Genomic DNA, 144,179 nt, shown 5'->3' on the forward strand with positions numbered 1-144,179 from the left:
ACTGACCATGTCTCCAACCTATTACTGAACTGAGCACACAGATTAAACTGATGTTGACCTTCTGGTCTAATTCCTGGTGAACAAGGAAAACAAACACGGTGCTGTCAGACTTTTTTAAAGAAGAGTAATGTTACCGATATGAGTGAGCGCTGTTTATGGTTTCATCACATGGGTCCTTCCACAGATGTCTTAAAATTCATTTCTTTTTCTAACATTTGAACTTTGGTCACACTACTACAGCTTAAAAGAATTTCTTTTAAATGTTTTTTTGTGCATTTAATTAAAGACCACATGTGCCGTCTCTTTGTGGCAGATATTATCGTACTCCTTTGGTACTTTGATGAAATATTATTTCTCTGTCTCTTCAGCACACGTTGTCAGAATCACAGAAGAATAATGATATTTATTTTAACAGGTTTGTTGGAAGTGTGATTGCATGATTTGTTCATTTGCACAGCCATGTAGTTTCTATAATAACACTGTTTCAAAAGTAGTTGTAAATAAGTAATCATGCAGTAGCTTCCATGATAAATCCCACTCATTCCAGTTTGTTTCTATGCTAAATTTAGTGTGAAGTATGAGAGCTTATTTCTGCTGGACACTGCAAACATCCTCTAACTAGGGGACTATTCATACTATTCATATTCTTTTAATACTGCAAATATTCACATTTTACTTTACTGTTTAATTGAACTGCAGGTCAACCCAGCTTTGTTGGTATGGATCTTAACAGAGTTTTAAACACAGGATTGCCACAAGATTGTGTTTTATCACCAGTATATCTTTTTATATTTATATAAATAGCAGTACTTCCCGTACTGCAACAATGACTCTTTTAAAATGTGCAGATGATATGGCCCTGGCTTTAAAACACCTTAAAGCTTATTATAGGCAAGACAGAGGAGCACTGTTGTAGGGGCAAATTGCGACATGCATAACCCCAAGGACAGCTGGTAGAGCAGGTGAGTCTTTCAAATATCTGGGAACAGAGGTAGGTACCTCTCTCTCTCTCTTCTTGTATATTCTGACTCAATATACAAGATAACTCAACAGCCACGATTCAAACTCTGCCGAGGAAGGTCAGAAGTCTTAATATCAGTAAAGAAGTTTCAAGCCTGGTTTACGAGTCACTCACTGAATCTGTCTGGACCTTCAGCATTTAATCCTGGCATAATAGCCTCACTGTTATACACAAGACAAAACAGATACAGTTTAAGCACCACTGTCTGACTCTGCTGGTCATACAGCTCTCACACCCTCCATCAGTCCTTTCAGCTGTTACCATCATGGCCAGCAAGTTTACTTGGCTATGAAAAGGCAGACAAAACCTCCTTTATTCCCATACATGTGAAACTTTATATAAGATGTTATGACATAACCTATTTTAATTTTGAAGACTTTTTGGATGTCCTTGTATTATTGACTGTGATTTTTGAGTCTGATGCCTGATACTGCCTGTTCCCAATAATTGTTCATCTTTAGAGCTAAAGATGTTGAAGTGTCTGAAAGATGAGTTTCTGCTGCTTTATTCTAATGTAGCAACATTCAGTGGATGTAAAACTATTATCATGCCAAACGAAACACATTTTATTTGATGTGACGGAAACAAAGCCACACACGGTAGCATACGTAAGACCAAAGATCCTTACTCTCCATCTTACTGACTGATCATCATCATAAGGAAGCAGTGACTGAAAAAGAGGCTTCCTATGAAATTATGAAATAAAAGAGAAAATAATTGTGATAAATTGCCTGAGACATTGTGCTGACTGTGAATAATTCTTAATAGATCTTCAGGAAATTGGCTAAAGGAAGGTTTTCTTACACAGTAGCACCAGTGACACCAGTGCAATGTTGTGTTTCTTTCACGTGTCACATTCAACATACATCGCCTCACCAACATTTGTATGTGTGACAGAATTTTGCCCTAAACATACAGCCCTTGCTCTGCTATACCCACTGTGGGTATAAACACTCCTGTGGTGCTTAGAATTCTATTTCGTTGATTTAAAAAAAACAAATATTGTGAAATTGATAGCTCCAGAAGCTGTCACTGCTTAAATAGCATTTTGTTTTATTTTATCATACCAATAAATTGTATTCAAGTCTAATTTTTCTCTAAAGATTAGGCTCTGTTTCCATAGAATGACTGAAAAATAATTGAATCTTCTGTAACTTGCCATACCGTAATCATGCTTACTTTTATAAGATATGTCGTTGATGTTTTACCAGCTTTAATAGATGAATCCCCATATTAAGTTGGCCTTCTGATCAACTGGAAAAAAGTAATTCATGCCGCATTTTCAATGAGATAACAGCTATTATTATTTTAGAAGAATATGTCAGATTTTCAAACATCTGCAATTACCCGTGTGGCTTCTCGTCATCCCATTTGACGATTGTGATTGTTAAAGATTAAATTCCTGTTTCGTCTACAGAAAGTTTAACCTTGGATCAGGCAATAAAGTCACTCAGTTATTTTGTGACTCCATAACAGGAATCTGCCTGATGATCTGTTTTATAGAAACCATTAATAAATAAAACTTTAAAGCTTTGAAAAACAAGTCTTTATCTAAATGGGTGTTTCTGTCATGTGATTCATCCCTTCATGTTGATGGTTTTATGTTCTTTTAGTACAGCCCGGTTTCTAATATAGCACTGAGAATTTGATTACTTACCAAACACTGTGCAAACTTCCACTTAACTGTAAGAAAAAAGATCTGGGGATGTTGGATAATTACGATTTATGGACTTTATGGACTTCTTCCTGGACTCTAACAAAGCAAAGAATTTCCAGTGTAGCAGACATGGAGCAATGGGAATATTTACTGGGAACATTTTTGGTTTCCATTTTCAGTTACTGTTATTGATGTATTAACAGTAAAAGGAAGTTCAGGGTCTCCTAAAACATTTTTATATCTCATTTAACAACACTTACTGGAGTTGTGGAGGTATTCTAAGGATCCTAAAAGAGTCTGATAACCATGTGAAAGAAAATGTTCTTTAATCATAGATGCAGCAACCATGCAGGAATATTATTTGGTTTTGTTTAATGATTTATAATAATGGTGATCATTATTATTAACAGAGGCCAACGTGGAGTTGCAGTGGTTGGCACTGTCACCTAAGAGTGAGAAGGTGTTGGGTTCAAATCCACCTACAAGCTGAGGTCTGTTTATGTTCATCTGTGGATGCATGGATGGGCAATTATTATAATGCTCTTTGATTCAGTTGATAGAGTGTGTAGAAGAGTATGGGTAGAGGGAATGGGATGATTGAGGTAAAGGTAAAGACCCTACAGTGTTAGAGAGAAAACCGTATGACCAAACGCTAGGAGAGGGTGGAAAGGAAAAATGCTCTTTTAACAGGAAGAAACATCCAGCAGAATCAGGGTGTCTGGTTGGGGGCGAAGGAAAAGGGGGGGGAAAGGAAAGAAAGAGGGGGAAAAGGGATGAAGGAGAGTAAGGAGGTGATAATAGAGGAGATAGAGAGAGGGTGAAAGAGGGAAAGGGTGTGGAAGACTGATTAAGATAATGAACGGACATGAAAAGGTGATAATTAAGCTAGAGAGAATGGGAGTGGAGGGGATATAAAGAGGTAAGGTAAAGGAGGAGGAAGAGGAAGTTGAGCTGGACCAGAAGCACCTCCAGATGCCACTCCAGTTCTTCTCCTTCTCATCCTGCTCTTTCAGTTTCTTTGCCTCTTTTTCTTTTTTCAGATGTTTCTTTGCTTCTTTCATTCTCAGCAGTTTCGTCTCTATTTCTTCTTTCTTTTTCAGTAGTATCATTACTTTTTCTTTTTTTTTTTACCAATATTTTTTCCAGTTCTGACTGTTGAATCCTAATTTTGTCTCTTTCAGTTTCTTTTTTGTTTTTCCTATTTCTGTTTTCGTCTGTTCTAATGCTTTTTTCTCACTCCTGTGTCTTTCTGTGCAGCTTCAGTTGCTTTATTTGCCTCTTCTATTCACTTTTTCTCTTCTTCCAGTGCTTTTTGCACTTCTCTTTGCTCGACTTTCTTTATCTTTGCATTTATCCTTGACTCCTTATGCTCTCCATACAGATCTTTCTTTCCTACTTTCAGCAGTTTTTTCGTTTCTTCCCTCGGCTACTTTGGTGTCTTCCTTGACTTCCAGGAGCTGTTGAGTTGTTTTCTTCCTCCAAAACTCTCTTGTCTTGCTCCACCTTCTCTCTCCTAGTTCCTTAAGGTGTCCTCCAGAGAGCTGCATGTGTTTGTGAAGGCCTCATCTTTCTGACCGTTTTCAGTGAGCTTGACAGAGAGACTCTCCTTCTCCTGTTTCATGTTCAGGATTTTTTTTTGTCCCTCTGTGGGAGCTGTTCTTTAGGCTGCTTATTTCCTTTATAATTTTGAGTCTATGCCACAAAGAATGAAGGCAGTTCTCCAGACAAAAGCAGGTCCAACCTAGTACTTGCAAAGTGTACCTAACAAAGTGGCCAGCGAGTTTATAATTGTACACAAACATTTTCATTGTTACCTGTGGGGACCAGAAAGAAAAAAGAAAAAGGGAGACGCAGAAGATGCTCTCTGCTTGGGGTCTCGCTGACAGAGAGCACAAAGCGAGCAAGAGCCCAAACAGATGAAATCTGTTTGCAAAGGAGATGAAAACACCGAGATAGTGGGAGCAGAGTGTGCAGAGCGCAGCTGGCTGCAAACAACCATCTGAAACCACTGATGTCTCAAACACAGCGCATGAAAACTTAAATAGCAAAGGCAGACATGGTGAGATTAGCAAAGCAGCACTGATGAGAAGGCACTGTATTTCCTCGGCTTGGTGCAGTCTCTCCCTCAAAGCAGAATGAACACGCACAAACACACAGCAAATCCTGTTCATGTAATGAAATCTCCTCTGTTGGCCGAGGAATTTCTCCAAGGGTCCAAGGTCTACCTGTGTGTGTGAAGCTTTATCAAATATTTGGAAAGACAACAGACAGACATTCTTTGATTCTTTTTGAAGTGGATGGAGACCTAAAAGGAAGAAGAAAAAAAAAAACCTTGACCAGTCATGATCACTAATGCACCGTAGAACCTTCAGCACTTGTTGTGATAAGCGTTTGTATATATTTGAGCCTGTATGTGTATTTTCAATCCTTTGTGGATTAGAGAAAAACGTAAATGTCATTAAAGAGTCCAACCTGGAAGAAGATCAGTACTTCTACATTCCTGGATAAGTCGGATTACTGAAGACATAACTAATAAAAAAGCCTGCTAATCAAAACAAGTTGACTAGGTCCCACCAAGCATTTGTGCCCAAGGTCTGTGTGTAGCATGTGTGTAGTAGAGGTGAGCAGATTGATCCAAATATCGATAGCATTGATACCTATGTTGGTATTGGTATCCGATCGATAGTAGTGTGATGGGATCGATACTTTGTTTCGATCGTCCAAGTCAATATCAGTGTCAGCAATACCGGCCCCATATTTACTTTGTATCGGATACCATACTAGTGTATAGACAGATGGAGCTTTGGGTTAAAATATGCACACAACAAAGAAAAGCAGACACGCAGTCCTTTCGATTTCAGTTTCCACCTCTACTAGCCTCTCATGCACAAACATAACACCCCGGGGACTGGGATGCTCAGTAGAGGGTTTTATAGCAGCAGACAAAAAAGCCACACAAACACATGCAGTTTTTCTTTAGCTTCACAGTCACAAAAACACAAAGACGTGCACTGATTTTTTCATCGGAACTGAAACACGCTTTCTGTGATGTGTGTCTGTCACAAGCAAAGGTAAGTTCAGTAAAGATAAGGACAAGCTACACAACAAAATATTGATTTTTTTTGACGTGTCTATGTACTAGTTTAAAGAGATGCCAAAATATGCTGTTTCTTTTCTGAAGCTAAATATTTCTCTCTGTTCCAGATGCTGTGACACAGTGAAACTTTGTTTACTCTTCGCATGTTAGCATACCAAGAAGCTGAGTGTGTGTGTTGAGTATATTTGAATAACTCAGTATTCTGAGTCAGAACTCATTAAAACTCATTTTTTCAGCCACAACTCAAACACTTTAGTGTAAGCGTTCTCCCTTTGTACAATAAATAAAAACATGGAAAATCAAAACTACACACAGTTTCATTTGAAGCTGTTTGTTTGCTAAATCTCGCCTAATGCTTTGGGAGTGTATTTTTATAAATGACAATTATCTCCTTAACTTAGATCTGAGTCAAAGCTGGCATATGCAGAAATGAAACCAACATGGATATCAGAGAAGGGCACACATTTCTACTGTTGCCTAGCAACTGCATGCCTCAAAGTCTGTGGAATTAAACAGTGGAAGAGATCCAGTTTTTCCTGGGGACTGATTTAAACGTTGCGCCTGTCTTGGAGGTACCCTGGGCGCAAGAGTGGAAGCCTGCCCGCTCGGTGATAGTTGCAGATGATGAGTGAGCCCATGTGACGGAGAGGAAAGAAAGGCCCTGACATGTGAAGAGGAGGCCAAGTGCAGGGAGAACATTGCAGTGCTCAACATGGTCATATTTTATACATGACTGAGCCGGTGTTCCCACTCAGTACCCAGACATGCAACTGTTTGGATCTTTATTTGTTGGGTAGGAATTTTTGGACACAGCCTCCGGCAGAACCAGGCTCAGGAAAGGGTGGCCATCCGCTGTGACCAGGTGGAGGTGAGGGGAATGAGACAGAACAAAAGACATACTGTGGGAGAAAGTTCCAGAGTTTAATAATTACTAATGGTTAAATGCAGTAGTGGTGTATAAACACATAGAAAGTGAAAATGGCTGATGCTCAGTGCATCATGGGAAACTCTCCAGCAGCCTAAGGCTATTTAAGCACAACTAAGAGAGGGCTCAGGGTCACCTGTTCTCACACTAACTATAAGCTTCATCAACAAGGAAAGATCATATATACATAAATGTGGAAATGCATGTCAACACAGGTTGAGTGCTTCACATCCCACTCACCCACAGCAGTGATCATCACCTCATTATCGCTATATTTAGTATGACTTTTCCTATAACTGGTGGTCATCGGTGCTGCCTAAAAGCAAGGAGACACTGGGTTCCAAGTGAAGGGATGGAAAATTAAGCCAACTGCACCTCCCCTAGGTGCCGCTTCACGTTGGACCCAAAAGCGGGTCAGACCCCTTAACTATATTAAAATATTAAAATGGCCAACTTTACAGCATATTTACACCCTGGTTCAAAAACACTTTAAGCTTCTATGGCTATTACCCCCTCTCATTGCAGCTGTGAGTGTGGTGATTTCTTTTTTCTTTAAAAAAAATAAAATAAAAATCATCCACTTGGATAATTGAGTTAGGGGTGTGGCCACTTTCACTGACATGTTTTCCAATCAGAGTCTGTTTCCAGCCGTTATCTGGATTATATGGCTAATATCATGACTTGCTATGTGGTAGAGACTATTCAAGAAGTCTGTGCTTCAGCTTTGGTGAGTGAAGTTCTAGTAATTTATTAGCTTGCTAATTAGCCAATATGTGCCTGTGAGTTTTGCAAACCACGCTAGCTAGTTCTATGTCATAAGGTTACTTCCGGTGCCAAAAAAAACCCCCAATATGGCATCAACCAAAACACTATTTTTGAAGCTTACCTCCATCTTTTAAACTGTCTGTTACTTGGATATTTTTATATTATTTATTATTTTAGATTTGTTTGAATGATTTAAAAAGAATCTCAAGTGCTGCTAAGAGCAAGCCAAAGCAACAGATGGTGATAACTTCCTATATGTGCATATATACCTGCATGTACTTTCATTCCTCCTTAATATGTGGGCTAATCGCATTATCACATATAGGCATATAGTTATTAATATCTCTATGTATTAAAAATATTTATTATAATTCCCCCCCTTAATATATTAATTCATTTCATTATCTCATTGTGAATGCAAAATTTCACCAAAATTTTGTTCAACTCTGGAAAATCTAAATGAAGACTCTTTTTTTCTTCTTTTTTTTAGTGACCCAAAAGGCCGTTTACGTTTGTACGACAGGCCATATTGCATAGAAAGCTGTTTCCCAAAAAACGCTGTGTAAGTCTAAGCTAAAGTGCAGAGAAGAAAATGACACATGAAGGTGGAACTCACAGGAAGCCATGTATCAGGTAAAAAACAAAACTAAGTTATTCCTAAATGCAGCAGAAATCTGGAGAGGCATTATCTTTTTAGCTGTGCATGTTTTTTCTTTTCCAACTACAGCTTCATTGTATGCCAGTGACATGCAACAGTTTCCATCCACATGAAAAGCTTTTCAAGCAAAGAAATTCCTCTAGAAAAAAAATCATACTAAGATACCTCTCTCAGATCGTGTGCTTTTCAGCTTTTAATCTTCAGTTAAATAAAACAGTTAATGAGAAGTATGTATTTATTTACAAGGATGCGTTTGACATTATCAGATATCCCTATTTAATGTCTTGCATAGAGCTAAGAGAGGAGATTTTCTGTATTTCTATTTTGAAGCTACAACAAGCAGACGTCCAAGGGTGTGTGTGTGTGTATGTGTGTGTGTGCAGTGCTTAGGTTTGGTTTCCTTCTTAACATAAAACCAAAAACACTGCATTGTGGAATCTGCGGGCCACAGAAAGGTGCAGCTTTGCATTGTGCAGAGTGGAGCGTGCTGTGCAGAGTGTGCTGTGGGATTTCCTTCCACTGTAGCGAGTGCTAGCAGGATCAGGAAATCCCATGTTCATAGAGCACTGCTGACTCCTGATCACTTCCCTGCGAGAAATGCTTCCTGATTTTGAAACTCTGAGTGAGGATTCAGTCTGCAGAATAAAAAAACAAACAAACAAAAACAACCAAGAGAAGTCATCAAAACTCTCATGACAATCTTCTTCAGCACTTTAGTCGAGGCTTCGTTACAGTTCTTCCTCTGTCAGGATTTTGGAGTCTTTTGGAGTTGCAGAAGATCCAGATCTGGATCCAGGAATATACAAAAGGATTGTTTATAGTTGTGAAATGGAGCACATTTCACACACATTTTGTACATTTTATATATATATATTTTCCCTCTGTTAATACTGTCCATATGTATGTATATAGTGCTGCAGAACTGTGCCCCCCCCCAGCATGTTTGCACTGAGTAGGAGATGCTCTGTATCTCATTGTACAACCGTATAGTGATAATAAAGGCATTCTATTCTATTCTGTTCTATTCTATCTGGATACTGTCTATTATGACGGACTCACATTTACTACAAACCTTAAAGCTCTTACTCATTGTACATTGATCGCTTGGGTCAGATTGTCTGTTTTTTTTGGTCATATTGGAGACTCAGTCACTGGTACAGTTATATTTGCAAGGCAAGAATACCCTTATAAAGTGTAGGAAATAATTTTCTCTGGTCCCACGACTCGTTCCTTCTGTCTGCCCCGAAGGTTTGCACTAAATTTGGCAAAAGAGCATTCAAATTTGCAGCTCCTGGAATCAGCTGCAAAATCAACTGAAAGTTAAGAAGCTGGTTTGGGTGAATAAATTTAAGGTGATTTATAAATGACCTGGAGGCAGTTTCTTCAGGCTGCACATGTTTTGCCTATCACTGCCCCTATTTTTTTTAATATTTTACCCAAACAAATTTTACTGATGTTTTAGGTTTTATTAGTGCATAAATTCAGAGATTTTGGTTGTTTTTGTATTTTGCGCTTTATTAATTGTGCATTTTTGCTGTGTGTGTGTCTCTGTCTGTGTTACTGGCTTATGCAGCTACAGTTTAATGCACTTCTACTTGCACTGTTATTGTTGAGGTAATTGCTTGTAAATGGTTTACTCATATTTTAATTGAACTGTCTTAATTAATTGTATAATTTCATTGTATAAGTTTGCCTGTTCAGGCACAGTGACAGCTGTGTGTTAGTGGCTGCTGCTCCCAGCGAATGATAACAATGAAAAATAACCTTATGGTTAGTGATTATTCATGTTTCATTTGAGTCAAAAATGATGGACGGTGACAAAGTGTAACATGAACTCTGCCTCTTTGTCTCTAAAGTCCTTTTCGGTGACATGCGCCAGCAGAGCAGCCTTTGTAGCGGATTCATGTGAAGAGTGGTGATTCAGTGTCCTCCCAGCTGAGCCACATACAAACCCCCAGACCATTTACTGTGGCATGCTGAACTCTTACTGAACCAGCATGCTGTTAGTGGAGCTGAAAAGCACATCCAGTTCACAGCATTGATTTCACTCACCCAGTCAATTATCCGGCCATCCAGCCATCCAGGCGGCCGGTCAGCCTTTTTTTCTTTTTCTTTTTTGGGAACATTTCAGATGGGTGTTTGGGTGTGAGTGAGCATTAGGCATGCGATTTGAAGAAGATTACCAAGGTCCAGAAAGCTGCCTGGAGGCTTCATGTGCTTTTCAACAGAACTGCCACTTTCCAGACTGCATTAGGCTATGAAATATCTGGTGTGTCACTCTCTCTCTGCCCTTTCTCTCTCTGTGTCTGTCTCTCATTCGCTAAGTGGTTCAGACATTGGAAAAACATGGCTGCAGGGCCTGGCGGCGATATCTAGGCCTTCTCTTACCTGCTCTTCACTCCCTTGCTCTTCAATGATACGAACTATTCCTGGTTTGTGTCACCATGACGTCATCACCTCTCTAGTTCTGCAGACTGTCCTGTGCCTCTTTTACAATGACCTCCTATCTACTTGTGTTAAATTGTGAAAAGAGAGTAGCTGGGTGTTGCTGGCCTAATTATTCATGCTGCTGATACTTTCATCTTGCCAGTATGTTGTTTTCAGCAGTTCAAAGGCCTAGGTTTCCCTGATTAGCTATGTTGTGGTACAGGTTAATAAAGGTGTGGTATTACAAAGCATAAAGCATGTCACTAGTAGTGCTTTTGCTGCGATTAAAGGTTTAACTTTAAGGGTGTGTCATCCTTTATCGAAAACAGAGCAGCTCTCTGGGCTTTTGTCTTTTTTGGGCGTTGAGATTAATTTACTCCTTCGCTGTTTCTGTTTGTGGATGTTGTGAGTTCAACACACCTTAATAGATGACAGTAACTGTTGATTTCATGCCTAACAAGGAGACGTGGTGGCAAAACGTCTTGTCGTATGTGGGGTATGATTGGGAAATCACAGATGCATGTGTTAAGATTCCAGAAAGCATTTAGACATACTTATTTGATAAGGAGCGTACCACTACACTGCCAAGTCGGGCTCAGATGGTTCCATGATTTAGTTAATTTAATAAAATCAGCATAATAAACAAATAAGTAGGCTCCACTTTACAACAGTACAGTTGGTTCTTAAATGAGATCGCAGATTCTAACATGAGCAAACTCATAGACAGCGTTTCTGTCAGTGCATAAGCATTGAAGTAGTTCATATTTTAATTGATTACATTTGTTCTTGGAGATTTAAAAAAAATAAAAATAAAAATATGAAGTGAACTATTTGACTAGCTAATGTGTTGTATTGCCTTAGAAAAACAAATTTAATGGAACAATTAGACTGAATTTTTTAACATTTAGCGACTGACCGCAAGTAATTTTAGCGATCGGTTTCAATCACAAGGCGATTGCACAACTCGCCAATTCTGGTACTTTCTGGTAAATGTCAGTGTGGCTCCACAGTGCCGGGCAGTGAGCACAAGGCACAGTGAAGGATGTCAGGCCCTCAGGCCACCCTTATGAAGTCTGTGTCTCATCGTGTGGTCAGAGACATTCACACCAGTGGCTTGCTGGAGGTCATTTTGTAGCTCGAGCAGTGCTTATCCTGTTCCTTCTTGCACAAAAGAACAAATACCTGTCCTGCTGATGAGTTAAGGACCTTGCACCGCCCCATCGAGCTCTCCTACAGTAACAGCCTGTCTCCTGGAATCTGCTCCATGCTCTTAAGACTGCGCTGGGATGGACAGCAATCCTGGCAATAGCATGTATTGGTGTGCCGTCTTGCAGGAGTTGGACTACCTGTGCAACCTCTGTGTCCTAGTGCTGGGCGATATGACGATATATATCGTGTGGACGATAGAAAAGTGTCTATCGTGCCATTTGTCTTCTATCGTTTCTATCGTTTCTAACACAAATTTTATAAATTATTACATAAAATATATCATTAACCCTTTACAACCAGTCGGAGCAGGCACACTCCGTTTTCCCTAACTATTTTTAAATCCCTGTAGAACTGTAACCACGTAAGATAGCGCAATAATTTTTTGGTTTTTTTTGCACATGAAACCGGAGGAGTTGTACTTACATCTTATTCCATTAGCTTGCCCTAGGTCACGGTTTTCTTCCACATATAGCTTTGCAAAAATTGCATAAAAAGCACTTCCAGCAACAAAAACATAATATTCCAGACTTGCAGGAACAAAAACATAATATTCCAGAAACACGCTTTGCCGATCCGATCAGCTGTTCATAACACTTCCTATGTTGGAATATAAGTCAGCGCGAACTATCGCATGTCCGCCATTACCTGTCCGAAACCGGAAGTGACGTCATTTTCGCGGAAAATGTAGTTTTTTAGCTTCAAAGCCTACGTTGGTGTTTTTAAAAGTCATGTTTGACTTTATGCTCTTCTGTATCGTTTCTGGGATGCTTAAGTCAAATTACACTGTTGGAAATAGTTTATTTTGATGCACATGCTATGTTTTTGCAAATTTGCATTTATTCATTTTCATTTTTCCTGTAGTATATAAAAATTTGTGTATCTCAAAAATACAACTATCAAGACACTCAAAATAAATTTCTCGTGGTTGGAAACTATTTTGTGCAACTTTCTTGTATTTACAGTTTTGAGGGATACACCTCTTAAATTTCTCTAACTAGAAATATATGTAAAAAAAATAATTTTCAATTTTTTTGTAGTTTATTGCACTTTTTTGCAATTTATGTAGTTACTATGGACTTAATGCATACATATTATTAAAATTTGGGCTATAATGGTTGTATTGAGCCCAAAATTATTCATACCCTATGCAAAAATTGCTAATTCCATATTTTTGTCTATGAAAAGAAGGACTGAGAAAACTTTGGTTTCAATCCATTTTAGTTATGGCAGATTACAAACCAATACACCAAATCTGGTTTCTTTGCTGTTGACTTAAAGGTTACATAATCAACATTTTAGGTTTTTATGCATGTCCATAATTATTCATACCCCATGATTAATAGTCAATTGCATAGCCTTTGTTTGCAATGACAGCTTGCAAACGCTTTCGGTAGTTGCTGATCAGGTTTCTGCAGACTTCAGCAGGGATTTTTGCCCATTCCGCTTTTGCGAAGGTCTCCAAGTCATTGAGGTTAGAAGGTCTTCTTGCTGAAACTCGTGTCTTAAGCTCCCTCCACAGATTTTCGATCGGGTTCAGGTCTGGGCTCTGGCTTGGCCACTCCAAAACAGTCACATTGTTGTCCTTTAACCATTTCTTGACTACTTTCGCTGTGTGCTTAGGATCATTGTCCTGCTGGAAGATCCACTGCTGCCCCAGATCAAGTTTTTCTGCTGACTGCTTGATGTTTTCCTCCAATATCTCCATGTACTGTTCCTTTTTCATGATGCCATTCACTTTGATTAGATTGCCAGGCCCACTGGCAGAGAAACATCCCCAAAGCATAATGCTTCCACCACCATGCTTGACTGTCGGGACTGTGTTCTTCGGTTGGAACGCTTCACCTTTCCTTCTCCAAACGCAGGCCACATCCCTGTGGCCAAAAAGCTCCATTTTTGTCTCATCAGACCACAGCATCGACAACCAAAAGCTTGCATCCTTGTCGATATGTGCTTTTGCAAAGGCTAGTCTGGCTTTTACATGCCTAGGCTGGAGGAGTGGAGTCTTCCTTGGCCGGCATCCACGGAGGCCCTCATTGTGCAATGTGTGCTGGAGTGTCTGCCTTGATATGGTGGTTCCAGAGTCACTTAAGTTTTTCAGGATAGCTTTGGTGGTGATCCGAGGATTATTGCTGACCTGTCTCACAACTTTTCTTGACAATCTTGATGTCATCTTTGGTTTCCGGCCACGCCCCTTGAGATTCTCTACAGTGTGGAACTTCTTGAACTTGGTGATAATGCTCTGTACCGTAGCCACTGGCACTTGAAATTGCTTTCCTATAGCCTTTATAGCCTTTACCATCCTTGTGTGCATTCACAATGCGCGACCGAAGGTCTTCACTCAGTTCCTTCTTCTTCGCCATGTCAATGGTTTGACTGTTGACCATGAAGTGAGAATGAATGCACACAGTCACTGAATTTATTTCAGTTTATGACATAACAGGGTGCAAAAGGGATTGCATAAGGGTAGTGGGTTATAGGTTTGGCATTAATAATGATGACCCCTACTTTTGACACCCAACAATAGCTTAAACTCCATGATCATTCTATGATCATACAGGGGTATGAATAATTATGGACATGCATAAAAACCTAAAATGTTGATTATGTAACCTTTAAGTCAACAGCAAAGAAACCAGATTTGATGTATTGGTTTGTAATCTGCCATAACTAAAATGGATTGAAACCAAAGTTGTCTCAGTCCATCTTTTCATAGACAAAAATATGGAATTAGCAATTTTTGCATAGGGTATGAATAATTTTGGGCTTAACTGTATATCAACTTGAAACGCTCCCACAAATGGCACTATAGCATGTAAAATGTAAAGATAAGCTCTGGCGGACTTGGTTCTATGGTAGGTCTTAAAGGGTTAAATAGCCTGTGGCAAATATATTAGTGTTGTCTTCTCACTATACATACTCTTAACTTTATGCAAGAGAAAATAAAGTATAAAAAAATTATATTTTTCGCAAAGAAACTTCATCTTGTGGTTTTGCGACATGGTGCTGCTTTACGTGCACCCGGATTTGCGACATGCTTTACGGTAACTCAAAACAAAGACTGCACCCTCTCCACTCGCTGTTTACAGACTGCATACTTTCCAGATGACCACAGGTCAGGTGGTATATCGTGATATATATCGTTATCGTGATATAAAATAATTCATATCGTGATAAATATTTTTTCCATATCGCCCAGCACTACTGTGTCCAGGTATCGCCTCACGCTACCAGTATTGATACTGACCCTAGCCAAATGCAAAGCTAGTGAAAAAACTGACAGAAAAGATGAGGATGGTGAAACTGTCAGTTTCCTCCACGTTGCCTCTCTAGTGCACCGGTTAATTTCATGAACACTAAATCAGCTGAAATTGGTTAACAACCTCCTCTGCTGCTTAACCGAACTCATCAGTGTCCTGGAAGTTTACCTGACTCGATGCTATACTCTGATTAAAGTGGGCCTTTTTTTGAGCAGTGTACATAAAAGACTTTTGAAATAGTGTTTTCATTATTCCCCTAATTTAAACATTTTCTGTCATTTAGGTTTTATACATCACTCTCTAAGACTTAAGACTTAAGTGACTCTTACTATGAATAACTCATAAATGTGGCTCCACCATTTCCCAATGGCATTTTTCCTCTCACAACATGTTTGCTTGAGTCATACTAACAATCTCTGATAATTATGATGTTTAAGGAAGAAAACAGGCCACCTCATGATTAAATCATAGTATGACACATACGTAGCATGCATTACAAAAACACTAAGTGTAATATTATAGGAAGATTGGAGTGGATCAAATAAGTTCACTGTTTTAAAAAAACAAAACATATTTAACATCAGTCCAAGTGTCATAAATGCAATATCATTCTAATTGTGAAGGTTAAAATATTTCTGCTTCAATGAAAAACTTCTGGATCTTGGAATAAACTGGTCTTTATCCTTCAAGCTTGGGTCCTTCACCAGAGGCCTGTGCAGTATCTTCGCTGTTCCTAGGATGGGGCTCTTCTGGACAGAGATCTTGGATGTTGATGCTGGAGCCACTCGCCTAGCTTGGCCGTCTTCCTCTACTTGGCTACCACTACTATATCTGGTTGGTTAGCTATCACCAGTTTGTCTGTCTGTATATGGAAGTCCCACAGGATTTTAGCTCAGTCATTCTCAACTAATGCACAGGAAGAAACGTGAGTGAAATCAAGGGTTAGCGTAACGTGATTCCAGCTATCAGTCGTAGTCCTCATTGGCTGTCAGGGACGAACATTTGTAGTTTTTTCAACACGCATGTATTTACACAAAGAATGTGCGAATGCACCAGCTTCAGTCTTCCATGTCCTCTAATTTTTGAGTCTGCTGATTGTTGTTTGTCCTGAAACCAGCAGGTGCACTACCCCCAGTGGCTGGACTAGTGTGCTGCCATAAACCATGGTAAATTGTAGGATACAGCTGTGAATATCTTATTAGGATGAGTGTTGGCTGAGTGCACTGCATGGGATGCGTTTTTTCTATCTGGCTATGCAACATTGTGCTCAAGTGCTGTAGATTGCAAGTGCACGTACTGGGACGAAACCAACCGTATCTGGCATCCACGTGAACACTTTGTCCTCGGACACCCTTTACAACTTATTAAACACGATTTGCCTTGTGAAATCCACAGAGTCAGTTTAGTGTAGAGAGAAACAAAGTGAAGTGTGGTTCAGTCAACAAGGCACCCACACAGGAAGTGGTGTTTATAAACCGGGTTGCTCTTTGAGAATGCGCAGCACTTCCCTCAGATTAACAGTTGCCACTGCAGTGCACTTTACCTGCCCTGCTGCCTTCAGATAAGATGACTGCTGGGATTTAATCACTGGAAGTGATAGTTCTCACACAGCATCCAAGCGGCTGTGGATGCCAGATACCACTGTATCGGTCTGGCCTTGTTGCCATTAGGGACTTAATCACTTAAAGTATGTGGAAGCTTCTTTGCAAACTAAAGACTGTATGTCTGTGTGCTGATACTGGGTTGGAACAGTGAGAGGAGTAAAGGTGGTATTCATGCCAAAATGACTCTAATTGGTACCTTCAGTCCTCTCGAATGTCCTCTGTGCTCATATTTGCCAGTAGAGATGTCACGAAATTAACAAAAAGGCAGAAATTGGGTGCTATTACCGCCTCACTGGCAGAAAGTCTTCATCATTTTGTGTTTGGGAAGAGCTGGGAATTAATGCAGATTTATTTGCACATAATGTATGTTGATAATGTTTTTTACATGATGCAAAACCCTAAAGAAATGATGAAGACAAAAGTGGATGTAAGTTGGATATTCGCCATGAAATTCAATGAGCAGGGCCAGTGGCAGATAACCCACAACTGAACCTTGTGTGTAACAGAGAGTGCGAGAGACAGAAAGGAGCGAAGAAGAGGAGGTGGTCGTGTGGGATAACAGCAAAAGAGTGGTGAGAAATGAATAGTGTGTGTGTGTGTGTGTGTGTGTGTGTGTGTGTGTGTGTGTGTGTGTGTGTGTGTGTGTGTGTGTGTGTGTGTGTGTGTTCGCTTGTCCATGTCACCTCCTCTCTCTGCACCAAAACTTGTGAGGGTGACAGCCTGTGAGAGGAACAGGAAGCAAAAGAGACTGTGGAGGTGTGAGTCTGTGTATGTGTTGGTGTGTGTGTGGGCAGTCTAGCAGCTTGTTGAGCCGGCTAACACTTGATCTATTATTAGGATCGATATTTTGTCACCTTTTTGAAACAATAAAAAAAGGTGTGAAAAATGCATTTGGGGAACAACAACTATGTTGTCAAAGTATCTAAAAGTGTGATTTAAAAATTTTTTTAAAAAATCACAACGTTTTTAATCTCCCCCCTTTTTCTGTGCGTGTATCCTCCAAACTGCAGCTTGGCTGATGTGCACAGTCAGATTGTTGCCTTGACAGGTACATGCTGCACTTCAAAATCCAATATTAATTTCCTGAAGCACCTGGTTGCTCTTCCCTGTGGGACCAAAAAGCGTGTCTTTTGGAGGAAGAAAGCCACTGATCAATTATTGCATTTCACACTATTGTTTCTGCTAATTAAAAAAACGGTTCTTCTTCCAAGTCCTGGAGGTAATGATTAATTGAATTCTCCTCCTCAAAGGAGCACTAACAATACTTTTATGTTAAAGTGCTAAGAGAGTAACCATATAAAACTTGAATTCAAGAGGCATGCTTCATCAAAAAGAAATCTTCATCAAAAGGAACCTTAAATATTTCATTACCATTTATTTATTTATGTATTTTACCTATGGCTTCCACCTGCTGAGCATAACATGTATAAACATGCATGAACCATCACAGGTTCAAGGAAATGACCTTTTATGTTCATTTATTTATACATACATAAATACTAAGGTGACACGATGGCAGCATTTGATGCAGGCACATCATCTGAAGCTGCAGGTCATATACAGTGCTTAATAAATGTATTAGTCCACAACATATTTTAGAAATCCATCAAAACCTTGTTTAAAACTAAAAGTAGTATTTATTGGGCGAACGATAACTTGAATTAATGTTTTTATGCCCAAATTTGAGGTGACACAACACCACAGAAATTAATCAAGCATAACATTTAACCACTAAAATTAATTTTTCTGCTCAGCAATACAAATAAATAACTGTAATTTTGCATCTTAATCAAAAACAATAATAACACATTTTATTATTTTCTCCTTTTTTGTAAAACAGTCAGTATGAAAATCAGTGGAGCTTAAACCTTAAACATAAAGCTTATATTGGATGGTGGTATAAATAAATTTGTTAAGCATTACAAGTGGAGTTAGCCTAAGCAGCCTGATCCTTGTCTAACAATGATGAACAGCAAGTATCACGGCTGATCAAAGAGAACACGCAAGAAATACGTTTTTCTTCGTGATTTAAATTCACTCCATATTCATTCGACATTTAGTGAACATTTTCAAGTCTTTTTTTAAGTTTAATGATTATTCAAACATTGGAAATATGGAAAGGTTATTTCAACAAATGGACGAGGGAACTGAGGCTGGTGTCAGTGCACCAACCATGCTCAGACATGTTCAGGAAAGAAGCTACAACTGTAGCGTTACTAATATCGAGTCAGTCATAAGAACAGAGATCTTGCATGGGCTAAGAAGAAACAGCTGGATTGTTGCTCTTTTCTGATGAAAGTCATTTTTTTGTGGATTTCATTTGGAAATCAAGGTCCCAGAGATTAGGGATATATTTTTGCAGCTTAAGTGTTTCCACCTGCTCACAGCGAACTTGCTTAATCTGAACCCCACAAGCAATCTGTGACGTATTATCAATAGAATAATGAGAAAAACTCAACCCCAAAATACAGATGAGCTGATCCTCAGCAGAACCACCAGCTGATCACCTCCGTTCCTTGTCACACTGATGTAGTAATTCATGCTAATACGAGTTGCAACCAAGTTCTGAATTCAGAAGTTGGACATTTCTGTATTGTTCTGGAGCTGGTGGCTGTAGCTCACGAGGTAGAGTAGGTCATCTACTGACTACAAAGGTTGGTGGTTCGATCCCTGACTGCATGCCAAATATCCCCAGGTTGCTCTCAGATGCACCTGCTAGAGCAGGGGTGGGCAATCTCAGTCCACGAGGGCCGGTGTCCCTGCAGGTTTTAGATCTCACCTTGGGTCAACACACCTGAATCACATGATTAGTTCGTTACCAGGCCTCTGGAGAACTTCAGGACATGTTGAGGAGCTAATTTAGCCATTTAAATCAGCTGTGTTGGTTCGAGGACACATCTAAAACCTGCAGGGACACCGGCCCTCGTGGACTGAGATTGCCCACCCCTGCGCTAGAGTATGAATGTCTGTCAGCATTGGACAGAAAGCACTTGAGTACAGAAAGAAAGTGCTCATATGAATGGGTGAATGAGGCATTTTGCATAAAGTGCTTTGGTAGTAGAAAAGCGCTGTATAACCAGTCCATTTACAGGTCATAGGAAATATTCTAATAATTTGATATACTAGATGTCTCACCTTTCATGAGCTAAAAGCCAACAAAAAAAGAAATAAAAATGGCTTAAAATGTTTCATTTGCCATGTAATAAGTCTAGAAAATAAAAAATTATCTTTTTGAATTCAATTACGAGATGATCTACATTTTTGAGATGCACTAGTGTAACATAAACACACAATCTTAACATCAAGTTGTTTTTTAATTCTTTTTTTACAGTTTAATACCTGTGCCACCGTTACACTGTTCAAACTGTCCAAACATGATGGAAAACCAGAACTATTATAAGGCATAAGATATTGTTTTGTCCTCAGTAATTCATAGCGATGTCGTTACATGTCACTAGAAAAGCAACGTAGAAAGTATAGATGTAGATAAGTTGTATGTATTTTAAAGGCTTTCTTAGCGTGGCCATTTATAATTGTGTGGTGTCAGTGGATCCTTTACACTTATCCCAATTGATAAGCAAATATTAAAATAAATATTTAAACCTGGTAAAAACAAAACAAAAAAATATATATGATCACTTCTTTTTAAATTAATTTAATTTAAAAATCAACATCACCATCTACTTTAAAAAAAACTTTTACTGCTTACTTCATTAGTGACAGTACAGACATATTTTTCTGACATTAAAAAACTAATATAAAACTTTGTGTGTCTCTACTGTATTTTTCAGAAGGTGTACTTCAATAGAGTTTTAGGTAGCAGGCGGAGACCTACAGGTAAAAAAAAAACAAAACCCACCATAAAACAGCGTGTGGTGCATGCAGAGCTGTGATTGTGTATTCATGTCTTGTCCCCAACCAGCAGACAGGATAGTGAGCGCAGCTGGCAGCCAAGTGTTGATGTTGGAGTGTGTGTGTGTGTGTCTGTGTCTGTGTGTGTGGGTGCGCACATGGTGACTGCATCTAAAGTAGCCCCTGTTGTACACTCATGGCACCATGATTCAATTATATAGAGCCGCTGCTTTGCCTGAATATTAATCTGGAGGCCCAAACTTAATTTGTCTGGCGATGGGGGACACAAGCCCATCTGGCTGTATGGTAAGTGTGACTCAGTGTGTGCGTACGAGGGGGTTGTCTTTCCATTGTGAGACACAGAGGGACCTGTCACCCTGCTCTGAGGAAGACAGATCAGTTTGGAGGAGGCAATCACTGGACACCCATGCGCACACATGCGCACAACTGGTGAAAAGTGAGGCATATAGAAAGTAAGAATAATCCAAATGAGTTATGACCAGCTGCTTTATAATATGAAGATATAGCGAGCACATTTATTCTATGTGGGTGAGGAACGTGTGCTAACGTTTTTACCAGTGAAAACTCCTCCTAATGTGAATCTAAGCCTTTATTCAAACCAAAGCCCATTCATTTTTTATTCTTGGTATCTGAATGATCTTCTAGATGTTAGACCCGTATATTCAGCACAGTGACTGCATACAGCTGTATATGTGTGCAGATGAACATGCACAACACCCCCTAAGGTCAAGTGGGAGCCCCTCCCGCCTCATCCTTGTCACATTGCCCACAGTCCTCTGGGACATAGGCAGCGCCCCAGGGCTTGAATTCAACCTCACCGTGACCCTCCCCCTGTGTGCAAGTGACCTTTCTCTGACGTGTAAGGTTAGCTTTTATACTGGAGCGAGGTCAAAGGCAGTGACTGAGAGGAAAGAGGTTGAATAGAGAGAGGCAGCGAGGGAGGAGGAGGCGGAGGAGAGGGCTGGAAAAGAAAAAAGATAGGAGAGGGAGAGCTGGAACAAAGGGTGAGTGAATGTGTGTGTGTGTGTGTAAGGGAAAGATGAATGGGGGTGGGTTGAAGAAGTTAACAGTTTGTCTACTGTGTCTCTCACTTTGTGCATCACATTTGGGTTTTTTTGCTCTTCTTGCTTTGCTTGTCAACAGGAAACAGGAGAGGGGTGATAATGCAAGGAGACTTTAAAGTTGTTGACTGTAGACTGGTGTGGTCCATCGTCCATTATGTCTGTCTCTGCCATTAAAGGGACAAATGTTTTCTCATCCAAATATCATGATGCACAAATTCAGTCAACCTGCGAAAACCTGAATCCCTAATTTTCTAGAAGCAGCATCTCTTGTTTCTGAAAGTGGAGAAGGGCTACACTGTTCCGCATTTCCAGGTCTCTTTTCTCATATTCCAAGGACACACATGGTAACCTTTCCAAATCCTAAAGGGTGGATTTGTATTTCCAAGCAATGGAGCTTGATTAAAATATAAACCAGTGCGAGAGTGCAAATCAAATTTAAAGGAGATGCTTATGAAAATAGCTTCATAGTTAACATTTTGAATAAAAACACAAAAGTATGGCGCCATTCACACAAAAATAAAAAACGCCGCCACTTTATTTACATTTATTTTTCAGCGGTTTTCATTTGAAGTCAGAAATGTTGTTATATGTGTACTTTAAAAGGTTCGTGAATGCACACTCAAATAGACCTTGGCCTGTGCCGGTTAGTTTGCAGTGTACGAGCCTGTGTGTTAACACGGGTGGATCAGCCAAGGCTGTGGACCTAATAAAAAGGGCCAAAAGCTTTTTACACCTGTATGTTAATTTTGACACTCTAGTGTTTCCCTTGGCTTTGACGTGAGTGTTAAGACAAACTAGAGCTTAATTGCTCGCCAAGCAGTCACTCCCCACATAAGTTACACTGTGCTGTAAAAACACAAAGTGAGAGCGCATTAAACTGCCACGAGGACGGCTTTTGACTCACCGAAGCTCATGAAGATCACGACTGAGGTTATTTATTAATCAGACCTGCCTGTGTCGTGTTTTCTGTGCTTTGTTTTCCATTTAACTCTTCATTCCCCGTGTTTCTGCCTACTTTTACTTGCCTCAGCTCACAATCTCGCCTTTTGCTTAGACCTTTACTTTCACATGTACACGTGCAAGAGGTACACTCAATGTATAATTTAGGGCCTTTGTAAGACTAGAAAACACATGCCGGAGGACATGCTAAACATAATGGTCATGTTTTGTAGTGAAGAGTCAGTCTTAATCTGTCTGTGGAGAAGCATGCTGATGTCACAATGATGTACAATAATTATGTCCTATGGTGTCTGACCATTACAAACTCACGATGACTAGAAAAAATGCACACACACAGTGTCATATGGAGGTCATTGCCATGAAAATCAGTGCTTCCTGTGACCAGTTTTTGTAAGAGGAACAAACTTGATGGCTGCAGCATTTTTCAGAATGTTTAAACTCATCAATGTAAACGGCTACTGCTCCTGAGAAACCAGCATCCCAAATCCTGACCTTACTTTGTTCCTGAGAGTTCGAATCGCACGCGCAACTGATTCACAAACATACCCCAAATGCTTCGTTTACGTGTGTGTGTGTGTGTGTGTGTGTGTGTGTGTGTTTGGGATTCAGAGCTTGGAGCCTTGAATCATTCTTCCAAGAAGTGTGTGTAGCTGTTCTGACACCACATAATGTTGCTATTGTGTCGCCCAGTGGCACGAATCTCAGTGTCAGCCCCAGTGTCTCCAAGTAGGGCCCTCGCAATCGCCCAAATGGGACGATGAATGGTCCTTTGTTTGTGGGCCTCGTGTCTGAAGTGCAGACACACACAAAGGCACACACAGTGTTGTTACATCCATCTACAGGGTTTAGCGTAGGGTAGAGGCTAGACAGACAGACAGACAGACAGACAGACAGACAGACAGACACACACACACACACACACACACACACACACACACACACACACAGACAGCTGCTCAGATATGAAACAGAGTGATAATGAATGACTTTAAATAGGTAAGAGCTGCTGCAACCCACACATTGTAATTATCATATATATTGTATTGGCATATCGCTCGTGGCTCAGTGTCAAAAAATGTGCACATTTAATGAAAGTGTGACTGCTGGATAAAGAGTACTGGGTCATATAGACTCGGCATCATATCTCATCTCATTAAGCGTGCCTGTTATTGTCATAAAGAAGCAATAATATACATTCTTACCTCTGGGAGTCATAAAGTCGCTGTAAAGGAAATTCATTTTCACGTCGCTACAAATTTCATTTTAACGCTGCTTTAGAGTAAAACCGTTTGCCAGGTTAACAATCCGAAAAGGTTATTTCGTTTGCTCTCAGTTCCTTTTCTTGGGTAATGAAAATGCAATTATGTTTTGGGGAGGAAAAAAAAAGAAGTATTTCTTCACTGCCAAGTGACCCTGTGCTGAAAACAACATGAATAAAAGTCAGGCTGAATTACACCAAACTGTCTGCTCTGCCTTAGTGCAGGAGGAAAGGGAAAAAGAGAAACCATTTTATTCATCTTTGTCAAACTGATCAGATCAGACTGAAATGGAAGATCAACATTCCTACTGTGACCCTCCTGGACTGAAAGTGGTGTGGGAAACACATGACTAGGACCACTTTCTGGACCTGCGTCTGCAGGGAATATATGGCAGGTTCATCAGACAGTGTTTAGGTTGCGATATCGTTATTATTTTTAATGTTTTGTTTTGTCAGACAACTGGATGAGTGCAAAATATATGAGGAAAAATCACAATCACAAGCCTTTATGAGTTAAGCTACATGGAAATGCAACATAAGCTTTAAAACACAGGAGGGTGACAGATCAAACATGTACTCAGTTTCCCAGACATGGATTAAGTCTTGTTCTAGACCATAACCTTTATTCAATGGAGTTCTGTATTGAATTTTTTCTTTTAGTCTGGGACTAGGCTTAGCCATGTCTGGAAAACTGTCCAAGTTTCTGAGAGCCCAGTCATCCCGCAGACCCTCTAATAGACTCAGAGGTCCCGTATAGCTGATTTTTACCTGTGTGGCATAAGCTTCTATTAGCTCATAGTACCATATCGCCCCAATAGCACTTTGCACTTGTATTGCAGGCTTAGTCGGGGTTCCCAGGGTATTTAAAAGTAGAATGGGAGGCAGAGCCTTCAGCTTTCAGGCCACACTTCTGTGGAAGCAGCTCCCAGTTTGGATTCAGGAGACAGACACCCTCTCTACTTTTAAGATCAGGCTTAAAACTTTCCTTTGTGATAAAGCATATACTTAAGGCTGGATCAGGTGACCCTTAGTTACGCTGCAATAGGCCTAGGCTGCTGGGGGCTTCCCACGATGCACTGAGTGTTTCTTCTTCACTCTGTGTGCAGTTAATCATTAGTTATTATTAACCTCTGGCTCTCTTCCACAGTGTCTCTTTTGTCCTGACGGACCTTGTTGGTGGTTAATAGTGATTATTTTGTTAACGTACAACAAACTACAGCTCCACTTGCACTTCTACCGAATGGCTGCGTCTATACTTTCCTCATTGCCAGCTGATTTGTGGCATGAGATCAACAGAAACTTCTTTTCTGTTCAGCATTCTCATTTAACAATGTTTACACCTTTCAAGGGAAATTCCAGTGTATTTGAACTTGACGCATTTCCCACTGGGACAAGGCAACTTTGCACTCATCACCTCAGTCAAAGAGACTTTGGGAGATGATGAGTTGCACAGAAGCACAGTTTATTGGCTTAGCTGCTTTTGAGCATTCTGTTATGACGACTTTTCTTCTATTTGTCATTACGTATGCATGTCAGTCGTGCTTGTTAAAAGTTTTTATAACCTTTATAACCATGTGGGCCATTTTATAATTTATGTGTAAATCATGTTATTGCTGTGTAACACAACAAAAACCACAAAGATACAAAGAGAGGGGATGAGGACTAAAAAGAGGGGGTAAGGAAAAAGAAAACATCTTTTAGTGTTGCGTCTCCAGTAAGATGAAAGACTTCAGAGCCATTAACCTGCTGGAATGGAAACAGACAAAAGAAGAAATGAATAATTCACCCACTGGCCAATTGTCTTGTGTTTATTAATTCACTTTTAACTGTTTGTTTTGCATACTTCAAAGGGAAACTAGGACAAGTAAAGTAAAAATGCTGTGATGTGCTGATACGTTTGCAGCAGTGCTGTTAATTAGATGAATTAGCTGAGCTCTGTGATCGTGATCCCCGTTCTCCTTCTGCTGGCCCTCAGCCACAGCTCAGCTCGCTGCGTTGTTGGAAATTACTGTCATGTTTTGCACAGTCTCAGTTTGACGGTATGAATCTGTCAAATTTTAGAAGGAGAAACCGGCTGGGTAACTGACAGTACAATGCTAACATGTTACAGTGCCCACAGTGTAATAATCGTATCTCAACTCTGTGATTAATTAAAGAGAATACAAAAATCTGCATAAAGCACAAATTATTTTTTTATTCGCTCCATTTTGGTGTCAGTGTGTTCGCACGTTGTTATTATTACTCATTTAAAAATGTGTCAATTAAAAGAATTAGCTTTGTAATTAGCTCCCTCTCCACACTGTCTGCAATGTTCCCCTCGAGAGTTTGTTCTCTCATTCGATTTTTACCATGTAGTGCTGGCTTTGCTGTGTCAGTCTGCGGGAGAATATATTCAGAGTGCTGAGTTTGATGAAACGTATTTCTGACCAGTTTGATCAGACTGGCTTATCAGTAGTCTGTCCCACCCCTACTGTGGAACGGTCAGGCAGCTCTGAGTGCGAACCTTGGAGGCGTCTCTCACTTTCTGACAGTTTGGTCAGAAACATGCACGATGAGCAGCCACCGGAGGTCATTTTTTAGGGCTCTGACAGTGCTCCTCGGTTTCCTCTTTGCACAAAAGAGCAGATACTGGTCGTGTCGCTGGGTTGATGCCCGTCTACAGCCCTGTCCAGGTGTCCTTGTGTAACAGCCCATTTCTGATACACTCTTGAGATTGCGCTGGGAGACACAGAAAACCTTCTTGTGACTGCATGTATGGATGTGGCATCGTAAAGGAGTCAGACTAGCTGTGCAACCTTAGTGGGCTGCAGGTCCATCCATCAATTTTTTGCCAGATATCTCGATATGAGGCAGTAATCTAAGCGGGTTCGTTCTCAGCTCTCTCTTCATTACATTTGTCAGTCTCCTGCTTCACGCTCCCCTCACTCATGACAAGTTCCTAAACCCCAGAGATATTTCAACTCCTCTGCTTGGGGCATCAACTCATCTGGAGTTTGCATTTCAGCCGTTTTCAGCCTCAGACATTAGCAAAAAGTAAATGTAGAGAAAAATCAGTAAGAGGAAGGGTTGTCTTTGATATCCCTGAAGTTTAACTGATTTTGTGTTACACTGTGATTAAGTGTTCCCTTATTTTTTTTGACCGGTGCAGTTAAAGGACTAAAACAAGAAAAATATTACATCTTCCTATTTGAAAGCAAGCATCCTAGCTATTCCTCCTTCTTTTGTTTTTCTTAGATCTGATCAAATTAATTGAGGCTGACTATGAAAACCAAAATCCAGTTCCACTGAACACGCAGAACTAATTTGTTATTTTTGTTGCTGTTTTTTGTGCTGGACACATTGCAAAGACTCACTCTGGTATCTCAGGGGGCATAGCGTGTCTTCCTAGATATGTAGGCTGTGTGTGGGTTGTACTGTACTGCGTGTGCTCAACAAAATCAAGACATAACGGTTAACAGAGAAAGGGGATGTGGTTAAACGAGTACTGTTGAGATACTGTGATTCAACTTTCACTAAATTGATCACTCATCCAAAAAAAGACAGAGGAAAAAAAAACCTGTGTAACACCCTGAAACGCAGCATCATTTAGAAACAGAGTCTACAGCGACTGCCGGATCTCGTGGGTGTACGACACTCAGCAGCCGAATTCACTCTGACTCACGCATCACAAATATTCACACACCGCCAATACTAAAGGAGTTTGGATGCTAACAGTTATATTTAGGGGGGGGGGGGGGGGGGGGGTAGCATTGCCAATGCATAACCCTGTGAATCATCTTTGCCCATTATTGGGCACGTCAGGTTTTCTGACTTGTTTAGCTCCTGACATGTTAGTGACTATCCTCACAGTTACCGTTTTTGTATAGCTAGAGAGAGACAACAGGAAAGCTGGGAGAAAGATATCCAATAAATGGCCTTGGAGCAAATTTGAACCCAAGCTTCAGCATTAGATTGACAGCCTACAGGTTGTCTGAGCTGAGCTGGTGTGCAAACCAGAGCATGCCTGAATATGCACCCAACTGTAGTTGAAAACCAAGCTAACCTGTTGGCAGTAGTTGTTGTCTTTGTGATGACAGCAATGGGAGTGGTAGAAAGAGAAACGAACATAAATGAAAGACATCTGCAGATGTGAAACTCATTGATGTGGACGTGCTGTGGAAAACAACTTCTGAGTGTACTTGAGATTCTGAAGTTCCATTTGGCAACTTGGCAAAAGAACTCAATTTTCTTTTCAATTCAGTTTTATTTATACAGTGCCTATTCACAGCACCAGAAATCTCAAGGCGCTATGTTGCCAGGTAAAAACCCTACAGTATTAGGCAGAACCCCAGTGGTCAGACCTTTCTTTATGAACAGCACTTAGCACTTGGCAATAGCAGGAAAGGATAGTTCCCTTTTAACAGGAAGAGACCGGAGGTCTGCCGGAGGGAAAAGGAGATAAAGGCGGTTATTTTTAGTAACGTTTTATGAACAGTTTGCAGGGGTCTGTGAGTTCATTGGAGTGGGCTTTGTGACATACCTGGCTCACAGAGGGGGACTGACTAACAATCTCAATTAGGCAATAGTAGCTCAACCTTTTTTTTCTGTATTTGAAAAGGGCTTTTACACTTGGCCAAACCCTAATAAACCCTCACAGTCTCATGCAGTTGAGATCATGTCATCTATGTGAATAACTATGAAAGATTCTGACTTTGAATATTAAAATTTTGTGTCTTAATATATGTAAATGTTACACGTTGACCAGTTAGAACCCCCCAAAATATATATTTTTTATTTTTTTTATTAAACTAAATTATTGTTTACCTCCCCTAGCCCCCCAGCTGGTCACAGCAGATGCCTGCCCCTCCCTGAGCCTGGTTCTGCTGGAGGTTTCTTCCTGTTAAAAGGGAGTTTTTCCTTCCCACTTTTGCCAAGTGCTTGCTTATAGGGGTTTGTTTGAGTTTTCTGTGTATTATTGTCGAGGTTTACCTTTCAGTATAAAGCACCTCGAGGCAACTATTTGATTTGGCAGTATTTAACTATTAAACTATCACTGGCAGATGATGTAATTATTAGACTACTAATGGACAAGCCAACAGAAAATTATTCAAGGACTACAATAATAGAACAATCACATTCTCAGATAATCTCTGAAAATTTAATATAAGTCAGTAAGTCTTACCACTCAGTCACTGAGTTTCCCAGTGATTGCACTGAATCCTTTTAAAGTTGGTGACCAATTGCAAGTAGTTGCAGCAACCAACTTTACCTGTTGTTTCGATTGCAAGATGACTGCACAGTTCAGAGGTAACCAAACAATCGTGGTCTGACTAGGACCGACTGCAGTCACACTGAGAAAGATTGGTGAGGGGTTTGTACATAATTACATCTATTTCTAAACAGAGAGATTGTCAGTCAGTCTGCACTGATGAGTGCAACCTGTCAGCTATGCATCTCTTCTCAAAAGAGGACTCAACACCGCTGGTTGCCAGGCTAAGCTGCAACTGATATAAAACAGATGGGAACATTTGCGATTATCGCCATTTTATCACATTGTATTGTTGTAGTCTCACAAAGAGATTGAATCAATATAGAAGAAAAGCAACTGACTATTTTTCCCATGTGTGTTTGTATAATAAATGAGTGAATTCATGCACAAGATCTGCGGGCATGCATTTGCCATGCAGAAACTCAAAATGCTGCCAGTACTGTGGGATATTATTGTGTTATAGAGGATGAAATCTGCACTTTCTTCAAAGCAAACATGTAGGGTTGTGCATTGGGGCATTTGTGTGGAAGAGGTATACTCGGGCTATGTTTGTTTTTTAGGAATATGTTAGTAGTTAGTTCATTTTTTCATGTTAATGGGTTTCTGGTGGGGAGTTTTTCCTTATATCATTCACGGGTCTAACAACAGTGGGTGTTACATGTATTGTGCAGTCTCTAAAGGCAAACTTGTGAGTTGTGAAATTGTGTTATATCAATAAAACGCACTTGGCTTGACTTGAAATGTGTGGGAGTGTGTATGTGTGTGTTGGGGGTGGGGGGGTGCCAGAGCAGGCTAAGGTAGAGTCTGCATGTCCATGGACAGAGCAGTACCTTGTACAAGAGTTCATGTGATCCCCTGGCTGTGCGCAGAGCTCTTTTATGTGTGTGTTTACACACACAGTATACTAGGAACACGCCTCGCCCTGCATGCCACCTCACAAATCAAAGGACTGCTGGCACGCAGGGGAGCAGGTCTGTAAAAAGTAGGAAAAGGCAGACAGCTGCACTGGTTTTCTTGAAGACACACTCAAGTTGAAACTTCTTGCTGTTGTGCTTCAGTGCCTTCTTTGATAAGCTGTCCACAGACCTTTTTAAAAAAATTCATTTTTATGCTTTTCATGGAGGTCTGAATCCAACACCGCTTTTTCTTTTTTCCCCCCGTATCGTTCAGTTTTGCTCTTGCCGTACGACTTTGCCACTATCTGTCGCAGAAGTTCGGGTTGCCTAGCAACAGGGTCGTGCTTGTCGCAGTAGGTTCCCACATTGACAGTCGCTAGGCGGGAGCCTGGCAACAAAGACATCAGGTGTTACTTCCCACTGCTTGTCTGTGGACACTTCCATCGACGTCCAATGGCTTTAGTGTGTGTTTGTGTGTGTGTGCGTGTGTGCACAAGGTTTGTGTGTTCACTTCTGCTCTGGTGAGCAGGAGAGGTTCTGCAGACGCTATCCGTGTCCCTTCACCATCTCTAATTATAGTGTGCACGTGTGTGTGTGTGTGTTTGTGTTGATTTCTGCTCGAGTGGTCGGTCACTGAGTGCAGCTCACAGCGGAAGCTTTGCTCACGCCGGCTTGTGACACTTCTGGGTGGCTGGTCTGGTCAGGTTAGGAAATGTCACACATGGACATGCGAACACACACGCACACACTCGTGTGCACACACATGCCACTTCTTATAAATTGAAGCTGAGATGACCATTGTAAGTGAGAAAAAGAGAGAGAAGGATAGAATGATCTGATCATTCCCCACCATTTATTTTCTCTGCTCTGCTGCGAATCTTTATCTAGTCTGTGAGTTTATTCCATAAAATAAATAAATAAAAAATCCGCTCTACCTCGTGTTTCTTCACCACTCCTCTCCCAGTATGAAAGTCCATCTGTTGACACCGGTCGCCTCAGCTCTCTCTGGCAGCAAGTGAGAGAAGCCTGCTGCAGCGCCGTTTTCAGCCAGGCCACTGTGAGGGCACAGATGCTCCTGAACAACAAAGACGTCACACTTCCCCTAAAAGCAAGCTGCTCTAAGCTTGTGTGAATGAAATGCTTTACAGCGTGCGATTCACATGTCTGCAACAAAAACAGTGTTAATCTGTGTACATTGTTATGCTTTTCACTGAGCTCAAATAGCCATACCACACTTACTCAGGCTGCTGATGTGTGTTCATCGTATTGCAGAACACAACCTTAAAATTGCTAAGTCCCTCTTTGTGTTTTTTTTATTTTTCATACTTTCTGTAGAATGATTGTGATGGTGGGTTTTCCATGATGCAGAGTCTTGTGTTTATTAGTCGTTTTGCGGTCTGGCTGTAGGGACGTAAGCCTGTTGGGTGTGTGGTTAACCACTCTGGTCCGATCTGTGATAGCTCAACAATTACTGGACGGACTGCGATGACTTGTTTGCTACTAATGGAAATTCCTGATCCTGACGGGGTGAATTGTAACTATCTTGGTTATTCCCTGACTTTTCCTCCACCAAGAGGTTGTCGAATCTGTTGGAGGCACTGCCAGGAAATTAGTTTTAGGATGAATTGTAATAACAGCGCCAGTCTATCACAATCCCAGTTGCTCCCACACTTTAAGTGACAGTTAATCGCATCCTCAAATGCATGCCGATGGGGAAATTTTAGCCTGATAGTCCAACATGAAAAAGACATGTTGGATGGAAAAAAGAAAAAAAATGAAGGCATTCTGGTAATGGCAAAAACTACAGTTCATTTAAACTGCCCAACATCACAGTGTTAAAACATATTTACTGCCTGGCCTCCCGCTTTATGACAGCTCCGGGGAGTGTGATTTTATTTATTTATTTATTTGTGTTTAAATGAGTCATTCACTTGTACTGTAGTTTTGTTGATTGAAATCATATATTTTATTAGTCCGTTACTTAATTAGCTAATATTCGTTGTACATGTGCAGTTTATGGATGCAGCGTGCCAACTTCTGACTCTAGCTCCCTGTAGGAAGTGGGTAGAAGAGAGTCTGGAGAGGTGGAGGTATGCACTGGGGGGTGATTTGTGACAGAATGACAGCAGCAAGAGTGAAAGGGAAGGTTTACAAGATGGTAGTGAGACCTGCTTTGATGCATGGTCTGGAGATGGTTTGGAGATGTTCAGAGGAAGGATAGTGGGTGTTCATGATGGAGCTGTGAGGAGCCCGAAAGATTATCCTTTTTGTGCCAATGATACACGAACATCTCAATTACTTGGAATAAAAACAATTTCAACTCTTCTTCACGCTGTCTTTAAACGTGGCTCAAGAGTTGGCAGTTCGTCTTGTAATCGGAAGGTTGCCGGTTCGAGCCCCGGCTCGGACAGTCTCGGCCGTTGTGTCCTTGGGCAAGACACTTCACCCATTGCCTACTGGTGGTGGTCAGAGGGCCCGGTGGCGCCAGTGTCTGGCAGCCTCGCCTCTGTCAGTGCGCCCCAGGGTAGCTGTGGCTACAATGTAGCTTGCCATCACCAGTGTGTGAATATGTGTGTGAATGGGTGGATGACTGAATGTAGTGTAAAGCGCTTTGGTCCTTAGGGACTAAGTAAAGCGCTATACAAATACAGGCCATTTACCATTTAGTTGATGTGACAAAATGGATAAATATCAGTCACTGCCAGTGATAAATGCTGTGTTTGCCAAAAAAAAAAGTAAATATGAAGGCAGTCAGGAAGGTCAGTGCTGGCTGGCTGATATATTATTAGTGTTGTAAGCATGTTGGCATGAGGATTTTAGTGTTTAGCTCAAAGCAGCTTTGTGGATTTGAGCAGACTTCCAGTTCTTTTCTCAGAACAGATCCAATATCTTAGCCTGGCGCAAATGAGTCAGTGAGTTGTGGATGTACTTCATTTAGAGCCAAAGAAACCTATATTTTGTTTATTTTGCTGAGTCGGCAGGTTCTTCACTAGAAGAGCCACTGAAAGAGTTCATTCAGGAAGTGAGCAGGTCATGACATCATTTCCTCCACAGCCTGTACAGGAAACAGTATTATGGCTTTTCAGTTTCCGCTCTGCCTGAGATCACCTTTTACTTTTTCTCAAAAAACACCATTTTACTATTAAACGTGTGTGTGTGTGTGTGTGTGTGTGGCACACACATGGCAGCTTCTTATTGCATTTAGGCCTGTAGGCATAGTAAAGATGACCTGCTGAAGTTCAAACTGAGCCTCAGAATGAGAAAGAAAGATTGAAGTGGCATGGTTGATGGTGCAGGACAGGCTGGTCTGACTGGTATTTTCCCACACAACGATCTCTAGCATTTACAGAGAATGGTGTGAAAAAGACATCAGAGAAGAATGGCCAGAGTGTTTTGACCTGATAGGAAGGCAACAGTAACTCCAATAACCACTCATTGCAATTAATGTGTGCAGAAGAGCATCTGAATGCACAGTGTGGAACCTGGAAGCAGATGGGCTACAGTAGCAGAACGCCACAGCGTGCGCTACTGCTGTCAGCTAACAACAGGAAACTGAGGCTAACATTCCTGTGGACTGTTACTGGACAACAGAAGATTGGCAAAAGGTTGCCTGGTCTGATGAATCGTGATTTCTGTTGCAACATTCAGATGGTGGGATCAGAATTTAACATAAACAACATGAAAGCATGGATCCATACTGCCTCAGTAGGCCAGGCTGCTGGTGATCAGTACTTTCTTGAGCATCAACTTAAGACCACAACCAGTCTCCAGCGTCCAAATGCAGTGAGTCCATTTGAGTCTGCTGTACTCAAATGGACACCACAGTCACCAGATCTCAGTGTAACAGAGAGAATTTTGTTTCAGATTGTGGTGAAACAGACAGTTCGCATCATGGAGGTGTAGCTGACAAATTTGTAGCAACTGTTGTGATGCTTTCAAATCAATATGGACCAAAATCTCTGAAGAATGTTTCCAGCACCTTGTTGAATTTATGCCAAGAAGAATTAAAGCAGATCTGAAGGTAAAAGGGGTACTAGAAAGTACTAGAAAGGTGTAGCTAATGAAGTGGCTGGTGAGTGTATAGTGAAGGACGAGTAGTATTTTTACAGAGCACACAGCAGAGATTTGTAGGTGGATGTGACTGTAGGATTTAATTTGGCAGCAGCCACAAAGTGATGATATGATTAATCATTAAACGTCTCGGTATCTACTTTAGCTCCAGAATATGTTGACACAGTTAAAAATGTCTGAATCCAATTATAGTTGAGATGGAGTCAGTTTTTTTTGGGAGAGTGGAATAAACTGCTGCGCAGTAGCTGCTGCTGAGTTGGAAAAGGTCAAGAGAGCGAGCTAAAACCACTTGGTAGCCCACAGTTATTGATTTCTCCCACAGCAAAGCATACAGTAGAGGAAAAAAAAAACATCTGGGGATGCTTCTGCGCGTTTCAAATCTACTTTGTTTTACACAATGTTTGGCCTCTGCAGCCCTCGGACTACACAGAAAACAATCTGGAGTGCTCTCCTCCGGCTTTGCCTGTGTGCCGATCAAACACAAAAACGCGCATGCTATGCAGACGGGAGGGCACGCACACACAAAAAAGCCCACCAAGGGTCTAAAAAAATACAGTGTGTGAGCCATCAGACAACTTAAAAAAATAAATAAAAATACAAGACGCATCCACAAAGAGCTATGCTGGCACTTGTGTGTTGAAGTTTGTGGGAGTGCGTCTGCGCTCGTAAACCGTCATCTTAAAGCGAGTGTCCTCCCTCCTCGGCTTTGGTTCGTCATCGAGGCCAGCAGAGATGCAGCCAGCTTTTTGTCTGGCTCACACAATGGACGATGCTGGTGTGAGTCACCCTGCGCACACACACGCACACGGATCCATTCATTCTTCAGTGCCAGCACAAAGTCGGCAAAGCTCGAGTCATCATACGGTGCCCCGAGGCTTGATTATATTTATTCCTGTGCTCTATTTATGGGCTTTAACTAATGGTTGTTTAGACACTAAAAGGACCTGCCAATGATTTTCTCAAACAAGGTGATTAATGGTTCAGTTTGATCCAAAACGTATGATCGGTTGTTAACCAGTTTGATTTTGACGACCAAAAATACATCGGAATGAGACAATGGAAAACAGAAAAGTGAATAACAAAAGCAGAATTATGTTAATTATATGCACATTTTTAGAAGTAGAAAAGTGTGGGTGTTTTTTTGTTTTTTTTTTGCTCTATACAGCTTATCTAGCATCTAGGATGGTGTGGTGATTAGCACCGTCACCGCACAGGAAGGTCTTGGGTTTGACTCCAGCCTGGGGCCTTTCTGAGTGGGTCCTATCCAGGTAATATGGCTTCCTCCCACAGATATGCATGTGGTTAGGCTAATTGGTGAAACTAAACTGACTCTAGGTGTGGATGTGGGTGTCAGCTGTGTGTGTCTGTGTTAGCTCTGTGATAGACTGGCAACCTGTCAAGGGTGTACCCCGCCTCTCACCGTATGACAGCTGGGATAGGCTTCAGCCCCCAAAAAACAGTAAGCATTTTGTCCCCAATTATGTTGTTTTAATCTTTGCAAACCAAAATTGTAATTACCCAGCCTTATTCCCACCTCCAGTCCAGAGTTAATAGTTCTGGAATAGTTATGGAGCAATAGGAAATTGGGCAGATGTCATCTCGAATTCTGGATTACAGACCTTTCTTTCACTCATCAGTCAGTGTTGGGCCCAGTGACAGACAAAGGAAGAGACACAATCTTCATTCTTTAAAGTTACAGTGTTTCTGCCTGTTCTTACTGTACCAAGCTGAATTAAGTGTGACCGGTGCTGGCCATCAGTGTCAGTTATTCATTAATCATCCCCTGTATGATATGAGCATTCACTCATTTTAGTATTTATCAGTTTCCTCATTTCTATCCCCTCTTGCATCTGCTGTTGGCATGTCTTCGCTTCCCTGTTTGCCAGATTAGCACATCTATAACTTCCTTACTGGCCCTGTTTGTGTTGTGATTCTGCGTGAAATAAAACAGAGAAATCTAACGTTTCAGCCTGTCACATGTGTTTAAGTGTTCAGAATAATCACGTGGGATTATGTTGATCGCTGTGGATAAGGGCTGGAGGACATTCAATAGGTTTGAGGGACGGGGCCATCAGCGGGGAGGTAACCCCTGCATTAAGAGCGCCCATCGGGACGCCAAAGTCGTGGAGCCCCCAGGCATATGTTGGGGGGCTCAGCAAAGGCGAGTCACTGATGAAGGTCGCTGCGTGGCAGTCGTGCACACCAACACAGACGGCGCTGTTAATTTCTAAAGTGTGTTCGGCTTAATGTGTGACGATGTAAATGAGCTGCAGCGTGCACACGTATGAATTGTTAGTAAAATGACCCACTGCGGCGCCACGATTAGTTACGCAGTCTGTCTGCTGACGGCGGAGCCAACCACGTGTGTGCCATTGTTTCTTTTGTCGTGTCTGAATGACTTTTCTTTTTTTTTTTGTCTAGTGATACCACGCCAGCTTCCATGTGACTGCACTGAGAAATTGACGAGACAGAAAAGAAGGAAATAAAAAAACCCCAACACACACCAGAGTTTGTTCCAGCACATCTTTTCTTTCCTGTTAGTTTATTTTTTCAGCTGCTTAGAAAAACAAAAACAAAAGCTCATCACAGATGACCCACCGTCGTCAATCCCAAAAGCTCGTCCGCGCGTCGGCCGGGCTGCTCGTTTTGTCAACATTCACGAGAAAATCCAAATGAGGGTCAATCTCATTCAGTCGTCGAGTGAGTCACGTGACCCGAGCGCAGGGGTCTAAGGGCACAAGGGGATGGAGGTGGGGGGAGGGGGTGCCACAGATGATGGGGGCAATCCCCACCTGCCCCAATCTGCTGAGAGAGGGAACCGCTCTTTGCATAATGGATACTGACTGATGGCCTTCTTTCTTTTTTCACAAAGGAAACCCCAGAAATACCAAACTTACACACTTGCCAGCAAGCTAGGTATCACTGCTTCAGATGTGTTAAAAACCCACCAGAAGAAAAAAAATGTTTCTTTTTAATATATATATATAAATGAGCTAAATATAATTTAAATACAAACCTAAAAACAAAATAAGACGACAACAAAAGACAAAACAATAAAACAGATCACTTCTTAAGCAGACACACACACGTACAGATGATTGGGATGCGTCTTCAAAAAACATCTGAGCTTAAAAAAGAAAAAAAAATTGTCACCCATCTCATCTAACTAATCTTCTGGGGTGTGTTTCTACCACACAGGATCTTAATTCTTGATGCAAGACACAAAAAATAATAATAATATAAAAACAGCCCACAGAGAATCAGCGGGAACTAAGCATATATGTGTGTGATTACTCCCAAACAGCTACTTCCTGATGAAAAAGCATGAGCTAACTTGTAGCCACACAACCACAGTCTTCCTATGTGTAACATCACTGCTGCATTATTCCCCAAATTTAAGTGTTTTTTTGTCCTCCCATGTTCTTTTTTAAAAATACTTGTAATTATATTGTATGCAGATTATATATAGAGAGCCCATTTAAAAAAACAACAACAGAAAAACCCAAACAAACGTGATTGGCTTGGTATGACTATTGCAGTACACACGTTAGCTGGAATAAGGGTCACACATGACTAGCTAATATGAGGTCAAACAGTTAAGATTTTTCTTGTCGTCATTGTCATTTTCAAATACACAGGTTAATAGTTGTCATTTCTCTCCAAAAGGAAAAAAAAATCAAGACCAAACTACAGTCGATATTAAACACTTGCAAAAACATCCACTGCAAAGAATGGCTTGCGTAGGAGGAAATTGTAAAGAAGCATTGTACTTCTGCTTCATTGTGTGCCATGCTTATTTTTTTTCTTTTAATTGTCACATCACTTTTTCAGTTGTTTTATATTTATATATACTTCCTTCAACAACACAACGATGCGATAAAGTCCTCAGCACGCTCGCTGCTGTGCCCTAAACAAGGGAGAGAAAAAAAAGGGCAATTGACAAGGCCACTAGTCCATTAAAACATCCTCAAATCCCTCACTATGCTCAACTCAGATCTCTCTCTACTTGAATTCACCGTTACTCTGCAAGCGCTGATTCCAATTCAAACTTCCTACTTCTGTTTTTTTCTGAGTTTTTAAAGCAAATCGCCTCAAAACAGTGCAAAACAAATCGATCCTGTGCAATAAGGCCTACGACTATAATATCTCATACATATTACCATTAAAACAGCACTTCAAAATGAAACATTGATAACCAAAAACAATAAATGATAAAAAAAAAAATATAATGATGATGATGATGTGGTTAACAAAGCATAGACGTGCACGGCTTAACAGGAGAAGAGACATTCCGTAGCAAGACAAAAACAAAGGAATTATCAGACAGCAGTGTCTGATTTAATTTCCTAATGCTGCTCCCCCCTCACCCCACCCTCTGCAATATTTCTACTGCTTCTATTGGCTGTGTGGGCCTGAGCTTGGGGAACAGGGAGTTGGGGTGCCAGTGGGGTGTGCTCGGAGTGTGTCGTCTCACAGGGGCTCAAGCAGCCATCTGTCACCCTACTCTAGCCAGCCTGATCTTTATCCCCAACCCAGCCTGGCCCAGCAGGCCCGCTGTCTCATCCCCTCAAAAGGGCTTCCTGCTGGGGGGGGGTCGGGGAGACAAAGGCAGGGAGGAGCTGTGGGGGGGCTCCACAGCGAGGCCCTTTGACCTGGTCCCTGGCCTGGCAGGGCAGACAGCCCAGACAGACAGCACTGTGTCTGCTCCCTGCCTCCTCCCCTCTTTTATAAGCCACACAGACCCTGGGGGCTAATGGAGAGACAGAAGAGGGAAGGGGAGGAGGGGAGGTGTGGCAAACGAACACAATGAAGAGACTGACACAGACCACCCGGCCCCCACCCGCCCCTTCGCTCTCCGTTCTCTATTCATCTCTGGGCATAGATCTCTCTATTCCCCACGGACAGACCGCTGCCCTCTCCTCCTCTCTGCTACGTGACCCCTCTCTTGTCTCTTCCCTCCTTTATCCAGCAGCCAGCCAAGCTCTCAGGCTCCATGTGGCCGAACACACCCACACTGACTACCTATCAGTTACCATCTTCTCAAATGTGTGCCAAATGCGGCACATGTAGTGTTGGCTTTTTGGGTTACCTGTTAGGAGGCTCTTACATGATTTGTCTGTGGTAGTGGTCACCTTTTCTTATCCGTTTTGTTTTTTAATAATGGAATTTACAGTTAAGCTCAATAGCGACATTTACTTCTTTAGGCAACAGAGATTATTACAATGCATAACCAGAAAACATCTGTTGTGTTGGGGTGAGGAGGACACATCTCCTCTTCTCCTGTGGGAGCTGGCACCTAGGCAGTGGTGGTGAGCTTTTGGATGGTACGGTTGTAGTACTGGGTAGTGAGAGCCTCCAGGGGGCTCCAACGGTGCGCATGCAGTTCGATGACCTCCATGAGCAGAGAGCGAGTCAGCGGAGATTCGGCGGGACAAAGCATCTTGTCTCTGACAGCTGCTAAGAGCTCTGTCATCATCTCGGGGAGCTGCTCTTCCAGCAGTCGGCCTGTGCTCTGCAGCTGGTGGAGAGACAAGGGAGGGAGGGTGGGGGAGTAAAGAGGTAGGAGGTCAGTGTGTGCGTCCTTAACTGAGAACAAGACACAATGTCTGGCACCTTGTTATTGTGGATACAGTCAGACAAGCGGAGGTTCACACACCCTCTGGCCATGGAGATGTGTGCATGCTGAGGCTGCCAGTATGTAATCAAGACTGCAAACATTGTGTTTGTGAGCATCTGGGAACTCTTTTCCAATCAGAGCTCACCTGCCTTAGCCCTTTCTGTTCTTTTAGTTCTAGGTATTACTTTCTGCCATTTAAAGGATTTATTGCTGCCTGGCAGATTTTCCATTAAATGTGGAGGCTGTGGCTCTATGAGTGATGCAGACTGTACTCACCCCCACCCCACCCACCCCTGATAACAAGACCCCTGATATAGTTTGCAAGATAGTTATTCCAGGGGGCTAAATTTCTGTGTGTTTACGTTCAGCTGGACCTGAACACAAGCAAAGTGTTTTTTTGGGGTTTAAGCGTGAAAGAAAAGATCATAATATAAAACATTTGAGAGGTTTATAAATGTATACAATCCTGCTAGCTTTGTTTAAAAAAGACACAGCCTCTTTAACTGTGTTCTTTTATGGCCAGCAGGGGGCGACTAGTCTTGCTGCAACAAGAAGTTCAAATGTATAGAAGTCTATGGGAAAACGGGCCATCTGCATACCACATTTATGACCTGAGTAAATTCTTTCCTAATAACCTTATGATTGTGGTCGCTACTTTCAAGTCTTTCGTGATGTTAAATCCATCTGCAGAGTACAATTTAGCTATGCTTCGACTGATAATGCTACTGATAAGCATATAGTTTTGCTTCCCAGTCTTAGAAACACTAAGCAGCAAAAATGCTCAAATTAAGGCTTCAATATGCAAATCCAGAAACCAATGACTGACTATATCCATCTTTTGTATAGAGATTGAAAATGTGACGTAATTTCCGAGGTAAAACCGCTAAGGATTGTAGGTACGAGTGGCAAGCGGTTCTGGCGCACGCAGGCTTTCACAAGAAAACAGTCACACAACGATAAAAAGAAACAAAGAATGGCATTATTAACTGCAATAGCCGGTCGCGTGACAGCCACAGGAAGCCGACGGGTAAAGAGATCGGTTTTTATCGGATTCCGTTGTGGAAGAGAAATTGTTCAAGCCATGTTTCCGAAGTAACAAAGAGCCGACAGATGGCCTGGATTGCAGCCATTCGAAGACCAAATATAACGTCCCAGAACACTCCAGCTCACATCTTAGTCTGCTCCAAGCATTCCCACAAAGGTAAGTCTTCTGTTGTAGTTATTACGTAATTTATAATAACATAATTGTTGATGTGGGTTACAAATAAGCCTTATATTGATTTGAATTGAATTCGCTGCGCTATGCTGCTTTGTTCACTGTGATCCAGACTGGGCACCCTCTATCAACCTGGGTCATACCGAGTTTAAAGCTGCTACCACAGCGAGATTTGATCGGTTAAGAGAGAGAGTGATATCAAAACAGCCACGAAAAGTCCCGCATATATGTGCCCAAGTGTTGTATTGAAGCAATGAAGTGATGAATAACTGTTTTCGAGTAAGTTGTTTTGCAATGGTTATTTTATTTTATTTTTTTTGCATTGTTGATTTGTTTTTCACCGAAGCAGCTAATAAAGCATAATGGATTTTTACAATTTTGCCTCTTTCTTGTAAGATTCTATAATAGAATGAAACAATATTGCCAGTTATAAATAAAGACAATAAATTGAATGAATTACGAAACACTTATTTTATTTCTACTGGATCTGAAAATGTTGTGTAATACTACAACCTGAAAAGACAAATAGTTGGCCTGTACAGGAGATAAAGAGAAAAAAAAATTAACAACAGCTGTGAAATGGAATAGTCCAAATCACCAAAGTAAACTGGAGCTGGGCTTGTTGCGGGCTTGTTGCAGGGACCAAACATTTTGTGAGTGTATGCACTCACACTTAGGACCATATAATAATAAATATGTGCGTGATAAAAGTTGGGCAGCACGCTAACGTCCTTACTCCACTCCGTATGCTCGTATGGGTCTAACCCAACCCAATCCTTTGATTTTTTTCCTCGTACTTTTTTTTTTTGGTTTGCCTTTTCGTCAAGTCTGTCTTTGTACGGACCTGTCGTGTTCTCCATCGTTTTGTACATAACTGTTTTTGGGGCAAATAAAATGCAAGTAGGGATTAAAACCGCAGAATTAATGATTACCGGTGCTGGAAATGCTAGCGCTTGATGCAGTGTTTTGATTTTGCTGCCAGTCGTACCCACAATGCAATGCGCGAAAGTCACGTTGTCTGTCGATCTCTATACAGTCTGTGGTGTCTGTATAGGCAAGCACTTGTGTTTGTAGGGGCCAGTTTGACTTTTGAGTATGAAGACTTGACTTAAGTAATTATGCATTGATACCTCCATGGAGCAGCAGAGGACTGCATCTTCCTTAACATCCGTCGACTCTAGCAGCTGCAAAGGACAAGAACAGACACTGTAAGACTTACAAAGCAAAGGGCTGCGCAAAGTAGCACAGTAGAAATGATGGAAGATGCACAGTATACATACAAAAACTCTGATTTAAACCACTTGATGAAGAGAACAGAAAAATGTGTTCATGAGTTCACAAAGAAATGGGGAGGGACCTAATCCTGATTGTAAATATTTTTGACATTAACATTTTAAATCCTGGAAGACAACACACTGAGCTTCCAGGCTGCCAGCAAACATCACACATCATGCCTTCCTTTACGCACAATGTACATACACACGCAGTAGCACACACACGTAAACACACAGCGTGGCCAAAAACAAACAGTGGATTGGGTAAACATGCTAGCCCCCTCCCACCCACTACCACACACACACACACACATGTCTGGTTTGCTATCCTCGTGGGGACATCCCATTGACATAATGCTTTCCCTAGCCCCTTACCCTAACCCTAACCATTAAAAATGAATGCCTAACCCTAACCCTTACCCTAAACCTAACCATAACCTAATTGTAACCCTGACAGTAAAACCGCATTTTGAGTGTGAAAATTGCTTTCAACCCCGAGGGGACCTGGATTTTGGTCCCCACGGTGCAGAAAGTCCCCACCAGGATAGTAAAAGTCAGATTTTGGTCCCCACCAGGATAGTACGAACCCGTACACACACACACACACACACACACACACACACACACACACTCACACACACACACACCAATGCCGGCCCGCATGCACAGATGGGCATACAAATACTCCCCGAAACAATGCAGGCAAAGAGAGGTAGAATAACATTATGCCAGAATATGAGCATCTAGGTTCAGTTTACAGCAGAAGGGACTTTGGCTAAATGCTCAACTCCAATGCTGCCTTAGTCTTCATAACACTGTTTACAAAGCTCTGCTTTGATTAAACTGATGGAGGGAAGGAAGTACCATGGAGGAAGGGGGGAGCGTGTTTTGAAAATTAGGAAAATACTGTCACGCATCAAGGCTCCGTACAGCGACAGAGTAAAGGAAAAAATAAGTGAGATCATGGAGGGAATAAACAGGACATCACCTTGTTCAGGAGAATGATCCATAAATCCAATTTGTTTTTCAATGCCAACTGTATATAAAAATGTTGAATCTCTTATATGGTTTATCACCTGAATCTGTATTACCTAACATACTGTCCCACAGCTTAGCAGTGTTGGCTCACTCTTAAAAAAAAAAAACAGAAAAGAAAAGCTTTTTAAACCCACTGCATGCTACCAGACTGCAGACAGACCCAATTAGCAACCAGCTGATGGGCAGAGAGCAACATGAAGTTGCCAAATCCTGATATTTCACACAGGAATTGGTGCATCTTAAAACTGGGAGTTTAAAAAAAATGGCAGACTGACTCTCCATAAAGGCTCAAGTTGCTCTGAAGCTATTCAATGATTAAAACAAACAATTTTGTATGAATAAGTTCACTATAAAAAAGGCAATGATATAATATGTGAGTACTAGATAGAATGCACCATAGAGACTCCAACCCACTCAAGTAACCCAACTTCTGTATTTCAGAGCTAAATAACACGATCACTGTGTTTTCATTTTAAAACTGAGCAGACAAACCAAACCCTGTTTAAATGCATGCTTTAGGAAAGACGCTGTGATCAAAACCAGTCATTCAAATGTCTGACTCTTCAGAGGTGAAAACATTTTAAAAAAAAAGTAATCCTCCACCATTTGATGCTATGCTCCACATTCACTGTGAGCAGGCCTCTTATTTCCACACTGTAAGCTTAATGGTATTCCACCTATCATTTAGGTCCAACAGTTGCTCAGACGTCAGCTCCTCAGTATGCTCAGACGGGTGTGGTGACAGTGTGGCTGTTTGATGTGGAAACTCAAGTCCCGTCCTTTTCCAGAGCAGGAGAACTATGTGACAAGCGGGATTAGCTCATAATGAGTTCCCCGGGGAACCGAGGGAGGAAGTTTTGTTCAATACACTTATAACGATCTAATCTATACTCATCTATCATCGGCTTTTCTATCCGTTGCAATAAGCTTTTCCTCTCTTCTCTCCAGTGCTTTAGCTCTCCTGTCACTGCTGCACCGTAACACATGGTGTGTTCCAGCTGAAAAATCAGCATTTAAAAAAAAAAACGTTTTTGAGAGACAGCTTAACACTCAGTCTCTCCGGCTGAAGCTGAAAACACTCGGATGTCTGGTTGGTTATATCATCAAGAAACTAATCTTACTGCCATGGGAAAACCTGGGATTCTGTGACTTCCATTTACAGTATTTTTATTTAAAAGACATCAGGATTAGAAAATACAGCCGTCTTATTTTTTTCCTTTGATTGTTTCACAGCACTGAAGAGAAGAAATAAATCCAAACACGGCTCTGTGAGTGACTTAAATGAATTTGGACTTCACATGCGTATTAGTATATCTTCAAGGTTGTATCTTCAATAACAGCAGCACGGGATGAAGCAGAGCGAAACATGCTTTATTAAAAACACACAAACTCGAAGGATTCTGACGTACTAGACAAAACTGGAATTCACGCCCCAGGACCAGCCCCATATTTGTCTGCTATCTGTTGTAATTGAATTTAACTATTCTAATGATCGTCTAACCACGTCTTTATTAATACATACTGACGTGTCAACTTGTCATTAAGGGTACAGAGGAGGTTGTCAAATGTCATCTTAATGGGGGAAAAAGTTAAAATCCACTGAACAAGTTAGTAAACAGCTACTGGTAGCTTTCTAAGAGGGAAGCCAAGGTACCATATAAATAGGTCCTGATGTCACCACCGGAGGGTATGTACATGCTGTCTACTAGGAGTGACTGCAAACCAATATCCTGATGACGACTTCTATGGGTCATATGATCACATGATGATCTTTTGGGGTAGAATCATGAGCCACACTGCATCCCAGAGTTGAACTCAAGTGATTCAATAATTGGTAGTGTGTATGATTACTGGTACACAAAGTTCTGACCAGAAGGGTTTTGCATCTCCTCGTCATCTCATTTATTTTACTTTATCTGCAGTGCTGTCTTATAGACAAAATGTGACCCATCCAAATGTTCCAATGAGTGTCATCCTAACAGTGTGATAAGCAGTCATGCTTTCGCTTAAGTTTATGCAGAAAAGGAAAGTTTGGACACATTTTTTAAATGATGCAATCTACACAGTTCCTCTAAAAAGCACATCACACTGCAGAGTAAGCTAAACATCGCTGGATTCCCCAGCCTTAAACCAAAACTTAGAGAGTGGGTGAACCTTTTAAATACACCCATTCCAGCTGTTGGCGCACAATCGCTGTTCTAAATTTACACCGAACAGTTTCACAAAATCTTCTCAAAGTTTTCTTAACAACCTTTGTTACCATGGCAACATATTAAAAAAGTAGTAAGCCCAAGAGATAAAAAGATAGCTGAACATGTCATTTTAATTGTGCTACAACGCATGCACAGCTGTAGAACAGGTCACTTAATCTAGCAAAATAAGCAGCTAGTTGGTGAGCAGTCACAGATCAACTGAGCTAAAAAGGACAGCAGGTCCTGGAGCTTGAGTAAAAAGTAGGACTCAAACAAATGCAAATATTGCTCTGTAATGGCAGGATGTGCCAATTGGAAAAAAGTCATTCGTTTTAAGGTGTGCTTTAAATTTAATTTTACTTGAGGATTATCTCTTTTAGTTTGTTCTGTGCGGGGCAAGTCTTCCATTTGATTGTAACTATAGCAGCCTGTCAGTTATTAATGGATGGGATCAGCACTCATTAATTTGCTCTGGCTATAGGAGCTGGCATTTAAGCCCAAACACTAACACACCTCTGCTGTTACCTGATCCTGTTGTGAAGGCTACGTTTACTGGAGAAGTGTCTCCTCTGCAGGGACATATGTATGCATATGCAAACACTTAGACCGCACGTATAAGGCGGGTGTGCGTGTGCAAACACCTATTGCGCATAGCTTGTAGCAGGAATCTGACAACCGCATGTTACAACAGGACAATCAAAACAGCGGCCAGATCAAAGTCATGAAGACTGTCTCTAGGAAACTGATTATTAGACAGAGTACGTGGGCTTGAAAACACACACACACACACACACACACACACACACACACACACACACACACACACACACACACACACACACACACACACACACCATATATCCTCATTATTAGTGTTTAAGTTGTTCACAGGCGCCTTCTGACCTCTAGTCTTCTCGGGGCTCCCTTCATACTGCTGATGTAGATTATAGAGGCGTGTTTGTGTGTATTGCTGACTGGTTAGTCCACACCCTTGGTCATGCTGTTGAGCCTTTTAACAAGCCTGAGATAAAGCCCTGGGCATACCCTCAGACAGGGTGTGGATGGCTTAAACTGTTTGCGATTGTTTTGTTTGTTAATGAGACGCCAGGTGTGTTCAAACTACGCTAGAAATATGGAAGAGAAACAAAAGCTGAATTTCAGAATCCAGCCCTCCACCCTCACCAGAAAAATGCACGCACTGTGTAGGAGTTAAAAATAATGTCACCAAATATCCAGCATAGATGCTGGGAGGCTGACCCCTCTTTGCCTGCGAGGAGGTCCTCTGTTTAACCAGCTCCGACTGTTGGGCTGTTGCTCCTTTTGTACTACATCACTTGATCTGGGGCTTGGCTAAGATCTCACTGGCTAGATTTTCTAATGCCTGGAAAAACAGAACAAAAAAAAGGGGGTACAGAGGTCTCCAATTACCCCACTTGAATTTCAATATGAGGAAATGTTCACCAGTGATGCCAAAAAATTACTTGTCTCCCTGAGGGCTGGACGATACGTTTTCAAATCAGATGCGGGGCGGTTTGAAGTGTCATTACACAAATCCTTTTGTTCCGTATAGAGTTCACTTCTATCTCCTCTCACTCATGCAACCAAACCTCACTCTCCTTCTGCTGATCCGACAACAAATAGAACTTCATCTTACAGCTGCATGTGGTGCAGCAGATGATAGAATTTGTTAATGTAAAATCACATTAAGAAGATACAAACAACAAAGGAAATATCATAAAGAATCTTACTATAACGATTGTACTGTACGTATGTCTGTCTCTGCCCCATCTCCTTCTTATTGGGTGGGCCTATCTGAATGAAACTTTGTCACACATACAGCAATTTTTAACATCTCCATCTTTTTAAAATGGATTTCTTATAAATCCCAATTGTTTTGATTCTCATGTTCATCATCCCTCTGCGAATGCCATGTTATTCTATGCGGTCCGAAATGCGTATCCGCGGTGGAAGTTTGTTCAACTCACCACTAAATATGGGATGAAGAATTAGAAAAGTTGCCGCTAGTAAAAGAGATGGAGTCTGCCTCTGTGAGTTAATGCCTACTGCGATCATTGAAGGGAATACACACTAACCCTCACAGCCTTACTCAGTTATTTGATTTAGTGTTGCTTTCCCATCAGTGTGAAGCACTTTGGTCATTCTCCTCTAACCTCTGGCATCACCAAGGCATTTTCAACTGCTGCTCACTGGATATTTGCTCTTTTGCGGATCGTTCTGTGTGGGGAAAATCCCAGCAGATCAGCAGCTCCGGAAATACTCACCAACAACCATGTCACAGTTCTTCCCCATTCTGATGCTCGCTTTGAACTCCAGCATATCGTCTTTACCATGTCTACATGCCTAAATGCACTGTGCTGTTGCCATGTGATTCGTTGATTTAAATACTTGCGTTAAGGAGCAGTTGAACAGGTGTACCTAACCAAGCAGTGATGCTATTTTGTGGATGTATATTTTTGGACAGTGTTCAGACTAGTTCCTACACCTGACCTTGTTTTTCCTCTCTCGTTCTGACCCTGTATTAAAACCAAACTTCCTCTCTGCTGGTTTCTTTTTTACCTGTTGTGCCATGAGTTGACAGTCAACCTGAGCCACAGTCTCCCCCACTTCCCCTCACCTCCCTCACCTCGCTTGCTTCCCCTTTCAGTATTTCATTTGTCATTAACCACTTCTGTATCGCAGTGCGTCTGCTGCAGCTTCCCTTAATGGTTTCCATGGAGACCGAGAGAGCGTGTCTAAGTGAGCAAGACCAGCTGATGAGAAGTGAACCTGGGGTCAGAAAATTTTCCTGGAACTGATGGTGTCCTGGCTGTTTTTGCACCACTAACCAAACAGAGCTGTGGTTTCAAGAGTCTAGACTGAGTCTGGCCAAAAACAGGAAACTCTGATTCAGTGCATGTATTGAACTGAGCAGGCACGATACACAGACGCAGCCGGGCACTTTCTTTTATTCGAAAAGCGTGAAAGGGGTTGATGATTTTGGCTAGTGACCTAAAAGAAAACAGATACAAACCTCTCGTAGACAAGTGTAGATGGGACACACCAGCACCCTGAACGGCTCGCCGGAGCTCCTCATGGTACCAAACACTTCGCACAAGAAGGTGATGAAACCCAACCACCGCTCCACATCTGATTGCTGGAGCTCCTCGCGACGGGAAAAATCCCTCTGAGTGGAAAAAGGACGCTTGGTTAGTTTAGAAAACACACTGAAACATTTCCGGTTATCCAGCTTCAGTAGCTGTGTAGTACAAGTAGGCAGTGGGGTAGGTAGGTGTTAAATTCATAAGTGAAGATGGTTAACCATCTTCCTGGCAGAACCATTAATCACTATTAACAACTTTTCCATCTCTCTAATGGGATTTTTTGGTAGGTGGCACGTATATTAACCTCGTTCCTCAACGTACTTGAAGCCAAAAAGCAGCTTGAAAACGCATTAAACAAATTCCCAAATTTCTTTTATCTGCCAGAAGTGGAGGCGAGTGTGTTAATTTAGTTTGAAAGTGAAGTGTGGTGAACTGTGTCGGTGCTGTTAAAGTGCCGGGGTTAATATGTGTTAATGCTTAATGTGCACTTGTAAAGATGTTATTCAGCAGATTAAAGTGAAACTTTATCAACAGTCAGAGCCGCTCGCTCTGCTGCCTGTTGGGCTGCTGAACGGCTACACTAAAAGTCTGCCTGTGCACAAACAACGGAGATGTAAAGAGGTTTGGCAGGAAGCTCCGCCCACTTAAAAACAAGCGCAACACGCGCTCAAAATTAAACTAAAATGATTCAGCAAGTTATCATATTATAATATCAAAAGGTGTCAACAGTAATAGACAAAAAGGGGCCCCTGGGACTTCTGAGCTGTGTTAAATATTTCATTATGAGAAAGTCTGACTATGTTCAAGCAAAGCCACAGCAGTCGCACAGTAATTCCACCCCATACTGAGATCCAGGGGTCTGAAAGCAACATCATTAATTAAAGCTTTCATGAGCCCACTTATGACATTTAAAATGTTTTAAAGCAAAAAAAAAAAAAAGTCAAAATGTCAAAGACAAGGGGGGAGGGGGGGCATGCTGGCTGGCTAGCTAGGAAGTGGATTTTAAAGTGAGGAATAACAGAAAAGAAGGGACCTCATAGCTGAGATGAAGAGGGGGTGAATTTAAAAAAAGGGGGGGGGGGGGGGGGGGTAAAAGGATCAAGGCAAGATTCACTGCTGCTGGATTTGGGATAAAAACAAGTTTCAACATCTAAAGGAAGAGGTGGAAAAACACTAAAGCTCAAGGGAGGAGGAAAAAGAAGAGCGTAGGAGTGAAGGGGGGGGGCATAGAAGCGGATGGGTTAACATTTAGTCCTTGACGGCGTCAAGGATGTGTTGTATGTCTACTTCTAGTTTGTCTGCTGCTCTCAGGAGTTTGCGAAGGGCGAAAGGAAAAGTTTGGCGGGCGAGAGATGGACATGGGAACTATGCAGGATGAAGTAGTGAGGCAGTGGCCTGTGTCATTCTGGGTGAGGGGAGGGCGATAAGATGGGGCAGCTCTGGAATACAGAGCTCACGAGGGATGAGGAGGAAGGGGGAGTGAAGTATGCAACGGCGAAGGGGATGTTTTCACGGAGGGTGCGAGACTGGAACGGTGCAGTTAAGTGAAGACACGGAGAGGAAAAAGGGGGAACGGGTTTCTTTCTTCCCCCCTGGGTGTTTAGATTAGCTGCTGTGCCCACTGACATTTACAGCGTCTCACACACAAACACACACAGTGGGCTTCCACCTGAACGTTCTCAAAAAAGCAAAGCTTGAAAGAAGCTGCTGAAATGACAGATTATTATGTTAAAACATAAAGTATAAAATATGATGTTTAATGCTCATTTAAACTTCTTGTTTACAATAACTCATGCATTTCAAGGCATAAAAAATGGCAGGTACAGTCAGGGGGATTCAAACTGCAATAGACTTTGGACAAAAGATTTTCAGGGTCATTATTGCTTCATCTGAAAATGCTGTTTTGGTTAATCAATTAAAAGTGTTTAGTCTATTCCCAAAATATATAAAAATGATTCAGAGCAGAGGTTTTGTTGCTCTACAAACAATTAAATATGAAACTGTTTTCTGCTTAATTTTTAATGATTAACTGCAAAAATGGTTTAGCTGGAAGCTCAACAGTGTGACATGGATTTAAAATATCTAAATTCAGATTTACCAGATTTATCATTTTGACCAATTTATCATAGTTACTCATAATATTCTCACAAACAGATTGGACACAATTGCCAATGCCACCCCATTCACTTGCAGACTTACAGCAGACTGACTCCATCTTATGTCTGTTTTATTGCCTTTTTTGATGCCCCAACGTCGTTTTAAAAACACTAACTAACTGCGAGTGGTCACAGACCTCATGCTCATCTTCAAAGCAGCTATTTGAAAAGGCAACAGGCTCTCAAGTTCATTGCACAGGGTCGCAAACACTGTTGTTTCTTGTTAAAAGTGACACAGTCCTTTTTTAAGAACAGTTTAGCACACAATGTTTTTTCGGTACAAGTTACTATTTAAAAAAATCCATTGATTCCAATAATAAATTACACCTGCTTCAGTATTTAGAGAAAAGATTAAGGAGCCAGGATAAGCTTTGGCTGCTGTTGTTGTCATCTCACCTGCAGCATGTTGAGCAGCAGCGATCTAAACTTGGTCCCCTCCACCATGAACAGCGCCATCTTGTCGCAGAGCCTCGCAGCTGTTGCCGCGAAGCTCCTGTCCGACACGGCCTTGGAGTAGATCGCGCTGACCACCTGAGCGAGGGTTTCCTCCGAACGGGCTGAGGACTGCGCCTCCTCCATGAAGGACGCCAGCTGTTGCTCTACTCCACTGCTGTTGCTCCTCATGCTGTTGAGAAGCTCCACTAGCCGGTCCATATTCCGTGATCCGGGGCCCGACTGCTGCACGCATGCTTCCTCCTGAGGGGAAAGACGGGATAATGCATGTAAGTGGTTGGTGAGGATAATGATATTAGATTCAGAGCACAGTACATTTCAACACAAATCAGATGTTCCTACAGAGAAATAAATGTCAGCTAATCTGACACATGAATTGTGATGAATGACAAAGCAAGTTGAGTTAATGAGAATGTTTAGGAAGTTTATACGTCATGTTTCTTTCCTTAGGGAACAGTTGCTCTAGTTAAAGTCCTGAATATGTGGACAGACATATTAAAGCTCATTTGTAGCTTAAATAGCAAATGCTTCAAAAATGGTTCAGTTTCACAGTGATGCATTACTCTGACTAGTAATGATCTCTCATGTGAAATTAAACACCACTGAACTTTTCTGTTTGGGGTTTTTTCTGTTTTACTAAGTTCTCTCACAGCGGAGAAAAAGTCCTGGCTTCATGTGCCAGTCATTGTTATATTTCTTGTTGAAACACTTCCCAATAACCTCTGACAGTTCCATGTTTGGGTACAGACACTTTTTGTACTGGGTTGACTGACTTGGTCAGTGGAAAAAGGGTCAGCAGTTAAGTTCAGTGACGTACACGGGCCACAGCTTTCAACATTTTCTTCTTTATAAGCTGTCATATGATGATTTTTTTTAAATTTATTTTTAATTTTTTTTGCTGAAACATTCCTCTTCTATCATGCAATGTCCTTGATACTCCCACAGAAACTGTCACAGAAACTCTAATTTACATTCATAACCACTCAAGAATTTTCACATAGAGCACTATCTGGGGTGTCATTTTAAGTGGATAGCCACCCTGGCTCCGATTATTGCTATGTTGGCTCAGTAGACATAGAGTGAGCCAAGGCAGGTATGACTGATACTGTATTTCCAGTTTTCCTATATCCTTTTCCAATAACGTTCTGGTTCAAAGGCAAGTTTATAACTATGTTTATAATTAAGCTGATTAGACAAAGAGAGATAAATCACAGGTATATCCATTTTTCTTACATTGAGCCTTTGTACCTTTGTACCTATTAACTGTATTATTAACTGTATTGTTACACATTGTTTTCCATTGTTAACTGTCAATTCCACCGGGAAAAAAAAGTGTAGGAGTATGAGTGAAAGGAGGGAGAAGAACAAAGCAGGCAGTGGGTTCGTTATCATTTAAAAGGTGGTGACTCATGGCACAATTATAATGTGTTTCCCTTGCTCAGCTACCATTCTAACAAAGCAGGGAAAGGGTTGCAGAGATGCACCTCCTAAACTGGTGAGCAGAAATAGGACGGGCCCACCTGCCCCATCCCTCTCGCCACAGAGGAATCCTGGCAGAAACTGATGCGAGGAGGCCAGCGTGAGCAGCAAGGTGGCCGTTTCATTTCACTCGATTTCAGGTGGCTCGAGTATTGGGGGGGGAAAAAAGTAAAAAATTGAGTCTGATCTAGCGGGAGGCCCTGCTGCTGCTCGTATTAGATGAATAAATTCACCTTCCACCTGTTCCCTGCTCATCTCGCTGTGTGCACGCAGAGTTGTAGCAAAATATATTTGATTTAAAATCGTCTGCAATCAGACTACTGCCAAGCAACAGATTGTGTAGCCCTGCTGAAAGTGCATGACTTGTAACCCAGTCAAGGTTTTGCAAAATGTTGCGAATACACCAGGTTTTGTCACCAGTTAGGAAAAAACGTTATTGCAAACAACGATGATGCAAACATTAGATGTATTTCTCGGTGCATCCCATCAACCAAAAGTTCCCTTCTAGACTGGTTTCACTGATTCACTGGCATCACAGAGGGTATATTTACTAATTCCTGCCTTGCTGCATCTTGGGAAGTCCCGTGTTGTCAAATCAATTGTCTCCTGGTGGTAATGAGTTAGCTGTAAGGAGAAAAAAGGGGGTGGGGGGGCAGCTACAGTTGGCCAACTCATCAGTTTGGGGCACAGTGGAAAACATCAAAAACTGTTAAGCTAATGCTGGTTTAGTTCCTTCACCTCCTTAGTGAGAACATGTGCTCCCCTCCCTGCCAGTCTGGGTGTGTGTGTCAACCTGAATGCTGTGAAAATGAACAGACAAGCAAGGCAGGGAGGAAAGTGTTTCTCCATGTGTGTACATTATGACAGTGCACGCATGTTTCTGAACATAATTAAGGTAATTATGAGAGCAAATGGTGTCGTGTGACTGTGTTTGTGTGTGTATATACACATCGGTTCTGGTTGCTTTAATACTGACTGACAGTCACTAAGCAGCTTTTCGGTACCTTGTCCTTTAGTCTCCTCCTCAGCCTCTCCTTTGACGACTGCAGAAGGCAGATTTTGGGCTGCTCCGACTGGCCCTCGATTGCCTTTCCACTTTGCGGTGTGTTGGGAGATTCCTTGTAAGCCGTCAGATTGGGGAAAGCGGACGTGTTTGCCGTCGAGTCAGATTTGGGTGACTCACTGAGACTCTTGCTGCTGCAGTCTAGAAGAGGTCTCATGTGCTCGTCACCCAGTTTTACATTCTCAGTCTCTTTGTCTTTGGTTGTTCTTGGGGGTACTCCTTTATCACCTGTAGTGTTTGTCTGTCCATGCCCCTGACCTTTCTGATTGTTGTGCCAACGCCGGTTCTGGCTGTATCCGTGATGTAAGGGCCCTCCTTGGCGCTGCCCATGTCCTCCTTGGTACTGGCGAGGGGGCCGACCGGCGCAAGTGTTTCTGTTATCTCCCTGTTCTGCTGAACTCTGCTGTTGCTGGTTTGGGGACTGCTGCTGGTTTTGATCCCTCTGCTGCTGCGGTGACTGAGGCTGGTTCTTCCCTCCTCCGCCACCTCCACCGCCGTGAGGCCGCTGCTGTCTCCTGAAATGAGGGCAAGTTTTAGGTGCAGTGTAATGAAATGGCAGCCGCCTTATATCTTAAACGGCTCTGTGACACTGTGACGCACCTTCTCACAAAGATCAAACATTATTCTTGTGAGAACCTCTACACAAAAGCACTAACCCACCACTACTGAACTACATCTAGAAAATCAAAAGCCCAGTGCCTGCTTACATGTGGACGCACAGTGTGTCTGTGTTTTCCTGTCCTGCATTGCTGTGTCCTTTTGCTGCACTGGCTCTGGGCTTGACAAGCCGCTGACATATGGTCCAAGGGATTAGTCACCCTGGCACTGAGAAGGCAACCTATTATTTGCCTCAGCCAGTGAACTAGCTCAAAGGGTAGCAGCAGCTAGCAAGCATTTGTTCAGATATGCCTAACTGTATCCATGTAGGCAATTTAATGTTAATTTTTGACTGATGTGATCTGTAAATGAAGGAAATGAAATCAGTATGTTTAGCATATTGGTGTAGGTGGTTACAAACTTTACTTGCAAATGAAAAGTAGCTAGTTGCCAAATATTCTAAAATAGCATCTATACGGTTGTTTGAGGTAAGCGCTTATTGTACATGAACCCAGTAAAACGTAAGCAATGAAATGTGGTGGGGGGGTGGGGCGGCTGTAGCTCAGGAGGTACAGCGGGTCATCTACTAATCAGAAAGTCGGTGGTTTGATCCCTGGCTGCTCCAGTCTGCACGTCAAATATCCTTTGGCAACAGACTAAAACCAAGCTGCACTCAGATGTATCCTTTGGAGTTTGAATGTTAGATAGAAAGCACTAGTGTTTAAAAAAACAAAACAAAAACAAAAAAAGGATAAAAAATATGCTCGTGTGAATGAGGCAAGTTGTATAAAGCACTAAGAGTGTTCAGTTACAGTATAAAAGTGCTGCATAAGGACAATTTAAATAATAGCTTAAATCTGGAACGTCAAACTCATTTTGCATACATGGTGGGTCACGCCACTCACCTGTCTGCCGGTGTATAGACGATTAACTACACATTGAATTGCTCAGATATTTTATGATATTATTTATTTATATTTAGTTTTTCTACACTTCTGTAGTTGAAAGAAATCTATCAGCGTGACTCTTTGGGCTTAAAATGTAGTTAATAAATGTGCAAAGTTACAGAACAGAAAGTTTTTGTTAATTCACAGAAAATGTCCTTTTTTTTTTTTTACTTTGAAACCATTGTTTAAAAAAAGAAGCAAAAATTCAATGAGATATTTCTCTCATTGAATTTTGTTATCTATGACTTAAATACTTTAACCTCCTAGGACCTGGCGTCCACATATGTGGACATCACATTTTGGGTTGTCTAGACCAAAATACTAAATTTTGCGCTACAAGGGCCTGATATACACTTACAAGGACATTATACTGCCACTGTTCTATTGAAATTTTAAACAAATATCCTCATATGTGGATCTCAATTTTGTCAGAAACAAAAATCAGGTAAAAAAAAAAAATCTGGCAATTTGTTTTCACATTCATCAGGCCCCAATCAGCCCAAATATCAAAGAGAAATTAAAAAATGCATGCCATGGAAGAGTTCAGGTCTTAGGAGGTTAAAGTCATATAAATGGCTGTGGAGGAGGTCTGTCAGCAGAAAACTCTGTAAAACCTATGAAAACACAGTTAAATGTCTAAAATTTACACCGTCCTTCTAATTTTTCAAAGCCGTCCAGTGGGTAAGATTGGAGTCTCTGTTGGGCCAATTCTGGCCCCTGGGCCGTGTTTGACACCCCTGGCTTAAATGGTTCAATTAACTGGTAGTGGCACGCTGATAGGCATAGCCTGTTAAGTTACTAAATAAATTACAAGGCACAACAGACTTTATGTTGGATTTAAGGCTTAGTTGTCCAACATTTGCTGGATCAAGGTTGTCCTGTGAGGATTGGCTTTCTCTGTTTTAAAGCAATGTAAACTGAAATATTCATGGTTTGGAGAGAGAGTTTTGCGCATGATATTTAAGGAATTTTTTTTCTACAAATAATTGATTCCATCAGTAATAAAAAACAATTAGCTTTTTTCCCTGTCTGGCAGCTCTCTCGGTAAAGGAGTGTTTGTGTGAACGTATTTATCGTTTTTGTGTGTGTGTTCATGTGGTTTATGTCTCCCGGCCCCCTCCTCCACTCTCTCTGGGAGGTTGGAAGACAGTTCATCTTGTGACTCTCCTCTGCCAAAAAGCCTACCTTCATCACTTCATAAATATTCCGTCTCAGCCTGATCTGCGTTTGCCTGACGTGTTTGTAATCGCACTGCTAATTGAAGTGGTTCCCTCTGTAAAGAAAGACAACGCCTCTTCCATAGGAATGAATTTCTTTTACATCAAAAAATTACCCTATAACTTTTCCTGTATTTTAAAAAAATATTATTTGTTTTTTAACCAGTGCTTTATTTTAATCATTAAATTCTCTGGCTTATGGTCATCGTGAGCGACCAATTTAACAGTCCCCGCTTTGGTGTCCCAGTTATTTTTTACATTTTTGATTAGGCTGAGCTGTAAACAGATGGTCCTGCAGTTCTATTTTTGAGAGAGTTTACACCTGAGGGGTATTTACTGTAGGTTTAAGACTAAAGAATCAGATGCCTTACGGATTAGGACTTCAGTGCTAATGATGAAATCATGTTTAATTTGCTAAGCTGCTCACTGCAAGACAAGAGAGCTGAGAAATATGACACGTCTGTCTTTGACACACACACACACACACACACACACACACACACACACACACACACACACACACACGTACATATACTCTGATTTGATTCATTAGATATTTACAGTAGCTGTTAGTTCAGGCTCAACACTAATAATCCATTCTGATCTACTGGTGTTGGTGATGAGGGGTGAAAGTGAGAATGAAATAAAATGTAAATCATATTTAATGACTGTGAGCTCTGCGGTAGAGAGAGTGTTGCTCAGATTGACCGCCCATCAGTCATATTAATGCCAAAGAGATGTTTGCATTAGGGATAAATGATGGGGCCACTGATGAAATTTCATCTCGCACTGTCTTGTTACTTGGAAACAGACCTGACTCTGGCGTGACCGAGCTTCTAATGAAATGAGAAATGACTTCTTTTTTTGTCTGAGGATGATGAGTTTGGTAATATGAAGGTATTAACCGGTTTAAATTAGTGTTTGATGTTGCCTGGCGGGCTCCACCTCCTCATTATATGGAGCCATTTGTGTGTTTGATTGAAGGGGGGGGGGGGTTTGAGTACCACACCATCATCTGACCTCTGGGTGTCTTGAGTAGAATCAATCAAATGCACTTTCCACCGTTTTGTACTCAGGTCTTGTTCTGAGCATCTTTCTTATGTTGTCACTAACCTGGCGCAGACTTGACGCTTTCCCCCTGGGCCAGTAGGCAGAAGTACGGTTAACTGGTCTCGGGTGAACTGATCAAATGCTCTACAGACAAGAGAGATGGGGATGCCACAGTGCAGGTGATTGGAAGGATGGATGAAGAGTTGAGTACAGTGGCAGCACAGTTTGTAGAAAACAGCAGTGGGGATTTAATGGATAGCATAAAAGGAGGAGACGGAAGGTTTTAAGAGAAGGAAAAGCAAAGCGGCAAAGAGGGAAACAAACAAAAACTACAGGTTGATAATGGTCATAAAATCAACAGGCACAAAACTACAGAAAGAATGCTAAGGTAACTAAAAAGGTGAAATTAATGGCCAGACATGATCATTGGAGGAGGCAGGATGCTGATGATCAATTAGGACTGTTGCTGTGCACGGTTATGTGGATGGAGAATTCATGGAACCACCGGCTGACCCAGACTGGACAATTGATCGGCCCAGGGGAAAGACGCCCGGAGGCCAGACGAGTCAATAACGGGGCCAAAGCTTCATAAAGAACACAACACGCTGGCCTAATGGACTGTGGGGAGATGGGTTTCGACTGCTTGACTGAATATTTGCATTGCTAAGTCTTGAGATTTAAAAGTCCAAAGCATACTGAGTGTGTGTGCATACATGCATGCAGAGCTTTTATTGATTACACCCAGTAAAGCAGGCGTTTCATGGTGGGTGCAGAAGAAGCAGCAGACCTCTTTCAGATGTCTGTCACACATGTTAACAATGCACACACCATTTTCTGTATAATGCATTCTATGTTGATGATTTTTTTTTAATAATTTTGCAGTTTCCATCACTTTAAATTTGAGAATCACTCACATTAAATAATTTTGACTATTTAGTTAACAAAACAAAAGGAAAACCCTCAAAATATTGGCTATGGTTAACAGGAGGGTTATCAATTATTCAGTATGGCTCATTTACCTGATGTTGGCTTAAAATGACATGTCATATACACTCACAGGTCACTTTATTATTTAAAACTTGCTAGTATTGGGTGTAACCCCTTTTGCATTTTCCCTTAATTCTTTATGACACAGATTCAATAAGTTGCTGGAAACATTCCTCAGAGACTTTGGCTCATATTGGCATGACGGCATCACACAGTTGCTGGAGTCTGTGCATGCCATCTGAGTGCAGTGAACTCATTGTCATTTTCAGGAAACCAGTTTGAGATGATTTCATGTGATTGGCTGATTAGATATTTGCGTCGAGTGTGTGGCCGGTGAGTGTGTGCATACACGCGATAAAACAGGTGCTATAAATAATCGCAGTCGTTTGTAATGACAGCTCTTCAAAGACATTGCCAAGTGCCACACAATGCATTTACTTCACAGGCTTAATGAGTCACTGAGCGGGGATAAGCCCTGATATGAAACCGTGAGTTCAGCAGGACACATAAGGCTCGTACTAGAACTGAGATTTATAAAAACAGAACCAGGCCTACTTTCATCTTCATAAATCTAACAGAAAGTGTGCATTTCTGTTTTTCTTTTTTGTATTTTTTTTGTTGGTGCACAATTTCATGCCTCTGGCCCCAGATGTTTACTCATAATTGAGAGCATAAAAATCATAAAGATAGCGGAACTGTTAGTCATTGCGGTGACATTTAGTCCCACACAAACTGTTTTTAAATCATTTCAACTCTCAGTTCAACAGCTCAAATGGCACTTAACAGGTTTCAGCTATGATGTGTTGTAAATGGGATGTTTATCATCCTCAATTAGTGTTTGTTGTTTGTTTAGTCGTGAGTACAGTTAAAGTGATGCTGTGGACAAAGTGCACTTCTTCCAACAAAGACAAAATTAAGTCAATATGTGTAAAAGCTTCTTGTTAATTAATAGAATGTTTTTGTTTTGTTTTTAAAGAAAGACTTAAAGGTATGATGAAGAAAGGATCTGCTATGCTCTTTCTTTGCCCCCTTTTTCTGTTTTGAAGCAGAAAGCGGTAAGCAGCACATTCCAGTAAATCACAACTAATTTCAGCCCTGCTTGACGTGCCTACTAAAGTAGAAACACATGCACTACCTCCCCTTTCTTTTCCTTCCTGCCACAGCCAGCCTACACTTTTCCTTTACTCAATCTCTCAGTCCCACTCTGTTTCTCTTTCTTGAGCTTTGTTCAGCGCAGCCTGCATGCCTCGGACAAATAGTCAAATGATCAATAGTTATTTCCATATTTCAACATCTTCTGCTTTTAGCACGTTTGCTCATGTTTTTTTTCTCCTTCTCCTACCTCAGCTGTGTTGAGACATTAGACAAAATAAATCACTAAATACAACGTTTGCATTTACAGTGACTGCTGGTGTTTAGTTGCACAATAACAGGAAAAGATTAGGATGTTTTACAAAGAAACAAAATTTGGTAAATGCATTTGATGAGCAGACATGTTAAGCTTTATAAAGACCTTTCACTTTGTTAACTGCCTTTGCTTACTAACCACATGTCCGTAGAAAGGCTTTTAGCTTTGCAGGAGGTTGCTCTGTTGGCATGACCCAATCATATCACTTTTTTTTCCATTTCTCCTGACCCTCTACATAAAAAATCTGCACCTACTTTTAGCCATTCCACTTTAATTCTACTCCACACTCTTCTTCTCTCAACTCCCAGCTTTTCTTTTTCATTAATAATTGTATTGTTAAAAAAAATAATAATTTGCTTTCATGTTTGGCTTGTGAGAACAATCACGGCTTTCTTCTTTTTGCTCCCTGCTTTTCCAGCTCTACTGATCCCCATTTCATGTCCGCCCAGCTTTTTATCCTCTGCCTCATCCCTCATTTGACATGTTTCATCCTTAGCTTCATTTTGCTTTCTGTGTGATGCTTCTTTTTAGTGTAAAGCAGTTGTTTACTGAGGACCAGGGGGAAAATATGGAGTTAAACTACAGTGAATTAAGATGATTTATGAGGGGAGAAATAAACCATAGTTTTCTGATGTTACTGGGCCGACCTGTAGTATAAAGAATTCCTCTTGGGTCTTTTTTTTGCTGTTAACTACTGAGAAACATTAAGGCACATACATTTTTAATCAACTTCTGAAGTAGGTCAGGCCAAAAAAGATTTACAGACAGTTTAGTTCCCAGTAACACAACCGGGTCAGCAACCCTCGGTCACTAGGGGGAAAGACCCCTGACAACGATAGGTCGTTAGGGAAAAATGTGTACTCCCTGTCTGGTTGGTGAGTAGTATGCAGAGGTTGCCAGCTGTCACTAGGTAAAATTGATAGCAAAGAGGCATACAGTGCTGCCCTCAAAAGCTCTTTGTGATTGCTTTGGTTATTAGCAGATTCCCGTAATCACCTGTAATCTGCATGGAAGATGTTGACTTGTCTGCAAACGCTCCCCACTTACTCAGCTAGTGGTAGGGAAACTGTGAAAAGGGGAGTATACTTCTTTCCCTAGCAACTAGATGTTTCCAGAGGGCTGCCGACCTGCCTCTAGGCTTGTGTGACTGTGCGGCCTTAGGGTGAGAGCTAGCATCACTGGCATCAGACCCATAGTAGCATGATAGGATCGATACTTTGTATGGAAAGTGAAAATCACAGTGGTTTAGTGGTCGCAAAAATGTGTTCAGAATTGAAGGTAATTCATCTCATACAGTATGATACACTGGTCTCCCTTACACAAGCTGCCTTTGCAGGTTAAAAATATCAGTATTGGTAATACTGGCCATGTATTGATAAAGGTATCGGATCAATACCAAAATTTACAGCATTGCACAGCACTAGTGGTAGCCTGGTGGCACCTTTGACAGCATGCACTCATCACTGAAAGAAATTTAAGGTTTGAAAATGTGAATACACTTTCAGAGTCCACCATCAACAAGTCATTCAGCAGAAACCTGTTTGCCTAGTAATTCATTGTGGTTAAATGTAAATGAATGTAAATTTAACAGAAGCTTGTGACAAGGTTTTCTTGTCAAGATGTCTCGTCACGTTTAATGTTATTCCTTTTCAGTTGGATTCAGGCGCAGATGGCTGAATGCAAATGTTGGCGGCAGATTCAAATTTCTGAGACGAGAGTTGTGTAAATTCCTGTCAATTGTGCATAAACCAGACACAGGCCAGCAGTTTCTCTATGTAAAACTTCCCCTAACGTGTAAGCTGTAAGAGTGCCTGGGAGCAGAGTGCACGAGAAAACAGGATGGTCTTGTGTTAATATTTCCCATTTAAAAACAAATAGACCAAAACCCAAGCAAACTGATGTTGGTCCATATTTTTGTTCTTTTCTTTCTGCCAAGCCTTCGCTGCTGCGGCCATCAAACATAAATACAAAAGCTCTGGACAAAAGTAATTATCCTCTGAGCTTAAAAACAAGGATAAAAGTGCTTTTTTTCCATTTGTATTAGAGACAATTTCCTCTTTTTAAACCACAAATACAATCACAATATTTTCTCTTCGCTGGTCGCTTAGCAACTGAAGAACAGTTTTCCAGTGACATCAGGGCAGAGAGTGAGAGAGAGCGTTTTTTTTTTCTTTTCTTTTCTTCTTTTAAGGACCTGGTTTCAATGAAGTCAGACATGGGTGAAATTAGATTTCATTGTATACAATTAAAGTAGATGTGCCAGTGTGAAACCTAGTTTGGACTTGAGATTACTTGAACATTGTAGGCACAAAAATGAGTGACTAAAAAGCTGGCACTTTTTTTATTATAGAGACCTAATCAACTTGAAAATGGAGGAGAAACTTGTCTCTTCCGTGCTTTTTCTTTATTCCCCGTCTGCAGTGGAGTGTGGAACCTGCATTCCTGTCTCAACTTTTCTTTGGATGGGGAGAGATGTTAGGGCTATGGGCCTGACTGCACTGACACCAACACAGAAAAATGTTCCCTCTTACTGAGGTGTGTGTGTGTGTGTGTGTGTGTGTGTGTGTGTGTGTGTGTGTGTGTGTGTGTGTGTGTATGTGTATGTGTATGTGTGGCTTACCGTCGGTCGTTCCTCCTGCGCCGGAAGAGCTTTTTGGTGTGTGCAATCTCAGCCTCGTTAGGAAGGGGTGGGAAGACCTGTAACAAGACAAATCACAGAGTAAGAGTAAGCATCGCTGCTTTCAAAACTAGCATAAAGAATATACACATGACTTCAATAATAATCCATTAAAACACTCTTGAGTTGCTTGTATGTGCACAAATGTCTACATCTACAGTTAGAACTGTCCTTGATGATGATTTTGATTTTATGTCTGAAGAGTGTTGAACATCTTGTTCCTTTCCACAGGATGACTAAAGTATTGCTACAAGAATTATCACAGTAATAGTTGACCAACAATTTTTATTCAGGCTTGTGTGACTGCTGGAACTTTTTCCACAGTACTTGTAAGTCATGGAGGAAGTCTCCCCCCCCCCCCCTCTGTTTGTGCTTGTGATACTTCTGAAATGAGGAAGTATCGAAGTTCATAGAAACCTGTTTTCAGGATCTTTTTCAAACCGTCCTTCAAGGTACATACTCACTAGCACAAGATAAGACACAAGCATATTTTTTTCACAAAACCAGTGCCCATTTTTAAAAATCTAAGTACCGCATCAGCTGTGCAAACAACTTCTGGTTTTAAAATTGAACAGAATTGGGGGAAAATGGACCGGGAGTGGAGCCTAAATGTGCTGGAGGAAATACACTGAAAATTTCATTCATGAAATGAAGCTCGCAATTTTCTCTCAGCCTGATACTTGAAGTATTCACAGAGATGGTGATGTAGGAAGAAAATAAAGAAACAGGATTAGAAGAAAGAAAAAGACCACACTCATGCTGTGTGTGAAAAGCTAGGCTGTGAGTCTGTGCCACAAAAACCATTTTAGCATTACAGGTAGGCAGCTCCGCACTGTAAAATGGCAGCTCTCTTACCCTTGGAGGGGCCATAGCCATGGGACTTAAAAGCCTCTTAGCATCTGTTGGTTCATCAGCAACCAATCTAAATTTAGGGTTGGGTTTTGTTTTGCTAAATAGGGACTATTTTAGAAACTAGAAAATGCTACATTTCAAATGAAGTGTCACATTTTGGCATAAATATTTTTCTGTTAAAAGCTTTTCTATTTAGGTGTTACAAATAGGAGAACATCCATCGATCTTGTCACTCTTAGCTGATTCAGGGTCACAGTGGGGCTGGAGCCCATCTCGGCTGTCATGGGGAGGAAGGCAGGGTACCCAGGGCAGGCTGCCAGATGGCTAACACAGACAACCATTCATGCTCACATTTACACCTACAGCCAATCACCAGTTAACCTTGTTTGCATGTTTTTGGACTGTGGGAGGAAGCTGGAATACCCTGAGAGAACCCACACAGGCACAGGGAGAACATGCAAACTGCACTCAGAAAGGCACCAGTCCGCCATTTGATTCAAACCCACTTACTGTGAGGCCACAATGCTTATCACTGTACAACTGTGCCGCCCCAAGAAGAAGAATAAAAAGAAAAAAGAAAAGAAAAAATATCCTAATATCCTGTTGGATATTAAGAGTATATAATATACACACTCTATTGGCGATATCTTCTATCCTGTCATTGCTGCTGTTGTTCCTTTGCCAACCACCAGCTAGCCCCAACCGGCTGTGGTGGATTACTGCCCTTCCCTGAGCCTGGTTCTGTTGACGATTTCTTCCTGTTAAAATGGGTTTTTTTCCTTCCCACTGTCACCACTGGTGCTTGCTCATTGGAGGTGGTCTGATTGTTGAGGTTTTCTCTCTACTGCTGTATGGTCTTTACCTTATAATGCAAAGAGTCCTGATGAGACTGTTGTTATAATTTGGTGCTATATGAGTAACCTAAAACTGAATTGAATAGCTGTTGCATCACTGTAGAGTTCTCATTGGCCATGCAAATAAAAACAGAAAAAAAAATCCCTTTAAGGCATAAGCCATCTCTCTTCGGAGCTCCCTGCTGGGCAGTGATCCTCAGGGAGTTCCTGGAACTGTTTGATCCACCTATAGTATGTAGAATTGTCCTTGAAGATCTCTTTGATCGGCTGCTTCAAACAAGGATTTCAAACATCCTTTTCATTTCCAAAGGATGACTGAACTATTACCACAGTAATAGCTGAGTGAGAGTTATTGATTGTGATTAGTTTTTCGCAGGAATGACTTTGACAAACTGTACAGTAATAGGATGGCTATGGCGAAAATCCACTGTCTCATGTCATTCACTGCAAACACACACACACTCAGTAATTTACTCAATAATGACCAGTACATTGTGTGTGTGTGTGTGTGTGTGTGTGTGTGTGTGTGTGTGTGTGTGTGTGTGTGTGTGTTTATGCACTCTGGAATCATTAGAAGTTGAGCACCAGCAATCATCATACAAATGTATTAAAAAGAAGCCAAGTGTCTAAAACTGCATAAAAATGGATAAGAGAGAGACAAAAGCTATTATAAGCCTCTTTTTTATTGTACCAATAACTGAACTCAAATATATTCTGTTTAAAATGTAATAGGATAGAGGAAAGCAGGATATCCTCACACTTGTGCAGGTGAAAGCAGCAGAGATATGAAAACAAACAATAATTCATTGAGGGACGAGGAACAGTTATTAATGTTTTTTAGTTTAAATCAAGACTTAACACTTCCCAGGGTTTTAAAACTGGTCCAGCCTGATAAATCCACTCCCCACAGTTTAATAAATAGCACAAGGTGCCCTGCATCAGAAGCGACAAAGTATAATCAAACAAATAAGAAACATGAGCATGTTTTTACTGTTAGTTCTAACATGGATATTTCCAATGCACACTGTGTTGGATGTCTTACTTATACAGTTCACTTCTTGTGAAAAGGATGTAAGACTGTCTGTCATCCATTAAACATCAGCCCTGTCAGTCAAACATCATCATTATGCGCTGTTACCATGGTTACAGGCAGGACTAGCGCATGCAGTGTGCAATAAGAGTGAGTGCGGGAGGCTTGGTACTCCTGGTTTCAGGTCTCCCACCCTCACTTTCGAGTACATTGTGTGACACACACACACACACACACACACACACACACACACACACACACACACACACACACGTATTTTCGAATTTCTGTGTCCCAGGTGTTGTACGTTATGCATTTCTATTTGTACTCTATCCTGTCCTGCCTTAGACATTGACATAATGTATACCACATATAATATAATAACTTTAAATACAACGACCAGAAATGAAGAAATAGTCAGATAAACCCTGAACAAGAGGAGCCTATTCAGAATTTATAGAGCTGAACCTGGCTCTATAATGCGTTTGGGACAACAGTGCATTCAGATCATAATTCTGATTGCAAAAGCTACCAGATAGGACAGGATTAAAAAAAAAAGTGCATGAGGCAGAGCGCTGTGCAGTGTTTGGTCGATACTGCATAATTCTGTATTATCATTTTCTCCTTCTACATAAAAGAATGACAAAAAAATCTCAAAGATTTTTTGTCTCATGACCTGATAATATCCACTGTATAATGACAATAATGCCTTTTGATAATGATCACATGAGCACTTTTAATATTTTGTTCCCATTTTTTTTAGTTTACCTTGGCATGAAACTTGGCTCTTAGACTTTTTAATTCAATGCAAAATAACTAAATCAGTACATTTCTGCCTTTATTTTTAATGTTAGGAATACGTTTAATGAATCATCCATTTACACAATAGATCATAAACAGCCTGAGACATCTGACGAGAAGTTAGAACAATTTAAGAATTGGTCTCAGTTGTTTTTTTTGGGTTTTTTTTTAATTCAGTCTGCGGTCATCATAAAGACATGCATCAGCATGGCTCCTTGGCTTGCTTTGGTAAGACTGCCGTAAAACTGATAATGACTCATACCTGCGGTTTGGATGAATTTAAATGTTCAGACAACCACGTGTGACATGATGCATTCTTAACAACTTCTAACACAATACGTCCTAGTGCACAAAACAAAAAAAACATCCTCCCCCTGTAGTTTTTTTGGCACACTGCGAAGTGATCCAGTCAGTGCACTAGAATGGATACCCTGGCAAGCCAATTCTGGTTTTGGTATATGTATGACCGCTCTGGTTTAGAAGTAACACGAGAGAGAACTTTTTAGAGCTGCAAGCTTTGGTTTCCATATATATGTGAGATGAAGTGCAAAGAAAACTGTGTTACAAAAAATGTTTGTCAGCGGTTCTTTAGTCCTGTAATGACTTATGCCAGCCTTTCATAAACCTCCTCCAAGGACAGTGAGTACACACAGAGTACAAACCATACCTGTACAGCATCGCACTGCAAAATCAGACATCATCTTAAAACACTCAGAAGAAAAACTGAAGAGCCCAAAATTATTATAGTTGAATTCTGATGGAAATCTGAGACGCAAAGAGTCTGGAAATGTAAATAAACACATGCTTTTAGCCTCTAACAAACTAACCCATATTATAGACTCTGCCTTTGTTCCCTCATAATTTAACTCTTCTTACCACTGGAATGATCTGAGAGGGAGGAAAGAGAGGTGGAGAGACAAAACGGAGAAACTGTTGCATGTTTAGCTACTGTAGTTCTCCTCTAGGATATCATTAGCTATAATTCTGCCCTCAAATGGTAACCAGATGACAGTGAGTGCGCACACACACACACACACACACACACACACACACACACACACACACACACACACACACACACACACACACACGAGAGAGAGCAAACAATTTCCACCACATATTTCTTAAACACTCTACTTGCTGCATTTCCTATTGCTAGTTAGATCTCATTAGAAAGTGCTATTAATATAAAAATAGAAAAAAATGTGAGTAGTTTCTATCAGATAAGAGAGACGTGATCGAGAGACAGGAAACGAGAAATGCAGAATTGCCTCTCAAGCAGCTGCATGTGTGAATATGCTATCTGCAGGTAGCAGCCAGTTTAAGACAGATCAAAGTGAGGACCCATACTGTCCTGGTCCCCAGCCAGAAGACCTCTCACCTCGAGGCAGGCCGTGCTAGCCCTGTGGACGTGACAAGGATGGAGGGGAGGGACTGCCTGCGCAAGAGCTGATAGAAAAGGAGACTGATTTTTATCTGTGGCTCTGATCACATCTCTATGTTTTTTAAAACAAATGTAGCTCTTCAAAGATTACGATACACTGGTGGAGATGAATGACGAGCTGCGCTACAAAAAATGACGAAAGAAGGATTAACCCCTTTCATCACCTCTGTCTACAGTCTTTTATTCAAACTCTTAATTTTATCGTCCATTGGACAATTAGGGCTAATAATGAGGATTCAGACTCATGACAGCTAAATTTGAGGAATATTTTTAATTTGGATTTTATATGCTTGAAGTAGTCGGTAATAATGGAGCTGGCAGTGATGAGGGCTCGAGTCCTGCTAATGTGAAGGCAGAGCTTCCTTTTAAAACATTCATCACTTGTTTTAACCGAAGCCTTAACAAGCCAGAGCTGGCACAACACATGCATTTTAATAGCTAACAATGATCGTTCCTGCAGTCCTCAGTTTTAGTCTTCAGTTGTGGATATGCATGTGTAGTACGCAGCCTTATTTTGTAGAAAAGTAAACAGCATGGTGATGTAAACCATCAAACTCAAGTTTTTCCAAGTTTAAAACAACATCAAGTCTCAGATGTCAAACAGCATGCCAACAGCTGAAAAATAAATCAGCTTGAATTTTACAGCCCTGACTGTGGTGTCTCTTTTATGCGTGTATTGTGTTTTGCGCTTGGGTGTTGCGCGTCCGCCTTCAGGGGAAGTTGACTGGTCCTGTAGCATGCCAAGGACATTCACAGGTTAGCACATAAATCACAGTAAATAATTCACTCTGGAGTTGGGTTGTGAACTCTTTGTCATCATTAGCATCTTGGAATTTTCTTTAGACACAGGCTGACATGGTTACAGGACTGCCTAAAACAACCAAGCAGATTCCTTCAGACTGTTACCTTCAGGTGTTCATCTGCACCAGGAGCAGTCTGAAACATGAGCAGCACCTCTGCCACGCATTTGTTCTGACTTTGGCACACAGTAGACATTAATTATAGTTAGTGGATAGTGCTTGTTTTTTCCCATCCAGCCCCCTTATAAATTTAAAAAAAGAAAAGGAAAACCTGTTTAGAAACCTATTTCATGTAGGTACCAGTGAAAGATGGGATGCTATTATAGCTCTCATGTCCTGCATCATTCCCCCTTGCTACTATTTTCCTGTCGGCATTCCTGTCAATATTAGTAATAGAGGTAAAAAAAAAAAAAAAAAAAAAAAAGAAGAAAAAAGATCAATCTATCTAATATTGAACTACACATACTGCAGTTTTGATGTTAGCATTTTAGCTGCCACCATATTATTTTGTTATTTTGGAGCCAGAAGCTGCCATATTTGGATGAAAGTGTGGAGTGTTATTAGCTATTAGCTAGTTATTAGCTAATAGCTAATTAATGCTAGCAAGCTTGCAAGGTTTACAGTCAAAGCTCACAGATGTCCAGATAATTAGTGCTTAATAACACGCTAAACAACTACTAGCATTTCATGTAGCTGAAATAAAGTGCAAAGCCAGTTAATATGTTAAAAACACTGAGTTTAGGGGCTACCTTACAAAATAAAACACCTTGAGGCAATTGTTGTTGTGTTTTGGTGCTGTATAGATAAAACTGAATTGAATTGAATTGAAAATTCCAAAAACGTGACTGTAAAATGTGACTATAAATTTTGAACTTTGAGCTGTATTTTCATGTGTTTTACATCTTTTCCTATTGATAAAGACTCTCCTTATACTACACCAAAGTAATTAAGTAAGAAGATAAATAATTAAATGACAGAAAAGTGTCTGTTTTTAAACTGTCTGCTATATAAAAATGTCCGTTTCTCCAATTTCACACATTTATCATGCAGTTTCACTGGTCTGGCCCCACTAATACTTAGTAGCATTTGAGAGGATTCAGTTTTTCTAAAGAGTTGCCTAAACGGTCACGTACCAGGTCAAATGCCATTGTTGATCCATTCATAACAATTATGAGTATGGAAGGAGTATAAGTTGCAAGGAAGGAAAGTAAGGAAATGAGAAATGTTAACAGGGTGGAAATGTGGAGAATGGAAATGGAGAATAAAGATTATAGAACTTTGTCTGCTATAGCATAGAAAATGAAATGCATGTCTTCCTTTCCCTTCTGCTTTGTAACAATTCTGGTATGATGCTTATTGAGTCGCTCCATTGTTTCTCTTAGTTTATTTATGTTGCAAGGGCTTTCAGCCAAAAGCAATAAATTTAAAGCTGCCCCAAGGGTGGCATTACAGGACAGGTTGTTGAGAGCACAGGAGAGCGAGCAAGAATGACAACAAAAGCCGCTGTCAATACAAGACAGCAGGCACGTAAAATCAAAATACAAAAACGTTCCTCAATGTTTCATTCACAGGCCAAACCAAACAAATAACGCTCCTTTCTGTGTCTGCAAGGAAATTAGAGTTGGAAGTTTTTGTCTTTTGTTTTTTGGGGGGTGGGGTAGGGGGTAGATTTTTAACAGTTTCTTTGTTTAACTTTGTTACTAGCAGGCTTAAAAACTACATCAGATGAACATTATCTGAGTCATATGCTTAAGAAATAGGAGACCCGAGAGATGCATCTGGCTCTTCAGTTCATCCATCTACTGTTTGCCAAAGCCTCAACAGAAATGGTCTCAGTGGAAGGGTGGCTGTCAAGAAGCCATTGTTAAGAAAGAGAAACAAGAACTGGACCGAGAATCAGCAGCTATGCTGATGGAGTCATGTATCCGACTTGGGGTTGTGTTTCAGGCAGTGATGTTGGGGATCTCATCAAAAGATGGAGTTATGAACCAAGAAAATTATGGTAAGTATTATGACAATGATCCCAAACACATTTCCAGTGCAGTAAAAGCACACCAGGATTGGCTTCCCCAGAGCCCAGACCTCAACAATATTAAGCAGTGTGGGATCACCTTGACAAAAGGAACAAAAGGCAGCCAACATCCAAAGAAGAGCTTTGAAGAATAAAGGAGGTCATACCAAATTTTGACTTTCAAGTTAGCTACAATTGTACAAACTCTGTTTTTGTCCTATTTACTGTATTTCTATGTATCCTTTCATAGGAAAATTAGGATTTACTGAAACATATGTAAGTATAAAGAAATATAGGGTGACTTTTGCACAGTATGAAATTTTACACACAGTGTGACTTTTAAAGTACTAAGTGATTTCATTTTATAAATTATTCACAAAAAGCAAACTATTAGCACTCTTATTACTTTAACTTACTAACTTTCTATGATGAAAGATGGCATTTCTACCGTTAGATTTAAGTAGCAGGAAAAGATAAATTAGCAGTAACATGCTGATCCTGGATCTTTTTTATCGGACCATCTTGTCACGTTAGTATTCAGAATCTATAAAACCCCTCTAGTACAGGATTTCCTTCATGTTTCATGATACGCATTGCCTTTCATGTAACTTAGTCTGTAGCTGATGCATGCTAACAGTACAGACAGAGGAGATTTAGAGCTGCCACAGTCGCGTATACAGGATGATCTGTGATAAGAGGCAAAGATGTGAGGTCCTGACATTCATGTCTCATTTAATAAGTGATCAGAGGCCAGCGCCACAGATGCTAAGACAGGTACATCAAAGAACTCAGGGGTCTTGCTACTGGAGGATATGGAAAACACTGCAGGATCAAAGTGTCGGAGACTGAAAAAGGGAGAAAAACTGTAGTACCCTATAGAAATTAACTGCTGCTGCAGCAGGTTTTAAGTGCATATAGCTGTGCTCTTGGCAGCTCTCAGAATAATGAAAAAAGGCTTCAATCATATGTTCTCTCTACATCCCAATACTCTGTGTGTGTGTCTGTGTGATGTTTTTTATTATATTTATGAAGACCGGCAAATAGCATATATATATTTTTATGAGGACATTTTGCTGCTTCTTACAGTGAAACTTTACAATCCGTAATCACAAACTTAAGATTACCTCGTTCCTTAGGAATAAGCACACAGGAATGCAATTTATTATGATCAAAGTGCAGGTATGGCATTTTTAAGTCTGTCTTACAACAACACTGCCTTTATGAGTGGACTTCTGCTGTGTATAAGAATATGGTTGGTGTCTGCGTTTATCCAGGATGATCTGAAAGTAACAAGCATTAGATGAAAGCTCTCCCTAGACTTACCCCGAGGAAACCTTTAAAGGCCGCGTTACTGCTAATTGGCTGAGCCTATTTCTCAGAGGACGATTACCACAGTAGGAGAAAAAATTCTGACGTAAAACAGCAAGCTGTCAAAAGAGCCACTTTTCTGATGATTGTGAGCTCAATTGCAAAGATTACTACACATACTGACACGCTTGATTCATCAGAGCCTATTGTGAGCAGCTGCCGAGGGGGTAGATGCGTCCAAAAAAAGACATAATGCGTTAATCACGAGAAACTAAAGGTGCGTGGCGATGTAAGTATTATAGTATTGCTTCGACAAACACACACACACACACACACACACACACACACACACACACACACACACACACACACACACAAAAATCATTAAAACATTAGCAATTCTCTTTATACTAGAGCCCAACTAATTTTTAAGGCCCATACCGATAACAATAGTTAACAATTAAGAATCTGATACATCAAGTTATATATTTTTTTCTTTCAAACACAAACAGATTTCTCTACCATTTGTTACATCAGTCCTTATTGGACTGGATTATTTATTTACACTCTGCCTGACTCTGATTGGCTCAGCTAGTCCGCAGGTGTGTCAATAACCTAAATACTTTGCAGACTGCCCTCTGGTGGATAAACTATGCAAGCTCAACGTTCAAAACATGGTTAAAGTGCATTTCCCCCTTCTAAACTTGAAATTTTAAAGTTTTATTTATTAGCAATTACAAACGTTTATACTAATAGATTGGCAAATAGCTAATATCGACTGACATATCAGCCTCTTTACTTTAAATGTTTTCCTAAGCTTTCTAAAACAACATGCAACTCAAAAACCAACATAATTAGTTTATCTTATTTTGAGTCTAAAGTAATGAGCTGATTCAGACAACAAAACTAAGTGTCTACAAGAAAGTATGCATCTTCTAAAGTTCAACAAGCAAACATATTCAGTGAAGACTGTACTATATACATTTGTGAAGCTTTGGGAATTCCTGTCAAATTACTTCTCGGAGAAAGGTCTCTATGAAGAGTAGGAATAATTACTGTGACAAAAACCTAAACTCATGGAGAGTGTGCTACACTGTTTCTTTAAAAAAAGACCATAAAATTTGATTAAAAGGGAATAAAATCAATTAGCCAATTAATTTTTGGCATTCCACTACGATATATTTTATGCTTTTGCATACACCACTCCATATTCTTTCTGCCACTCATGTGATAAAACAGGTCAAGTCACTGGTGACGTATTGAATACCTCTGTGTGAGTGGTCATACATTTCCCATGGTATTGTGCTTTCATGCATGCATGTAAGCATGGCTCCAGTCTTTCTCCCAAGCCAGAGCCCAGAGCAGAACAGAGTACAATGATGATTAACCCAGTATGTGTGCGGTTAATAGAGTGTAGGAGCCAATCGGTAGTAGGACCAGAGACAATAGCAGGAAGTAACCACGTGAAGGGGGGCTGCCGGTCACCATGACCCTATGGATATTGTTCTGCTGCCTACCAAGATTTGAAGGATGGAGGGGAGGAGTGAAGGACACCATGAGGAGGGTGGAGGGCAGAGCATAAGGGTAGTGGTCATAAATAGGAAAAGGCAAACTGGAGGAAACAAAGCGAGAAGAGGTAACAGATAGTAAAAATGCCATAAAGGAGACGGGTTTAAGGTTAGCTTAAAACTACCGGAAAGAACAGCAAATGAGTGCGTATGACCTGCACGTCTCAGACAAATTGACAGCTGACACACAGACCACCAAAGAAACCCACCCCGCCCCCAGTGTCATTCTATAACCGGAGTCCTGCTCTGCGGCACGTACACTTCCACACTGAGGGGCCAACCAGTCTGTAATATCTCAGCTCCAGATTCCTGCTTTGTTCTCCGTTTGGACGGCTTTGTTCACAGACCAGAGACCGGATGTCTTCTCAGTGACTAGCTGCACTCTCCTTTTCTCCCGGGTTGCACCCAAGTGCTCTCCTCATTATCTGGTGCCCTTTATTTTTATTTTATTGTTTCTTTCTTTGAGAAGCAAAATACTTTTTCTTTTTCTTTTTTTTTTACTGAACCAAACACAAAAAATCCTTAATATTAAAACATGACACCACATATTTATCATGTGAACCCACTGCTGTCCAGTACAATACAGTACAGTATATACTCATTGGATACTCTACTTGCTAGTATCAGGTTGAACCGCTTTTGCCTTCAGAACTTCTTAATTCTTCATGGCACAGGTTCAACAAGGTTCCTCAGAGATGCTGGTAAATATTGACATGAGGCCTTTTAAGTAGTGTGAACTCGTCAACATGGTCAAGAAACCAGTTTGAGTATCTGAGCTTTGTGACATGATGCATTAAACTGGTGGAAGCGGCCGTCAGAAGATGGGCACACAGTGGTCATAAAGACGTGGACACGTTCAGTAACAATACTCGGGCAGTCTGTGTCATTAAAACAGTGCTCAGGTGGTACAAGGAAAAAAGAAGAAAAAAAGCATTGCCCAAACAATTACACTGCCACCACCAGCCTCAACGGTTGATATGAGGGAATATGGATCCATTTATTGTCCAATTTTGGTGAGCCTCTGTGAACTGTAGCCACAGTTTCTGTTCTTAGCTGACAGGAGTCTCACCCGGGGTGATCTTCTACTGCTGTTGCCCATTTGCTCCAAGGTTTGACATTTTGTGCATTCAGTAATGCTCTTCTGCATGTCTTGATTGTAACAAGTGTTTATTTGAGTTACTGTTGCCTTCCTATCAGGCCGACGAAGTCTGGCCATTCTCCTCAGACCTCTGACATTAACAAGGCATTTTTGCCTAGAGAACTGCTGGTCACTGGATATTTTCTCTTTGTCAGACTATTCTCTGTAAACACTAGAGATGGTTGCGTGGGAAAATCCCAGCAAATCAGCAGTTTTGGAAAAACTCAGACCAGCCCCTCTGGGACCAACTAACACACCATGTTCAGACTTACTTAAATAACCTGTCTTCCCTGTTCTGAGGCTTGGTTTAAACTTCAGCAGGACCTCTCAATTGTGTCTACATGCCTAAATGCACTGAGTTGCTGCCATGTAATTGGTTGATTAAATGTTTGTATTAACAAACAGTTGAACAACTATACATACAAAAGTAGACGTGTCCTGAGAAAATGTTTAAACTTTGCCAAAGGAATACTTTTACACTTTGCTTTCTTATACACAATTAAATATGGAACAACAGAGAATAAAAGTCACAAGACAACACAGTACAACAAGTGCATAAATTCTATATTAGGTACGGGATTTGGCTCTGGGCCCGAAAAGTCAACTGAATGTGAAAGTGGCTTGCATTCTTTCAAATGGCCAGCAGGGGGGCTAGCCATGTGGTTGCAAGAATAAGTCAGATTGGTTAGCATTAAATGGGAAAATGACCCTACTGATCACTTGACCGGTGACATCAGGAAACACTTTGTTGATGAGTTTATGGTCTCAGTCGCTGGTTTCGAGCCTTATACAGCATCTTCAATTGGTAAACATGGTACTCATTAGAAGCAATAAGGATGAAAAAGGAGGGTATACTTTAGGGCAAACAATTAAATGATAGTCCATGCCACGGTGGCCACATCCATGTTTTGTCTATACCTGTTTTATTTTAACTGCCTCTGTCTTATTTATTTGCTTTTGTGTGAAGGAATTTGTACGTGAGGGTGATTACAAGTATTCTTTTTATACAGCCTTTCATGTTTCCCAGCATCCATTGGATACGTGGCATGAATCAAATACTTGCTCCCTGACCCCTGGATGCTTCTGTCGTTACAACCTGAAATTGCACGTGAAGGCAGGTCATTGTGTCTGCAGGATGACATTCCACAGAGGCCAGTGGAGGTGCAGCAGAACCTTAAAGCAAAGGGAGGAAGCCCTTTCTCACTGGGTTGCTCACACGCCCTCGCACAAATGAGAGGTTTTCCACGTCCCAGGGCTATTTGTAAGTGCATTGTGGCTCCTGGAAAAAGGGGAAGTGAATGTTGGAAGGAAGTGTGGATTGCAGACGGGGACTTTGGATGATGTAGTCCTGCCGTGCAGTAGCTGGAAGTGATGACTCTGGAAAAGTCCAGTACATTATGAGTGGAAAAATACCTGATGATTTCTTTCTATCTATTTATCCTTCCATCCGTGGAGGCAGTTAATATACAATAGGGCAGTTTAGCAGCAACGGGTTCACATGATAAATATATAGAGTCATAATAGGAGTAATCGGATCGGAATGTGGGAACCAAAGTTGTGATACATATTTATATTTTCGCCTTTAATCTTGATGCAATTCTACTGCCTCTTAATTAAAATTGATATCTCTTTGCCCCAAGTGGGCCCCCAAAGCTAATTTTACCATCTAAGAAGTTGAGAGGAGTAATGTTTCTATGGCACAACTATCAACAACTGACAAATAATAAGGAGCAATGTCTACTCACAGCTTTTTCTTAAGTGCCTGTTAAGCTAAAATAGTTATGAATCAGTGGTTTAATTATTTCTTCCACAAAGGAGGTGGAACCTTGTGTGTGTCGCATGTGAGAAAAAACAACTTTAGACAATGTTTAGACCTGATTCTCATGACATTGTCCAGTTTTTGTATGTGAGAACAGCTTTGGTAGAGTGTGGGCAAAGGAAGAACCCCATATTGCATTACCCTAGTCCAGTTTTCTTTTGTTTTGGAGAAATGTGCACATATTATGCAAGATTTGGTTGAAGATGCCCTCTAAAAGTGCGCTTCCAAATCATAATATTTGATATTATATATATAGACACACTGATCAACCGACCAGGGACAGGAATCAGATACTTTTCAGCATCCTCGCCTGGTGACTGGCTGGGCAGCATCACGAATGTCAGAATACGAGCCCGTTCTTTTCATGTATGCGCATAGTAGCACAGGAAAATAGTCACTTGGACATTAGCAAACACACAACACTGTGATCTGTGTGGTTGTGATCTGTTAGCGAGTTCTTACTGAGGAAGACACAAAATTGGCCAAACTAAATTTGCAGGTTTTAAAAAATGGCAGGTTTGATTCTAGTGTAGGAGTCGCTCTCATGGCTCATGCAGTGATGTCACTCGGTGCCCTTCTGTCTGTTGACATCACATTTTTGGCATGACTCAACTGGCTTTGAACCCCACCCAAGTAGGTACTGAAAAAGTACCTGGTACCCCATACTACTGCCAAACGGAAAACCAAGTCAAGTCGAGCAAAACTGAGTAAGTAGAAGTAGAAAAGAAGCTTATATCAGGTAAAGATTGGTGTACAGGAAGTGTGAAGTTCAAATGATTTTATTATGAGAATAAAATTTTGCATTGAAGAAAAGCTTTTAAATGTATATGATGCCAATTATAGTTTTTAGAATGAAAATCCGAATTGTCAGAAATTGGTTTGTCAGCAGGCTGCATGGCCATGGGTGCAAAAATCTTATAATTATGAGTTTATGTTGGAAAAAATACAGAATTTCACTGTTTGTAGGTGTATAACGGCACAAAATGAAACTATTCAAAGACAAAAGAAATAAATAAAAATCCCCTGATGACTAAATATTACGTTAAGGAGAATGGGCATCTAATACAGATGTTTTTTTAGAGTTTCCTTATTTGTGAGCATGTCAAGGCATAAGCGTAAATGCTTTTTTCCTCAGAAGGTGAACAAGATACCCCATGAGGATGTCTGCATGTCTACCAGTTTATTGTGACCAGGAAGACTTGTCTGCAACAACACTCATCAGGCAGGCTTCCAGTGGAAAAGTACTGTACAACCGGAATAACTACTAGTCTATGGGATATTCAGCTGTCCATGTCTACGACCAAGGATCACTGCTTAAGTGCAACAAGTTACCAGCAGAAAAGAGAGATCCCTGCAAACATAAATACAGAGCCAGGACGCTGAGAATATATATTTATTTAATAGAGATTCATGACAATAAAAGCGATGACAATACTGAAGAAACAAGACTCCCTTTCTATTAGTAACAAAACCATGCGCAGTGGGGTATGCAGTTTGTAATTTAATGTAATAATGCTGGTTATCAGTTAGATGACTAGAATTTTCGTAGTTAACGAGCCACAAAAAGATGTACATACTTTCAAACACAAAACCCTGTGCTTATCATTCCACCCAAGGTTTACATTGATTTTGTTTTATTTTACACTGTGGTCTCTTGTGGAAGACTTAAGTACCCTTCCTGTTATCTTGAGGGCTATTCAAGACCAAAGAGAGTGTCAGTGAATGGCCTTGTTAGTATGAGAAACAACTGGGCATCAGTGGCCTTGCTTTATAGCTGCATGACCCCACAGGGCATGGTTTTGGGATCAGCTTGCCAGGGCTCGATATTCACACAATCGGAACGTGAAAGAGTAACTGGGAGAAGATGAGAATTGCCAGAAACAGCTGAGAAATGTCAGGGAAAACAAAACAGAAAATGTGGCACTCAATTCCCAGCTCTGCGTCTCTGATCCCGATCGCAGCACAGAAACGCTGATGACCCCATCTATCTTTTGGCCCTTACTGAATGAACGGAAACGACAATCTTGGCTCAGAAATGATACAGTGAGGAAGCCATCTCGATCGCTCACCTAGATCCATCTTAACCCAAGCTGCGTGAGCGGCGCAGCTCAGCTCAAAGGCCAAGAGGGGAAGGAAAGAGGAAGACACTGTAGCTTAAACACCATGAAAGACGGAGGATATTTTGGCTCAGAAAGCAGGGGAGGAAGAGAGGAGGGTGACAGGGGTGACCTAATGTGAACTCTCGTCACCTCAATGAATCACAAATCATGTTGGAAAACACAATGCTCAATACCTTACACAGAGAAGCATTCCAGCTGCAAAATGACTTTTACTCTGTTGATGCGAGACACGTCACGTTCAGAAACACTGCTGTTGCCCTTTAGACTGCAAGTAATGTAAGTAAGGGGCACTTAGATCCCATTTAGAGAAGATGCTAAACCTCCTCAATAGTTCAGGAACTCGGAATAACCCTATAATATATATAAGGTTACTTTCCCTGTCAAGATTTTAGAAAAAGTTGCCTTTCTCAAGTTTTTTCATACTTGAATACTTTTAATATGTTTAAGAGATTTCAGTCTAATTTAAGAAAGATGCAGATTTTGCCCTGTTAAGAGTTTATAATGATATCTTTTTATCTGCTGATTTTGGCTCTTCTGGACTTTACTGCATTTAGACAATGATCTAAACTAAATATTTTTAAACTGGATTTCCTTATTTGATGGCACCTTTAGATTCCAAACTGCTCGCCATTCCTAACTTCCATTAACTGCGGCATCCCTCAAGGATCCATTTTAGGTCCTTTTTTACTTAAATTGTACACGCTACCTCTCTTGCGCTATTGTTCATAGATACAAAATTCACTATCACTGTTATGCAGGCAAAAAAAAAAACCACTTCAACAAAATGACTTCACTTTACTTAGATTATTTGATTTGGCATCCCAAGCTCCACAAACATCAAGATAAGATACTTATCTTCCAAACTGCAGTTGAAAATCATGGTGTTTTTATGGAGAGTTATTTGACTTTTAACGATCAAATCAAGAATGTTGTTAAAGGAAGCTTTTACCAACTGAGAACCATCACTAAGTTAAAGCCAGTTTTGCAGCTAAAGGATTTCAGCTGGACTGCTGCAACTTTACCTCAAACCACTCTCTCTCTCAGTTGCAGATGATTTAAAATGCAGCTGATCAATGCTTAACCAGTACAATGAAAATAGCACATCACTATCTGTGATATTTCAAATAGATTTTAAAATTTTACTATTTGTTTTTAAAGTCTACAATATATCTGTAATATATTGAAGTTCTTTTAAAAAATCTTTTATCTCTGCATTTTTCCTCTGTGTCACGGAGGTTCTGGCAATTTCTTAAATCAGCTCTAGAGGACGCTCTTTTTCTGCTCTATTATATGCTTTATTACAGCTCACTGTAAATGTTTTCTATTGCTCTTTTATTTGACTCTTTTGACCACTCATAGATTTTATTTATGTTTTCATTCTTTTCATTCTTGTTTTTCAAATTATTGGGTTCTTGGTGATCTGGAAAACACTCTGGGTCAATATGTCTGTGAAGGTTCTCAGCCATCCAGGTCATCGTAGTCTAAGGAGCTTGGAAAGAAAAGCGTCTGGACTTCTTTAAGTTGCTTGAAGACTCTGGGTCAACTTATGTTGTTGTTTGTACACTGACCTGACAGTATAGTTTGTACAACATTTGCCTTTTTGTCTTATTACAAAGCGAGAAAACACTGCATGGGGACTTCAGCTAAACTAAAGAATGCACGTACACAGAAATACTGAGGCATACATTTTTGTATTTTGTGGACTGAAGTCACTATTAATAGATTTGCATTTTCAGACTATGAAAATGAGCAAGTATTATAACTTCTATCACGGTACAAGTATTGTTTTGAGACACACTTGGAGAAAATGTGAACCTACTCATTAAGTTTTGCATGAGTGCTGTTAGAGATAATCAGACGCTGACTAAAACAGCGACTGCCTCCGAAACCAACAACCCACATCTCTTCTGTGTGAATCATTTGGGCATCTACGCATATATGTTATGCAAACATTTGCCCACTAGAGGGAGATATAACATCATTATTCACAGTTACAGCTCACTCTTGCATCTGCCCAGCAGGTGTCACTAAAGTTTTTATTTTCAATCAACAAGTCTCAGAAAGTACATATAACACGGACTCATCTTGCACTCTTCAGTTCCTTTTTTTTTCTTTAAAAAAAAATAAATTAACAACACAAATTGCTCTTTTAGTACAAGAAAGATCATTCCTGTAATTATGTTTAATATTCTAGTAATTTAATCAAAAACCGGACTCCAGCACTCTTGACTCTGAACTCCATTTGGTGCACGTTATTCCTTCACCTAACCACCAGGGGTCACTCTCTAACAGCAAATCACACAGTATTGCTAAAGCTTCTTAAAGTTGTGACCTGTGAATGGCTTTCTCACACCTGTTCACTGCAGTACTAAATTGGGATGGCTTAGTTTCACACAAGAGAAAAATCTGTGACTTACCGAGCGAAGATGGGGTAGGAACCTTTCTATGTCGTTCATGTCTATACCGTCATCTTCTTCAAACTTGTTTTTGATTATCCTGTAAGAGAGGAACGGGTGAGGTCAGAAGGTTGTATGATGCTATAAATTAAGGTGGTATGGAGCAATCAAAACTGTTCTGAGTTCCACCAGTGAGACAAAATAACTGAACATAAATAAATGTATAGCTTACCCTTCTCTGTCAATGTGTGGCAGGTGCTTTGGCGTTCCTCTGAAGTGTTTTCTGTGAAAATGGCTAAAGTCCAGCTTCTCTGGCTGCACGTCCCAGCCTGCACCTCTACAAGGAGGAGACAAAGTAACAGTTAGAGTCATGGAGAGTCTCTGCATAAGTGCATATGAGGGGAAATGCAGATCTTCAGCAGGTCTTGTGTGGGATAACCTGGACTTTATTTGGATCACTTGCATGAAAACTGCTACAAAGTTGCAAAAACTCATTTTAAAAATGATGTGGGACATTTTCTTTTTAATCAAATCCCTTAGAAATGATTTATTTGCCTTTTTATTTTGAAGATATAGATAGACATTGTGATATTTCTTGATTTCTTGTTACATCACCATCCTTTAAAGTTATCCTTCAAATTATTTTTGGCTTTTCAAAAGGCCTTAATTATACTTAGGTTTTCACTAAATCCAGATAAAACTTCACAAGCTTCTACTTACGAAAGCAACTGGTGTTCAAGAACCAGTTCCCTTGGGGGGGGACCCGAGATTTTATATAATGAATGGCTTGCTTTTCTTAATATTTCAGGTTGTCATTGATTAACGTAATGTATGTAATTTCTTAATGCCTGGTGTGTGAATGCAGATGTATAAACATGTAAATTGTTTATGCATCTATATCTCTGGCTCTATATGTGTATAAAATGATTTACACATTTCTGCATGTTTTATACTGTATAATTTATAATCTACTTGCAGGGTACCATTGCTAATGAGACCCTTAGTTTTTCTTATTATATCATCTGATATACAATATATAATATACTGTGTTTCCATATTTGACACACACACACACAGCTTTTATCAGGAATGCATACTTGAATGAATCAGTGTGTTTTAGTAAAACATTTAACCCTGTAACACGTCTCCACCTGCGTGAGGAAAAAACTGCTTACATCATCCCACCGTGCCGGCTGCATCACTCACTGCATGCTCCGTTGTGCCAGCGTGGCCGGAAGTCGCTGCTGTGCAGATGTTACCATGGCAACCAGTCCTGCCTCCACTTTTAACTGATTTATGTCTCGCTCATTTCCTTTCTCTAACGTTTTGACTTTCCCCCCTCTGCTCTTAAGTCTCACGTCTAGCTCTTGTTTGAAAAACCTCTTGGACACACAGAAGCTGATTCACGCAGAGACGTCATTTACTAAGAGTAACAGGATTTTGAGGACTGGGGCTAAACAGTCGAGCCTCCGGTAGCTCAGATGTAGTTTAAATGTGGGGTTTTTTCTCCCTCGTGATTAAGGTTGAGTGAAGAGATACTTAGTTTGGAACGACAGCTGAACAGATTTGCTAAAGGTCAAGCTGAATGTTGAAACTACTGTCTTGGACTACAAAGATAAAACAGGTTAAAAACAGGACACTAATGGAGCTCAAATACTAAACTGCAACCGTTGACCACAAGTGGAGAGGAAATTTTAAAGAAGTGAAAAGAGTAACCAAACAAAATTACAAAATGTACCAAAGAGAGGAACAAACAATTGCTACAAGACTGTGCTGTCTACTGTCTGTCACATGACCATCCAAAAGCTATATCCAGCAGACAGGTGTGTGAAACAGAAAGGTACCTACCCATGTGAGTCCATTGTGTTAGCAGCCCATATGTCTGTCCCCAGGATGTCAAAGGATCCCTCTCTGTTGCCATTCTAGATAACACACAAGGAAAAAGAAGAAAGAATATTTTCAGCATGACTACAAAATACTTCTCACCAATCCCATGTCCACATTACTCAACTTGTATGTAACATTTCACAAGGATCCTCCAAATCATTTGTTCCTCCAAAGGTATTCTAGAAAGACTTCATTTGTAGCCTAGACTTTTCTGTGACTTAACTCCATAACCAACCATAACCAGAAGCAAAATACTCAACAAGCAAGGCCTTGTGTAGAGAATGAGCAGCTTCCTGCTTTACATTCCCTCATTGTTAGCAGTGTTTAGAGCCTAAAATTCTGAAGCATTCTGCTGTTGAAACTGAGACCCAGTTGATTACTGTTATATCCCTAACAAAAGGGAAATTGTTTCTCTCAGGATTTTGAGCAGCTAATGTGGCTAACATGACCAATAGCTGTGACTGTATATCAATATGCCAGAACTATGTTAAAATTTTAATCAGAAACTGTGGAAACATGAAATCAGTGATTTGAATGAGTGAATGATTTGAAATCAGTAAAAAAAAAAAAAAAAGGAAGAAAGGAATCCATGTATGTTAACGTGTTTTCATTAAACGACTTTGTCCTGTTGCACAAACTAAGCCTATCTGGATTTTATGTTAACATTAACCAACAGGACATGAGGAAGCCTCCAAACTTTTCCTCTGCTGAGGTAAACCAAAGCTTTACTGGCTCTTCCCTTGCCCTTTTAATGCTCTATCTCTCTACAAGGTTTCATAATTTGGCTCAGGACCTTTTCAGTCTTTACCATGATGGAACTGAAAAATTAACTGCTGTGGCAGAGAAACAAATGGTCATGGGCATTACATTATCATGTACTGTGTAATGCAGTGATCTCTGTTCAAAGCTCCCCGTGTTCCTGGTCTAATGTTTTGTAGGCATACAACTCACTGAAGGCGGTGTCTGCTCTGTAAGTAACTAATGTAACTAATGTCCAGCAAAATGAAGGCATTTTGCTAGACTAGCTGACAAATGAGAGCAAACCTGGCTTCTCAGGAGGGGCCCTTAAAGAGGATAAATTGGAGCATTGAAGCATCTAAATCTGTTCTGACAGCTTGAACGCACAAATGACCATGGTATCAGGGGTTTTTTTTCCATTTACTTTTATCTTGATTAAAGGCATGTTAGTGCGGCACTTTCAGAAAGTTAATCCAACTCAAAAGCAGACAAACCCATGTGTTTCTGTACCTTGGCAGAACCTTTGTACTGGTTGTTGTGCCCCCTGCTGCCAGATCGTGAGCCAGATCCAGGTCTGGACCCTGAACTGGGCCTGGAACCTGTGCTGCCATTACTGCTGTGTTCCCATTCATCCTGTGGAGTTGAGAGAGTTAACAAAAGAAATTATGATCTTTGTTTTTTGTTTTCCAGTTTTCCTCCTTTTTGCTCATGCTTTGTTTGTATATATATTAGACCATTGCTCTAGATAGTCAGTGTCAAAACTAGAGACACTTTTTTATGTCCGATACCGATACCGATATCATAAATTTGGATATCTGCCGATACCGATATGAATCCGATATAGTGTGTTTTTTAATCAATAAAACTGTTTTTTTAATATATTGCTGCATTTTGTGTAAGTTAATATTCAAGTTTAAATAAACAACAACACTAAAGCTATTCTGTTATACCTGTATGTAAAAAATACACTGCACCCAAAATATTTCATAGTTCAGCAATACTGATCAATCTAATAAACTTAAACCTACTCCATCCTTCCTACTCTGGTATTTTAAAGAGTACTTAGCAGAAATATTAAGCAACCTAACTAATAGGGTTGCAAACTCCCAGCAAAAAAAAATAGGGAAACACCCCCCACCCTCCATCTCATGATGCTTAATCGACGTAATCAACTTTAATTTGATGCAGTGTGGGGGAAAAAATGCACAGAAATCAATTATTTTTCAAGAATAATTAAATAGATTCAACATCTTTCTTCAACAGAATTGCAGACTGCACAGATGGTATCTTCCCAAAGGAAAAAGTACTATAGCTTACTAGGGTATATTAGACTTAACAGTTACTATAATACAGTAATGGACTTCTATATATTTTACATAAGATTAAAACTTGGGGTGTAAGATTCAGATAATTATTTATTAAAAGCTAGACGTTTTAAATGAGAATAAGAAAGAAAAGTATGTCTTTGTGCCCCCTTTTCCCTGTTCATGCCCTATCGGCCCCCCTGGCTAAACTTTGCTAGATCCGCCCCTGCACAGTTACCAGCCGTCAGCTACATAGAAAAGGATCCTGGTGTACAAAGTAATATTGAATACATTCTAACAACAGCTTATCAAGCTTAAACGTGCTGCTGTTGTTCAGCCGCTGGTTTCCTCTTTCTGGCGCGAAGTGGGCCAAAAACAAACAAGAAAGACGGACTCGCGACAGAAAAGCCGATCAGCTGATCATTAATCAGTTTCACGATTGAAGTAGCAGCAAGAAGAGGTACTTGCTCGTGTCGTGTCGCAGGTATTGTGAGGTGCTTTTTTGATATTTAATGGATCGGATTACATTTTTTATTTCTCTCCGATATCCGAACCAGTAATTTACGTCAGTATCGGACCGATACCGATACGTGATATCGGATCGGTCCATCTCTAGTCAAAACCTGCTGAACATGGAAAATGGAAAAAGCTTGATCTCTGCTGCTTTCTCATTTTGTTACCATAAACAGTCACATTTCAGCTCTACCCTGCTTAATTTTGTTAGATCATTCTAATCCATGCTGCTAAAAAGTCACCTCTGGAGAGCAACAATACAACAATAAAAAATCACCAAAATCTGCATTGTGAGAACGCACCAGAGCGACACACACAGACTCAGATTTAACAGACTAACTAGCTGGTAACTCACTTAGTATTTTTTTAATAACTGGCTCTAGCGTCATAGTGTCCCATGACAGTCACTATGAACATGCTTTCAATGTAGAAAGTGTAGATGAATGACTAAAGGTTGGTGTTACAGAGCTCTTTCAATCATACACTGAAGAGCTGACAGAGCCCAGAAAATGGATGAGCATGTACAGAACAGAGAGAAGGAAAACGTGATTTAATCATTGTGGTGATCCAGTGACCAGAGAGTAAGTCAATATGCAGCTCGAGCAGACTGAAAGGGTGCACTGGGTAAAATTAGGACTATTTTCAGATCAGCAACTACCATGTGCAACGGTATACATCTGACCTTGCCTAGGAGATGTGTTACAATGACTAAAGCTTTTGTATTATTGTTTTAGGCATCCAAATTATTTTGGTTGTTAGTGATTTAACATCTTTATATTAAGACAACAGCAGCATAACATTATGTTCAGCATAATGGTAAGCATAAAGGCAATCGACTGATAGGAGGCTACCTGTTTGCAAGCAGTTGCAGTCTGAACTGGACTGAGTGCAATCAGACTTAGAGAGACTGTCAAAGGTCTGCAAATAATCTGGTTTTTCAAATGCAGACAGATGTGTTGCCATCAGCATGAATAAGTCATTGTCAATGAGCACAACTCAAGGATACTCAACTCAACTGGTTACCAGCTGGTTGCTGAATACAACTGTAATAGGTAAATGTGAATTTCTGTCTAGGTAAACAGAAACAGATATGTGATTTTTCACAATTTATCACTGTTAATTGTTATATTATCAGAAACAGATTGCGTGTAATTGCCAACTTGACCCCATTCAATCACTCGTATCAGACTGTTAGCAAACTGATTCCATCTTATAGCAACAGTTATTGCACATGTTAGCGACAGTGTCGATATGCTCATTTCCTAGCAAACCAAATAATTGAAGTGAGGCAACTTATCTCATCTTACTGGATAAAACAGATGTTGACAAAGTGTAATGTCATTTAAAGTGGACAAAACATGACAAGTCCCACTATATGTTATTGCAATGGTCAGCATCTTGCAAAATGTTAAAAACTACAATAATATTGTATTGTGAGTCATATATTGTGATAATTTCATATCACAGGGTATCTGGTGATCCCCACCTCTATTTAGCAAAGATAGAGCTGTGAACAGACAAACACTCACTGGCTTAGATGTGCCTCGTCCTTGTGATGATGTCCAGCTACCATCTTTCTTATCATTGCAGTCATCTGTCCACTGAAGAAGAGAGAAAACAAAGTAGGTAGGTTAACAATTACGGCATATTTAAAGTCTTATTAAAGCATATTTAAAGTTACTTTGAAGTTCTGCTTTTATAACTGACTCAAAATTATGTTTCTGACCAAATCTTAAAGCCTGGTGTATAGTTTGTGTAGCAGCCAATAAACTAGGTCAAAGCAGCTGAAGCAGCTAAAGGTGAACTACAATGTAAGTTCAACACTGCCATGCTTTCTTTGCATTATGGTTCTGTCACACTACAATAAAAATAGGGACAGCTACTAATTAACCAATAATCTGTGGTTGTCCAGTGACTGGCCGTACATTGGTTGATCAAATGGCACATGCACAGGTCACCCTGGTGGAAAGCAAGGCTTGCAAGTAATTGACTAATTGAATTGATCTAATTCATAAATGCAGACAGATTGCCAACATGTTGGAATCGATCTTAATCTCTTTCAATGAGATCATCTGAGATGTGTCTCTTTGCAATGGGGAACTCTATTCAGCTGGATGCCAACTGGTTAGATTCTGTTGTGTTCGTATATAAGAGCAAGGCTACTGAGCTTCTATGTCATGTTGTAGTTAAATCACCGTCCTGAATAAGTCAAGTCACTATTTGAAGTTGAACTTCTAAATTTCTGTTTCAAATGTCTGAGATTAGATGTGTTACTTTACTTTTCTTCAGTGCAAAACTGGCCAATCAGAGACAGTATTAGAGGAAGAGATGATACCGATCTATAAAGAACCTAAATCATTAAATGCCAAAACACTGTACATACAAATAAAATGAGAGTGATCCTGCAAAAAACTGTGAATAAACATATTTCTTCATCAGAGAATCTATATGGCACATAGAGCATACCAAAAATGTAAGCGCCAGTGAGAATGTGGCTCTCACACAGTCATTTGTGAACTGAAACTCAGAACATAACCTGCTCCGGGCCATATTATGTGTTTGGCATTAGTTACCATGGTAATCTAACTAGGTAAAAAGACCTTCATGACAATGAACGCTCTGATATTAACCTCAAAATACCACCCTAACCCAATAATCTATCTTCGTGGTACATCTCTGACGAATGCCCTTCCACTTTCTCTCTATTTACACAGTATTCATTACAACACTAATGGCAGCTGACACAGAGAGAAACCTTCCAGTCTTTTTTGGGAAGATAAAAAAAAATCCACAGACACCACCAAGGCCTGGAATAATCAAATACAGTACTGCTAATGTGATATAGCTCTGACCTGGGGTACCTTGCAGCTACTGTCCAAGTCCAAGTCTCCATCTGCCTTGTCTCCCAGAAGCCCTTGCACTTGATACTCCAGCACATAGCTGTCGATAAAGCGCTCCAGCTCTTCTATCTCCTGCGAGCGTGTGCTCCCAGCCTCGGACGACGCAGACGCCACCGAAGAGCTCTCCATGGCAACGGGTGCAGTGATGGGTGGAGGGGGAGGGAGGGGAGGGAGGGAGAAAGGAAAGTGACCTGTGGGGAAAGGAAGTTTAAGAAATGGACAAGAGTAAGTGAAGCTCAACTTTTTGAGAGTCATTATATAGTCATTATAATAAATGTTTCAATATCGAGACACTGACTGTCAAAGAGGTGCGTGGACATCAGTCCAACAACCCAATACAGACAAACTGTTGAGTCACTTGATCAAATATATCCCCGGTAGATTTACCTAAAATAATCACTGCTTGCAGCTCAGGAACAGCTAAACACATTTTTCTTACCTTTTCCACCTCAACTCCCTGACATTTGAAGAAGGTACACAGCCTCCCTGCTGTCAGCAAACACCCATACATGCACTGTCTGCTTCCAACAAACTGTCCAACACACAAGACAGAAAACCTGTGTTCAGGTGGAGCTACAGCAGGCCCAGGCAGGCACTCAGCTTATCAATCCAACTTTTGAAAAGTTGCTCCACAAACCCTCTTAGCTGTCACCATTCACACACCTCTCAATGTCAGTTTGTTTTCCCACCTTTACCTTGCCGCCTCTCTCCCTCTGTCTCCTGTCAGTGTTTTTGTGTGATCACCTGACCCCCGGCCAACAGGGAAGCAGTTTCCTGGCTGTCTGTCTATTGCTACTAAGCTCCTTTACATCACGGCTTGATCACCAGCCATGCAAAGAGGATTTATGGCTGGAGCAAGCAGAATGGTATCTGCTGAGTCCTTGGGACTCGCTGGGGAGTCCTGTGCATTTGCAGCCAACAAGTCAGCTACAGAAAGTCTATAGGCTTTGTTTTGGCTATGATGCAACAGCGCTGCCTAATGCCAGAGTAATGGGGAGTGGTATTTCCTAAACATATTCTGCAATCTCTTTTTCCAAGATCAAATTTGATCTTACTAATTTCTGCACTGCATGAAGGGCAATGTTTTTCAAACAGACGTACAACAAAGGCAGGATCATTTCTAAGTTAAGCTAGCATACCAACAACTCTAAACAAATTTAGAACAGTCAGCAAATAACATCAACATCCTCCACTAGAAGATCAGACCTCAGGTTCTGAACTGTTGTTGAGAGACAGTAACCTGAATCTCCACAAACACTAGCAGGTCAACATGTTATGCATCTGACTCACAGTCAGCACTGTAATCCATACGTGTCAATAATATAATCCACCATACATTAATGCCAGGGCTTTGATTAGCCTGGTGATTTGCAATTAGTAGGTTACAGAAGTATGCACACTCAAACCAAGTGTGTGCTCAGCAACACGGGACCTGCAAGTTTATGAATGCATGCACACATGTACAAGTATAAGCATCCCCTGGCACACCCATGCATATATCTACATATATGTTTGCATGCTTTCATATTTTCTCCAATCTCCGTATAGATGCAGTGATTCACTACTTGTTACCTCTGCCAAGGTAACTCTGTTTTCACTACTGCTTTCTGGTTTGTCTTTTTGTCTGTTAGCAGGATTATGCACAAGTTGACAGGATGCTTTTTATGAGTGTAGGAAGAGAGGTGGGGCATATGAAAAGCAAGAACCTGTTAAACAATGGTGTCTGCCTTGCCAGCAGTGCAGTACAACTAAAGGGCTTAAAAAGGGGTCCATTTTGGTGCCTTTAACTTTTAAACCATATGTCTGAGTAAAATTAGTTTGCTTTAATCAAGCATAGTTCTTCCTTAATTAACTTTTAGCGATACTGGATCTTATGTCACTTGCTGCAATTATTGCCAATCATAATCACTGAGAAAGCTGCCTAACAGGATGTAGGGTCACAGCTATCACAGTCATGCTTGGTACATGGACTTGAGACCCCATTTTAAGGAAGGACAAACAATTCTGTGGCTTTGACCAATGGAGGGCTTTTTTCTAGTAGTTCAGTCCAGCTTTGGAAATATATTGTGACATTTATGATGAGATTGTTTACAAAATTGCACACCATAAAAGGGTGCACTGTTGGCTTTAGTAAAGTTCTACAGAGGTTTACAAGTTTTCCCTGCGCTGTCCCTTTTCGTTGCCATTGCTGACTCAGAGACATTTGTTATCTTCATGGTATTTGGTGTATTTTAAGACTGAAACTAAAGTGAAATTCCAGCTATGTTCTTTCCCATATGCAGCCAAAAACGGCGACAAATTTATCTGACAATCCAATCAATCCAAGTTGTGCCCCTCGCTATGTCCTCAGCCAAACCGGTAACAACCTGCTACTTTTGGGTACTCCCTGCTGGTTGCCACAGCGGGTATCTCTGCATATCTGACCTGGCAGATTTTTATGCCAGACGCCCTTACTCAAATCCAAAGGGATTTGTGTCTCCCACTGGTCTACCAGCAACCTTTCATGTGTCATGTGTTAATCGAATGTGTAAACCACCATATTACATGGACCCACTGTATACGAACCATGGACAGTGCAAACTCACTTCAGACATTAAAAATTAATGGTAAATTAACTTATATATAATAAACTTATATAAGAGACGCCTAATCAAAGTCTGGGCTTAAATCCGATAATGGCATGACCTTAAACAGGCCATTCATGCTTGAAAACCCAGCAGTGTGAGCGAATTAAAACTATTCTGCAAAGAAGAGTGGACCAAAATTCCTCCACGGGGATGTGAAACACTCAGTGCCAGTTATTACAAATACTCAATTGCAGTTCTTGCTGTCAAGGGTGGTGCAACTAGTTATTAGGTTTAGGGCAGCGGCCCCCAACACCCTGGCCACGGTCCGTGAGTCATTTGGTACCGGGCCGCGAGAGTTGAGCCTCGGGTGTGAAATTTATGGTTTTCAGAGATTTTAGCGGTTTTCATCGTTATTTTTTTATCATTAACTCCATTTCCCTGGGTCTTTTCCCCTGTGTTATGAATGCATTTCCTTTTTTTGTTACCGGTACTGGTTTTATTTTGTTGTATTTATCTGTGACAACTTAAAGGCTGGTCCGTGAAAAAATTGTCTGACATAAACCGGTCTGTGGCGCAAAAAAGGTTGGGGACCGCTGGTTTAGGGAACACACAGATTTGGATATCTTCTCTCTCTTGATTAAAAAAAAATCCTAATTGGAAAAATGCATTTAGTATTTTTTTTTCATTTATCTTTGTCTAATATTAAAATTTGATAATCTGAAACATGTAAAAATGACAAAAGAAATCAAAACTAATTTTTTTTTTTACAGCACTGTGTTTATTCACTCGAGCTCTGAAGTTAAAAATATTGAGTTATAATACTTTTAACACAGTTTGAATAAGTAGAGCTGCAATCAATAATAGTGTGAATGCAACAGTATGTTGATAGATGCATATTGGTAGTGGCTACAATCCAGTCAGATGTCCTACTGTTGTCCTTGATATGTAGTGTGGGATTACTGCCTAAGGGTAAACAGCTGCCAGCAATTATTGACCCTTTGATTGATGCAAAATACACGTAGCTTCTGGGTTTTTTTGCCTTGCTATATATGACAATTTCTACAGTGCTATTACAGCCTTTATGTGCTTTCTGCAGGGGATGAGCGAATCACCAGGTCCATCTCAATGGCATTAACTTCAGGATATAAAGCTTGTTCTGCATATCACAGGAGTGAGGCATCTGTGGAATGGGATGCAAGCCTACCCAGCAGTGTTTTGCAACACAGCACTCTAAATCTGCAGTTCTGATTTGTTTCATGGCTACATTGACTAAAAATCAATTTTTTCTCATGAGGGAAAAATAAGTGTTTAGTTATAAAATACAATCACATGTAACAGTAAAAAAAAAAGCCAAACTACTATTGTACTTATAGGCTGCAGGAAAAGGGAAAAGGATAGAAGATTAAAGCAAGGACCTGCTCTTCACAAAGAAAAGGATACTACTGTATTTGGTGTATATGTGAGGAATAACAAATAAAGAAGCTCTGCAGGCTGGTGGCCCATCTTAGAGCTTTGACTAAACAGAGGAACTGACTCTGCAAGGTCAGGGACACAAATAGCATTGCAAGGCAGCTCAGATTCACCAAACACAGGTCTCATCTTCCCCATACACGCTAAGATCAATCAGCGATATGAGCTCTCAAATAACAAAAAGATGCAGACAATGATGAAATCATTGTGAAGTCCTGCTTGAATTTTAACTTACTAGTAATGATCGTCCAGCCTTTCTATCTACGCTCACATGAAATGAGAAGATTTCTGACATTTAAATAAGCTGCATTTTGTATCCACGCCTATCCTGACTCCTATGATACACGCATACTTTACAAACATCTTCAACTTGGCAGTAGAGAAGATCCATACAGCTACTTCAGCTACAGGGTGGGCACTAATGCCTATTTTTAACACAACATCCAATGTGACTTTTTCCTTACGTCATCCTTGTATCCTGACCTGTTTGTCTGAACTATTTAATGTATGAATTTTTGGACAATGACATAATTTTTGTACTTTTTTCACAGGGGATTTTTGACCAAACAATCAAGATGTGATTGAAGTGCAGACTTTTAGCTTTAATTCTAGGAGATTTACAAAAATAGTGTGTTGACTGTTTAGCCATTGAACAATTGACTGACAAGCAGTTTCATGGCCATGGTAGTTTCATACCTTTTCACTAGAACTCCCAATGAACGTCTAAAAAAAATGTTGACGTGAGTGAAAAAAAAGCTAACTAAACCCATCAGAGAGATTGCAAAAACGTAGCCAAATCAACAATGTGGTAAATTGCCTGAGAAAAGGAAGACACAGGCCAGCTTAGCAAAACCAATAGGCCTGAAAGGCTACAGAAGGTAATTACAGCAGATGATTGAAGGATTCTTTCCTTGCCTAAGAAAAACAACTTCTCAGCTTCTTGCCAAGTCAAGAATGCTCTAAAATAGATAGATGTATCACTGTCAGAGATGCAAAAATGTAAAAACAGAGGATTTGCAACAAGGTGCAAACCACTGGTTACACTCAAGAACAGGAAGGACACATTACATTTTGCCAGAAAACATCTAAAAGAGATATGACCTTTCTGATAAAAGAAATTCTTTGTATAGATGAAACCAAGGTTGACCTGTAAAAGAATGATGGGAAGAGAAAAGTATCGAGCAAGACAGAAACAGCTCATGAGTCACTGATTTGCAACAATGTCTTCCCCTCCCGGCGCAGGGAATTTGGTTAGATAAAAACTCAACACACCAGTTGCCGTCAACCCCAGGGTTCACCGGGCGAAGCTTTAAAACTTTGCTGTTGTGAAATACTGTCAACTATTTGTTTAAATTACTTACTATAGCTATTCTAAAATAGATAAGAACTACAGGGTGGTGAAAATTTTAGACTGCACATGTAAAAAAGCATGTGCATCGACCAGCAGGGTCATATGACCTGGACCAAGATAAGTAGTATAAAATGGTTGGCAGACAAACGTGCATAAGCATTCGAGGTGCATATAAGCAGATAAGTCTTCAACACAATGAAGCTTAGCATTAGCCGGTCTAAAACTTTCCAGCTTTTTACTACAAGTTTGTGTAATGTTGGATTGCGCCAGTGTGCAAACAGTCCAGTTAACGGTCCAGCACACTCACCTCTAGCGAGCAGGCTTCATGTGTCCTGCCTCCTGCAAACTCCCTCACCGGCACCACAGAGCGTATCTCCAGTAGTGCAAACACATGTGAATCCACTTATTCTGGCTGTGTGCACCATGTAAGAAAGTATAAAATATCCTGACTCATGTCTCCAGATTTCAAGCAATTTTTTGCAGTGGTTGTTGCACTGTGGAGTTTTTTTATTCTACCTGTTTATGTAGTATTAATTTCCTTGTAGATTCATCACAGTACGACACACTCTCTCCTCTTTTTTCTATTCTCCTTTTCTGTCTTCTCAAACTACATTTTTCAGTCCCCTGACCCACAATGCTCTAACTCCTCCTCTGCTCTTTCCTGTCTCCACCCTTTCGCACTTTTTCCTCAATCCTAACAGCTGTTACAACAAAGAACTGCCTGCCATCCTGTCCAGCTTCCCCTCAAACTTCATTGCTAAGCTTAAGCTGCTTAAGAAATTGCATATCAGTACACAACAATTGCAGACATCAAAGTCTCCTCCTAACCTTTCAGTTGAATCTAGACAAGCCACGTAATTTATTACTATCCACTGTCATTAGACGAGTGGTTCTGGCAGGTTCCGGTTAGGGTTAGGGACAATTTACCTGAGCCGCTCTATGTTTTAGAGTCTCACAGCTTGTTATCAGCCAAAAAATACACACATTATTACTTATTACAAAGCCTTTCCAGCATGAATAGTGGAGTAACAATGTGCGGTGAGAAGCTGGGTTACCTCAGGCAGTGACCCTCCAGGCAAGCAGAGAAACATTAACCCTATAAAATGCAAAGCAGACTGTACCACAGCTGACCTCATAGACATCGATGCCCAAAGTCCAGCAGCGTTCAGGCTGATACTAAACTGGCCAGACAGACACAGCGTGGCACTGGACTGCACACTGTGTCTTTGTTTGAGGACCGATAGAGATACTTCCATCACTATGCATGTCCGTGATTGGATGTATCTCCAAAATCAGAGTGCATATATTTGTCAATTAATGGACAAATATATGCAAAATTACAACAGGAGTGGTGTATAAACACACAAAAAAATCGATTTTGCTGTAGACACTCTAATCAATGTGTCTGATTAATGTCTGAATAATGAAAGAGTAACGTCACAACTAGTTTAGAAGTTAATCGTGGTCCAAAAGGAACGTTGAAGCATGGGCATAACCAAAAATTTAATTTTATGAAATGAAAACATATGCACAGGCTCGTATTTTTTTTCAAATTGTAGGGAAAGTGGAACTTTTCTGGAAAACCATACATATAATTAGTAACTATCTTAAACTTCTGGAGAATGCGCTGCACAAGTTAGCCTGTTGATGTGCTGAATTAACACACTGCCAGGCCTACTGAATGAGATATTGAACAAACTGAATTATTGTTCCTAAAGCTTAAATATGACTTGTGCCCTGGATCTATGTTGAGCCTATGACATAGCCTAGTGGCTGATGCCTTTCCCAGCATTTATACCTGTGGTATAGTACAGTACAGGTACAGGTACAGTACCTATACCTGTACTGTACCTGTACCATGCTTTACCACCATGATGGAGCTTTTCTCTTCGAGTTGTTCCAGTCAATTCTAAAACTGGCGGCAGAAAAAGAAGATGGAAAATCCACAAAAAGGAAGAAATAATGGTACTGAACGGGCCAACCAGTCTTCCATTTCTGTCGAGGACCACACCAGGTTTCGGTGTAGGTTTTTGTGGCTGGGGGAGGGGGGTTTTGGTTTCAGTGTACCTACAATGAAAATTTAACACATAAGCATAAACTCAATTTAAGCGTCAGAGTGCGGAACAGACTTTTTGGACTCCTTCACGTGATGTGCGTCACTCTCTTCGTGGATTTTGCTCACTAAAAAGAAATCAGCTGTAATGCAAAGAACATAGCTTCTACTGTGTGAATACAGAAAAACAAGCCTAAACCGTTCGGTGATTTGCAACCTTTGATATGGTTACACAACAACCAATCAGTAAGAACCATAATCCTCACAAGCCAAACGGAGCAGAACATGAGACCCCGTCTACCCAGTGGGAATCCAAGTCAATGTTCTCACCCCATGCAGTGAGAGCTGGTAATACGTCTAATCTGGTCTACTACTGACTGGCAGCTTAAGAAACTCACACTTGAGCTTAAATATAATTTGGAGTAGTCTATTCTTGAGAGCAGAAGAGCTGCGTGCCTTCTTTGACTCTAATCATTCAGCAGACATACTTGCTGTAATAGATGTATGCAAATAGGTTAAATGGAGCAACCGCATACTTTGGTTAGGATCAAGGGCTTTACAGTCAGCAAAGGGTACTAATAACACCTGTGTGCATATGAAACATTAACAGTCACTGAAGACACAGAGATTCAAAGATTTTTTACACCTCTGCCAGTATGTAATGACAAATGGACAATTTTCTATCATAATACAGGACTCCACAACGTGCTTCATTTATTTTATAAGTAAATGACAAATAAATCCTTTTAATACTGCATCTTATTTTGCATTCACTGGAACCGGTAGTACAAGGATGAGCCCGTCTTCTTACCTAGCAAACATGAACACTTTAAATATATCGCCTACAAAATGCAGATGAAAAAGTGTCACTGTTCACATTGCGTGCCACTCTCTGACAAAGCCGAGGGATAATAATAAGCATTATGTGGCTGGCACCAATCAATCACAATTTCTCCCGCGACACTTTTTCTGCATAATGCGTCTCGGTAGTGAAACTGGAAATTCTATTTCATTTTCTTTTCAGCCATTTGTCACACTTCAGAGAGTGCGTCCCCTATATTTGTCCATCTTATGGTTTTCACACAAAGCCAAAAAAAGGACATTCTCAAACCTCTGTAAGCCTGAGAGGGGTGGCTTGTTGGTCAAGTTTGCAACATAGGTAAGTAGTCAACCTCAGGATACCCCTGACAGGCATCGGGAAGTACAGTACCAAAACAGAGGCAGAAATCCTGTTACCAGAGCAACAGGTGGCAACAATCGAGAAAACTGCCTTTGTAGATCTATTATTGTTACTACTAAAGATGACATGGATACAAGGGAATTGTCAGGGCTAAACAAGGGAAATATGCCTTTACATAGCTAAAAGTTACAGTCATAACAATATAAAAACATAAATTTATGTGTGATAGGGAGCCTCGAGGTTAGACATTCAGCTTCAGTTATACTTGATGATGATGATCTTTGCTGATGGCTTCAGAGCACACTGATACAAATTAATCCCCACAGTTAACTCTGAAAATTAACTGGATGCTCAATGCCGTTCATTTGTCTGACTTCCTGCCCTCATTCATCTCCCTAGCGCTGGAAGAGTTTCTCCTCCATTAATTGTTGTGTTGAAAACGACCGCATGAAAGTTCTCTCAAGAACAACTCATGTAAATCAGTTGAGGTCATTCTTTTTTGGTGCTTTTTAAATATAGATTTTTTTTCTACAAAGATGCGCTCCACTGCAAAATCACACAGTCATTCTACAAAGATCAACTCTCTCCTAGCAGAGCTATTCAAGTCATAAAATACTACGTATTCTTTCACGCTGCAATATAAGTTACATAAAACAAAATATAAAAATATTCAGTTTTTTCCCTCTTATGTGTACTTACAAGTGTGCGATTAGAACAACCTGAATCCAGTGGAAGAGACTAACAGAAAAAAGTGTGCACATGTCACACGAGAGGGGAGGTACAATGGTGTGTGTGTATACTTAAAACAATAGCCTCATTGTCCTCTTTTGTCCCTCTTTGTCCCTGTACTGACCAAATGGGAATGGAGTGGGCATGTGCAGTACTGCAGAACTGCTGGGATTGAAGCTCCACATTGCTATGCTCTTCTGTCCGGACACACGAGCGTGGAGGTGTGACAAACAAATGAGGGCATGCTGACCTGCTCACAGGCTTCCTAACATGTATGGAGGGTAGATAACAGTCCTTTGACCTTAAAGGTGAACAGCAACCAAAAGTCAAAAGACAGGCACAAAGGTGAGTGTTCAACAGAGCTGTGGCTATTATTGGTCAGGGCTGAGATGATGACAAAACTGCTGACAAAAAGATCAACCACACAAACAACACAACTAGTAGCAACACAATGGCTTACTGCAAAAACCATAGTATATAACATGTTGGAGCTCCGTCATCTCTCACAAAACTGCTGTATGTTTCTCTGATTCATCAGCCGTGTAATCACTCTATCCTCACTTTCTCATTTCCCACTCACTCATCCGTTCCAGAGAAGCAATGTAATGAGGAGCAGCCCCCACTGAAACAAGGCTAGATTTCTGCTTCACAGCCTGACTCAGGATGATCCAGTTTTGTGCAGGCAGCTCCCACTCTCTCCGTAACATTGCTGCTATATTTGCGCCTCCTCCACATTCTTCAAAGCGCTACACGCACATACAGGGAACCGGGTCTACGTCATGACCTAAACACCAGCTCGTTTTCTAATGCTTACGTTGACATAAAACACAGAGGTAAGAGTTACCTGCTGCTATGGAAATTAACCCTGGCATCACTGGTGAGATCGGCTGTTAGAGTGAATTGTTAAATGTTTGTCATTTTTATGCTTACCATCCATTTCTACATTGTTTAACTGTGGGATGAAAGCAATTCCACAGTCCCCCTCCCCAGATTCTTGAGTTTTTGGGTGAGGGGCTGTAGGTTTGATTACAGACACATCCTATCTGGAAGGTCTGTTTGATGTAAGCTTCCTGCCCAGCAGGAGGTCTCTCTCACACACACACACACACACACACACACACACACACACACACACACACACACACACATATATATACATACAGTGCCTCGTCTTTGTAACCAAGGGGGGTTAAGAGGGGAGGTACGTGTTGTAAACTATTGTGTGAACTGTAACAGTTTGTCAATAAATAGCTGCAAGGGAAGCTGCTCTTTGAAGGACTTTGGGCTGGAGACAGGTTAGGAGCGTGAGCTCCAAGAGCTGGTTCTTGACCAAAGGCCTCCCTTGCGCAAGTAAAAACAATCGATCGCTGTTGCCTTGTTTTTCTTTCATGGGAATAAGTCCTGGATACAGCGGGGTCTGAGTTTAGACCCAACAACGGCCTTTCATTATTGTCTTTTCTCTTTTTTTGTCCCTGTATGGTCTCCCAGGACAGAGTTCACAATAACGATCGTTCATCACATTAATGCAGGATTCACATGCACCATGATGGCAGATCACAGGGGGTGATGATGGTGCACTGACTCTTAGATTAGTATGAATGAAACTTTTTTTCAGGCCACATTTACACATCAGCAAAACTCAGTTTTATTTTAATGTGAGAGCAATCTAACTACACAACATATCACAAAGTGAAAAAGCAAATGGATGGATATTTCTAATATTTCCTCACTGTAGCAATGTGTATTAAGAATCCACAGTATCCTTTATTGAGCATATGTGGGGCACATAGTGTATCAGATATTTCTTTTTCTTGATCAGCTATTTGATGATAGTAATATAGGGATATTATCAAATATCAATTTCATACATATCCTTGAATTCCCTGCAACTGTAGGCAAATCTCAACCAAGTATGTCTTTGCTCATGTACTATCAGATGATGGCCAAATCATAATTGACTGAACTATCTTCACAACAGCTAAATGTTACCAAATGTGTGGACTTTACATTAGCTAACAGGAACGTGGTCTAAATGTCTCTTTACAATATGTACAGAATGAGAAAGTGGCTGAACCCGACTGACCTCTTGGCATTCTAATGAAATAGCATATGTCTCGTGAGTGATCACAGTAATGTGACAAGTTAAATACACTGCAGAGACATCCTTTCATCACTGCAGACAATCTTTTTTTAAATTCTCTATTAATAATACCACCTGTATAATGCAATCATGCAAAATAGGTCTAGCTTCTAGGTCTGCATTAAAAAGGTTACCTTGGTCTCTGCTTTTTGACTTGTAGCAGCATGCAAACATTCCTTAAATCAGTAAAGTCACTCTGATCCAATCAGACCCCAAACAGCTGGAATCCCAGGAATGCCATGCGCAAACTTCACCAAAGTGTGAGCTAAAGAGCAACAGTCAGGTCGGCTAGTGATCAAAATATTAAGTCTGCTCATTAAGTTTTCTCATTAAGGACTGCATGATTAATGAATAACATGTAACACATTCATCATTGGAGTATGAGCTAATGTTTATGTTAAAATATATTTAGACAGAAGTTCCAAATCTGCCAGAAATGTTGATCTGCCTCTGTCCTGCCACAGTCGCAGCTGTGATGATCCACTCTTTGTTGTGAGGGTCAACAGCTGAGACAGTGTGCTGCTCTGCAGCTAGCTCAGCACAGCTGATTGACTTTAACGCTTTAAGCGACTGTTCCCATAATTCCTGTCAAGCAAGTATGACGCAACGTTACAGAAACCGAAGGACGACTAACAACCTGTGCCACTATAGCTTAAGCTTTTTTTTTTTTTTTTTAAATTTAGCACTTATAACCACGCCCATGCTGTATGTGATGCTAGTACCGTGTGTACCGGGGTCAGTGAAGAGATACATGACGGTTCGTTTATGTCAGAGGTTTTGAAACAGCTGCACAGCATTGTCCCTGTTAAGGTAACAAAGCCACATCTGGGGGCACTTCCACGCCCTGGTGTGTGTGTCTGTGTGTCTGCGTGTGCCCGCGTATCGCCGGTAACAATGGTGACGCAAGCTTTGCGGCTAACCAGCCGGCTAGCGTTAGCCCTTAGGAGCAGTAACCGAAAGGCTATAAATTACAAATTCAAACAAGTCTCCGTCAACTCTGTCGTATCAACAGGTCTGCTGGTGGAGGCTAAACCAATCAAAGCATAACCAGGTCACTCACTGAGACAACTCGCAGCAAATCCAGCGCATCTCTTAAAACTGTTATCTCGTTACAACGGTTGAAACGCTCCAACCGAAAAACACCTTCAGTTGTCTTAAAACGAAGTAAATCCTCACCCGAAGTGAAATGCGAACTCCTGGCGAACCTGGGATCGCCTCCAGAGATTAAATCCGCCGTGTCATGGGTGTGTTTCTCTAAAAGAAAGCGAGGGGGGAAGAGGATTAGCTATCCAGTGGCAACTCCGACGTCCCACACTGAGGAAAAAGGGAATGCAGGAATGTGACGTTCAGTCCGGTCTGCTGGCATCATTGACACGTGCACTCAAGAGCGGAGCACTGTGGGAAATAGAGTGCAGTTAAGTAACAGATTGTTACGGGCTTATTACTAGCGTATTAATCGTTATCCACAATTTCCATACCCAGTGAATCTCTGTGCTACTTACAGAAAACATATCAACCTTAAATTATTACAGCCCTTAGATATAACAATTGAAGCTTGGTTCCAACACTGCAAAAAAGTAAGTTCAAGATCAAGTAAGTTAAGATTGTGGGTTATTACGTCAAAGTTTCAAATTGTTATGTCATGTTATGTTATGTCAAATCTGGAAATAACATCTCGAATCTTTGAGTTATTAAGTCAGAATTTCCAGATAATTATTTACAACTAACATGAACTTTCAATAGACCAAATTTTTATAATTTCTAATTTTTATTTATTCGTTTAGTTATTTTCCCCCAGTGGCATACATTAACCTCCTATAAATGTCCTATAAATGTTTTAATTATTATATAATTACTTTTACAGAATTATTTTAACCAGGGTAATTGATTATCCAAAAATATACACACATCTAACAGAGGTAAATCACTGCTACTCTCTAATTCTGTTAATAAAAATACAAATAGCATTCTGGGGTTTTTTCAGATTTGTTTTTTTAGTTATTAATACAAAAAAATCTTTTAAATTGGCCATATTATGCACATCATTATTTATTTAGCACGGTCCACTAAAATAGGTTTACATGCTACACTGTTCAAAATAAATTCCAGTTACTTTCTTTACATAACACTAAATTTCACTCTCTTTAAGGCTACCTCCACCCCCCCCACCCCCCCTCCCCCCCCCACACACACACACCCCCAGTCTGCTCTCAGTGGTCAGTTACCCATACAAAAATAAGTCACTGGTCACCTATTTTACTTTATAGTTGGTGCTGGATTCAATCAAAGAGCAAGGGATACCCACTGAATGAGTTCTGAGCATGCTGAGTTCTTCTGTGGTGGGTTGTTTTGCTTTGTGAATCCAATACTTGCCTGTTCCAGAAGAAATTCTGTTCTGTAATTAGTTCGGGTGGCCCAGTGCGGACACCTAAAATTACTGCCCTCCAAAAAAAAACCAAACTGATAATCGCACAGTTTATATACTTCTAAGTTCAACCCTACATGCTCAACCAGAATTGGATTGGGGACAGAAGAGACTCCTGTAAAAGCTGTTTTGTTACACAGTGCACAATGCTTTCAGATAATGGCTTAACCATTTCTGTAAGTACCTGCATGCTGAACTTTTGTTCCTCAGAGTTGTTTGTTCGTCTATCAACAACATACCCAAAAAGCCACCCTGATGAATTTTTGGTTAAACTTTAAGAGAGCTGGAAATGAAACAAGATGAAAGAAGGATTCTGTTATACTTGAGTCAAGATCCAACTCTTTTTTTAAACTGAGAAATTTGGCAAAATATGTTCTCTTTTCTTAACATGTATTTTCTGGGAATGTTAAAAAAAGGCCAGGTGATTTTAACCAACACAGACTATGATTTTTAGCCTTACAAGTTCCAAATGGCCCCAGGGGCAAATGATCAAAGCTAAAGGTGACATTAGGCTCATTCGCTCGTCATATTGTCTTCACTAAGGGTTTTCCTTTTGCTTTCGGGAAGGTGCCATTAAATGAATATAATAAACAGGGACCTTAGCTCTGCAGTTGCAGGAAGTGGGTGAAGACTCTTGTATTTGCTCTTGCAGCGAGCAACAGAACAGCTTTTAGTTAGAGAAGGGACCGTTAGGCTGCTGCTTTCTCCTTTTTGGTTGTTAGGTAAGCATCATGCAAATGTATCACACAGTGAGGAAGATAAGCACTGAAGAAAGTCTAGCCCTGCAGAAAAAGGTGTTTCAGGCTGTCGAGCGGCACGGTTTTCGGCCAGAGAGAATTACTCAATTTGAAGTGGACTTTGAAACTTTGCAGCCCTCCAACAAAAACAGTTACATAAGACACCAAAGCAACAAAGGAAGAGTAAATAAGCATTATAATACTCTAAAGAAACCCCTTTTGTTTCTCAACTTGTTAGAAGCGCATAAATAAATTAAATGAGAGCAGAATACACGTTTAATGTAACCACAAACTGAATAAACTCAGTGCAGATACATTTCTATTACAGTTTAACAAACTAGTGCATTAGTATTAGTGATTTTAAAAGCTGGTGAAATTTTTTATTATGGGGTCACAAAAGAGAGTGGCACCATTTGTTCATTACCTGAACAGGAGTAGTATGATAGTCCTGAGAGTTATTGTCAGTGCAAGGTATTATTGTGTAACACTGCAGTTATTCTGGTTGTCAATAAATCAGCTGCTAAGTCCAAAGCAGAACAGAAGAATTGCAGCTAGCAGCTGATCAGGCTCTTAACTATGAGTTTTTTAAATCATATAAAAATATTCAAAAGATAATTTTGGCCATTTCATGAAGTTGTGTTGATTGTGGCTCATAGAAATGGATCAAATTAGAACTTCATGTGTTTTAATGGCGTGAGGTTAATCACAATACCCTACTATTGAATATCTCTTATAGCCAATATAGTGACTTTACCTGTTAAAGATTCTGTACCAATTTCAGGGTGTCTGACACCTTTTTATTTATTTTACTCAATAAAGAAGTAAAGGAGATTGTAGAAGGTGGATATTTACTCATTTAATACCTTTTTTTGTTCGGAAACACATTGTACACTTCTTAATGTAGCATTTTTACTACACTTTTGATACAGTCACATGTTCTATATTTCTGGATTCAACACAGTTACACCTTTCCAACAAAACATGGTTGATGTTTCTGGGATAATCCCAGAAAAAAATGTTGAATTGTACAATCAGAGCTTCCATTATAAAATCACTAAAGTCCTTATATAGCATTTCCCACTCAGCTTGGCATTATTTTGCACTTTCTTTTAATTAATGGAAAGGCTGTAGAACTACAGTGCAGTTCTACAGCCTTTCCATTTAACCACATATGGGGCAAATGTTTTTTATACAAGGATCCGTTTCATTTAAGGGAGGCTTTAGAGAATTAAAATGACTGCTGTACTTTCTTTTATTTTTATTATCTGAAAAGTTGTCTTTATTTAGCTTTTGGGGGTTTGTTGTGCTACTTGTATTTGTTGCTGCAGTGCTCATAACCTTTTCAAAATTCCAGTCTCAGATGTAAAACGTGTGTGAACAAAAGTGAACTACTCATCTCTTTCTAAATGTTTGCTCCTCTTTTACAGTGGAATGCTTGTTGCTATTAGTTGAGCAATCAGCATTGATTTATGGGGATCTTAGGCGTGAATGCAGCTTGAATGTGGAATCATAATTGATTATCTTATGTGAATCTGCTTTTGTTGTACCACCAGGCAAAAACCATCCAAATACAAAAGAATCCCACAGTCTGGTTGCACCTGCACACAGACACAAATGACTGCAGAGAAGGGCTAGAAACACTGGAAAGAGTCTTTTTAGTGTAATCATGACCCCTTGTGGAAAAAGAAGAAAGTGCAGCTGGAGCAGTCGGCTACTCCTTTGTCAGGGTTTTGTGTGTGTTTGAGTGTGACGTTAGATGTGTACATTTTATGAATATGTAGCCATACAACAGGGATTCATCAGGGTCTTTAGTCAATATGGTACACAGTTGGAGGAGAGAGCCAAAACAGTCTGACTGTCAGTTAGATCTGCATATAGCTAGACACACGGGAAACAGACAGATGGAAGAATAAGAAATACAAAAATAGATAAAGTGTTAAAATGAGGATGTATGAATCTGAGTGTGGATAGGTAGACAGACAGCCGAGTGGAAAAAGTGCCCTCTCTGTTCCAGATGGCTGCTAGTCAGAGGCTAATTAATTGGCGTGATGGAGATTGCAGCAGGTCATTACACCCCTCCTGACCCTTTCTTCTTCTGCTGCTTCTTTTTCTTAGTCTCTGGTTTCTTCTCACTCACTCTCTCAGTGCTATGCATATCCTTAACTGTCCCATAATTACTTTGTTGTCCTCTCAGCATCAGCCACAGCTCTCTAGCCAATTCAGGCTTCCATTCCCACCCATGCCGTTGAGCAGGCTTTCCTCGTGCACATGTACCATTTTGTCTGGTTTCTTCTCACGTGTGCTAAAACCCAGAGCTTTCTCGTTGAGATGTGTGCTTCAGGAAAAAAAAAAAAAGCAAAAAAATAAAGCAAAACCTTTGAAGTGGCATCATGAAATCTGTAGTCTGCTATAACTGAGAATGTGAGAAAAGATTTTCAATTATGCATCTAACCTAATTCAGCCCCGCGTCTGTGTTAAATCAATGAATCTGCTGAACATTTGATTTAAGGCTTTTGTGAGGCTTTTTTTTTATGCTGGTCAAAGTAATTTGCACTGTTGCCAAGGAAACCATAGTGTCAAATTGGTATATAATTTAATTGTTCTAAAAGAAAGTCAGTCAGTGAAGTCAATACGAACAAAAAGTCGAACATTGTTTTTATTTAACACAGAGAGAAGAGATAAATCATTTGTATGTATTTTTGAACACATGTAATGTTATATTTATTTTTAGGCAGCACTAACAGCGTGTGAGTACAGATCAGTTCAAACACTGTATAATTACATACTGGTGGAGTGAGTCCTAGCAATGCTACAAAGTGCAAAATTAAAATTTCAAATCCTGTTAACATATGGCAATGCACAAAAGCATATGCATTTAATTATTTAGATTAAATTAAAATAATAAAATGATCACGTATCAATTTGTCTGCATCACTTTAACACTGAAAATAGCAAATTGGAATGGTTTAAATTAATCAGTAGCTGTAAAAGTGAATGAATATGAATTCATTATTTACTTTGTTACATTCCATCCATGGAGGCAGAGTATATTTTGGGTTTATCTTTTAAATCTTTTTACTGTGATGAACGTTTCTCGTAAGATGTATGTTGAAGCGGGTTTGATAGTCGTGCAGAACATTTAGCTAAGTGGGAGAATGAGAGGCAAAATCTGCAGCTGGAGCTGCTCCTCAGGTCGCCCTGCACAAAGCTGAATCCTCCCCAGAGGGATGGTAGCAAGGCACCAATTAGCAGCAGAGAGGGCGCATGATGATATTTCCGTGTGCTTGTGGCCTGGGCAGCTCCGTCTGTGTGTGTTATAAAAGGCAAAACCATAAACATGGAATTAGACAGTACAGGCCCCACATCTCTTAAGGTCACAGACGCTCCCCTCCTGCAGCTTCTGAGAGCAACGGTGTGATATAAACAACACCAGCCAGCAAACTGTTAGTACTGTATATATGTTTTTTTTTCTTTAAAGGGCAGCTGATTATTTGTGCCTGTCAGTCTGTGAGGTTCATCAGGCCAGCGGCCCTGATGCAGTGGTCTTCTGCAGCTCTGCTCTGTTATTGTTGGGTTGAATGGCTGCAGGAGATAGGTGTGGGAGAAAGATCACTGTGAACTAGATGGAGAGAAACTAAGTGGGTGGAAGTGACTGAACATCTCTTTGTGTAAAACACACACACACGCTGGCACGCAAACACAAAATCACATGAATACTCGGACAAATAAAACACACACACACACACACACACACACACACACACACACACACACACACACACACACACACACACACACACACACACACACGAGATTGGCCGGGGTTCAATTTGTTGAGTAATAAAAACACGATAGCGTTATAACCAGCAGGTGGGGGCAGCAGACAGATCATAGGACCGTGGTGTGAGCAGTGCTATTAAAATGTGCAGTAAGTCACAGATTTACTGTAACCTACATATACAGGGAGGCGGAAAGTAAATGATGGAATATATTAATGAAATCTCAAATGATTCCGGCAATAAACAATCCTGTGGTATTTTTGATATATACACACACACACACACACACACACACACCTACACACAGATTGTGTCAGGCAGGCATGTACTCAAAATAATATAAACATAATTTCAATTTTTTTCCAAAGTGCTTTAAAAAAATATGGTTAGAAGGAGTTTGATACCTCACTATATACTTATTTTAGAGATCTAATCACCAATAGACCAAATTCATAAATACTGAGTTGCAATCAGCAATTATTGATTTTATTTATCTGGATCCACTGTGGCGACCTCTAAAGGCAGCAACTGAAAGAAGAAGAAGATTTAATTATCTGCTGGTTATTTTCTTGACAATGCAATTCATTCTGGAGCCGAAGAATCCATGGTATCATACAAAATGCACTGTTTTCTACTAGTTACAGTACAAGGTGAAAACCAATGAATTCTTTTTTGGCATTTTACATAAACAACAATCAAAACAGCTTTTAATAAAAAACATTAACCCATCAGCTATAAACAGAGATTACTCAAGCTGCAAATGAACAACTCTGTGCATTTGTTCTGTATATCATCCCTCCATCATGCCTCCCGCAGGTGTAGCAGCAGAGGGGGCAGCTCTGCTCTCTCTACTCCCCTCTATTCTGTCCTCTGAAGCCTGGCACTCCCCCTGCTGTTAATCTGCAGTACAACTCGGAGTGTCCGAGGAGCACGTTGACAGCTCTGGGCTGTGAGTGTGTGTGTGTGTGTACACGCCTGTATGTATGGTGAGCACCCGTTGAGTAGGTGGGTCTGCTGGAAGGGAGTGGGAGAGGTGGGAAAGGGGCAGATGGAACACAGAAGGAAGTTCATCAACGACACATAGAGTGTCAGAAAGCAGAGAAGGACGGAGAGGGAGGGGAACGGAGGGAGCCGCGGGGACGGCGATAGGTAGGGGACAGGCATGCAGAGAAGGAGATGGGGCGGATAGGGTAGCAGGTGGAAGGAGAAAGTGGAAGAGCCAGGCAGAGAAAATGGGGAGGAGAGGGGAACAGGGGAGGTGAGAGATGCAACAAGCAGCAGGGGTTGGAGGGAGAGTGACAGGTATGGATAGAGGGGGGGAGGAATAGGAGTTTAGACGGGGGTGTTAAGGAGATGTAGGAGGGTACCAGAGGATGGGTTGTTTTTGGAAGATGGCAGGGAGGAAGAAACATACTTTTGACCTTCAAAAATAGTTTGTTTGTTGTGTGTGTGTGTGTGTGTGTGTGTGTGTGTGTGTGTGTGTGTGTGTATGTGTATGTATGTGGGTGGGGGTGGGGGGGTATCTTCTTTACTCAAGGTTGTTGTGTAGTCTCAGAGGAGCAGATAAATGCAGATACATGTGCAAAGTTGCTCAATCTGTAAGGTGCAAACATCAAAGTAATAAGAAAAACATGGTCTTGAGGCGAGGGGGGAATAGCATAATTGCTCCGTGCTAGCTTTCAAGAGGAAAAATATCAGCACTTCCAGCCATAAAAACATCCCAGACCTATTCTCATGTACCCACTTAAAAAAACAACCCAGACACTACCAGGCACAGTGTAATGGGTTTGTTTAAAACTATTAAATCCAACTTTTAGGCTGAGCATTCGTGACAGATCCCGATGACATGTTTCCTGCGTTTCTCTTCATTTGCGTCACTTTTCGGGGGATTTTTCATTATACCATCTCCCCTCGTGTCAATGCACGGTCACTTTATTCTATTCTGGTCTCTGTCATTTATGGTTTATGTAGCGGCATTACGCTGTCTGGACATGAGTAAGTGCTGGGGTAATTGAATCCATTTGAAGACAAAATGAAAGTTTTAAAAAAAGAGAAAAAAAGGCGACGAATTGCAATTACAGCCAAGTATTGAAATACTCCAGTTTAAATGTGCACATGGCAACTTCCTGAGACCAAGAGTATTTAATGATTTGGCCTAATCTCAACCTTGAGATTTCCCATAATGTAGAAACTCATCAGGATTACCTTTTTGCCAATGTTGAGACTCTCTCACCCTCTCTCTTTCCCCCTTGTTTGCAGATATGAGCGAGGTCTGCTACGCTGTCTCCTGATTTTGATAAAAAAGTAGCTTTTATAACAGCAGCTTTACAGTAACTTACTTTCCCATGCATATTTCTCTGCATGATGTAGCTACATTGTTTGACATTCACTCTTTTTCCTCTTGTGTGTGTGTGTTGAGCAGGAGGACTCCAACTAGGGGTGTTAAAAAAGAAGCCTCAGCCCACTTACTGACCTTGTCTGAACTGTACAGTACACACAGTGATAACAAGAGATGCCTTCAGGTCAGAGAGGGGTGTTAAAATTATGAAGCACAACATCTGTGTGTGTGTGTGTGTGTGTGTGTGCTTGTTTGTGTCTTGTCTGGAAGGGGGGAAAATGAAAAGGAGGGTGTCTGGTTATACTGCGTTCATGCCCGGCCAAACTACATCCCACACAAGGCTTAGAGACTGCTGGCTCCTCTGGACTTTTTTTTTTTTTTAATTAAAACTCCTCACTTTCCTGTGTGTGTGTGTGTGTGTGTGTGTGTATGATCACAAGTACTATATAAAATATAGATAATACATAATACATACTGATTAATACTCCATTCATCAGAGTGCACAGACAACATTACTGTTATAATAATTAACAAATAACAGACAAAGCGAATGACAGGAAATTTAATTCCAGTACTAAAATATAAGCATTGAAATATCAGTGTTTGTTCAATAATTTTGCATCTTTAAAGCTGTTGGATCCTGTGATTCCCACTCAGTCGCTGCCTTAAACATGACATTATGCTTTCACAGTACCTGTGTTTTATTTGTTCTGACACTCGCTTTATGGGCAGAAACGAAGCGTTTTATAGCACTTGACACTTGAAGTGGGCTGAATATTTTCTATTTACAAGAGAAATAAAAGTTATAGATCAAGCACTTCCATCAGATGGTTCACTTGCAGGTTGAACTCAGCCAGGTGAGCTGTTAAATCATAGAGTTGCTATGGCATTCGTTTGCATGCCATTAGTTACCAAAGTGAGAGTTATTTTTGAAACCTTACCTGCGTCAGTGCAACACATACAAGCCTATGTGTGTCTTTAAAAGGCAATTAAATTCAGATATGAGTCAAGGAGTTTAACACTGAGGGATTTTTTTTCTTTACAGTGCGTGCACTGATTAGTGTTTTGTTTCAGCTAGCAATAAAATCCCTTTGAACAGCATAATCTGAGAGCCAGCATATGCAAGATTGGTTAATAAAGACACACGACTTTTTAGTTGTAAATAGTAATGTGCAAAAGTCTCGAGCTACCCCTCATTTTTATTATATTTTGCTTCAAAAGAGCCAGACGTTCTTGTAATATTTTTAAGTAGTTCTCCAGGTTTTCTGAAGATCTGCCAGTTCTTCTTTGACCATCTATACATTAACTCTCAACTTAGCAAAGAACCAGTGTTAAACTGTATAATTAGATGCTCCAATTTGACTGCATGGTGTGCAGTGTGCTTTTAAAAAAAATGAGGAAATTGGAAATGTGGAGAATCAAAGAATTCGAATTAATTAGAATTAGAATTAATTAGGCAATAAGAAAAAATCTAGCAAAGACCTGACACAGCACCTGAGAGATCCATCAGTTGGTCCATTAGTTCACTAAAGCATCATCAGAGATGGTCTGTCGAAGAGTGGCTGTCAAGAAGCCATTCTTAAGGAAGGAAAGCAGTAAGAAAAGGCCGATGTATGCCAAAGTACAGAAGAGCTGCACTGAAAACCAGTGGCAACAGGTCTTATGATGAATCCAAATTTGAAAATTTTGTGCTCAAATGATCATCAATGTGTACGATGAAGGTCAGGAGAGAGGTACAACAGTGAGTGTTTGCAGCCATCTGTAAAACATGGTCGAGATTTAGTCACAGTTTTAGGGCTGTATTAATAACATAAGTTAAATATTGCAGAAGCTATGAATATTAATGTATGTTTGTATTATATATATATATATATATATCATCAAAGTGTGGCATCATCGCTGATGTTGAAATATGCAGAAAAGAGGACAGACGTTTATCCATCACTCAGAATCCGCACAGTGATGTAGAGTTCTGGATAGAAAAGGTTAGTCAGCACACATAAGTGGAATAGTAAGTTGTATAGCAGCCAAGGGCCTGACTGAGATGGTCTGTGAGCCAGTTTTGGAACCGAAGCCATATTTTGCGGATGACTGGCCTAGAGAGGCAGAACGTAGAGTATGGGTGTCTCTTTGTACGTGTGTGTATATGTGTGTTTGTATTTGTACGTGTGGTTGGCCTGTGGTCTTCATGGTGGGGAGAGGTTAGGGGCTTTGCACTGTAGCAATGGCTAAAGATGTGATATGATCAGAACTACTAACGTTTGTTGTGTGTAGAAATATCTTCAGTAAACCACCCCCATGCTTCAAAGGATGGTGCTTAATGGGTCATATGTGAAGGAAGAATGGTGTGTGGGGGTTTTTTTTCATCATGAACAAATGGCATGCTGTGTCCAAGTTTCACATTCATGCTTCGTAAAGGAAAATCTACATATACACCGACATACCGTGCAAGCAAGCTGATTGGTGTTTATTGCCAATAATCACTAGTTCCAATAATCTGGACAGTCTGTGTTTGTGTGTGTGTGGTTATGACTCATGTTGGAACGTGCCTGCATCTCAGATTTCTGAGTTTTTTAGTCAGTCACGTTCTGTGTGCTGGCAGAATTGGCAGTTTTAACATCATCACGAATGCACACATAGATAAACAAACTCAGTCATCATGTTTAAATGAGGCCACATTGACTTTTCACTGTATGGAGCATTTAAAATACATTTGATGCCTCGTTCACACAAGAGTAAAAATAGGACGACAACCTCCTTGCACCTGGGAAAAATCTGTGGTTGCCAAGTCATTGCCCAGTGATTGCATGAACTGCAAATAGTTGTGGCTACCCAGAGGTTGAGGGTGCAACACTCTCAACATCTCGGCGACCACTTTCAGCTGTAAGGTGAATGCACAGGTCACCTGGGGAAAAGAAACCTGTCTCCAAACAATTGCAGTCCAACTCAGACTGACTGCAGTCATTCTCAGACAGGTTTTTAAAGGTTTGTAAATTTCCATCTAATTTATAAATGCTGATTGTCTGAAAGCTCAACTTGTCTGAGATGTGTCTCTCTACAGTAGGAAACTTGATTCAACTGGTAGCAAACTGGTTATATTCTGGCTAAATGCCTATGCCATTTTGCAGTGAAATTGTCGTCACCAACACCAACACTGTTACTACAACGACTACGTTATTATTTGTGGGGGAATTTCTGAATTTGTTTCAAATCTCTGAGGTTCCGGCTGGACTCTGAATGCAAGTTTTGCTTCGTGTGAATTTCCATGTACGTAGACAGCAGCAGATTTGCAACAGATGGCAACAAATTTGTGATTTTTGCTGATTCATCACAGTTAATCACTGTATCATCACAAACAGATTGCATGTAATTGCTAACTTGACAATTTTCAATTGCAAACCAAAAGTTCACTGATTATGGTTTTGTTTTTGGTTTTTTTTGTTGCCATTTTATCACTGTGTTGAAGAGCCAAAGTTGCTTTAAAGATAGCAACTGACTGTGAGTGGTCTCAGACATTCATTCAATGTAAACAGTTGCAAAAATTTCAGTCACCAAGCACTGTTTTCCTCAGAGTGACAGAGTTCCTAAGAAAACTGTTTGGTGTGGCTCAATCACTCGACCATCCCGCAAAAAAATGTGTTTTGTGGAATCCAAATTCAGCCAAAACACTGGGAGTGGCGGGAAAAAACAATACACCAAAGTATTGTGATATTTTGCACGTTGTAACCAAATATCAATGTTTTATTAAATCAATTAGAAAATACTAGAGGGCTGCAAGGTTGCCTGATAGGAAGCAGCCTTTCAAACAACAGCTATTGTCTGACTTGGCCTGTCTGGAATTGCTCTCAGAGACTTTGCGCAACTTTTGGACTGCTAATTTACAAATTCAGACAGATTACCAATATGTTGCTACCTTTCTGAATGAGTCTCTGTTAATGTGCACAACTTGAGTGAACTCAACTCAACTGGCTGCCAGCTGGTTGTATTCTGGTTATATCCAATAAATCAGGAATGTAATAGGTAAATGTAAATTTCTGTTAAATGTATATTTCTGGCGATGTAGACAGCACCATATTTGTGATTTTTGACCCTTTATTACACTTGATTGCTGTATTATCAGAAACAGGTTGCATGCAATTGCCAACTTGACTCCAATCAATTGCAGACTGAGAGCAGACTGACTCTGTCTCTTGGCAAAGTTTGTGGCAGGTTTTAATGACAGTGTTGATATACTTGATCATTTCATTTTGCAGCAAAACAATATGAGATAGCTTTATCTTACTGGATAAAACAGATATTGACAAAGTTTAACTTTGTGGACATAACTGTAGTTGAAAAAGGTGATAAAGTGCATTACATGTTATCTTAATGAGTTAATATTGCATCATCTAATGGTTCCCCCCTCTACACAACACTGCCAGAAGTCTTTGATCCAAAGCCATCTGTAATCATATTGTATCTTCCACGTTCTCTTTTCTTTACCTAGGAAGTTTCATGCCTTTCAGGATATCCAGAAGTTTGTTTTGGCAAACTAAATACCGGTGATGATTTCTAATAGATTTTTTTTTTTAATTTCTCTTTCCCTGGACGTCTAATATTTCTGTTACCTTTAGCTCCAGGTCATGTGTGAACAAGTTTCTGATGATACTTTCAAAGAACTTTTACTTAATTACAAAAATGAATAGGGAGTTTTCACAACAGTAGTTGTGTGTTGTTTTGTTGCTGCTTTAAACCTAAACGTTGTTCATCTCAGAACCCGGGCAAAGAAAGCTAAAACTGCCCAACTTAAAGATTACACACTCACACACACACACATACACACACACCACACAGACATACACAAACACACGCACTAAAAAACCCTAAATCCACCGTTACTAATACCACTTCCTTTGGCAGGATCATCTAATAAAATTTGAGAAATGTTTTTAGATTGTGAGTGACGCACTGAAATATTTCTTTCACTCTGGGTTTGTGGGGAATGTTTTTAATAGCAGCTAACTGTGTGGCTGCTGGCCGAGTGGCTGCTGTGGTGAAAAGGCAGCAGTCAAGAGTCCCTCTTTTTTCATGACCTGTTTGGGTGAGGAACTCTGCTGACACACCACCAAAAAATTGTGCGCGTGCATTTACACTCGTACACAGACACGCCCATGCTGCACGTGCGCGCACTGCATCGTGCACACAGTTTTATCCCTAGCAAACATGTGCACACATGTGGACAGGAACAAGCAGAAAATGTGCTGTGTGCACAGATGGATATAGACATCCACGCTTGCACACACACACACGCACACACACACGCACACACACATTCTGTAGACACACAGTATTTATTCTAAGAGTGTATCCCTCCCTGATGACCGGTTAGGGTGAGGAGTGCTGCCGGCAGAGCGGACCAATCCAACTCATTCTACAGTTGATTTACTGTCCCACCACCAGTCCACTACTGTGTAATTACACCAACACACACACAGACACACTCATAATTACAAACACAGTCACATAGCACAAGCACACACATACTGTACACACATACAATACATATGCACATGGATAAGACAAACATGGCTGTTACACTGATGGATCTTTTCAGCTTGTAGTTCTTGTTTTTATTTTCTTCTGGTCTACGTTTGTGTTTTATCATTTCCATCAATTCATTTTTATTTATATAGCACCAAATCACACCAACAGTTGCCTCAAGTCACTTGATACTGTAAGGTAAAGACCTTACAATAAATGCAACCCCCCCTCAACAATCACACAACCCCCTATGAGCAAGCACTTGGTGACTGTGGGAAGGAAAAACTCCCTTTAACAGGATTATTGCTATTGTTTGAGTACATGGCAAAAGTGTGTTTGACTGTTGTGTTATTTTAGTTATTTTATTTTAAACTCACGTGCTACCTCGATTACTGGTGTTTAATTTAAGTATTTAATACTCACATATACCTCAGCCTCCTTTGCAGCCCTGATTTGAATAAATGGGAAGATGTTATTTATGCACACACAAGAACATGAAGTTTAGTTTCATAATTTTGCTTGACAAAAATGAGGTAGGATCAGAGAAATTATTAAGGATTGAAGCAAAGATGGGAGAAAGAAAAAGGCTATAATAATTTGAATCTTAGGCAGAAACAGAGTTGTGAAATTTGGAAAATTTTTGAAGGTGGTGCTGGGGGTGGGTTGCATAACCAGACAGTCAAAGGTACGCATCAAAAATCAAATTAAATACATTTTTAAAAACAGCACCTGCACAACTGCTGCGTGAGGAAAATTGCACTCGGGATGATTCAGACAAATTGTGTGAAAAGTCAACCATAAGCCCACAGCTGTTAAAACTGAAACTTTTATTTTAATACTTGTTATTTATGTTTACACTTTGCCCTTTTCCACAGATGAGCAATGTGGTTCCTGGCATGCAGTGTGTGGACTGGTCAGGAAAACCAGCCAATCTATAGATCAATAAAGACAGAAAAACTCTCTCCTCTTTACACCTTTTGAAAACTATCCACACAATGAGCAGGAGTCAAATCCCTATTTCTTAAATTCTTTTAATGAAATCTGAATTTCTTAAAACTGAAATTGAACTAATAGTGCAGCATGGTGTCTTTTGTATCTTTAATGCTATGGCAAAACAACCACTCCGCTATAGTGGTTTCCCCTTCTACTCGTGTAATTTCGTCCTTTTCCTCAGCTGAGTCTGCCTGACCCAGTCCGATTTGTCACTCTCAAACCTGCAATTGTATTCAAGGCCAAATATAGGGGTGGGAATGCTAGGGTGGGCTGTCTATGTGTCACACAACAAAGCTTCGCATAAGGGTGTAGCCCTCTCCCTTACATCCTCCCACCTAACCGCCCGGCATGGCCAAGTTGTTTGCATGGAAACGCGTCTGTGTGCATGCGTGTGTATTTCTGTGTGTGTGTGTGTGTGTGTAGTGAGGTACAAGTTCTCCCCATCCGCCTCTCCTCTGGTGAGGCAGAGAGATTATTCCCTCCTCCGATTTCGATGCTTTATTTGGAGAGTTTCTCAGAGATTCGTCTCTTGTCACTCCCCCTGTTTGTAACGCTGACCTTGACAGTCTTTGTTTCTCTCTTTCTTGCTGTTCTCAAGGTTAATGCAGTTTCAGTTTCACCTGATTTTTAAGCCTATTTTACATCACTGACTTGGGAAAAAAAAATTGTAAAAAATCTTTTAGAATTAGTTTAAGCGTTTTTATTTTTTTGTGAAACCGAGGGAAATAAACACCAGCGGGGAAGCGCCAGCTTTCTGATGGGCATGTGATTTGTACAAAGTTACAAGCCGTTGTAAGGCATGAATTGAAGGCTCCCTATTATTACATGGTAGAAAAAAAACGAGCAGCCTTTAATGTTGAGAAATGGAAAGGAAGATGATTATGGTTTATGTGCTAGGGCATCCCGATTATACGACCACAAAAACCCATGCTGAGTCACATAGGTCAGCATAGGATGTGAATGAAACAGATACACAAAGAAAAAAAACAGGCGCGCAGTCAAAGAGATGGGGAGGAACTTCCTCAGTAATAATTTCATAACATGAGCATATAATGTTTTTAGTTTCTTGCATTATTTACATAACTGAAGGCAGAAATCGGTTTCTATTGTTCTTATAAGTGGAAGTGAATTTCACAGTTTTACTTTCTTGCTTTTTTGAGCATAAAACCTTTCAGAGTTTAACTTTTTACTTGAAAATCACTCATTTATATTTTCTCATTTTGTCCATTATGTTGTTTATACTTATTCCAGGTATACAGATTTCAGCATTGCAATTTTTTTGTGCATCATATACCAAAATACAGGATATACCTAACTATCATACAAAATATGCATGATCAAAAATATGTAAGCCACTAAAAGGGAAGATTGTAACCCGCCAAAAATAAGTTTCATTTTTATGCTGTACTGAGATTTGTCTGCAACAAGAACTTAAAATGCTATGTGTAGCATTTTAAGCTTTTTACCCTGCTGATGTCTTAGGTAGAAAATGAAGATATTCTATGTAACAACTAAACAATTCTTAAAACAGAACAATCATTAACTAAAATCATTGTGATCATGATCATACTGGTCAGTAATACATTATTTTTATTTTTGAAACTATTAAGTATTTTATTATAGTTAACTTTCATTGTGCAAATATTGACACGAGGTCACACAGCCACCGAAGACTGAGTTAGGTAAGCGGCTCAAAAACAGCGAACATGCAGACAGCTGTTTGTTTTCCATTTTAACCCTGTAATCAACATGTCTTTTACCCATGACTCTCCCATAACCTCAGCCGCATGTTTATTATTGTTGCAACAACAACAAAGACCCCGCATTTTCATAAACCTGTTGTTTTTGTACCTTAACCCAATCAAGTCAGTTTTGCATATTATGAGTACCGGGGTAATGGCTGTGTAACAATCGTGTATGAGTGTTAATAACAAAACAGGTAAGGTGACCAAAAATATCTCAATCACTAGCCCAGCTAATGCACTGAATGCACTGCCTTTTATTACTCAAGATTTAGAGGTACTCAAGAGGTAATTCCATTAACTAAGTGCATGATAAAAATTTACACTGGCTTCATTAATAGATCATGAAGTTATTTGGTTTTCTCACCAGCTTCAGTAAAATCTAAATTATTAACCAGATGTCAAAGCCATAAATAACTGTATATAACATATTAGCTTAAATTAACTTTTATTGTGTTACCCACATCCCCCGACGAAAACCCCAAACAAATACATAAAGTTTTTTTTTATTTCATTTTTTTTTTTTGCTGCCTTTTCTTTTTCTAGTTAATTATTGACAAAAAAAAAATCACTGCTACTCACTTAAGGTGGACCATTTTCTTGCGTGTTAGTCTGACTCAGCAGTGAATTTCATTTTGACAGGCCAAAAGAAAAAGAAATTATTTCCTTTCATGGAGAAAAAATGTGGTGGAGAATGCTAGGCAATCCGGTACACTCCAGCAGCGCTAGACCTGTGCTACAAACACAATCCACACGTTACGTAAAATTTAAATCACCACCACAACCCAGTGAGATTCAAAAAGCGTGTGGGTAGTTAATCTGGTGCAGGGAAGTGCTGTGTCTGAATTTGCATACTTCCGTTTGAAGATTATACACATGTGCTTTCTTGTCTATTGTGGGAATTTTGATAGGTTAGCGTTAGCGTCCTAAATCAAACACAGCAAGTTTCGCACTTTTTGGAAATGACAATACCAATAATGATAAAGATCTTTCTTTCTGTGAAAAAAAGAAAGAAAAACAAAGTTTGTACCAATAAACTCCTAAAAATTTCCCCACAACCATTTTTCATTAACGCGATAAAGTAACGTGTTACTGTACTAAATTATGTAATTACATTTAAATTACAATTATGTTGTCACTTGCGTCACAAAACCTCTTCAGTTGTCTGCACGCTGAAAAATATCAAACAGAGACGTGCTTTTTTGTTTTTGTGCAATTGCGCTGCAATCAGCTGATTTCAGTCTGTGTGCAGGACAAACGTGATGGTGAAACGCAAATGTCCAGGACAGCAACAACTGGATTGTACTGCTAACACAACTTTCACTCTTTGCAAAGCATCGGTATAGACAGGATGCTAACACCAAGCTAGCCAAGATCTCGTTGTGATTTTAAAGCTAAGTGAATGCCGACCCCATCATAGCAGCCAGAGCCCAAACTTCTTCAGGTAACAAAAGCCGTGATGAGCGGGTCATATATAAAATGTATGTGTCCTCGTCAAAATAGGGACTTATGTTGGTGTTTGGGATTATAGCCTAAGGTTTGTATTGCTGGGCTGAGTGGTGGCACAGTCTTTCTGTGTGGAGTTTGCATGTTCTCCCCGTGTTTGTGTGGGTTCTCCCCGGGTCCTCCGGCTTCCTCCCAAAGTCCAAAGACATGCAGGTAGTGGTTAATTGGAAACTCTAAATTGCCCATAGGTGTGAATGTGGGAACAAATGTGAGTGCGAATGGTTGTCTTTGTCTATGTGTTAGCCCTGCGACAGACTGGCGACCTGTCCAGGGTGTACCCTGCCTCTTGCCCTAAGATAGTTGGGATAGGCTCCCCCGCAACCCTGAAAAGGATAAGCGAATGGATGGATGGATGGTTTGTATTGCTAACTAGTTATTACTAATTATAAGACAGTTGTTTCAGGTCATTTTATAGAGTAACGAGAAAGTAATGTAACTTAACCCAGCAAGTAATTAAGTAATGTACTACATTACTTTTAAGAAAAGTAACCAGTAATGTGTAGTATATTACTTTTTTTTTAAATTAAAGACCCCAGCACTGCACTTAACATCCGTGCGTGAAAGCATAAATGTGTACCTGTTAGCTAGCTAAATAGCACTGACATTGCCATCACTGCTGAGGGAATAGCCTCCACCTGTGGGCTTAAAAATATTTCGCTAACTGGTTGGCTACTTACTCAAGTTGGCAACCACTGAGGGTGAGAAAATATAGAGCATTACGCACTAACATTATTTACCTTCATGACTACACCAACCATGTACTGTGTACACTGGCTGTGAACTTATGTACCTAAAATAGAAACTATACCAGCACAGTGACAATCTTGCTTATACAAATCCATGTAGTAACACACCAGCGCACCATTTACTATTATGCACATCCTATAGAATATTATAGGTCATTTGAACTCCAAACATGTCTCCCATCCCCTGCTTTAAGAACACAGCACTGGCACATTAACAGGTAAATGCGGCTTCTTCTCCGAAACCATTCCGAGTATGACTAACTACTTTACTTCGCACACTTTTCTGTCAACCCAACTAACAGGTCTCGCCTCTTCTAATCCACACTCCCTGCTCTACACAATGAGACATCAGAATAATTTGTCTGACGAGCAGGGAGGCACATGGCGCGCCCCACGCTCAGGTGCCCCTACTGCACTGTGATGAGACTCTTGAAATATGCAGCGTGCAGCTACACCTGTGACTCACCTGCGCATTTCTGCACCTCTGAGATATCCCTCACCCATTAACCCACTCCCCCACCCCCACCCCCACTCCAAGAACCCATCCTGCACACACACACGTTCATCTACAGGCCACTGACACCAACGAGGGCATGGGCTGAGGTGCAAGACGCCGCCTGCGTGTTTTAATTTTCACCTCCCCCTCCATGACCCTCTGCAACTGGTGACACAAGTGGCCTCCTGCTGCACGCCTCTCCTGTTTTCTCCTCTGCCGTCTGCCCCCTTTTTCCCGTCTCCTCGATTTGCTCTTATTTCCGCCATGCTTCACTTTTCTCAGTTCTATGTTGTTCTTACGCTCCAGTTTAAACCCCCCCCCCCCCCCCCCCCCACATGCACACACACACACACACACACACACATTTTGTAAGCATATGCCTAAAACAAACAACAAGTGAGCAGCAAATGCTTGAAATAATAATTAAAAAAAAAACCCACAAAGCCGTGATCTTCACCTCACGTTTTTCCTCTCCCTGTCCTCTCCTCTCATCCACTGGCAAGGTTGCGCTTGCAAATATGCAGATACTTATTATTATTTTCTGTATACAGTGTTTCGATGATGATCTGATGCATGTGCACCTTCTTATACCTCTTGGATGTACTTCTCTGTTTATGTTTACATGCAATCATCTACATATGCTTTTTAATGCATCCCTCTGCACTCGTTTATGTGCGCCTTTTATTGCAGGGTGTCTTTGCACGTTTCACAATAGTCATGAGGCTCTTCTGCACTATATATATGTGTGTGTGTGTGTGTCTCATCAGGTGATGAGGTGTTTACTAGGTTCTGTCTTTAGCCTGGAGGGAGCCCAAGCACACTCTTGTCCCAGCCACCACATACTAGAATAATTGGCCTTTTCACACTGTATAAGCTTCATTACCAGCACCCTTATTTGCATTGCAGAACGTAATGTGCCACTGAGTATAAGGAGTGAATGCATAAACAGTTTTGGTTCAATTGATTTTAGTAGGGTTTGAGGAGCGGGGCTCACAATGAATGATTTAGAAGGCCCACCAACTCCAGCAAAATTTCCCTCCTGCATTTGTCATTAGGCCCACTCAGCTTCTAATGGTTCAGTATCAAATCATTATATATGTCTCAGTAGGTGTTTGCCACGTTTCTGCCATGAGTAAGACAGTCAGCGCGTTGACGCAGTTATCAGTGAGTTACTGCAAAGTGGGTATCAGTGAGTTTCAAAAGTGCCATCCAAAGCCTGGCATAGCTGTAGCAAAAATTATGTTAAGATAAGATGAGATAAGACTTTATTGATCCCACGCTGGGGAAATTTACTTGTTACAACAGCTCAAAGCAAGAAAAGTAAAGTTAAAAGATAATGAAGAAAAAAGTCGTGGCAACAGAGATTATTACAAACAGATTATGTTAAAAAATACAAAAATCTTATTAAAAGTACAGCAGATAAATCAATCAGACTCACTCTGTTATGATGAGAACAGAATGGGACACATCTGTTGCTAACCTGACATGATCTTTTAAACATGTCGAAAAGGTATGAAAGGAGAGTTTAATACAATCACTTATGAAGTTGCAGTAGGTGGTGTTTTCTGCTTTGTGTTGTTTGCTCTCCCTGTCCTTTCTCGCTGCTAGGCTCTTTCTTTGTTTGCTCTTAAAATAAACTGTTGATTTTTTTTCCTGCTCTTTCCGTGTACATGGCACTGAAAATGTGATGCCACATTTAGTAAGACATCTTGTGAATGTGTGTGGGTTATTATCCTAAAGCTGAACTTTATTCTCGCAGCATTAAAACACGTTGAACCACAGCTATTGTTCTCTTCCATCAACCAATTCTTTTTTGACCGTGACAGTAACCACGTTATGTCTACTTACAGCAGCTGCTGTACTTTTAGCAACAATTTAAAGGTACTCCACTCTAGTACATTTTAATATGAACTTTTGACTCCACTACATTAACTTAAAATACAGTGCACTGTTAAAAACTGAGCCAGTGGCGCTCAATCCTTTTGTCTTTCACCTACTTAGAAAAATGTGTACGTGTATGCTATGTATTGTAACCTGTCTCACTTCCCTCTAACCTTCCTCGCTGGTTTCATTTAAATTCTAATTGCAAATGAACTAAACTAGGATCTTTATTAGCATATCTGTATGCCGGTATTTTTAAGATCCTTTACTACTTTAAACGCACAGACTCCAGTCACCTTCTGCTTCAACTCATCCTTGAAAGTCTAATAAGCAACGCAAACACTTTGACCTCCTAGTATTATTTTGGACTGAGGTACATAACTCTGCACTTGTGCAAGTAAAGAATCAACATGAGCCTTTAGCCCTGACAGTGTCCATGCGTATTCTTCAAACAGTTGGCAAATGGTTGCTGGCTGTTCCTGGGCGAAATCTGTCACAAAGGGGTGAGCTGGATCAAAAACCTCTTGGTTGCCAGCAGGTTGCTGCAGTCGCCTGAAGTTTGTCTTTAAACTCAGGCTAACTAACCACTTAGTGGTTAGTTAGTAACTAACCAAGTGGTTAGTTACTAACTAACCACTAAGTGGTTAGTTAGCAAAGCTGAAATGCAGGACATTTACCTTCTAAGTGAAAGTTGTGCCTTACTGCTGAAACCGACATGTTTCAAAATGTGCAGCTTTTACTTTAAAGCCAAATTGTCTCTGTTTCCATTTTGTGTCAAACGCTTTACAGTTTCACTGCTTAGCAAGCTAAGTTGGCAAGCATTTGCAGGCAAATCGGCAAATACAAACTACAAGTGACTTTGGCGATCTACTAGTGCTGTATACCTGTCTTTGACCAATTTCCTGTAGCAACATAAAGCAACCTTCTGCTACCTCTCGTCAAATGGTCAGGGAACACATTTTAGTGACCGGGTTTACGAGACAGTCGCCATCTAGTCTCACTTATAAGACTCATATATATCAGTCAAGAAAATTTAAGAGGAAAATCTTCATGTTTATACAAAAACAGGCTGTACCTCTTGCTCATACCGACCTACACTTTGCTGAACATAAATGGAAAGCCCTCCAAAAAATAAGAACCTACATTCTCTTACCTATACTATACAATCGTACATGTGTTTCTTCATTACTGAACATGTAGAATTTATGTGTTTTTGTACACTCTTACGAAAAAGTTCATTGTTTAAATGACCTGTTTAAGCAACCTGTTAAAATGATTTATTAATAATAATGAATATAAGTGACACTTGTCTTTTTACTGAAGTAGGTTAAATATGTGAAATATTTACTTACAATTTTATAACATTTTTAAATTGAAAGGCTCTGAGTGATTGTTTTTGTGAATCTGTGAGTTAACCTATACCTGCGCTCTCCTAAATCCTCCAAGGTGATTTAGTAATAAAACTCTGGCTGCTCCTCCTCCTTGCGAGACTCATTTCTTTGCAAAATTGTCACTTTATTAAATGCTAAATACACACATCTAGCCCCACATGTCTACAGATGTCAAATAGTCTTATCACTACATAAACATTTAAAGCACTTTTCCAATTACAGTTTTCTTCTTGTTTAGTAAGGGCCTGAAAAATCCTGTAGAGTTCTTTTCCTCGATGTCACTTCATGTCATCCTCCTCTCCACCACTTATGTCAAAATTCATTCGGTCGAACTGAGAGGTGACCTCGTTCAACTGTGTCATTTGCTCACAATTAATGACTTGAATAATTTTCCAGAAGGTTAAAAGTAACTAGTTACTCTTATTCAAACACTGTACTTAGGTACAATGCTGAGGGTTTATGACTTTATGTGTGCGCAATAATCCAGGCAAGGAAATACCAAAAAGTTGATTCTGTTCCTCAGCAACGGAGTATTTTGAGTCGGAGAAAAGTTTCATTACTCATTCTAGCTACTTCTTCAGTCTGTGCATTTATTTTCATCTTTGCTACTTTATGTTACATTTTACTTGTTCCATTTATCTGACAGCTGCTGCTTCCATTTCAGATTAAAAGTAAAAGAAGATTATTAAATGTAACATACACTCAGGAAAAAAAAGCTAGCTGTGTTTGGGCTGTAACTCCCAAAGGCTTCTCACATGGTTTCACTTACATAAATATAATTCAGTGGTTTTTAAAGGTTAGTTTAATATCAAATAAAGAAAAAAATCGGAGTCATAACCTGCAAAAAAATCAGCGCCATCAAACCTTTATCTTCCTGTTTGGTTTTTTACCTTTTGCACGGCACTCTACACCCAGGCCTCTTATAAAACAATGACAGTGGTAGGAGCTAATGTGACTACTAATAGGGAGTGGATGTGAAGGCAAATAGCCAGTGCTATTTTAGTGCATGCAGGGATAACTGGCTTGACTGTGAAACAGTAATGGACAGCAACTCCTTGGGGTCTGTGGGTGAGGTCAGCGCTACCAGGGCATGTCTCTGCTTCTCAGGCGGACAGGAAAGACTTTGGAAGGGGAGGGCTGAACTGCAGGGTGGAGGGATGAGAACATGGAAACAGTAAAGCGAAACTGGATAAATTGTGTGCTGCTGCATGTGCACTGCACCTGCAGGAAGACTCTCACACACACACACTTATCAGCAGCCTACAATGTAGTCTGATCCTGCAGGACACAAAGGGGAAATGCTGTCACCATGGCAATAACACTGATCACACTGTAGCTTCATGTGCACCATGGCAACCAGTGAAATGTCATCAGACATGTAAGACCATCTTAATCGATATCTCCAAGTTATGCTTAAATAAGAATCCTTGTAAACAGCAGGAATAGTGAAGTGCATCGTTTTCCATAAAACTGTTCTCTGGACATGTGTGGATACAACTTCTGCACTGTCTGAATGTCCCTGTTATCGCTTAGGTACTGGCAGCTAGATTGAGAGTGTTTTCACACCTGTGCTGTTTATTTTATTTAAATCAAACTCTCGTTCATTTCCCCCTTTGGCGCAGTTGGTTTCTGCAGATGTTAGCATGGTAATCACACCCAGGTGCAGAACAAAAGGTTCCAGATTAACTCCAGAACGGTTCATTTGTGCCGAGAACGCGATCCAACCTCGATCTGACCCAACTATTAGGTGAACAGTGCAGGTTTGAGCTAATTGCCTCCCTGTAGCCAGGCATGCTTTGCAATGTCAGATATGATTCAAGAGATTACCGTAGATGTGCAGTGTACATAAACTGTGGCAATAAGCTGTTGCTGGGGATTCTCCATGATGTTGTCCACTACTCCAGAACACAGCAGCTTTTTTATGTGTTTATTTTTGTTGCTCTGTGCCAGACAAATTTGACCGTATCACTGGAATAGAGCTACAAGTTCACTAACTCATTAATTCAATATAGGTTTGAAGACTGATTAGTTATTGCAGTAAACTAATGATCGCTATGGGGTTGCTTTAGCTCAGGAGGTAGAGCAGGTCATTAACTAATCAGAAGGTCAGAAAGTGTTAACAAAGAATGGTAGATTACCATAAAATCCCCTGTGTTTTTAAAGTTGTATTTTATCTGCCTAAATTAAAATATGATCAGGCATCAGCCCATTGAAAAAACATGCTAGGTTAATGAGTTTCACTTTCTGGTTAAATCAACATTAATGATATAAAAATGAATTATGCACAGTGATGGTATAAAGAGCATCAAACAAATCAAACACAAATTAAATTACAGATGTTAACAGTAAAGGTTAGAAGCTGGTTAAAGGTAAATAAGGTGCAGTCATTTTTTTAATTAATTTTACTATAATTTCACAATTATTTATACTTTTAGAAATTATTTTAATTCATGTTATTATTCGTACGCTATATTTTTCTAGTATGTGTATTTATAGTATTTTTGCATTTATAGTGTAATGTGATTTTAAGTAATTGAATGCTGTAAGTCTTGTTTGTGCATCGTGGATGCTGCACATCATGGAACTGATGAAAGGAAGAAAGAAACTCTCACATTTGGATACCTTTGATATTTAATTTCAGTTTACCTGAAAAACTACACCCCACTAAAGAATCAAGCAATAAGGGAAATGCACATATCTTCACAGACACAATGCACAGTAGAGATTTTCTAATCTAAAGGGGTCATCATTTGCATATGCGTCTCATCTTTGCCATCAGTTTGTGACTCAGACACAAAGTCTAAAGGCCCACTTCATAATGGTCTGATATGGTCTACTCACAGGCCTGACCCAGAAAACTTGGGCCCTTTTCGTTCATATAGAAAAATGTCACACACTGCAAAAAAAAAAATCACATTATTAGACTGATCTTCGTGGAAGAGGAAGAAGCACTATCTTAGTTTTTTATTTTAAAAAATAGACAAAGAAGAAATCTGCAGTGGTTACTTTCTGATGAATGCTTTGGCATTTTATGCAGGTTAAATCGCTCCATAACTAGCAGAGCTTGTGTTTGTATACGCCCATTTAACTTTATCGTTTGTGCAATGATCTTGTCACATTTACAGTTAGACTGTTAAAGTTTAGGAGAGGCAGTGAAACATGTTGTGGTTTCATTACCCAAACTGACGACTCTGCGAGTCTGGTAAAGAGGTAAGGAGGTCTCTCGTGCATCAGACAATTTCCTTCACGTTCTAAAACTGGCAAACCAACGTGCATGCTTGCACTTCCACCTGTGCAGAGGGGAAAAGGTGACTTTTAATAAGTCATTCACTCATAACCTTTGGAGTCATCTGAAGATCTTGTATTGCCTTTTCTCTATTATGAGTGGGGTTTTTTGTGAGCTGAGGACAAATGAGATTCACTTACCAAAATGACCCAAATCCAGAGTTTAGATCCAATTGATGCAATCCCAAAGTGTGAGTGTGTGGGTATAGCAGGATGTTTGTGTGTGTTTATGTGTGTACACGTGTGAGTGTGTTTGTGGTATTTAATAAGGTAGTGAAAGTCCCAAGGAAGGATTTTGGTGGTCCCAGCGTGGCCTTTTGTGCCGTCGGCCAGAGACTGATGCCCAAGGAGGTAAGCTGATTAGTGCTTGTTGGCGCCACACAATACAGCACCAATGGTCACAGCAGGCAAAGAGGAAATGTGTGTTACAGTGAAACGTATGGACAAAACTGCACAGCCAACTTTTTAAACCGCTTGAATTAAGTGTATTTACATTACAACATGCTCATAGTCTTTACAGGTTGTTTGATTTCAAGGTCACTTATAGGCAGCTCCCTTTCACTTATGGCATGTACTGGCTGTGAAGATATAAGAAGAGGAAGACAAGGATATGAGAATTTCTATGTCACACAAGGTACTTGCATGTATGTTATGTATACTGCAGCTATAAATAATAGACTAGTAAAAACAATGACCAATGAATGTTGTTTATTTCAGTGATTTAACGGTTAATAAAATCACTCCCCCTTTATCATTCAGAGGTGCTGAAACCTATCCCTGCTGAAAATGAGCAAAACGTGGGGTACACCCGGGATAGATTGCCAAGCAGGGACTCGGCCGACAACCATTTACACCTACGGGCATTTTAGAGTTGCCAATTAACCACACAGTAACTATTATATACATAAAACTGTCAGAATATCATCTGCAAAATATATTTCAAAAAGGTTGGCTTATCATTTTATTATATTATTATAAAAAATTACATTTTAATTGATAAAATATAAAAACATATTATAGTAAACGAATTGCATTATATAGACTATAATAGGAATGTTTATTATTATTATTTGGTAACAGTTTTCTTAATTTTATCCCCAGGATTAACCCCTACAACCTAATGTATCATGTTTGATAGACACAGATTTTGTCAGACTTCTGCATCATCAGTGTGATTCTTTTTTCTCTCCAAAACACTAAATAAACTGTGCAATAACTGATACTATGGTTTTAAATAAATGCAATTGCCTGAACTATAAAGTAGTTTAAAAATGCAAATGTTTGCATAAAGTAAATAAAAGTGAATCTTGCACATAACTGCACTGCTGAAGTATCGTGTGGTTTATGTAACTTATCAGTTGTGAAAGCCTACTTTCTTCAGGCTTCCTCTGCCTGTAATCCAGTTCAGTGGTTTATATGATAACGTGTCACCAAAATTCATAGGTAGCAAGAGTAAAGACAGCTGCTTTGGTTGATCTGGTAGATATATGACAAAGTCTTTAACATGGCGCAGTCATGCATCCCAGTCTCAACTTTCCCAATCACTTATTATCTCATCACCACCTCGTTTTTTAACCCTGGCATGACTCTCCAAGACAAAGTACAGCAGTCAGCTGCACGCAGCAGCCACAGCCCTTTCCCATGATGCCCCTTCCTTCCTTCCTTTGTCCTCAGCCTCTTCCTGTTCTCTGCTTTCTTCACTTTCTCATACACGCACACACATAAAAAGATCGAGTGCTTTTCTCACGTCGTGATTCAACCAGTATATCTCTCTACTACTCATTTTTTCGGGTGCAGTCATTTTCACCGATCTAACGAAGCAACACCAGTTTTTATCAGATGGACATCCTTTTGTCTCTTAATTTTCAGTCATTAATGCGGTTAAAGTTATTCACGTGGTTTTAAAAACCGTTACTAAACCAAGAATAAATCATTTTACTTAAACATTTTCATGCTTTTTATATAGCAATAATATTTGTAATAATAATTCTGAAAGTAACGGTTCTTGTTCACTCTAAAAAAAGTGATACTCCCTTCCTTTTGTCTTGCAGATTCAGCACTGAAAATCAGAAAAAAAACAAAAAAACAATGAACACTTCACACGCATTCGTCCCCTTAAATGTGCACAAGCACCGTTTGCCTTGCTGAGATAACAACATTATCTGAATTGTCCGAAGCCACAGTCATGAAAAAAAGAAGAACCTCGCTTTTCACGTTGTTTTTCAAGATTTTCATACCTGATACAAGCCAGCCCTGACCTCAGTTACTGTGGGGGGGAAGTATTGATTTTACTTTGACACTTCTTCTACCAAGCGTAGCTCTCGCGATCTTGTTCAGTGTGTGTTTATCTCAAATACATAAGAAGGATACCATTTTTCTTTATTTTAGTGCCCCATTGAGTAAATGTGTAGGAGTATTTCACAAGAACAAACCCAGTTTCATAAAAGTTTGGATGTGTTGTAAAACCTAATTAAAATCTGAATGCAATAACATGCTATTTTTATAAAGAAGGAAAAACTTGTATAAGGCCAAAATAATAATAATAATAATTTCTTTTTAAAAAATGCACTTGGTGGAAAGCATTACAACTAATTAGGCTTACTGCTAATATGATCGGGTATAACAGGAGCGTCCCTTAAAGGCTAATTCTTTAATTTTTAACTAACTATTAAAGTGACACCCTACTCTAAGAAGGACTGTGGGGCAAATACGATTTCTTTTTGTTTTTAAAGTAGAGAGTATGCAGATTTCATCATCTGTGGTAGATAATATCACTAAAACAGTCAGAGAATCCAGGAAACACTTATACGATATATGCACTGCTGTGATATTCATCATGTCATGTTCCCAAAATAAGATGGACAGTGTGGAAGGGGGGAAAAACATAGAGGAATAATCAGTGCCTTAGGCTCTTTATTGTGTTCCCTGAGCTGTTCCTGAGCAGTTTTTGTAGTGTGTAAGGGGGTATTATTCTACTGGGGAAGGCTGCTGCCATCGGGGATTACCGTTGCCACTGAGGCGGTGCTTGGTTTGTGGTAATGTTTAGGTGGGTGGTACAAAAAGTAACATCCACATGACTGCCAGGAACTAAGGTTCCCCAACAGAATATCATGTCACTGCTGAGTAAACACAGGTGTAATTAATAGCATTTGGGTGGGCCAAGGCAGTGGTCCTGTGCTCGCTCTGAGGATGTAGTCTTTTATCATTTTAATTTTATTTGGAAGTAAATGGGATAATGTTTGTAATAGGCTTGTTTATTTCGAGCCTAAGTTTTAAGGATGGTGAAACACATCTGCTCAATCTCACCAAGAATCTTGTTAAGACCAAGCACCCAACCACATCTGGCTCCATTATCAGGCAACACTGAGAAATCTGCTCAGCCCTACCTATTCACTGGTCAAACTCGGGATAACAGCACAATATACTGTACATAATTTAAGCTTATGGGAACCTTATTCTTTTTTTTCTTACCATGATTTTCTGCTCCTGTTACAGTCAAAGAAAAGGCTCGAAGAGACTAAACTCCAGTGCGCTGGTTGACAGATCATCTCTGTAAACACTGAACCGCCCCGCTGAGTGTGACTTGTGTGATTAGCAAGAGTGAAATACCAGCACCATCTGTCGAACTGCCAAGCTACCTGACTGTCAGGGCATGACGTCTGTGATCGCCGGCTGATATCTTCAGGAATCTCAGATGGCTACTTTGATTGATTTCAATTGCATGCCTGTTCGAGCCCTAAAATGGACTTATGACCTGCCTAGGTTCTTTTACATTGTCCACCGCAAAAAAAAAAAAAAAAAAAAGTTGATTTTGACCTTGAACAGTGAAAGAAAGAGAGATAGATTCTCCTCTGGCTACGTCTCTTCGAGGGTTTCATAACCTTGATAAATAGTTGCAGTCTTACAGTTAAGCACAAGCTGTATTTACTATACTATATTTCCTCTACACACATTGAGCTAAATGTAAAGATGACAATAGCTGATGTATGGTCAGTGTGCACAACTTAGTGTTTGTGTGAAGATGTCCAATCTCACAAAGGCTACTTGTTTGCTCTGATGCGGAGCCGTGGATGAAGCTAAGAGATACTCTTAGCATTTAATTTGGAGAGCATGCTGGCAAGACAAACACACACACGTGAGGTGCATGTTCAAAGTGAAATCACATCTGAAGCCCAGTGGATACAAAACAAAACACAATTCAAATGCAAAAAGGTGGTTTTAAAACCCTGTCAATCATGTTAGACATAAGGTTAAATCTATTAACTCTAACCAGCCATAAGCTCATGTCATGTCCCTCCTAAAACTACCACGTAAGACTGATAACAAGCCCAGAAGGTGAGTAAACTGAGTGTTCAAGAAACACAACAACCATCTGCGATGCAGTTTCCTTTCCACCTCCCCCAGTTCACAGACGTCTTGCAACACAACTGTAAAACAGTTGCTTTTCCTTCTGCACATGCAAAAATGAGGGCGATCGATTGAGCTGGAGCTGAGTGCAGGGAGATGCTGATGGTGTGTGGTGGGCCCTGAGCGAGTTGTTGATAGGTCGTCAGGTCACCCACCCACCCACTCCTCATTTCCCATACCGCACTGCTGACATGGCAAAGCTCAAAATGGTAGGCGGTGCTTTTTAAGGTGAGTTTTGGGGTTAAGACCTATCTATCTATGTATCTATCTATCTATCTATCTATCTATCTGTCTGTCTGTCTGTCTGTCTGTCTGTCTGTCTGTCTGTCTGTCTGTCTGTGTTTGTGTGTGCGAAACACGCATTTCTGTGTTTTTATGTTTGTCAGCTTTTCTGGTTATGTGTGTGCTTGTGGGCACAATTTTGCCCACCTTGTATTTTGCATAGCACCACTTGCAACTCAAGTCATTTACTATAAGAACTGTGGTGTGTGACTTAAAAGTGTGTCAACACTTAAATATATGCGCAGACCTATTTTTTTTTCCACAACAGACATTTTCAAATGTCAGGAGAGGCACTTGTAGAATTAATCAAATGAATGATTGCTCACTACCATTATGTGTACTGTTAAAAAGCCAGAGAACCATCATCCACAGTCGCAAAGAAGCAGATATATAACCAGATATCTTTCTCCTGTTTACCGTTTACCAGTAATTAATAATACGCTTTCCTTCCAGATATCACCATTTGCACCAATCCCATATTAAGTTTTTTATTTATTTGTGATTCCCTCTTTTCAGATGTACTTTTAGGACTTTTTGCATACACACAATGTCTAAGATCTAACCATACATGTCCTTTCTCTTTCCAGAGGTGCACTTTAGCCTTTTGCGGTATGACTTTTGTGCTGACTTAGCAGGTATTACTCTTCTGTGCAGACCCTGTTTGTGCATCAGGGCTGCACAGTGGAAATGTGCACCACCACCCTGCGGTGGTTGAACCATCCCGCTGATTCTGCGCAGAGGAGGAGGTGGTGGTGGTGGTGGGGGGGGGGGGGGGGGGGGGGGGGGTTGCCTTTCTGTCTAGCAGGCACAAGCTTCAATCTGAAAGTTTTCTTGTCTGATCTTTGCTTGATTTCTGCAGGTCCCCTTAAACGCTTTAGACAATGGAAACTGTATGCTCAAAGTGTTTTGATGTCTTTTTACTGTTATTCCCTGCTTTGTAGGGTTACGTTCATTTTTAGATCATCAGGTGTTCAGTTTGTTGCTTAGTGGCACAATGCATGTGGCAGCTTATCACAGGGTTGTAAGACTCATTGGGTAAGCCAGTTCAACAATCCTTAAAAAGTAGATACAGGTGATGAAGTTCAGAAAAAGTAGCACCGTTTTATGTGTTTATGAAACAAAATGTGACAGTTCATTAACATTTGAACAAAAACTAATTTGTTTTTTTCAAATGCATTTTATTTTTTATTGTGTTTTCCTCTCTTCTCTGCAAAAATCAGCAGAAGCTAATTTGCCTAGGGGTGACTGAACTGTTGTTTAAAGGTGTACGCAACAAAGTTTCAAATTGCACCAAACATTGCATTAGATATTGATATTGAACCCATAAGCACTTTTTTTAAATTGGGCAAAATGTTTCATTTGACTCATGCAAACCTGAAATTCTGCCTCTGTGTGTTCGAATTATTATTTTTGTGTGCGTGTGTGCAGTTTTAAGGGGAGTGAAGCCTATTTTTAGATGATGAAAATTGCTTTAAGGGCACACAACAAAATTGGCATCCACCTCTATCAGCGCAATTGTTCTTGCCATATCCAAAAAAGAGCCAATTTTGTCAATTCTGTTTGGCAGCTTCAGGAGGACAGCCGCTACATCACGGACATTTATTATGAAGCTGACGGGAAGTGCTGAAGGTTTGTCAGCAGAGTGAGTATGGAGAGTCTCCGAAAAATGTGACTGTAAGAGCAAGTTTTTTTGGTTTTTTGTCAATGAAAGACTGAGCATGACAACTAATCCCTGATAAACAGAGCACAAACACTGACTTGGTTTTGAGTATGTGCTGTTGTTGTGTGAGTCAACTCCTCTGTTCTTGTGGATGACTTTTCATCAGTGAGTCATCTTTTTGTACTAATGGCTGATAGATTATTTATACGGTAATTATATGAGCTCAAAAAATAGGATGCTAAATGTGAATTTTGATAATTTTATCTCAACGTACTGTAACATGCAAATAGTTTGAGAATGTAACTGCAACCTTACATTTCTGGATGTATAGTCACCTCTTTCTATACACTGCCAAACCTTTACTATACTCAGCTGTGTTTCGTGACCCCTCTCAACCTTCAGCTCATGTCAGTAAAGGCTGGCATCTTTAAGGAGGCCCAAGAAGACCGTCAAATGGAGATCCGTCCACATGTGAACTCATTTTTCTGATGCCGAGACCTTATACGGGATCTGTAGGCTGTGTCAAGGTCCAAAAGTTTAAAATAGTAAGCAAAAAACTTAACAGTGTGAAGAGATTGCATAAAAATGAACACACTGAAAGAGGTGGGTAGAGGGTAACAAGTGCGGAGAAAGGATGTTGGAGGGAGGGAAGATTAGGCATTAAAAGGAAGAGCTGGATGGATGGATGGATGGATGATGGATGAGGGAGGGAGCTAGAAAGCGATAGAAGCACAGAGAGAAAAAGAGAGAGGGATGAGGATGAAGTGTGAGTTTGGCTCAGTGAGAGCAGCTGTATAGAGGACACTGTGGGTGGAAGTGGTAGAGTCGTGGGTGAGCTCAGAGTTTAACTGCCAACCTTCCCTGGTCTCACAAACTGTCCGTCACACACACACACATTGCACACACACAGTCATTCACGTACATACATACTGGCTTGCACATGCATACACACCAGCATGCAGAGTTTCAGCTTGACAACCTGGAAAACTTTCTATGTCGTTTAGTATATGCCAGACACGAGAGGAATCTGTCCCTGTAATGAGTCGTGTGCTTTCAGTGCCACCCCACTCACACTGGATGTTACATTGTTGGAGACAAGTTGGTTATAGCAACAGTTGAGGCAATATTGGTGCATATGAATGAGGGAAAATGCAACTGTGTGCAGGACGGTTTGGACGCAGCTTGTAGATGGAAGGATAAATGATCTGGGTGGGAGGGATTTGGGGCGGGGTGGGGGCTGGGGGGTGTTGCTCGGTTTGTGCCAATTTGTTCCCATGCGTGTAGTCAATTGTAGGTTGCCTCTTCTTGCCGAGACTTCTGCTATGATAAATAATGAGAGCACCAGATCCTGAAATAGAGTACCCCCCCTCCCTTGTCCCTGTGGTCCGCTCTTGTGAAGCTCCCGTCCAGCCGTGACTTTTCCAAGTGATCCCCTCCCTGCTGCCTCCTCCGTTATGGTTAGCATGCCGGCTAAATCTGTAGCCGTGCGTCTGTAATTAGGCTTCGCCTTTGCTGGATTGAGTGCTACACACTGGCAGCTGGCAGGCCAGGCCAGCGCAAACACACACAGACACACGCACAGTGATACGCATGAACGATTGCACACAGACACACACTTTATCTCTCATGTAGAATAAGAGGATAGAGGGTCTGATGGTTGCAGCGCAGGGTGGAGTGCTGGGGTTAAAGAGCAAAAGGAGCCAAAACACCGATCGTCACCCACCTCACCTTAGCCTTCATCATCCTCTGTTCCCCCTTCATCATCGTGATGTCCTCAATGCTTCGACTGTCTCCTCTTTAGCTCTACTCTTTTGTCAGCTTGGCTTTTGCTTTTCATTTCTCCCCACCCCTCACCTCATTCCTTCCTCTTCCGCTCAACCCCTTCCTTCCTCGTCGTACCCCCACCCTGCCACGAAACCACGCGCCTGTCCTCACTCTTTCGCTCCCCAAATTCTTTCGATTATTCCCACTTCTCCTCTCTTACCTCTTCCCCTGCTCAACCCATCCCATCCCAGTGCTGTTGAGTGTAGAGTGGGTAGGTTGACCTGGCAACACTTAAAACCACAGTAGTTATGAGAGCTTTTTATTTCCAGCTATATATATTATCAAAAAAAAAAGAGAAAAGAAAGGGAAAAAAAAAAAGAAAACGTGTGATGTTACCTCAGCCCTGTTGCCGCCCAATGAGGGGGCTCCAGCACAAGGCAGCACGCGCATACAAAAGCACATGCTCATACACAGATACAGGTATGACTGTAAGTTATAATTCCAAGTGAGGTTTAACTGAGGTCATCTGTTTTTGTTTGTTTGTTAGTATTAGTAACCTTAAAGACTGAGATTTTATATTTGACATCGTAAGCTTTTAAAACAAGCTCCATTGTTATAGTTTTAACAGGGACTTGCATGATTAGTTAACTATGATATCTATAAGTATTATATTTATGGATACTTCTATGTGTATGACAGTCAAGAGAGCTATTTTTGTGCTTAAATATTTTTGCTTGACACGAGCGGTGCATCAGTCTCCTCATCTACATTTTGGCCCAGATGTCCCAGAACATCTAATAGCATTCAAATAAAGGCATTCCTACCCGATAGAAGTTCAGTGTCTTCCTCAATTAAACGGCCATGAAGATGTTTAAATAAAACATTTCCTGTCCTTTCAGCACTGTGTGTTTTTCCCCTCTCACTAGCGCGGCTTGACACCCGTAACTTGTGCTTTTGTGGGCTATAACTGCATGCTTGTTTTTGACAAGAGCCTCTGATTCCGTGTTGAGATGAAAGGCATGAAAGGCCAGTCATTTGTGTCAGCGTGTGGTTTCGTCAACTCTGCCAGGACACTCTCAAGTTTTGCCGGACCCTGTAGTCACATGCCCAACCAGCGGCGTAGCTATTTTAGCTGTTCCGAACTGCAAAACCCACAATCCTCCACTGACCAGCACCCTCTCCTCTCTGCTAGGTATAATGACTATGTGGATATTGATAGACCAGGGGGATTATTATCGTTCACTGAATATGCTTTTATTTTGTCCCACATGTGACTGGCTCAATCTGGAAAGCAGAAAACAAGCAATCATGTATCCTTCTTTCACTCTGCCTTTGTTTTTTTTCTTTCTTTGCTTCTTTCCTCTGTGACCTGAGGTTGCCCCATAATACGTACATTCGTGCATATTTTACCTTAAGAATATGTGATTATAACCAAGAATCATAAACACAGAAAATGTCCAAAGCAAACTGAACTAATCCATAAAATATAAACATAGTGGGTTTTTTTCTGAAATGCACTAAATTCATGAAAATGTTATCTAAAGTCAGGAGACAACATTCGGTGTGCTCATACTTTGTAAAATATTTAATCTGAGTTGATAAAATCATCTGCTCAAATTGGCTGCTCTGTGGATCTGAGGTCAACACCATGCACTTTTGTTTGGAGAGCAAAATGTTCACATATTTTTTTTAGTATAAATAAAACCATTTAACTACAGCACTCTTGGCTGTAGTTGGGGGTTAATTGGACAGCTATGAGTTGGAATCTGACCTCCTGTGAACCAGCACTGTATGCTGCATAATATGAAAATATTGTAAAATGTGTTTTAATTCCATTATACTTTAACATTGATGCATGTTTTTCCTATGAGAAAATGTCCAAAATGCATGCAAAAATTGTAAGATGTGTAAAAGTGTAAAATTAAAAATAAGAATGTGATTCTTCATCAATGCATGTCTTACATTTTTTGTACATTATTCAAATGGGACACTATACCATATTTCACTGTTTGGAAAAAAAAGACAGACGATAAAGAAAATAATTTTCATCTAGTTCTCCTATGTCTTTTTTCAGTCAGTACAAAATACATTTGTGCTTGTATTTTTAGCCACACTCATGACTTTATGAATGCCAAGACTGCTACTATAAGCTTAATATGGTATTTTCTTAGACTTTAGCTTAAGACTGAATAAAACTATTGTGATAAACAAGCTATCAAAATGCATTCTTCCACTTTATACTTTGGTCCGTTTTAATAATAGTCATAATGGTCAATAAGATAAGCATGTGCTGATGTATATTTTCCAATGTTTGATATCCTGGCTATGTAGCTGAACTGCTGGGAAAACATGTAATCAGAAATAAAGTCAAACACTGGGCACAGTTATGAGGTTCATGTTCAGTTTGGTGTCCTATTGCAAATTTATTAAGAGTTTAAACTTAATATTTTTATGTGATAACTGTTTGTTAAGTCAAATGTACTTTCACAGAAAGTAAGTAGATTTATAATCCTACATAAGTAGCTTCACAGTGCAAAAGTTTTACAATCAAACTATATGTAAAGATTTTCAGTACTTATATGTTGCTGATTAGCTCAACCTATAATAATACAATGAATGTGCAATAAGTAACTAAAGCTTTAAAATAAATGGCATGGACCTGAAACAGAAAGTAGCATAGCAAAGATATACTTAACTAAAGAACAAGTGCATCAAACCTGTACTTCAGTATTCAAGTATATGGTGCTGGGTAGTGTAAGATCAATAGTGACTTAGTCCAGTGGCATTCGTGGGAGGCTCCTCTGGAGCTCCAGAGAGGGCCAGTGATGTTTAAGGCCAGTGCCAACCCATGCCCTCCCTTTGGACATGCCCCTGGACCACTAACAAAATTTCATCCAGTGTGAGTAGACTATGTCATCAGCACCAATGGTAATGAAAATATTAGCTACTCTGGCTAACACCAGCAATTATCAGGCATTATGGCTGCCAGTATTGTGCTGTTGTCTAGAGTTTGTGCATATTAAACCCACCATCCATGAGTTAGATGTGTCGTCAGGATTGAAAATGTAACTGTAAAGTCCAGCAGCGAGCATAAGAATCGCAGTCAAATGATTCAGTCGTCATTACCAATCAGTGCACAACTTGCCTTGTCTGGTTTTGAACTACACTCCTCAGTTGAGATTGCATCTCCTCAGTACAAGAACTAACAGAAGCATCAAAACTGAAACAGGGTCAGTATAACACTACACCAGCAAAATGTTACCACCATCTTAACAGGCTTATTTGACTGTTTCTCTTAAATCAGAGGCCTAATAGCTGATTATTTTTTATTTAAAAAAATAGATTTTTTTTGTGTTTGTTTTTTACTTTTATAAATATTTCTTCTCAAGTTAGCCCAACGATGTCTTTAAGCTCTGTTTTTGTTTCCATTAACTCCCGACTGGCTCTTCAGGTGCTCGATACTCCAAATATTCACCAGCTAGTCGTTAACTGTGTCTGTCTATTAGTTGCTGAGCATGCAGCAAACTGCGGGTTAGCATAGCTGTTCTTGTATTTAGGGTGATTATGTATGTGGGACAGGCTCAGTGTTTTTTGTTTTTTCTTTGTTTTTGCGTAACTGCTAACTCAAATATTTTGTATGGGACAATGGAAAGAGAGCAGATCAACTTTCCCTCAGTCTCACTCTCAATAGTTGTTGTCACATCTACACCAGGGGAGTGAATCTGCTGAGATCCACAGATGGATGCTGTTTCTGTTCAAGGGCCATGCTGAGAAAACCACAGCAGACTGATCGCAGGTATCGGCCTGCTGATAACAGACACTGTAACCTTTAAAGCTGTGTCTCTCTTTGTCTCTGTGGAGAGGAGTGGATCCTGCACCACATCCTGTCAACCCCACATGATCATGGCCTCGACAAGGCTGCTGCAAACATCAGCACGCAACAAAGAGAGCAAAAATGTGGGCCAGCTGAAGGATCGAAACCTGGAAAAGATACTTTCTCAAGTTTTTTTTTCTTTTTTCAATTCACTGAAAGCAAAGCAGCAGATAGAGGAATCACGTTCACATTTCCTGCTGTCGTCTTTTTAGTGAAACAGTCACACTGCGTGTCCCTCTGTGATGGCGTTACTGCCCAACCAAAGCTCTCCCACCTCCTCTCTCAGTGGGTCAGCTGGGCCCAGGGTGTGTGGGATGTTGCTGTATGTAGAGGGAGAGGGAATCTGTGTGAACACTGTGTAGGAGAGGCTAAGAAAAACATTACGGCCTGGCAGCTATGTTGTAGGGAGTGGAGGATGAGGAGGAGATTTGGGGGGGAGGAGTGAGGGAAGGGAACACTGGGGGTGTGGAGGGTGTGTGGGGGTGGGCATGGGCATGACAGAGGGGAATGGAAGAGTTGATGTTTGCGTGTGCATGTGCGTGTAAGGGGTGGGGGTGGCCGCTGAGCTAATATCTCTGAGTGTGTGGTTAGATCATATTCTCTCCATGTCATCCCAGGCTGTGGGTGGGGTTTTGTGGTGGGGCTCGTTGGGAGACGGGGAGGGATGGGGAGAAAGAGAAGGGAGAGAAAGAGGGAGAGGTAGGAATGGATCTGGTGAAAGACGGGTGGAGGGGGTTGAGAGATGGGCAGTGCCGACAATTCTCACTAAAGCGTACACCAGCGTTACACCCCTGAAGTGGCAAGACTGGTTCACATGAGCTCGTCTCCTGTTTTTTTCCCTCTTCTTCTTTTGTTGTTCTTTTGCTTCCTTGAAGCTTTAAACTAAGGAGACGCTTTTTGAAATATGTCACAAGTTTAAGAATTTTGACAGGTTGAAAAAACACACCATTTACCAAGTATTTCTTAGACTGTGGCAGATTGCATTATGTTGAAGGTATTTTGGGTAATGTGGCAAAATTTGATAAAGTTGACAACGAAAGAAAAAACATGGGAAACTTCAAATTCAGTATAAGGCCAAAGGTACTGGGCCACAACTCTTAATGTTTGAATTCAGATCAGCTATAAGTGGTATTACTGGAAAGTGGAAGTTTTTAAGAGCCACAGCAACTCTGCTAAACCACGTCAAGTTGCAGAGTGCTGAGGTACATGGTGCGTAAAAGTCGATAACGATGCGCTGACTCATTAACTGCAGAGTTTCAAATGTTCTCTGGCATTAACATCAGCACACAATCTGTGCGCCAGGAGCTTCATAGTATGGGTTTCAACGTTTCCATGCAGGTGTGAGTTGTTAGGTACTTTTGTCCATGTTGTAGCCTACCACTTTGGTACAGGATAGATCGCAACAGCTATTATTTTTGATACAAAATTTGGTAAAGACATTTAGCTACCGTTCAGGATGAACTGTAAATAATTTTCTGATACTTAAGGTTTTATTTGGCATCACTATCTGATCAAAATTTAGACTCCTTTCAAGCCGGTGATCAAACTCAAATATATCCCATCAGACTAACATACAAATGTTAGCATAAAAAAAAACCCTAGACTGAAATGGCAAACCTGGTGGTATTTCCTAAATTCAGATGTTAATAATACGGCTATAGGCTCTTAGCAGGGGCACCACCGGGGGGGACACTGGCCACCCCCCAAAATTTGCTACTCCCCCCAGTGGCCCCCACTGGCATGACTGCCCTATGTTGGTAATAACTTTAATATATGTGAGCACAAGACACCCTATAATGAGTCAATGAGTTGAAACATTAACTTCTAAAATCTAATTTTGTTTTCATATGTACCCATTTTCAGTGATATCTACTCTGATAACAGGAACTTAACCTATATTTGACAACAACATAATAAAACTGGAAATTCTGTTTTCGGTGTGCCACCCCAGTATTTTTAGTGGCGCCCAACAAAGTCTGGAGGTGCCCCCTGGCTCTTAGTCTTCCTTATTGTCTGCAACAATTAGAAGAATATAATTATACAGATACACATTTTCCTGAAGATTGCTGTATTACCTTATTTACTGTATAGTTACTGCATTTACCTAACTTACTGGTTGAAAAACCCCTCCACAGCCTCTTGTTTGCACAGAACACACCAATTTGTTTGCAATTGCTCTCTGAGCAGTAGAGAACCTATAAAAAGTATGACATAAATCAGAAACAGACACTGTTTGACTTCAAAGTAAAAGCTTTATTTTTTGAAACACGAGGCTTTCATGCAAACTACAGGTAAGCAAACCAAGTGCAATCAGGTTTTTAGCGCAGCAGTCAGCAACCTCCAGGAGCCACTCGCAAACCAGTCAGGGGAATATACATTTTCCTTTGTCACTGGTGGTTGTATCACGCCCAAAATGGCAGACAGCTATGTGCGCACAATACCATGCAAGAAAAGTCTCAGGAGAGCAGAGAAGAAGGAAATGACAGCTGCTGTGACTTCTCACCGAAACCATGGGGCGTGCAGGTTAGCAAATCAAACTCCAGATTGCTACAAAATCCAAACACGATTGGTGTAATGATAACACAGATTGAAAGACTTGAAGTGTGTGAGTGAAAATACCCAATACTGACATAGAAAACACAGCTTGCATGCAACATACTAATGCAGTTTTCATTCATACTTGTTTTTATCTTTTCCTCCCAAAAAAAGAAATAAGATGAAGAATCTGTAAAAATGGCCTGCATTGTTGCACATGTCAGAGTAAATGGATCTGCTGTAATCTCTGTTAAGACAGTTGACACAGTTAAGCCCTTAATTCTCAAACCACCTCTCTCCCATCCTCGCCTTTCCCTTCTTCTTTCCTCACCTCTTTCTGCAAGTAATTTTGGCTTCCTCCCCATTTCTGCTTTAGTTAGGCACGTCAGACTGGTTTTATGGGGGTTATAATGCAACTTCCACATGAGGGTGTCTTGTTTTGAATGATGACTAGTCTTAGCCCCTGAACCAAGTTTTGCCTGATCCCACTTTGTCACGAACGCTCACACCTTTGGGTGTGTCTGCTTATTGTGTGTCTACAATGAGCAGACACACTCATACCAAAAATGGGTATTTGATTGGCTAAGCATGGTTACTGGGGCTGCCAACCATGACAGCTGACGCAAGTAATCAAAAAGACCACAATTTACCACGCAACAATGATTACAAATTGAGATAAATATCAAATGACAAACATGAGAATCTCCAGTCAAAGTCCTTTGATTGGATATGCTTCATGTAGTTACATTTAACCTCCTAAGACCCAAACTCTTCCATGGCATGCATTTTTAATTTCTCTTTGGTATTTGGGCATATTGGGACCTGATGAATGTAAAAACAAATAATTGCCGTATTTTATTTTTACCTGATTTTTGTTTCTGACAAAAATGAGATGCACATATGAGGATATTTGTTTAAAATTTCAATAGAACAGTGGCAGTATAATGTCCTCGTAAATGGATATCAGGCCCTTGTAGAGCAAAATTTAGTATTTTGGTCTAGACAACCCAAAACGTGATGTCCACATATGTGGAAGCCAGGTCCTAGGAGGTTAATCATGCTTGTCCTATTCTATAGGTGCTTAACAGTGAGTAGGGCCTTATTTCTCACAGGAGTCCAGTTACATGTATTTATTTTATAAATAACAATGTGTACAGGCTGTTCCTAGAGCCACCCTGATTCTCTAATTTAACATCAACAACACTCCTCATAACTCTGCTGCTACAGTAATAAATTTAACAGAGGCAAAAACTTCTTTTGCCTTGTTTTTAAAACTTTTGCCTCTGTCGGGGTGTTGCTTTCAAACAGCACTAGCAGCTCAAGTTAAAATAGCTCAGATCAGACTTGCAAGCCTGAGTTCTGAATGCTGGTCAGTACATTGGAGCACCGCCCTGACACTGAGCTGACATACAGCAGGAAGCCATCTGTTTACACTGGTTTAACACTACATACAAATATCACACCAGAAAAGATGTTCAGACACTCTTCTTTTATCTTCAGTGTGTAAAAGAGATCCAGACGGATTAGTCTTGAATGCAGTCTGTTGTCATTTCAGGGACAGCACACAGTGAGCAATAAAAGCTACCTTGCTTTTATCAGAGCCTTAGAAGATACATTTACTGATACTGACAAAACATGTCAGCGCCACAATGGACAATTTCAAAAGGGAGAAAATCAATGCAACAGAACACGAGACATTTTTTTATTCATGCGTTCTTCTTCCTCGTCAGAACCCGGTGAGTACATTACCCACAATGCAACACAACTGCAACTCAGCAGAGATTTGGTTGTGTTCTGTTAGTAGCCTCAAGCCTCTTGCCTTAAGCACAATTAAGTAGCAGATTACAGAGGTCTACAAAATCACCCCCACACTTTTTCATTTGAAAGCTTCAGACCCAATGATGTTGACTCAGCTGACATAATTTGAGAGAATTTCTGAGAGTAAAAATTTGCCTTTCAATCAGCACTGATAAACCTCAACATGTCTGGTGATTAGAGATGTACTGGGGAAATATTTGCTCTGGATTTATTAAACTTACATGTACATAAAAGGTTGCGTTTTCCTCTGAAAAGACCACTTTTACTTCATTTTTCACAGTGAACAGTTCTCTCTTATAAAGGACCCAAAGGACATCACATGTAAATGCACTGGGTATGCATCATGTTTCTGTGATGACTGGTAATGTTGTGAAAGAGTATATTTATATGCAAGCCATTTTTCAAAACATGACCATCCATCAATCCATCCAATTTCTGATGCTTTTTTGGGTTGGGGTTGCTGGGATGCCAGTCTAAACACAGATGTCCAGACCTCCATCGCCTCAGGTAGGTCCGCTAGCTCTTCTGCTGGGTGGGTTTCCTACATGTCTCCTCCCAGGAAGACATGCCTGAAACGTTTTACCTAGATCTCCAGGAGGCATCTTGGTCATATGGCCAAACTGCCTCGTCTGGCTGCTTTAAATGTGGAGGAGTAGCATCTTTGCTTTAAGTCTCTCTGGAATGTTTCTCATCCTAGCTCTAAGTGAAATCCCAGACACCCTTTGGAGGAAACTCAGACCCGCTGCTTGTATTGGTGATCCTTTTTGTCTGGTCACTACCAAGAGTTTATGACAACAGGTGAGCGTGGGAACATAGATCCACTATCCTCTCACTCATGAACTCATAAAGACCCAGAGATACTTAAACTTCCCCACACGAGGCAGGAACTCCTTCTCTACCCATAATGGGCCTTAGACTTAGAGAAACTAATCAAAGTCGCTCTCAAACTGCCCCAGAGTGAGATGGAGGTTGCCACATGATGAGCTCAGAAGAACCACATAATCTGCTAAAAGCTTAGCGCTGGTACCAAGGCCAACAAAGCAGAAAGTCTGCACCTAAATATTCTGACCATAAACGTTACGAACAGAATCATAAAGGTGAAGCAAAAAGAAAATCAACAACAAACAACAAGCTTCACATTCCCCATCTGTCCGTCCATCCAACCTTCAAATGTACATTTTCATCAGTCTTAAAAAAGAAGATTGTTGCCTCTCCAGTCTGAAAGCTATAACATTAAACATGGCAAAACTTGTCGTAGCCAATGCATTAACTCGCCGAGGACTCTGTGTGGGATGAGAACACGTTTAACATGCAGCTGGCAATGGCTTCCTATGTGTAGTGTCTTTACTGACACATCTCATGAAGTTTCTGCTTTGAAAACATTGCCAAGCTGTAACATGAGGAGGGCCTTAACATGACTTTTTTTGGTGGTTTTTTTTTTTCACCCCCCTCCCCACCCCCTCGCTCACGCAGAAAGGTGGAGGAGGACAAAGAAGTGGTTGATGTTTGTACCTCAGGCATCGGGTCATATATGTTTGAACCTTTGGAAGCAAACAGACCTGACA

General features: G+C 40.5%; 1 protein-coding gene across 4 annotated transcripts; it reads right to left on the minus strand.

The window, feature by feature from the left end:
* Positions 1 to 36,499: 36,499 nt before the first annotated feature.
* ctif (CBP80/20-dependent translation initiation factor) lies at positions 36,500 to 100,758 on the minus strand. Of its 4 annotated transcripts, none has more exons than XM_063478376.2 (14): positions 100,612 to 100,758; positions 87,907 to 88,136; positions 86,575 to 86,646; positions 83,739 to 83,861; positions 82,452 to 82,525; positions 80,836 to 80,940; positions 80,625 to 80,703; positions 62,406 to 62,482; positions 57,454 to 57,534; positions 53,521 to 54,094; positions 50,981 to 51,280; positions 48,359 to 48,511; positions 41,954 to 42,007; positions 36,500 to 39,508 (listed from the first exon to the last, which is right to left on the minus strand). In XM_063478376.2, the coding sequence occupies exons 2-14, from the start codon at positions 88,072 to 88,074 to the stop codon at positions 39,287 to 39,289; spliced, it is 2,082 nt and encodes a 693-aa protein (XP_063334446.1). In that variant the 5' UTR covers positions 88,075 to 88,136; positions 100,612 to 100,758; the 3' UTR covers positions 36,500 to 39,286. The 4 variants fall into 4 exon arrangements, with proteins under 4 accessions (XP_063334446.1, XP_063334444.1, XP_063334445.1 ...); XM_063478374.2 differs by having other exon boundaries at positions 87,898 to 88,136; XM_063478375.1 differs by lacking the exon at positions 100,612 to 100,758 and adding an exon at positions 88,385 to 88,625 and having other exon boundaries at positions 87,898 to 88,136.
* Between the last annotated feature and the right edge of the window lie 43,421 nt (positions 100,759 to 144,179).

This window comes from Pelmatolapia mariae, linkage group LG7, assembly GCF_036321145.2.
Source record: "Pelmatolapia mariae isolate MD_Pm_ZW linkage group LG7, Pm_UMD_F_2, whole genome shotgun sequence".
NCBI lineage: Eukaryota > Metazoa > Chordata > Actinopteri > Cichliformes > Cichlidae > Pelmatolapia > Pelmatolapia mariae.

Bases quoted from the DNA above. Each gene is read 5' to 3' on its own strand.
- ctif (XM_063478374.2), bottom strand. From the start codon at position 88,074: ATGGAGAGCTCTTCGGTGGCGTCTGCGTCGTCCGAGGCTGGGAGCACA. The intron at 82,526-83,738 runs GTACAGAAACAC...TGTGTTATCTAG, and splicing joins AGTACAAAGGTTCTGCCAAG to AATGGCAACAGAGAGGGATC. The intron at 57,535-62,405 runs GTAAGCCACACA...TCTTGTCTGTAG, and splicing joins CGCAGGAGGAACGACCGACG to AGCATTTGATCAGTTCACCC.